Source organism: Gavia stellata, chromosome 14, assembly GCF_030936135.1.
Source record: "Gavia stellata isolate bGavSte3 chromosome 14, bGavSte3.hap2, whole genome shotgun sequence".
In the NCBI taxonomy this organism is placed as follows: Eukaryota; Metazoa; Chordata; class Aves; order Gaviiformes; family Gaviidae; genus Gavia; species Gavia stellata.
The window spans coordinates 21,183,433-21,327,611 of NC_082607.1; the positions used below are offsets into that span (position 1 = coordinate 21,183,433).

Sequence of the window (144,179 nt, forward strand, 5' to 3'; positions counted from 1 at the left end):
TAGTTTCCTCTCCTCTTGTGTGTTGCTTGATTTTTAAAGCCTTAGCATCGCTGAGGAAGTAATGCGTACGTAATCTAACTAAGGAAAAGGTTTGTAAAATATTATAATCATTATTGATGTTGATCACGTGCTGGATGTAAGTCATGAGCATTGCAAATATACATTACTTGGTGCATGACTTCCCAACAATTAGCGGTTCCTTCTGCATATATTTTTTTTCTTATTTTGTAAGGTTGGGATTGTCCATCTCTTCCCCCTTTCTCCCCTCTGTGTTCTTAAAGTACTTTGACAGCTTAAACCACTTTTGTGTTGGATGGATTATTTCGTGTGTAGACTGAAATACTGATTAAGGGGCTTTCTCCTTTTTCTTCCCCAATCCCTGAAAATCAAGAGTAGAGTTTGATTCTTTTATATCTGGCTTACTAATATTTATTGACTGTAAAACAATTAGTATTAAAAAATTAGTATTACATATTCTGAAAAATGCTCTTCCATTTGGATCACTTGCTTTTTATTTTGACTGCTGTATTTTGTTCCCTGTTTTCCCATATTCTGCTTTGTCGTCTTTTTGAACCACTTGTTCCTGGCCTACATTATGAAGGTTTTGTACTTAACCCTTTCCATATTCGGGTGTTGTCATTAGTGCAACAATTAGTGTTGCTACTAAGAGGCTGCTTTAGTTGGTGCTTCAGTGGAAGAGGATACAGAAGCGCATATATTTTCCATGCAACTTTCCAGATTACCTGCAGACAGAAAGGTAAATTGGATTATTTCAGGTGATTTGTAATCTCGAAGATCAACAAGTACGTGCAAAATAGATTTGAGATTGTATGTAGTCTTTGGGTTGGATCTGTCCCACATAATAAGCAGGTCCTGCGACAAACTGCTTTTAAGTAGATGGACATAATATTTTTGGTGCTCCAAACTTTTCTTCTGTTCATTGACTCAGTTCTCATTCAGTCTAAATGTTTTTTGTAATTCTCATACCATATAGAGCTCATCTTGAACAGTTTGTTCTTACTTGACAAGAAGAGTTCCATGCCAGGAACTAGGCATGACATTGTAGGGTACCATGGTTTCACGGTTATAAGCTGATGAACACATTGCATGGGCTTTTTCTTATTTTCTGTCAATTCAAGTTCTACTTAAACTTGGCGTTGAAGAGAATGAGACGGAAAAGAAAAACGCTCGTTCTCTTTTATTCCCATTTCCCACAAGTCCCGTTGGCCTGTCAGCTGCCTGCATTTCTGTCACCCTGCACAGTCACCCAACACATTCATTTCATCTTCTATCTGCAGTGGTGCTCCTGTAAGACGTGTATGGAAATAAAGCTAGGAGATTGTTGCTAGAGTTCTTTGGAAGATATGCAAACAATAAAATTTTGATGGAAAATCTTCTCCCTGCACTTCTGGAAGATAGGCTTAGAGTGTTTAAAAGGAAAACAATAAATCAATACTAGTCTGCTGGCTATGAAGTTTTAAACTTTTGTTATAAGGAATACTTCTGTTTAATACTAAGAACCTAGAAGTCTCCCATGTCCAGGATGAGAAGTTTGGAATGCTGAAAAACATGATGAAAGCTGGAGTAACTTACTAAGAAGCTTTAAAAAAAAAAAGCTGCCTCTGTAAACATTTATAAAGATTTCTCTACAACTTTTGCCCAAAAAACTTGATTTTTTTTTTTCTTTTTTTTTTTTAAGTGGAGGAATCTTTGTCATAATGACCTAACCTGTTCCTACCAATCAGTTCATACATTGTATAAAATAAGTACAACAATACAAAATGAAGACAAGTTTTGAATCTTACTCCCTTGAACCATCTGGTAGTCAATGTAGTGATACTAGATTTTCTTAAGTTGGCAAAATAAACTTCATTTTTTCTATGATTCAGACTTTTCAACTTTCAGTATGATATTTTGGTAACTTGGTCTTAACATTTTTGTTAAATTTTCTGCATTTTTGAGTCACTTGAATTTCTTTGTTCTGAGTGATATTATAGGGTTGTTTGAGGCATGTTATTTAATGCTACAATAATCTGATTGGAAATAAGTCAGTTGCAACCTTCCATATTGGCTGAAGGTACAGTGTAAGTTAGCTGTCTTTCATGCAATCATGTGGAATGGGCATAAGTGGATTCTTTGACTCTTCCCCCAAGAGCAAAACTTCAGACGGCCTGTCATCTTCCGTGCCATATGTGCCCCTGAGCCAATGTGGTGCGCTGCTGAAACGGAATTCTCTAAGAGAGGAACTTACTGCAGTGACTTCAATATCACTGTTTTAGTACAACACTGTTTCTGTTAGGGTTTTGTAAACTTTGTGTCAGGGTATCTGTAGGGCTTAACTGGAGGTATCTTCATTTTCTGTTAAATAATTTGGTGTGGCAAAGGGGTGTATAACACAAGTTCTGCAGTAAGACGGCCTTACTATTGTGGAAACTTGAAATTCCCAGTTCAATTACAGATGAGCACTTGCACGCTCTGTCTGAAGGGAGGAAAAGTTAGTGCTTTTTATGTGGATATACCCCACCAAAAGAAAATATAAAAAATAATACTAAAATGTGCTGTGTTCACCATAAAAACAAATGCCTGCAGTCTGTGACAAAGTACTTTTTTAGATTGGATGGCTAGATGTGTCTTTTATAAACAGGAAAGCCTAAGGATACTGCTGAACCTCATGAAGTCACATTTTGTATCACTGGAGCTCAGCTTGGGCCTGCAGGTGATTTGGAAACGTGAATCAGTTCACGGAGAGGCCGGTGGCAAGTTGTTCCAGTGGTGAGTCAGGAGGAGAAAGAAGAAATTTTAGAAATTCGGTGGTAAATATAATGCGAAGGTTTTATATTGACTTTAAAAGATGGCAAGTAAAGTGCCCTGATTTACTAAAGGAAGAGTACAAAGCTTCCATAATTTGTTATAATGTGTAGCCACCAGGCAGTTGTCATTTAAGATGGATGATGGATTGATTGATGCTGACATTTTCCTTTTCTTTTTTTTTTCCTCTAGAAAAGGAGTGAAACCTTGAAAAAAACCAGGAACTTGATTACTCAGGTTGTTGACCAGTGTCAACTTTAGTGCTATTTAGGCAGTTTATTTGCAAGTCTGAAAGCTGCACAGTTGTAGAAATTTTTATCTTATTAAGACCTGCAGTTGGACCCGCTAGGTTCAGCGGTAGAAGCCTCATGGGCAAATACATCTATCATGTAAAGCAAAACCAAAAAAATTAGGCAATAAATCCAGGAGTGACAGTGGGGCAAGCTGAGATGACTTATCTTGTAAAATAAAAAACTACTCTTGAGATGGGCTACAACCCTTAAAGCCTGTAGCAAACCTGATGGGGAATATCTGAGAGGCTTGAAGGGACACGCTTTAATTCTTAGACAGAGTTTGTAATGAATGATGTCTCGTTGAGAATCTGTGATGAACTCCAGGAAGCAGAAGGCAACTGAAGCAAAACAGAAGGCAGTTTTGGAGTTAGAGGGGTGTGATGCTATTGGATATGGAGCCCTTCTTTCCCTTTAAACAAAGCCTGTTTAAGCTTTTTAAATACAACTTTCTGTTTCGTATGTTATATATGCTAGTTTGAGCCTCCTTTCCTGAATTAATATAGTAAAGTATTCGGTTTGCCATGATTTTTGTCTCACGAAGTTGAAAATTCTGTGTTTAGATTTTCAAGTGGTTGACTTCTGTCAGTCTTTTTTGGCTTGCAGATTATTTTGCTATTAAAGTTACAGATTTCTGTGTGGCATTCAAGCCAACCTAACAATGAGATTGTTTGTCTTTGCTTTTTTCTTTTTTTCTTTCTTTAAGCTCCCATTAAAGAAACAGGTTAAAAAACAAAGACTTTTTCACTTCTTAGTAAAGCATGGTAACTCTCAGCCAAATCCTGATATGGTTGTTTGGATACTATCTCAACAAAAAGAAATTGTGTAATCTTCCTTGAGCAGACTAAAGGGTCTCTTAGTGACTTTGAACCATTGCTTTCTCATTCCCCTTGTGTGTCTGGAGGAAAATAATTCTGTTTACTTGTCTGAACATGTTATGCTGCACTTAAGCTCCAAAGTTCTTTCATCCACATCATTGAGTGTCTTCAACTGTACTAGGTATCACTTGATTAAGCCCCTGTGGATTTAAAGTCAGTGCTAAACAAAGCAAAAGAGTGAATCTGTGTTAACGAGGTCTTAAGCATAGAATCTCCGAGTTTGATGAAGTGCTAGATGCCTGCATCTCTTTTCAGTCAGAGCTTCGTATTCAGGTATTTCCTGACTGTATCTGATTTAATAAGTTTAATGTGGTACAATTCCATCTAAAGAGAACTTTTTTTACTGTCGGAATGGTCAAACAGTGGAACAGGTTGCCCAGAGAGGTTGTGGAGTCTCCATCTGTGGAGGTGCTCAGAACCTGACTGGACGTATTTCTGGGTGACCTCCTGTAGCTGTCTCTGCTTGTCCTGGGGGGGTTGGACTAAGCGATCTCCAGAGGTCCCTTCCAGCCTAAATGATTCTGGGATTGATGGTGTCATTTACCTGACCAAGTCTAATTTCGCTGCTGCGTGATAGTTCAAGCTCACATAGCATTATTGCTGCCACTGCAGTTACAGTGCCTTCCTCCCCGGCTAAGACTGTCATCACCCCTGTTTGCAGAAACGTTCATACCAATGAGCAGTGAGCTGGATTAGGGAAGTTATCTAGATTCGGTAGAAGAAATGGCTACTGTTAATATGGATCAGCTTCTGTGCATAGGTCAAAACAAATATTTGTACTGAAGTGGAGGAGAAAGGACAGAACTGATGGTGTGGGTGGCGTCAGATGTGTGTGTCGGGGCATGAGAGTTTGCGTCCTTTGGCAGTAGAGCTGGTTCATGCCAACTTGAACAGATTGTGTGAATCCTGATTTTAAAGCCTCACTTGTTTTGGCGTAATGGGTATATGAGTATCAGTAAATTAGAAAATATTAATCTGATTTAGGCTATACAATATCATGGAAAACCATGCTGAGTTAAACAACTGCTAGGATAGAAGTGGTCTGTTTCCCTACCTTTATAAAACCATATTCTTTTACTTGTTCAACTGATACAATGGTAGGCTGATTTTATTTACTGGTTATGTATTTCTTCTGAGAGAAGTAGACTTCTTAGGATGTTGCACTCATTTTCTGATTAGGGATAAGAAAATCAACAATTTCTATTGTAGGTTTTATCATCTTTCCCTTTTTCCAACAGTCTGAAGCTAGTTCATTCATGTGTGTTCAGCCACAATATTGACGTATTTCATATGAAATGACTATGTCGGGTCTGCCCTTGTAACTGAAATCTTTGAATTGGGATAAGTCTAAAAATTTTCCTTCTTGTCAGGAAAAACTTCTATGAAGATTTGCAGGTGACGGAATAGTGGCCTGATGATATCAAGGCTTAGGTAGTATGAAAGGCAATTATATGTTGCAGGGGAAAAAGGATGCCTAGTACCTGTTTTGAAATTGTATGTTTAATTAAATTACATCAATTTCAGTTTTATTTACTGTAAAACAGTAATTTTAAAAGATGATCATGTTTGTAACGCATTAGACATAGAAGTGCTTTGGAAAATATGTTCTGATCTCCTTCAGAACTTTGGGTGCATCCATATTAGCATCTGAATTAAGAAGTGCATTTTTGAAAAATGTCTCCAGGTTGTCTTTGCTTATTCAGTTTGGCTGATAACGCAGGGAGGGGGTTGTAGTGCACAAACTGGATTCCTTCTGGGTGGAACTAAGGCTGAGAGATGTGCTCCAGCGTTCTATGCTCCTGCTGCTAGTGCTTGTTCGGTCTGCAGAACCAGGCTACACCTAGTTTGAATTACTGAAATGTATGTAGCATGGATATTGGGTCATCAGCACCAAACCTTCCTGTGTTCTAATGTAGACGTAGTCTTTTTCTTTCCCTTCCTCTTCCCACTGCCTTAAGTAAAATAGTCAGACTTTTGCTGTGGGTTGTTGGATTTCTGTCATTCACATAGGGATACAGTCTGAAGCAGAGGATGATAGTCTACAGACCAGCAGTTTAAAAGCACATCTGGTTTTATTTTTCTTTAATTTTTTTTTTTCCTAAGGATTGTTTAATTTTGTCTGCTTAATACTTGTTGTTCTGCAGTATTTAATTTCAACTTCAAAAGTGAAAAATGATTGGGACTTAACTTGAAGCAACTGTACAGATGAATTTAAAAAACATGTGCCCTTGAACTATTTCAAAAATTTAAACATAGAAAAATTTTAGGCAAGTGTTGAACTTATGGAAGGTGAGTACTTAAGATAGGAGAAATCTTGCCAAAGTGTATTTGTCAACATTGAGATAGATGAAAAGCTAGCAAGCACTTCTGTTTCACTGACTTTCAGGAGCCACTTGAAATTCAGATGAGGGGCACTTATGTAGACTAAAAGTTGGTAGGATCTTGTGGAAGAATGAGAAATTCTTTTGTTTAAAGAAAACATAATTTTAAAACTATTCTTCCAGATCTTGACAATAACTGGGACATTCCCCACCTACATTTTTGAAGTGTCTGAAGAAAGTAGATAGAAACTGAGCGCAATAACAAGTTTTTTCCAGTGCAGTTTCACAACATAATCCGATGTGACTCGGATTTGCTGCTGAAGTGGGCAGTCCTGCTCTTTCCCCTGCCCTGGCTATGAATTTTTATCACATCACCTGCCATCAGAGAGAACGACTATGTGAAAGTGTGGCAAATTGGAGACAAATGAAGACCGTTCCTTGAACTTTTATTTGTCCAAGGTGATTTGACTCAATTTGCAAAAGCATGATCATTAGCTAACACAGGTGATGAAGTAATGTGATGGGTTGACCCTGGCTGGACACCAGGTGCCCACCCAGCCGCTTGATCACTCCCCTCCTCAAGTGGACAGGGGAGAGAAAATATAACGACAGGCTCGTGGGTCGAGATAAGGACAGGGAGATCACTCAGCAATTGCTGTCACAGGCAAAACAGACTCGACTTGGGGAAATTAATTTAATTTATTACCAATCAAATCAGAGTAGGGTAATGAGAAATAAAACCAAATCTTAAAGCATCTTCCCCCCACCCCTCCCTTCTTCCCGGGCTCAAATTCACTCCCAAATTCTCTACCTCCTCCCCCCGAGTGGCGCAGGGGGATGGGGAACGGGGATTGTGGTCAGTTCATCACACATTCTGTGCTGCTCCTTCCTCCTCACACTCTTCCCCTGCTCCAGCGTGGGGTCCCTCCCACAGGAGACAGTCCCCCATGAACTTTTCTAATGTGGTTCCTTCCCGTGGGCTGCAGTTCTTCACAAACTGCTCCAGCGTGGATCCTTTCCACAGGGTGCGGTCCTTGAGGAACAGACCGCTCCAGTGTGTGCTTCCCACGGGGTCACAGCCTCCTTCGGGCATCCCCCTGCTCCGGCGTGGGGTCCTCCCCGGGCTGCAGGTGGATATCTGTTCCACCATGGACCCCCATGGCTGCAGGGCACAGCCTGCCTCACCATGGTCTTCATCAGGGGCTGCAGGGGAATCTCTGCTCTGGCGCACCTCCTCCCCTCCTTCTTCACTGACCTTGGGGTCCGCAGAGTTGTTCCTCTCACATATTCTCACTCCTCTCTCTGGCTGCTGTTCTGCCACAGTTTTTTTCCCCCTCTTCTTAAATACGTTATCCCAGAGGGTCTACCACCGTCGCTGATGGGCTCAGCTTTAGCCAGTGGCGGGTCCATCTTGAAGCCGCTGGCGTTGGCTTTATCGGACATGGAGGAAGCTTCTAGCAGCCCCCTGCTACCAAAACCTTGCCACGCAAACCCGCATATGAGGGGACAGGAGTCAACAGCCAGATTGAATTAAGTATGTCGTGTCTAGATCAGGACACCACCTGTCCCTTCGTTTTCTTCTTACATATTGTATTGATTTGTAGAGTCATTTAGCCTAATACATGGTTTGCCTAATACATGGTTTGCCTAATACGTACTTCTTTTTTTTATCCTAGTAAGGGCCAGGCATTTACTGTTTAAGATTACAGCACTTGCTCTGAATTTAGGTAAGAAATGGTATTCTTACAAGATAGTTTCCCAAGGTCACAAATCAGGTTCATGGCCAAACCAATAATAGTAGGGCACCTTTCCTTTCATTCCTGTTTTAATTAGGCTAAACAGTGTTGAAATAGTTCTAGACTGATGGTGAAACCATTTGCTTAGAACATGCAAGCCTGAAAACACTAGTAAATAATGTAAGGACAATTGTAGTTGCTATATGGTAGAGGGAGACTGCTTGCTTCGCTTAGTGCTTCTGAGATGGTTCTAAATTTTTAGGCTCTTACGTTTTTAAAAAAATACATATTTTATAGGCTGTGACCAATTTAATAGTGAATGGGTCTATTAATACATCACAAAGAATAAGGATTTTGCGGTAGAAGCTTTAAAAAAGATTATAGATAATACATTCTCAACTATAAATGCATGACATTTTGTACAAAAACAGGTAAAGCATTGCCCTAAATTAAAATTTCTTTGTGGTGAAGTATAGTAAGTGTAACACCTTTACTTACATTTGACCTGGTATTCTTTAATACAGACTTATGGTACAAAACGCTGAATAATCAAGAGGAAAAGCAAGTTGAGAAGACTTTTTAGTATTAGTTTGTAGCTTTTTATTTTTTTTATTTTGGTTGTTTGTCAGCATGAGCATTTTGCTCTGAAAACGATAATTTTGGGCTAGTTAGGGTAAGAGTTAATAAATGGTAGTATATAATGTTCCAAATGTTAGTCACAAAGACACATGCCTACTATTCTGAATTTGTTTTGTATTGAGAACAATAATATAATTCATCTGTAGTTCCCATTTTCTTTTCTAAAATGCTGTCACCAAAACAAGTTATTTATAAACTAAATGAGCAGAATTCCACATGTGGGGTTTTTTGTTTTTGTTTTTACTACCAAAAATGTACTTTTCTGCGGCCTTTCTAAATGTGCATTAGTTCTTCAGACCATCTGGAATGAATATAGAATCTCTTTATGTACATTTACTATCAAATAATTCTGAACAACTTGAATTTTTTTTTAACTTAATGTGAATAAATTGTCATTAAATCTTCTTTGTGAAGTAGGACATGCAATCTGTTAAAACTGAAGTGTACCATTATCATCTTCTGTAATGTTTTCCAAGTATGCCCTCCATCCGTGACAAAAAGGGAAGTCCAGGTTTAGGGACTGGCGGTTGTGTAGCAGCATGAGTCCAGTAATTAGAGGGAAAGACTTTTAGACAGATTGAGAGAAAAATTTTAAGATACACTTGAGAGTAAAACAGGCTTTGTTACGCTCTCTTTCGAAGTTGCTTGAGTGATTGATGGTATGTATGTATGTAGTCTCAAAGGAAAAGTGTCCTTTACTCATGCAGAAAATCTTTCCATTACAAAGTGCTGTTTTGTTTTATTTTGAGTACTTCAGAAGATTTAAAGAAATTACAGATCATGCTTTTTAAATGGATGTTTTATGCTGTTTTATAGGTGGTTATTTTCACTGGTTTAAATAGTCATTTGCGTTAATGTGATGATACAGTTTCACTCGCTGCTCAAGAGAGCGCTCGCCTGCATGTCCTTCTTATAAAACAGGTGATTTTTCTTTTTAGCAATAACAGTTAAATTGAAAGTCAGAGGTTAATAAATTGATGTGTTCAGAGAAATAGTAGAGATGGTAAAGGTGAGTGGATTGAGCTTCTGATAAATATTCAAAAGTTCCTACAACCTGTAAAACAGGGACAGAAAATGGTATTTCTTCTTGCTATTAGAAGACTGTTTTGAAAGTAACGGGGAGATAAAAAGTGAAAAGGATGGAAGCCTGCATCCTTTCACTGGGTTAACTTATGAAGGGGGTAGTGTCGTTCAGCAGTTTGAAAAAGCGTATCTAGTAGCAGATAAGGTATGATGACTCAGACGTATCAGCTGTCGGATTTCAGAGGACTGATAGCGTCCGGGAGGGAAGCAGTGCCAAACAGCTGAGCGTGGTAACTTTTGGTACAGGGGGTCTGAAAGGGTGACTGCCTTTGGCCTCAGTTAGTGTGCTTGCAGCTGGAAGAAGGTGCTTGTTTCAGGAAATAGTAGAAGCTTTGGGAAGAGAAAATCTGAAATAAACAATGTAAAATGAGAGGGGATGACAGGTATATTATGAAGTGGTATAGCTTTTTAACAAAAGCATAGGATAAAGGTGTTACATTTTTACTGTAATGGGTATATATAGAAGACTAACAGTTCCTGGTGTCTAAAACTGCCCAGTGAAAATTCCCAGGGTAGTATTTTTATAAATTAGTTATGAATACTCATACAAACAGATCAAGCAATTATCTTATCCTGCATAGTTGGTTTTTGACAAAATTAATATAGGCTACACAGTGTATATGTACATGGCTGATTTCATATAAGCTTTGCATAAGCATGCAGATCTGTCATACTCAATGGACCTGTTTTGTTTCTAAGGTTGTACGTGAAATGTTGCTATTATTTCTAGTGTTCTGTATCTCCAAAGGTTACATTTTTGGTAATAAAATAAAGATTTTATTATTTTTACCCGTTCGGCTTCTGACAAAGTAGAATCTTAAATTCATTTTTCACTATCTTCATGTCACAGCAGCATCACCACTCAGACTTTCTTGAGTTTTGTAAATAATTTTAAACAGTAAAAAATATTTAAACCAGGCTTTTTATTCATACTGTTAACAGAGTCCTTAGTGCTTTTTTGTCAATAAGGGTGCACTTATTACTCTACTCAGGGTTTAACAAAATTGTATGGTTTTTATTTACTTTGATATTCTCCTGCAGAAACAAATGCTTAAGCAATAACTGAGTTTCTTTTGTAGGTGTGTATTAATTGAGATGAAACATAATTTCTTTCAAGCTTGCGCAATTAGAGAGAGATATATAGGTAACTTCAAGTTTTGCTTGTATTTTAACAGTGAAAGCAAGTTGAATACATTAGTGCAGAAACTTCATGACTTCTTGGCTCACTCTTCGGAAGAATCTGAGGACGCAAACTCTCCTCCAGCATTATCTAAAAGTAAAACCATAGGTAAAAAGACATTTTACGTTTTTATTTTTGATGTATATTTAACTCTGAAGACAAATAACTGTTGTTATTTCGCTATATCGCACTTCACTGGGGCAATTATGCAAAGTCCTAATGGGATTTAAGTGGTGATATCTTAATAAATATACAATAGGCCTTTGATACAATATTTCTTTCTGTTCTGGATCTTTTCTAAATGTGAAAAAAGCTAATCCTACTGGTAGTGTACCTTCTATGAAACATGAGATGACAAACATGCATGTATTTGCTAAGGGTTCCTTGTTTTCCTGAATGTGTAAGTGCAGTATCTTGTTTTTTCTGCTGAAGTAGAGCTTTTGCAGTCCTTGTAGCTGTAGAAGAAGTTCTGGAGATTATGCTTTCAGAATTATTTGAAAAAGATTTCTACATGTAATCTGGAAACGTCTGAAAACAAAATAATACTTCTGAAAACCCTTGAATCCTACGCTAGGTCAAATTTGGTATTAGAAATTTTTATTCACAAGTTAGAAATAGGTAACGAATTTAAAACACTTTTTGATTACAGTCATAAAAAGTGAAATTATTTCATAACAGTACTGAAAAAATTTGTTCCAAATTTAACTCGGCTAAATCTGTTTCCTAGTTTAACTAGGACTGGATACAGGTGGAGAACCTTTCCGTCTCTACTGTTCAGTGAGCTAAAAGTTGTGCTGAGGTGATAAGAGTGCACGAGAATGAGAGTTTGTTGGCTGTCTTACGGAGTTTATTTTCAAACTCCTGTTGTCCTAAGTAATAAGATTACATGGGTTTTCCGGTGTGCAGTTATTATCTTTTAATGTTTTGTCTTGAGAGATTCTGCTGCCATGTGGTGCTAACTTCCTTGTGTCAGCATCAAATTGAACTGTTACCATAGGAAAAAGAAATCACTCATGTGATACTTCAGCAGAATAATGAACTAAACTGTGATGTAGATGCATCTCAAAGTGAAATTTTGCTGAGGAGCATACGCGGAAAAAGAAATCTTTTCCCTTTATCCTGTGTAGTTACAAAGCAGAATTTGGCTGCTTGCCTTAAAATACAGACTTACTTTGAAACAGGGGTACACTTATTAATTAGTAGCAGACATGTTTCAATGTTGTTTTTGAGATCTCGGATTTTATTTCGTAAAGAAGAACATATTAAAGTTGAAAAGTCAAGAATTAAATACTTAAATATTAGGACATGCCAGAATTAACTGTGCAAATTTACTTCCCCTCCCAACTTTCTGTGCATAATGATAGTGTCTTTAGCAACTGTGCTGCTATTTTTTTTTTTCAATCCACAGGATGCTCATTCAGTGTACAAGTGATAGACGATTGGGGCCAAATCAGGTTTATATAGTCACGGATCTCATTTTCTTCCAGCATTTGGACGATATGGGAACTACTGGGTAGAGTGTTGTGAGGAGGGAGGTGATGACTATGGTTAAGTGTGGCTCAAGAGAGTTGGAACATGTCCCTGCCACACGCACAAGTCAATTACAATACGAAGCAGTTGCTCACTGAGCGCTTCCATCTTGTGCACTGCTGTGGAGCTGAACTGTACCATAATGCTTATGTGCTGGGAATGATAAGTGAAGTGAAATTGCACTGGTAACTTTCATTCTGGCTTTTCTTAGTTTTTGAGTACTAGATTTTACAGCCTTAATAATGTTTCTTTATCCTCTCTGCATTCAAATTGGATGTCTCCCTCTTCTACATTGCGTGGGTGCCAGCAGGAGAATCACTGAGAGCGTAGGAGAGACTGACTTCCTGCTCGTGTTTCAAGTGACCAGCCCCTGCCCTGGAGCAGCATTCACAGGGGACATCCTGCACTCTCATAGCCCCGAAGTGGATGGAGCATGTGCAGTTGGGTCAGCACTAGGAGCTGCCAGGGGATGCAGCATGCTCTGTCCTTCTGTGGGGATGGCACACGTACAGCCCAGTCACACGTAGAAACTGACAATGGAGCGTGGTCAGTTGCTTTTGGGAATAGCGCATGTGCAGTCTGGTTAGCAGTCTGAATGCAGAATCTACAGAGATTGTAGCTGCCAGAATCAAAGAAATCTCTACCGAGCATGTACAAACTGGTGTTTTCCATGGAATTATCGCTTGGGCAAAATTGGTCAGGAGTAGAAAGTGGGCAGGGTCTAGTCTCCAGAAGAAATGTCACCCTTCTTCCAAATTTCAGGTTCTTTTCTCAGAATGGGGCAATGCCTGTAATATTCCAGAGAAGAAATTTCGAGTACTTAAAAGGCCAAAAACTTTTGTCTGTTTCCATATTTTAATTTCCCCCCTACTTTAGCTTCCATGCAGAAATGGCGGGATAGTTTTGGCTGAAATTTACCCAAACAATTCAGCCTAGGTCGAATACACAGTATTAAATTTTCCTCATCAAAGTGATTTAATTCTTCTAAAGTGTAAAAGAAAATTGTTTGTTTGTTTTTCCCAAAACTGAAGTGTAAGGATATGGTAAGTTGCAGTGCTAGCAGTCTTACGTTAAAATCACAAATGGTCATGATATGTATCCTGTAATTATACTGCCACTTTACTTGCATGTTTCTCAGTAGCGCATCTATTAAAATGCTGATATTACTAAGCCTTTTGAGTAACTTCATACCAGTATCATTGAATGACTGGACTTGAAACTTTCCCTTCCGTTACCTGGACTGGTGGATGGAACAGATACTAATAGGTTGCATGTCTTTAGGTTTTATATTCCACAGTTCCCAATATCGAGAAATGGGAATTCTCCATCATGCCTTTATCAAATGGGATTTTTGTCTGTGGTTCCATGATCCCAGATTTAATATTGTGTTTTTAATGTCAACACGGTAAGAGAAAATACTTAAATTAGAGATTAAAACAATGCACTAACTATATTATTTCTGCATATACAGTTGTACTTTCATTTCTTCAATATTTCTTCACCAATGGGAAGGCTGTCTTTCAGCCTATCAGTGACTTAACTGGAAGTAATTTCTAAATTATTTCTGTAAAATTTATGCCATACAGTGCGCTGTATTTTGTTTTGCAACAGTTTGTCTCTGAAAGTCACACAGTCATCTTTATCCACGCTGGTGAAACAGAAACAATGCTATGACGTACAATGTGAAGAACTTTTAAGATTTCTTGCATTTCAGTGGATTCCTTTTAATTTCTCTCCACAGGTAAAAGTAGAGAACCTAAAAGTAGTCCAGCTTCAATGGAGAACAACAGAGAAGAGGTAGGAGTAAAAATGCTTTTGAATTCTAGTTGCATGACTAGAGCAGAATGGCTAGTATAGGAAATGCTGAGTTCACTTCGTTGCTATTACAACAAATACTTCAAGAGTATTGTCAAAACCATGCAGTAAATGTCATCACATCTGCTGCATAGGAACATGAGCTGTAAAATATTTTAAAATAAATGTAAAATTAAATTTTAAATTTTGAATGATACTCACTTTGATTTAGGCATATGCAAGCAATCCTGTTTCTCCTTCCCCCTTCTTTATTTCTGAATTATTGGAATACATTAATTTACTTGGACAATTTCATTGTCTTTCTGATGCACAACAATTCCTGGGGAAAATGCCTCTAACACAGTTTGGAGAGTTAGGTTTTACTTAACCTGAGGTATGCAGTGGCATTTTTGTTAAGAAATGCAAAGTGTTGTTAATTGGTTCAGATTGAGTATATTGCAAAGTGAGTTTTTATTTTTAAAGAAATTTGGTTAATATTCTTTTATCCTTATTCTCTTCTTTGGCTTATGTGTAAACAGGCTCTTACTTATTTTTGGTTTAAAAGAATTGATCTCTACCTCGTATTTACACTTGCACCCTGTTACTTAGGTAACAGTAGGTACTTAGTTGTCCTTTTAGCAAATATGCTTCCTTTTTTAAAAAAAAAAAAAAGATGGAGATACAGGATCTTTATTAAACATGAGTAAGTTTCTTCTCTATGGTGTGTTATATACATCAAAGACATTTTGATGTGGTATGTCTTACTAATATCTACTCTCCTGTTGGGAACATTCTGGTTGACAATATGTTAATATGTAGAGAAAGCACAAGTGCCAGTGTCATGCCTTAGTTTGCCTTAATTGCAGTAAATTCAGGTATTTATTTGATACTGCCCAAACGTAGTTACAATATGCACGCACAAACCTCTGAAAAATCAGTTTTCCTATGAAGACAGCCAGCCCTTTCTGGCAAATGAGCCAGGTAACAAGTGTCTGCATTCTGCTGGCAGTTCTTGGGTGCATACTAGTGATAGCTCCCTGGTGCCAGCCTTTAAGAACCCTCTGTGTCTGTATGTCAGAAAAGATGATGGTTTCTTCCCATAGCATGAAAAACGTTCATAGACCTGCGTAAGCTACTGCAGCACTAAGTGCTGTGAGGAATCCCAGTGAATTGTGAAAAAGTGAAAATGCACAGCAATGTGGAAGCAGGTGGGTGGGTGTGAGTTAGGCCATTCTTCCATGTGCTAATCATGCAGATTAACATTGCAGTGAAGACACAGAGCAGGAGGCCCCAGAACTGTTCATGATTAGGACCGACCAGTGGTCATGAACTGTTCTCAATCCCTTCTCCAGAAAGCTGTGAGAGAACTTTTAGCAGAGAGTGCAAGCTGAGAATTGCAAGGAGAGTATTTCCTCAATTTCATGAAGACTCAGCGCTTGAGATACCTGTAGTGTTTCTCTCTGAATGTCTCAACTTACAACAGTGCTGTCTCTTAATATCTTTGAAGATATGTGCAAAGGTTAGTGAGCATTAGTGACTTAGCTTAGAGTTTGGCGACACCTATTTTTAAATCTGTTTTTAAAAGAATAATGACTTCTTGGAGTCTTACTGCTGATCTGAAGCTGCATAGATTTAGTTGAACTGAACTGACATGACTATTGAAATTGTGTGTCACTTTTTGTTAATGCTTTTTCTACTTTCTTTTTGTTGATAAAGCGCTGGTGACTTGAGATGTTTTCTAGTTAATGTAAGAAACTTTTTGTTGACAGGTCACTTGGTTACAAATGTGTTGACTCTTTATTTTTTTCTTGGTTTTAGGGTAGTAGTTCTTCAGAAAGAACCAAATCCTTAGGATCATCACGTTCAAAAAGGTTGGTTTGGAAAATAAATAAATTAATTTTTGGCATGTGAAACTAAGAAAAGTCCATGCACTATGCCAGATACTTTTAGTATACACCAGTATAAATCCATTAAGTTAGCAGAGTGCTGGTAAAACAAATGCCTCATAGTGCACTTAAAATTCAAACCATCATTCAGGGTCAAAGGTTAAGATCATAAAGCTTGATTTTTATTAACAAAGACAACAAGATTATCCTGTATCTTCAGGACAAAGGTATTTATACAATTTTTCCTTCGCTCTTGCTATTTCTGCACCCAGGATTCTTCCAAAAACATAAATTGGGTCCTACGGAAAAAAGGCTTTATGTACCTTACTGTTGGGAGACTGTAGAATCAAAATGTGCTATTAAATTGTCATGTGCAGAAACTACCATTTGCTGTATCTCTGCTTAATCCTTCTTTGCTCTTTGATTTAAAAAAGTATGGAGTTAACTGTTTACCAACCAATTTGAACCTACAGGAGACAAATTATTTGTGACCTAAGTAACAGCAGACTTACTCTAGTAAAACTCCTTCTCATCTTTTGTTCTCAGCTGATGCTCATTCAAGTTACGTCCTTCATGACTTTTTTTAATCCTAGTATACTGTATAGATAAGTTAGCTCTTCTAAATGCACGATTTCAACAGCTGCCTTCTTACTGTGCTTTGAAAGTGTTGCATATCTCTTTTCAGTCTCCTTTTTATCCAAGTTTCTTTATTTTATCATGTCTGCTGGAATTAAATAATATTCCTCATTCTCCCTTTTCTGTTCGTCTTGATTCCATATTTGCAAGTGTGGTTTTATATTTGGCTTTAATTTCTCCCTCATCTTCTGAATCCAGTGTCCTGGTGAACTCTTTTTCATTTATATCATTTTTACAGTATTGGTTTTTTTGCTTCCTGTCTATCATTAAAGGTATTTTCACTCACACATTTATCATACAGTGCCTGATACTGACAAAACCAGTATCCTGCAGTAGTTCGTATATTACCTTCAGACTACTGAATATTATGCTCAATATTCTTTTTTTCTCCCTGCCCTGACACAGTAAATTCATTCATTTTAATGGATTCAGTTTTAAATTACGTTTGTGTGAAATTCTGGTGACTGGTCTTTTTATTCAACAGTCAGCTTTTTAATTTCTTTCTGCACTTCCTTTATTTCCTCACAAGCATCTTTTCTGCCAAGCTGCTTTTTGTCATTTGCTAATATCTGTGTGTTCTCTTTGCGCTGCCTGTTAAACTTGGAATGATGTATAAAATTTTTGAGACATTCACTTGTGTTTCATTTAGGCTTTTTTGGAAAAGTGTGACTTTCCTGCACACCTTAAAAACACATCAAACCTTGTTTTTGCAAAAATAAAAAAAAACCAGCAGGCCTGTGAAACAAAAGTACTTTATTTAGTATATCTTTTTATTCACCTAGGAGGGGAGAATTCCTGTTCCTAACAAGAAAATTAGCTTACAACTTATTGTAATAACTCAGAGCATCCCACCTCATAATGTCTTAATTTAAAAAGCACATAGGTTTTCCCAGTTAGTATGGTGTTTTGCTTGCAAAGCGCCAGGCTTACCTGTATTGCAATATGTAATATTTGTCACGGTATGGGTTTTTTTCTGTCTATGCAGGAAACCTACAATTGTAACAAAATATGTTGGATCAGATGATGAACAAATCTTAGATGAAACTGTAAATGAAGATATTTCAAATGAAAACTCAGAAAACGATGTTGATATGAAAAGCTTACCTAAAGGTAGTTTATGTCTTTCTTTGTTTTGAAATTCAGCAAATTAGCCAAGATTATGGATGCAGCATAAATACTTAACTAGAATGCACATGTATTAGTAAAATGCCTGTCTTAGGTCCTCTTGGCTTTTATATATAAACATACGTGCTCATGCACAAACACGCACATGCACCCTATGCACGCGCATTTAAAAGAGGAAACCAAGCACCTTTAGTTTTGAACCCAGCATACTTTAATCTGTGGGTACATCAGGATGTGCTGGTGGCTTAATTTCAAATATCTGCTGACATCTGTGTAAAGCCAACATGAAACAGGAGAAATAATTTATTTCTGTTCTTTTGTAGAAATCTCAAACTCTGTCACTTGCAAGTCTTGATTATTTTGTCTTTGAGGTTATTAACAGATCAACAAAAGCAAAACTAAATCGGGGGGGGGGGAATGTCATTATTGAATCTATTTTTAAGCACCCTTTTAAAACAGTTACTACTATAAGCCTATATCCCGCCCTTCTTAACTCTAATCTGAGTTTGATTAATCTCTTCCACTTCTTACCTATGAAAGTTACAGGAAAAATTGGAGGGACTGCTCCTATTTACTGCATGAGTAGCAGTATTTAAAACAGTCACTCTGAAATAATTTTTTCATAATGTTAGGTTATTTCCAGTGTCGTCACAACAAAAGTACTAAAACTGAGCTCTTAAGTAGGAAAGACGTTTTTTCATTCACGTAATTTTGATTAGTACTCTTCTCTGTTTAAATAAAAAAGTGAATTTCTGCATTTCGTTAAAGACGAAACAGGCTTTATCCTATTGTTTTTTCATTTATTTCATGCTGAAATAAATTAAGATGAGGGAAACTGGGTAGAAGGAGGAAAAGAGAGAGGAAAAGAGTAGTTACCCTAAGGCTTTTGATAGATTTAACTGACCTAACCAAAGTCCTTTATTTGTAGCATTGCACTGCAAGTTCCTGTACTACAGACACCCAGCAGTATGACACTCCAGTCCTGCACATACCACATCAGGGCAGAGAGAGCAGAATTTGCTCCTCATAGCCCAGCCAGTCTTTGGCTTTTGTCCTACAACTGCAAAACGGACGTAGTTTGAAGTGTGTGGTGGGGCTTTTTGTTTGTTTTTTTTTCTTCTGTGAACATATGTGTATTCAAAACTTTGTTGAGTTTTAGTCAACAGATTGCACTTTTTTTTTTTTAAGGTACTATGTTGGCTTTTATTTAAACAGGACTTTTGCACTTCATTTGGATGTGTAATGGTTTCCAATTTCTAAATAAAATTATTCTAGGTACAGTGGTTGTACAGCCTGAGCCAGTGCTGAATGAAGACAAAGATGATTTTAAAGGGCCTGAATTTAGAAGCAGAAATACCGTTAAAATGAAACCTGAAGCTCCCAAAAAGCGTGGAGGTAAATACAATTTAAAACATTCATTAAAACGGGTTTTAATTGTTGCTTATGACCACATTTGGTACATCTAAAAATTGTTCATATTTCTAATAAATTATCCTAAAAATACCTCCACTCTTCTGGCTTTTTGTTCGTTAAGGATTCTAGCTGGCTGAAATTAGCCTCCATTGCTGCCCCTGCAATGCAGCAGTGAAAGCTAAGATTAGTTCTCATTAAACTTCTTATTTTCAGTAGCTATAGGATGCCTCATTAGGTAACTCCATATGGACCCTTCTTGCTTTGTATTCAGAACAGTTGCTTGGCTGCAGTCAGGTGTTACAGGTATTCCTTTTTTAAGGAATTGTATTGGAACACCATTGATACGGGAACATTCACTGACTCACCAAGAAAGCAACCATACTGGAGCAGGGACATGTATGGGCATATTATCAATCAGTGCGCTAACAAGAAACCTAAAACCTCTAACAATTCAAAGACTTTTTTATTTTGTTTTTAAATTGTGGGAAATTCCCTACCAATGGGCCCTTCTAAGGATTATCTTTGAAAAGCTGCTGTGCCAGCTGGTTTTCCATTGCCATTGCTAAAACTGAGGAGAGTTAGGTAGATAACAGTGAGAACAGAAATTCATCTCCCTCATTTTTTCCCAAAAGGTAAAGGAGAGGGAGGATTATGTATAAAGCAGCCAATAAGAAGGCAGGCATTTTCATGAATACTACCAGCAATATCTTAGTGCACACATCTACAGCAATACCCAGGATATTCAGACAGACAGCTCTTGTACACACTATTCATTCTTCCCATTGTATCATTTGAGATACTTGCTCTCTTTTGAAGTGTTATTATAATTTACTAAGTGCTGTTTCTCCATTTGTGGCTGAAGAGGTAAAATGTGACTGTGTGGAAATGTGCTTGTGCTGCGTACATATGGGCTCATGCATGATTTTAATCCCGTTTTGAACATTGACGTTTTATCTAAATTATTAATCTTTGAAAGTCAGTTCCTTTCTATTTATGCAAGACGTCCTATTCAGCATATAGGAATGCTTTTTCCATTTGTGTTTATAAAAATTTTACAAGAGTTCCAATATAAATCTTCAGGGGTGTAGTGTTAAAAAGACTCTTCTGCTTGAGCCTTGTGGCCTGCTTCTGTATTCCCAGGACCATTCATGTGACCTGCCCTTCCAGCTATTTTTCTACTTCTGTAGAGAATTTGCAGGTCTTCCTTTGCCTATCTGGACTGGTTACTCATGTACTGGTGCCTGAGATAAGAGAATAGTTTTGGAAGGGACATCAAGAGTTTGTTTAAGCCATACCTTTATCGAGGGCAAGCTCAGCTATATCTGTGTCACTACTGATAATCTTTGACTTGATTTTAAAGCTATCCAGTGCGTGTGTTAAACTCCTGCCAACTTTAAGGGAAATGGAATAGGTACTGCCTGCTCCTGCGTTGTCCCCATTTCCAGACCAGAAAAGGTAGCCTGGCAAGGGACATGATTGCAGTCTACCTCAAGAGCAGCTGGATTAGGAACATATCAAAACAGTTTTATTTTGTGACGTGCACAGAAAAGGTAGTGCAGATCCATTTATTCTACACCTGCATGCAGCAAGTCTACTTATGTGAAGTGGCACTTACCTTTCTCTTGCTACTAGAATGAGGTGCTTAGCCTGTGCACATACAAAGTTAAGCGTTACTGGTTTAAGCAGGTAAGCGTGTAGTCTCAACTACTTGAGATTCTGAATTCTAGGCACGGTGCAAGTAAATGAATAATGACAATAAACCAAAAAATGCCAGTCCGTCTTGTTCTTTGCGGAGTGCATCTTCACATTTTTATTAGGAGTTATACGTCTTGTTTATACTAAAATAGTAATAGAACTCTTGCCTTTCTGGCATCCAAGTGCTCTTGTCCAAGACTGTAAGAGGCATTGTGTCAGTCCTTATTTTCAAGTTTTGTGTCTGCAGAATGGTTATGGTTGTATTTTTGCTAATAAACTCATAGTTAGGAATATTTTTAAGGTATGTATTTTCTCAGTATTAATGAATTAGTAGTTGTTTCATTTCTTTGGATCATCATAATTTGTAGTAGTAACATGGTTTGCAAAGGTTTGCCTCATAAATAATGCTCCTTTATTCCTGGTGCCAACTTGGAGATTTTAGGAAGGAGGCATTAGTGCTTCCCCTTAAAGTTTTAGAGAAGGGGGAAGTGGGACTTGAGAGTGAATAGCTTGTTCTCCCTCAGTTGGCTGTTAGCCTCTGTGATTCTTACACCCATTTAAGGACTGTGATGTTTGACAAAGCCTCCATAGGCTTCTGTGCTGCTTGGTATGATAGAATGTGGTATTCTTTTCCAAGTAGTACGATACGATGGATGCGTTTCTTCAAGGTTTACCAGCACCATTTGAAACAGGTGTTTGAGCTGTTTTTGAGGTCATAAGAGATGCTTTGCAAGTCCACAAACTCTGTAGTATATGCAATCATGCATGCATTGAAGTTGAAAACAACAAATCTTGTATTCAAAATCTCAGACCTGCTATTTTAACTCAATTGTAAGGGCGTATTAGTTGTTCTTACTGGCCTGTAAGTGATTTGAGATGATGCTTCCATAGCAAATTGCTAGTAGCTTGTGTTGTGTCTTGAGAATGTTCATTCAGTTCCTTAACGCTGTGGTGTCGGTGCTTGGTTCTAATTCTGTGGTAGTGATTATTTAAAAAATAAGCCATTAATTTAACCAATTGAGTTAATTTCCTTATACTACTTACTGAACGTGACAGCAAAGGACAAGTCATAGTTAGGTGATCCCATATCAAACTTCTGTCTCCTTGATCCCAAATGAAGTTTTTGAAAGTGTGTGAACTGAGGATGTGAGCTTTCAGAAATTATGTTCCTTTTTCTTGAAAGCATCACTGCTGTTGAAAACAAAATGGTCTCATAGTGTTAATTAGTCGGTTTAACAGCGTGGCATGTAGCAAGCCTCCCAACCCCAAGTTCACCACCTTTCAAAGTGAATTGGGGGATTGACATTAAAGAAACGCTTTCTTGACCGAATGTAGATACAGCTGCAGAGTGGTATGCAAACTGTGGGAGCAGTCAGCAAGATGGTGAGAACATATGTATTATAGCAAAATTGTAATTTAAAAAAAAAAAAAACAACCCAAACCCACCATCAAGAAGGTAACAAAAAGTGAAAAAAGATTTTCCAGGCACTATAACAAGGATTTCATGCATCTTCGGTAACGGTTTCCCATGTTTTTCTTTGAGAAACTAAAAGTGTATGTGAAAGAAATATCGTAATACAGACATGAATTAAAATGGTATTTTATGAACAAAAATTAAATGAGGAGGGTTGTACAGAATATCAGGGCTGCTTTGAAAGCGTTTTAATGATGACTTGTATTTAGGTGTGTTCTCATGAGGTGACCAGTTAATCCAAATTAAATCTCTCAAAGGAAAAAAATTTTTTATCTTGGCCCCAAGTGGAGCATAGAAATTAGAGAAAAATTCTTTCAGTCTTTAAATGGCGAGTGGTTACAGAAAGATTTCCCTAATCCTGGCTGGTAAAGTAATGAAGGCATATGAAAAACCTAACAGGCCAAAATATTGTAAGAAAATGAAATAGGTATATACAGACTTCTTAAAAAAATAAAAATGAAAACAATTAATGTGTGGTTTGTAATCCTCTCTATAGAGGAAGGACTACATGGAATTGTAAGCTGTACAGCTTGTGGGCAACAGGTGAACCATTTTCAAAAGGATTCAATTTATAGACATCCTACACTGAAAGTTCTCATTTGTAAGGTATGTGGTAAACAGTTCTACAGTTTGTACTGTTTGGTTTTGTTTGAAATGTCATATTAGTTGATTTGGGTGGGTTTTTTATGGGAGTAGTTCTTGTTTATTAGCCAATAAACTTTTCAGTCCTTAACTGTTACAATTAAGGAAACTAAAAGCAGAAAACAAAAAGGCAAATACAACTTACAAATTTATATACGTATTCCTGTTTTCTTATACCCCAGTTAAACTCATTGTGGTTTCTTTGTAATTTATTTTTACAATTTTAAGGCTATAAATTTAGTGAATTTTTTTATGTTAAATGATCTGTCTGAAACTTCTGCCTACTCATAATGTATTCTAAGAGCAGATTCAATTCTGGATCTCCTGGTAAAGCATTGTATGTAAAACAACATCAGAATAAGAAGCGGAGAAGTAGCTTCACAGCCATCTCACTTTCACTTGTGTACAGCTCCTGGACTGTTCTAATTTATGGCAGCCTGTGCAATGATGGTCTAGTCCATAACCCAAAACCAGCATCTGGGTCTTCAGCTACATGATTTCATGGTGGCTTCAGTTAGGCCTTAAGTTGCCTGCAATGAGAAGAGGTGGGGAACAGGGGAGGAAGGAAACATCCCTACCTCCTGTTTTGGAGACCTCTTTTGATTTTCAAAGAGATACAGAGATACCTCTCTTGCATATCTCCATAGTTGTAATGATTCTGTATTTATAAAGATATCTCTAAAGATGGAGAGATACAGATCTGTGTTACAGTGCACATTTAGCATTTCCGTTCTCTTCCTTCCTTCTGCTTCTACCCCCAATTCCCAATTAATGTTACATATTCAGCGGACATACTATCGCAGGCATCTAGTCTAATGTTCTGGCTCATTTCTTCTATTCATTCTGGCTTGTTTCTTTTATAAAATATGCTTTAGAAAAATCAGGTTACAAGATGACTGTGTTCAGACTTCATTGGAGTCCTAAGGTTTGTTCCTAAACTTTGAAATCCTTAACATGCACACATCGCAAGAACATGTACAGCTACAAGTTATCTGGTTCATTTTTGAAACTTGTTTAGGGTGTTTGATTCAATAGCAGCTCTTGACTGTGAGCTCTGCTAGATAATTACATCATGGGTTGTTTCCCGTAAATTTTCTGTATCTTTACTTAATTGAACATGGCCTTATGTTAATGTGAGAGGAATGGAAGTCCCTGACCTGCATACTCCAAGTCTTCCATGACTTTCTGAGCCTAGGTCTTTCCTTGTTTTTCTCCTGCTTAGGTAAACAGTCCCAGACTTGAGAAGCTGTTTTCCTTTGACTATAAATATTATGTCAAGTGTCTAAATATCAGCTTTTACTGGGGGTTTTTTTGTTGTTTGTTTTTGTTTGTTTAGTGTAATTGAACAGGTGCGTAACTCTGTTCCAGATAAAGGGGCATCATCATTTTAAATCCAGGTGCTGAAGCCTCTTCTGGATTCCGAGTTCACTGATTCACTCGGTAAAAGGACAGAATTTAGCTAATAGCTTGTGTTAATCCCTATTCAAAGTAGAGCTTCAAGTCTGGGAGAACTTTCTTTACTAGCAACTGGAAAAAAACCCCACACCTTCAAAATTTGGTTTAAAGAATTCAGCAACTGAAGCCACTGCTACTACTAGCCAAGTAGTGTGTATTTTTTTCTTACTATTACCATTTTTTCATTGAAAATGCTTAGTTTGCACCTGGAAATTGAAGCCTTGGATGTTAACATCAGGATAAATACTGAAGACCTTACATAAGGAACACACAACTGAAAATTGGGGTTTGTGTAGGATTAATTGTGTCAGGGAAGACGTGGTGTTGATTTACCTAGGCAACAGATGGAAAAAACTCACAGATTTGAAGAGAAACATTCAGCTGATGTTCTAAAATATGCAAATATGTAGCCATCAAACAAAATCCTATTTAATTTTCAAATAAACCTTGAGCCATCTAAATAAGAAGTCATGGTTGAGGACCTGTTGTCTCTGTGGCAGATGTTTTTTAGATTAACACAAATGTAAACGTGTTAGAATGCTGAAGACCTTGCAGCTGCTGCTTTTAATGGCTTCCAGTACATGCTGAAATCATATGAATTACTGAAGTCCAGTTGAGATTTAATAAAAAATTCCTTGTCCTATCTCTTTCTTTACAGACTTGCTACAAGTATTACATGAGCGATGACATTAGCCGTGATTCAGATGGAATGGATGAACAGTGTAGGTAAGTGTACAAAAACTGAAATAACACCCACAGCTCTTCTGTTTTGTTTTGTGATGAAATTATTGACAGATGAAGACCAGTACATAAGAGCTTAATCAACAATTGTTTCTTACCGAGAAAGGCTCAACCCCAGGGTTTTTGTAAATATTTGATTGTTATTTCAGTAATTAACAGGAAAATATTTTATAAAGAAATCCAATAGCAAACACTTGTAAGACATCACATTTTTAACTAAATAGCATGCCACCTTATGAATACTTTAAAGATGGGGGTAGAATCTGACATTCTAAACTTGTGAGCCACGGAAACTTACTTTTCCAGATGCATCTCCCACTTTTGAAATACTAAAGTACTTCTCTGTCCTTATGTCAAATATCTAAATGTGTAATCCATTCCAAGTTGTGCAGCCTGTGATGCCTGTGAGATTACTTGTCAGCCACTTTTCTTTGTCTTCATCAAAGACTGTGCAATCTAGACATAGATCAAAAAACATACTATTTTTTTTCATATGTGCCTGCAGTAGTAATATACCAGTTAGGGCCAGAAAGACGTAAGCTAATCGATTTTGCTATAAAATAAAAGAAATAACTGGGTTTTTTTAAATTCTCAGAAGAAACACGGAAATAAAATTTAATTAATTTTTTTTCTTATTTAAAATTGGTGCTGAAGTTGTGTTTGGATATTACTGACCATTTCAGCTTTGCGAACTGTTAATCTAATACCTTAGTTTTCTGACTTTCCAATTCTCAGTTGTGTGCTTTTCAGTCATGCTTTTACTAATGCTTTCAATTAATTTATATCTGTTTATCACCTGAATTTTTAAAATGCAAATTCTTTATCAAATAGTGAAAAATATGTAAACTTCTCAAATTTGTCACCTTGTTGATATGGAGATACGACTCTTAAGATTTCTTATGTCTCATTTCAGGTGGTGTGCTGAAGGTGGGAATTTGATTTGCTGTGACTTTTGCCATAACGCCTTCTGTAAAAAGTGCATTTTGCGCAACCTGGGTCGAAAGGAGCTATCGACTATACTGGATGAAAATAATCAGTGGCACTGCTATATTTGCCATCCAGAGCCTTTGTTGGACTTGGTCACTGCATGTGACAGTGTCTTTGAAAATTTAGAACAGTTACTGCAACAAAACAAAAAAAAGATCAGGGTTGAAAGTGAAAAAAGTAAAATATATGACCATACAGTCAAGTTTTCTCCAAAGAGAAATAATTCAAACTGTAATGGTGAAGAAAAAAAACTAGATGATTCATATTCAGGTTCACTAACATATTCTTATAAAGCACTAATGGTGCCAAAAGACTTGCTTAAGAAAACAAAAAAGCTGGTTGAAACTACAGCAAATCTGAATTCTAGCTTTGTAAGCTTTTTGAAAAATGCTGCAGAAAATGTAGAAATAAGCCCCACTGTGCAACTTTGTCAGCTAAAAGCTTTTAAATCTGTGTTGAGTGACATGAAAAAAGCTCATCTGGCACTGGAAGAAGGTCTGAACCTGGAGATTCAAGCTTTGAATGTTAAAATCAAAGATAAAAATACCAAAGAGAAAAAACCTGATGTTAGATCAGAAAAAAATGAGGTGAAAAAAGATGAAGGAAAGGAACATGTGGCATTAAAAGAGGATGACACCATAAAGACACAGAAAAAAGTTGTATCAGAACGGCCTGACAGTGAGCCCATGGATCAGAGTGGTCCAGCAGTGGAACAAACAGATAACAAGCGTACTTCTGGTGAAGATAAAAGGTCTGGCAGAAATGAAGAACCTCAGTATGAACCTAATAGTACAGAGGCTTTAGACATGGATATAGTGTCCATTCCCTCATCTGTTCCTGAAGATATTTTTGAGACTCTAGAATCTGCTATGGAGATTCAGGTTACATCAGATGAGCAAGACAATGGAAATACAGGAACGGATCATGAGACTCCAAATGCAAATATAAAATTGAACACTCCTGTGAAAGATACCAAAGGTGGTACTAAGTTAAAATCATCGGCTAAAGGAACAAAAGAATTGATTGTAAAATTGACTCCTGTTTCCCTTTCAGAGTCTACAGTTAAAGCTGAAGATCAAGACAGCAGTCTAGAAAAGGGAAGTAAAGATGTTGATGTAATACCTAGAGCAGAAAACTGTGATTCTGTAAAACAAAATCATAATGCTGGCAGTGAACCTTCCACGGAGAACGAAACTGTCTCACTTGTAGAGGAATCTGATCTCAGGAGATCACCGCGTGTGAAGACCACACCTCTGAGGCGCCAGACAGACATCAGTCCTTTAACGTCAAATTCAGAAGAGGATAGCAATGACACATGTAGTGAAAAACGTAAGAGAAAATCATCAAAGCAACCAAGGAGGAAAAACGATAAGAGAAATTCTTCTGACACTACTATTGATGGTCCTAGCCCTAATAAACTTTTGAAATCAAAAAAGCCATATGTATTAGATCATAGCTCAGATTCTGATGAGATGCCAGCTGTTCTTAAAGAAGTAGCTATGATGAGTCACAGTTCTTCAGATATTGATAGCAATAGTGAAGCACCAACAAATGATCAGAAGACTTTAAATTTTCTAAAGAATCAACCAGTAAAGGATGAAAATGGAAAACGGAAAAGAAAAAGTTCCAGTTCTGGTTCAGATTTAGATGCTAAAAGAGGCAAATCAGCTAAAAATTCCACTGCTGCTAAAAAGAAACGACAAAACTACTCAGATTCTTCAAACTATGATTCTGAGTTAGAGAAGGAAATAAAAATTTTGAGTAAAATTGAGTCTGCAAAAAAAGCTAAGAAAAAATACTCACGAAAAGAAGATAGTTATGATTCCTCTGAAGAAGAGCAGAAGAAGAAAGTAAGTAGCAAGAGAAAGATAAATTTGAAGAAACAGAGAGATAAATCTTCTGAAGATGACGATGCTGAAAAGTCTTCCCCAGAGAAGGAGGTTAATCATTCTTCTAAAGATAAAAAAATTGGTAAGGGGTCAGCTGCTAAGGAAAGGATAAACAGAGACTTAAAAGAAAAAACTATAAAGGGAAAGCACGATGAGTCTTCTGATGTTGAGAAGTCTTCACTGGAGAAAGAGGAGAGTTGTCCTAAAGGTGTAAAGCTAACTGAAGTTAAGAAGAGCAAGGATTTGAAGAAGGAAGAGGCACAGGAAGATTCATCTTCAGAGAGTACTGAGAAATCTGCAAAGAAAGAGCACAGTTTTGATTCTTCAAAAGACAGATTCAAGAATAAAAAAGGGTCAGAAAGCAAAGCGAAGAAGTCTGAAAAATTGAAGAAGAAAAGTTACAAGAAAGAACCTGATGATTCCTCTTCTGATGTTGAAAAGTCATCTGCAGAGAAAGGAAGTTGCAATTCTTCTGAAAATGACAAAACTAAAAATGAACCAGTGTTTAAAGAAAAGAAAAGGAGGAATTTAAGAGAGAGAGTATCTAAAAGAGTACAGATTGATTTATCCTCTGATGCTGAGAAATCTCCCCTAAAAGAGGAGAGTTCTTCTGAAGATGCTGTGCGGAGTAAAAAACAAGCTGAAACTAAAGAAAAGAAAAAAATAAGTCACAAAAAGAAAATTTCCAAGAAAGAACAGGATGACTCATTGTCCTCTTCTGATGAGGAGTCTTATGAAGACAGTAAGAAAAAGATTAAAAGAGGGTCAATGAAAGAAAGTAAAAAGAGTAACTTAAAAAAGAAGGTGTCAAAAAAGAAGGTGGTTGTCACCTCCTCTTCCTCATCTGATAAGGAAGAAAATGATGAACAGAATTCAACAGGTGATGGAAGCAGCGATGAGCAGAAGATTATGCCAGTGACTGAAAACTTAATGCTGTCTGCTGGTACAGGATTTTGTCAGTCATCAGGTGTGCAAAAGATGTTCCTCTACATGTATTATTAATATTCTAATGGAGGAAATTTGTAAGATTTGGGTAACGTTTAATAACCTGGAAGTGAATATATTCACAAGGAGGTAATTATCCGTTTAAATGTTTGCAGCCAGTTAGGTTTTCTGATGCTGATGTGGAAGCACCCATTTCAATTTGTGCAGCTTGTCACTTGTAGAAGAAAGGATGTCACTGTAAATGGAGAGGCTTGAGAAGCTGTAGTCTGTAATTCCAGCAGGTATTTCCTTGCAGCACAGCTTTCAAAAGCCTGTTCTTCTCTTTGGCTGCCCAGGTGCTGTTTAGCAGAAACTGGTTTTAAGCAGTAGGTATCTAGTGAACTCAAATTTGTCAGCTCGTGGTTATGCACTAGAGATGACTCTGAAGACTTGTGGCAGTGTAGTATGCGTTTTAAAAATCAAGTAGATGATCTTTGTGCCTCACGAGACCCATGTAGTCTTAGAGCAGCTGGTGTCAGTTAACAGAAATTTGTCATTGCTTACTGTTTCCATAGTAGGTTTAATGGTAATAATTCTTTTTCTTGCCAAGATAGAACTACTTCATCAGTGTCTTACACCTTTAGGAAATTAGAAAGAAATTCAGAACTGCTGAATTTGAACATTTGGTTTTAAAGAACTGAAAAAGGAAGGGTAGTTTTCACATTACATGAACAGTACACATGTTTTTAATAAATGAATTTTCAACTAGAAAAAATGAAATCTATTTGCTGTTTTAATTACCACGAAGGGTAAATTGTTTCCTGTTTGTTTGTTTCTAATGATGTTTCATAAAAATTTCTGTACATGACTTTACTGTATCTGAGCCAATAGAGTAGTTTGCAAAACTGCAACTAAACAAAAAATTAATAAACCAGCAATATGTTTATGAAGATAGCAGAAGGGTAGCAGAAGGGACATAGTTGCATTTTTGGCTTTCCCAAAAAGCCCTGGTAGGCAGACACTACATACAAAATTAGATAATTGTTGTTTCTTGTTTCTTAGAAAAAAAACCCAACCCCCCAAAAAAACCACCCTCAAGCAAACAAAACACTCAGATTTTAAATTAAACATAATGTTCCTCCTTTTTCCTACCTACTTGATGCTGACATGCTTCTTCCCTAAGTTTTCCTGCAGTTTAGTTTCTGGAGGGCTGTTAATCTTTGCAGATGCAAAGGTTGCTTTTCACAGGTGCTATGGTTCATTGGAGATAGAGCCCTGTAAGAAAGCCAAGTTTGATTAATGGTGTTCTGCATCATTGTAGAGTAACAGTTGGAAAACAGGTTTCTTATTCTGCATTTCTACAGCCCTGTAATGTTTGTTTTTAAAAGGTCCTCTGATGAAGTAAGTTTGGTTGCCTCTCTGTGCATGTAATACTGGGATTTCTAGGGCTTTTCCTTGATGGCTGCCAAAACCATGTTTTCCCCGGTGACTGTGAGGTGACGCCACTGCTGGGGGCGATTGCAAATAATGAATGGTTTGCATAGTAATGAATGAGCATCTTGCCATGTGGTAGCTGCCACGGCTGTTAAAATGCTCCCCATAGATAGACAACTGATGGTATCAGCGACAGTAACCCATAGGCAACAGTTCTCTGCATCGCTGGACCATCAGAGAAAAATACTTTAAAAATAAAATTGCTCCTGTACAGTGTATGTTCATAGACTTGGTATTGAAATGGCCCAGGAGGAAAAAGTTGGTTGTTAATATATCAGAAGATGTCTGAGGCAGTGACAGTGATTGTTTTATTTGGAAGTTACAAGTGGAAAGATTGGATAATTAATTGGGTGTGAGAGATGGATAACCATGTACAAATTGGAAAGATGAGATGGTGATGTGGGATGATTGACAGTAGAGTTAGACTGAGAGACAAGTGGGTTGGTTTAGCCTGGAGAGAGAATGCTAAAATTGGGGAGTCTTAATTGCTGTCTTCTAATCACCTAATGGGTAGTTATAGAGAAGGTTCAACTGGATGCATGACGAAAGGATGAGAGGCCATGGATATAAGTTTTGGCAAGGAAAAATCTGTTTAGATACTAGGAAAAAAATCTTTACATTGAGGGTGGTCAAAGACTGCAGCTGGTTGCCCTGTCAAATTTTGGAATCCCTGTCCTTGGAAATACTCAAAACTTGACTGGTTGAGGCCCTGAGAAAATTGACCTCACTTTGGCATTAGCTCTGCTTTGAGGACGGAGTTGGAGTAGATTATGTCCAGAGGTCTCTTCTGACCTTAGTTATTGTATGATTCTATGAGAAATCTGCCTTCATTATATTACTTTAAGAGGAGGCAAACTTGCCCTTTCTCTTCAGTTTGCTTTTGGCTTGGTAGGTGAATAAATAAAGGAGTCTTTTCTGTGTCTGAACAAGCTATGTAGGTTGATCGTTGAATGAGACTTAGAATCTGGTTTAACCAACAGGGTACTTCTATTTATTTAAGCCCAAGAGTGAGGGACTTTCTGTGATCATCTCTTATACAGTCCTGTCAGACATCTGACTAGGGGTAATTCCAGGACAAGTGTACATTAAAACAACTTGGAGCAAGCCTCTTGCAGCCTAGTTTTAGTCCACTCCCCACAGGTAGGAAATAAACAGTAGAAATTACGAATGAGGGGATCTCAGTTCATTAGGATTTTGAGGTCTCTTTTCCTAAGCTTAATTTTACTAACTAGAAGGTTTGACTTATTATGCGAGTCAGAAGAACGAGAGAAGGGAAAGGGGATAGGCCTGGGAGCATGCTAGAAATAACCCAAATTCCTCGCAGTTCAGCCAGGAGAGTGCAGAGGAGCTTAAAGGCAGGTATCATACTGTGCTATTCTTTCTCTATTACGTGTCCCATGGTGTTGGTTTTGAAGTGCTTTCCATGTGAGACAGTATCCATGTAGCGCAGCTGAGTTTTGGTATTTGCAGTAAGGATAGCGCATATAGTTTTCAAAACATGAGTCTTCACACAGACACAACAAATGTACGTGCATTGTATTTGATATTCTGAAAGCAAAAATAGGCAAGGATTATTGTTCTCGAGTACTTCTTAATGGCAGCAGGGTAGCTCGTAAGTTTGGTAAGTGATTCTGTAATATATTTGTTTGGGCCTTCTTTTCCATTTACACAAATTCAGTACTGGAGCTTCTGAAATGGAGCTAATAACTTCTTACGAAACAATTTCTGAATCCTAAGTGGAGTATTCGGTCTCTGTATGTTTTGGTGTAAAAAACTGAATTTCACAGTGTGTAATAAGGAAAGAATTGCAAGTTGTGTGTAGTAGCAAGCATAACGTGGATAAAAGTGCTGCTTGAAAAACTAGATACTTTTATTAATAAAAGAATATTTATTTTTATATGTCAAGATAGGTAACTGGCTTTTTTGTTTGCTAGTAGAAAAGCGGTGGTGTTACCAAGCTATTTTTATATGGGGATTCTTGATGGAAACAATAGTTCATGTGCTGTGTTGTTTATTGCGTATTTTACATGTATTAAGTGTTCACATTTTCTGGGTTTTTGTTTCCTCTTCCTCCCCCAGGAGATGAGGGAGAGACTAAATCAAGGGCTGTTCCAATGGAGGAGGAGGAAGATGATGATGATGACGATCCTGAGAATAGGTATGATACCATCCGTAAGGACTTAAAAAAGATTATAACACACCCTAGGCGTGGGCGCAAACCGGCGCAACGGAAGAGCAAGCAGGTTGTAAAAACCACGACTGCCTGCCTTGTAAAGACTCGCTCATGGGCTTCCCGCAAGTTTGAACAAGGGGCCAGAAAACAGAGGCCAAAATCCAGAAATGCAAAGAAAGTATTTAGAAGTGTTAGCTAACACACCTTGCATAGGGTGTGTTATAAATGCACTGCAGCATTGTCCATTTTATGTTCCCACGGAAAGTGTGAGGTTTGTGACAAGTATTTCATTCAGGCAGGTAAAACTAGTTCTAATAAATGTGAATTTCAGCTAGTTACATGAATAGAAGGTAAAAGTTTGCATCGGTGCAATGTGCAGTGCTAAAATATCTTCAGATTGAACTTGGTTATTAATGTTACGTAACTTGCTTTTTTAATTGAAACATCTTTTCTCAATAAAGAGAAAACACAAATGTGGAGAAAGGAGTACTAGATATTTTCAGCTGTTAATTGAAGTGAGTTTTAATCCACTAAAGAATACCTGAAGTGACTAATGTGATAGTTAAGGCCCTGATTCTACAAGCACTGTGCATAGGCTCAACTGGTATCAGAGAGACTAAGAATACAATATATATTTTAAGTCTTTGCATAGATATTTTCAGAATTGTGGCTTATATGTATTGCTTCAGTTTCAAGTTCAATAAAAATGAATCTGTGAAAGATATAGTTAGTTAAGACATGTCATATTTTAACAGTACCATTGTAGTTATCAAGTTAGCTTGGCTAGAAAATGTAAAAGCTTCGTTTCCTAATGAGTGAATGCACAACATGAAGTATTGCTCAATGACGAGCCACAGTTTCTTTTTAGAAGTTAATTGTAGTTAGACTATAAAGAGTTGTTCAACAAATTTTTATACAGTATTTCAGAAACTGATTTTTTTGGCCATATAGCATGTATGGGACCAGCTTCATAGCTTTGCACAGTTGCTGATGGAGTCTTTTTCTGCTTCTGAGCCTTACTAGTTTAGAATATGGTATCTTTGTTTCACAGAGTTCTATGTTTTGATCTGTGGCAGAAGTAAATTTTAAAAACACTGTTTTTATATCCTTTATGGACCTCATTTTGGCATCAAAATGTTGCTGCTGATGTAGTTCTTGCTTGTTTTCAGTCATCAAATTTAATCAAATAATTCAACTTTTAAAGATGCTTTTTAGGGATTTGACAGCACAGGGTCATAAGCAGAACATGTAAACATTGGTAGTATGAGATCTTTTTAAATTATGCTTTAATTTCAGTCCTGTTTTGAGGTGGGGGTTTTTTTTCCCCTTCTTTTTTCTTTTTTGTTTGTTTCTTAAGTGTTTCTGGTTGATAACTAAGCCAATACACTTTTGTCCAAGTTCAATGTTTACCGTACAAATGTTACTGACAGATCTTAATTATTAGTTTAAGAGCTATATTGGGAAATGAGTTAACCCAACTGATAACAAACAAATCAGTAATACAAATTTGGGGTTTAAAAATCAGTTTCTGTACTTTGTTTTTAAGCTGAATCTGTGTTGAAGTTTTTTATTTAGGGAATATTTTTAATATATATTTGAGATGGGGAGGTATTTTGTCAATAAACAGTTTTGTTAACCTTCAGACATGTTAACTGGTAACTGCAGTCTAATTTTACATTCATCACATGTTGTACTTGGCACCAAAATCAGATATATAAAATGTAAAAAGATGGAACAAATTTCGAGAAGTTAAAAGCTTGTTCTTCTGTTTACTCAACACAAAGTGTTGAAATAGTTTACCTACTATTCAGATAAGTTGCCTATTTTCTTCCAGGCCAAAGAGGGTATGTAGTACCTACCGGGTATTTGTAGTGTGGGAACTCTCATGTTTGCAAGTCTCTAGTTTAGATGTTCTGTTATTTGCATACCTTTGGATGTGCATGACATGAATATTAATAGTCTTGAAATCATCTTTGCCAAAATGCAATATCCAAGTGGGTCATAATATGACATACAGTGCTGTATGCTTTCATCTTATGTTGTGTAATTATCTATTATTGGTCCTTCTGATCTTTTAAATGGTACTGTTTAATATGTTTGCAGTAGTTTTGTTTATTAAGAAGTCAATAGTGTATTTAATGCAGAATGCCTTTAAGTATTTGATGGTTGCAATAAATTTTTGTAAAACGTTTTTCTTGTCCAAGCATTTAATTTAATACAACTGTGACAGCTTGAAAATCAGACTGTTTCAACAAAGACAGTACAGTATTTGGAACAAGGTGTTTGGCAGTTTTCACTATTTTTTTTAAAACATGTATGACATTTCATTCAAATATTCATATCTCAGAATATATTTTAAATGGTTCTAATTTTTTTAGTGATATACCAAAGGCCCATTTAAATCAGTAGTGCTCTGGCTGAAAGAATGGTGGCTTTTATTAGCCACATAAAAATGTCCTCCCCCGCCCCACCCCAGGCTTGTTTTGGGCAACCTTATTTCTACATATAATTAGTAGGTATTTATGAACACTACGTGTGAGTTGATACGATATAATCTAATTGGTAGTAATACATCATGATAATTAATATTTAAAATTATGAGTTTTTAAGAAGAAGAAATATTTTTAAAGTGGTAGCATTGTCTCACCAAGATTTTTGACAATCTATAAATGAGTCCATCGTATTGGCACTCTAAAATTCATGAACAAGAATGGTGTAAATTATCATGTGGACTTAACCTCCACATCATGAGAGGCTGCACCTACTATTCCATTTTTGCTGGAATGTCTGAAGGATAAAGTAGTCCTATTCTGTGACTAAGCAACCCCTGGATAATTTCCAGTTTGCCTATCTCTCTTAAAAAATGTTTTCTTTTGGCATAAGTTAAAAAATACAGAGTAACCAATTCATTATTTCTAAATGTGTATTGTTGGTGTCATTCTTACAAAGGTGAAATATTTAAATCCTGATTTATATAAAATTATACATATATACTGTTACTTTATTCTAGGGTTGTTTTTATATGTCCTGGTTGAGATGACGGCCCCATTCTGTAAGGCACTGTATAAATACATGTCAGGGAAAAGTCCTTTATACAAATCTCAAGATATGTTTAGATAAGATGGAGTAGGGCTAGGCAACATGACATGCTCAAGGTCACAGCAGAGCAGTGGCAGAAATGAATGAAATGGAGGGATTTTTTTTTTATTTTTTTTTTTTTAACTACCTGAAGTCCTGTGCTGGAGGTCATACAGCTGTCTGTGCTGCTTAATTTAATTTGTTTATAGTGTTCAACATCTGGTTGGCCAAGAATATCTTTTATGTCCTTGACCCGAGTAAATATTACAGTGTCTTTTGATTTTCATGGGTTTCTCCGCAATAATGTGAGCGGGGGAGTTTTCATGCTATCATAGCTGGGTTTTCTTGGTACTTGCAGTTTGATGTTAATGCAAATATTAAAATGTTAAATCTAGCATACGAAGTTTCTTAGCTTAGAAACCTGGTCACTTTAAATGGGTTTATATCTTAAAATAGAAATGTGATATATTATCCTGAGCTGCATATAATTCAACTTAAAACCAGTTTCAAGAGTCTGGTAGTTAATCTATTCTAATTCATATAAGCCCTTTGTTACATCAGTCATTTGTCAGATGCATCTACAAAGCTTAATCTGTTTGGTTCTACTATTGCTTACACTTGTAATTCCTCTCCGATAGGTAGTTATATTAAAACCAGGAATCTTTTACATTCTGAACGTCTCAACAATGTCTTACATTTTTAGCCTAACATGGCACCAGTAGAATGCATTGAAGAGAACATAGCTTTTTTCACTGAACAAACAGTTCCATCTCAGTTTGATTCAAAGTGGTTGAATCTTTATCCTAGCTAAAAAATGTCTAACTTTCTATCGCAGAGTATAAAAGCAATAACTTATTAATCAGTATTATTATAAAAAATTAATTAGAAACTAATAAGTTTATCCAATCTGGTTGGTGATTATGATGATGATTAGTAGGAAAATAACAGCATCTTCTGTTTATGGATAATAGGTTTTGTGCATGATATTTTTAGATGAATGATACATTTGCTTCGCCCCCCTTTAAAAAAAAAATTTCATAAAAGAACAATTACAAATGTATGTCGTCTTTTGTTAACAACCAAAGTCAACCTTTGTTTAAAAATAGATAAATAATTTTTTAAAGGTGACTTGTATGAAAGGTAAGTATTGTTATCCATGTACAAGTTGTGTTAACTTTGCTAACTAACACAATTGAGGACAATCCAAAATAAGTCAAAGGCAGTATTACTATTTGCAGGTTTTTTAGTGTTTCTACTTTTTTCCCTCTTCCAAAGCAAAACTTTGGTGATGATATTGTTACTTTTTGAAACAAGAAAAGTAGCCAAACTTCTGCTGTCTGCATTTCCTGGAGTAGGATTCATGGTTAATAATTTACATTAAAAGCTTTTAAAGAGAAGCCAACCTGTGATACTCCAAGCAGTTTCATTTTGAAGAAAAAGTTCTGACCATTAAGAGATGGAAGAAATACAGTCTTAATTTCTTATCTAAGGAGCTGTTTATTCCTGTTGCTATTATACATGATGTAGTGGGTTTAAAAAACAAAAACCAACAACAAACCAATAAAAAAAAAACCCACCTAAGTCCCTTTTCCAAATCCTTTGGAAGGACCTAATGCAGAAAACATTTGGAAGAGGATGTTACTTATCTATGGACTTTAGTAAGTTTTCACTGGGTTCACACTGTGATCTGTTGATATATACGGAATTAAAGCTTACAGAGAGTACTGCATTTTAAAGTTTTAATCAGCTATTTCTTCGCAAGCCATTTCTCAAAAAGGGGGGGGAGTTTTGGATGCTGATGGATAGTCTGTGACTCACTAAGCAATCTTAAATGTTTATTAAACCATTTTACTTCCATCTTTTAATAATAACTGAATATACATTAGCATTAGGATCTTTCTGGAAAATGTACTACCACTCAAAAAATAGAAAATACTATATGAAGTGTTAGGAAAGATACCTTGGGAAAATTCCATTTGAAAAGTTCCTTTGTTTTAGGGGCACATTACATGCTGAAAAATGAAACACAGATTCTTTAAAACCTATTTTATAGTGCTACATTAAAGTAACAACTTAATTTTCTAATGTATAAGAAGCTGTACTTCAGATCGCCGTTCCTTTGCCATTTCCAAATGAAGCCTAGATTGTGGTTCAGTTTCATGGGTTTTGAACTATTGTTTTGACTGGTGTAAAAGCTTTCCCATTCTGAACTATGTAGATACAGTATACATTAATTCTCCTGAAAGGCCAGACAGACCAGATTTGACCTAGAAAAAAAAATTTTCATTTAAAATTGACGACCATGGAATGAAAACTATAATATTTCTGATATTTGTATGAGGAAGGCCTGGTTTCATTCTTTCAGGATTTTTTTCCCCCCCTGGAAGTACGAGTTCTCAGATAAGTCTGCTATTTTCCTGTGCTTTTGACATATCATTTTATATTTTGCCTTGGATAGATTCATATAAGATTTTCTTTTTATGTTGCAAGAGCATGTGAAGAAATCATTTTTCCATAGTAACTTCTGTACGTTAGCTGAAAACATTCTTGTGCTGAAATGAAACTGAGAAGCTGAGCGAACAGTTTGTGGAACAGGAAATAAGATCGTAATTTTTCTTGGAAGTTCAGGTCCTGTAATGTTTGATAGAACTTTTTTGCGTGTATGTGTATACACACATCTTTTTTTTTTTTTTGCCATAGCTGCTGTAAGGCAAGTGCTTGTAGTTATATGAAGGATTCAGTGTGGGTTTTTTTCCCGAGGCACTTAATATCAGTTTGTCTTGAGACGTCATGAGTTGCTTCAATTATTACAGCATCTCTTTGCAGCAGGGTGGGCCCAGGCAATTAGAATGGTCACACAGTTGAAAGCAAGCTCTGTAGAGGTAGGGTAATAAATTCTTTTTTTTTTTTTTTTAACCTGTGAGTTAATGCATGTTGCAATAATCTTTTTCTCCTTGTTCAAAACATGCGTTTAGTGATACACTGTTTTTAAAACTATTACTGTTTTCATATACACTAGTCAAGTAGATTCAGTGCCTCAGGGAATTAATCTCATTGATTTAAATCAAGTAAGCATGATAACCATTTTGGGGGGGAATGAGTTGAGTATTAGGATTTAGCCTGCAGCATCTTCACGTTCTTGTTACAGTTAGAATTCATACAGGTGCCTATCCCAGAACTGACAAGAGTCCAGCCAAACAGACCATGAATAAAACGAAATGTTTAATTTTGTACGTTTTAGAGCTATCTCCAGTCGTGCCATAAAGCATCAAACTTCTTTTTTAAGAAGCATTATACGGATTTGCTTTCTAAGAGCAAGTTAACCCGTTACATTTAACATGAGATTTTTGCTGATATCTCCTGTCTTACCACAATGACTTTTCATCATGTGTCTTTTTTTTTGTTCAGCTTTCAACCTTTTTTTTTGAAGTTCTGAATGGTATAGGATTACACTTATCGTTCATAGATTTACTTGAACAATGGAATAAATAGTTTTTTCTGTTTTACTTCAAAGAATTGCCAAGAAAATGCTTTTAGAAGAAATCAAAGCCAATCTTTCCTCTGATGAGGATGCATCTTCAGATGATGAATCGGATGAAGGAAAAAAGAAAACTGGAAAGCAAAATGAAAACACAGGACATGATGGTGAGCACCAAAAAGCATCTGGGAAAAAGTGGTGCTGTAGTGCCTGTCATTTCAGAGGTCACTTCAGAAAATTACAATTATTAAAGTTTCTTCAGTTTTCAACAAAAAAATGTCATTGATGTCGATAGGTAGTTGCCAAATAGAGGCCAATGTACATGATCAGGAGGATTATCATCTCTTTTCTGTAAGTGTATTTTTTTTTTTGTTAATAGTCTTATTTTTGTAACGAATTCAGAAGTCCTGGGGATTTGTGAGGAATAATCTATACAGAACAGTAAGATGTGCAAATGCCCGGGAGAGATTTCACTAACATATACAGTCATTGGAACAGACATTCCAAGTGTTCAGGCAGCATAAAATACTTAAAATTTGAAGGGAACAAGGGTATGTTGTTGCCCATAATTTTCTGGGAAAGTACAGAATTTAGCCAAAATTAATTCAGGTTTTACTTCTTGCCAAAGTTAAGTAAGAAAAAAATGACCAGTGTGCATGTTGTACTGACTCTTATCTCTGACAGAAGAGAATGAAAAGGAAGATAATTCTGAATCGGATTCAGAGGAGGAAGAATCAAAGAAGCCTAGATACAGACACAGGCTGCTCAGGCACAAGCTGACAGTGAGTGACGGAGAATCTGGTGAAGAAAAAAAGGTGAAACCAAAGGACAAAAAAGAAGGGAAGCGCAGGAATAGAAGGAAAGGTACATAATCCAAACATGTTTTGTCACAAAAAGTACTTGCTTCTGTAAAATAAGTCCAATGAATATCAGAATGGAGATCTGAAACTCTATAATTTTAAAATCTCTGTATAGACTTCCTTGTGTATTAAATCTAGAATTCTCTTATCTGTGTTTGATAAATAGTTTTATTTAAAATGTTGAATACAAACGCAGTGCTCTCCGCTTACTGTATCCTCTGAATTGGATTATTCTTGTTGAGTCTTAGAATATTTATCTTAAATAACAGAGGCAGACCCACTGTGTCTAATTTGGGAAAATCAATCTCGTCCTGTGTGTAATTTCTCTCTTTAACCTGGACTGTTAGTAGGCCCTTGTGCATCAGAAATTTCCCCATCCTAGAATTTAAATGTTGCAAGCTTTAGTTGAACACCAGATGGCACTGTGAAATGATGCTTGACTTTGATTTTTTCATTTTCATTGTTGCATGCAAGAACAAAGAATCTGTCAGTCCCTTGCACTGAATCATTTGGGGCAGAGGAAGGGAGCGATAGTAAAGATAAATGTTTACTGCCACGTTGGTCGGTGTAGATGTTGATAGTGTTTTGTGGCCAGTGGAAGTAAGGGTGCGCAGTACTTTCCTGTTCTTAGTGTTGCGCTAATGCTAGCCATCCTTTGCAGTGTTCCGCAGACTGAAAGATGCAAGGCGATTTGTTCATCGTTTCCCTTCATGAAAACTCTCTTTTTTTATCTGAATGTATATTCAGGCTTTTCCTCCCTCACAGAATTATAACTCTACCAACAACATTTCTTTCAAGAAAAGGAATTGTAAATTACAACGGCAGTGTGCAAATAAGATGCAGCCGGACTAATAGTCTTTGAAGTTCACTAGTCTCAAGTAGAACAATATACTTCATTTCGGCTCGCCGTTTTTCAGCCCTATGTTATTAATATTAGATTTCCCTATGTATGTAAAACAATCCTTGTTTTAAGCCTTGTTCATAAAACAGTTAAGCTTTCCACTGTGTTCAAGGTCAAACTGAAATTATAAAGGTGCTAAATGTCAGGCTGGTCTTAATTACCTGTAAATGCCAGTGATAGCTCCTAAAAGTAGTTACTGGAAGTATTACCTAATGCTGCTAGTTTTGGTGTATTTTTAATTGTCTTTTGAGTCAGTTTTAAACTTGCATTACCTGAAGAAACTTCAAGCCATAAATACAGTAATGTAATTGCATGTTAGTAAATAAGGGTTGTTTGCATGAATTGTGAAGTATGATTATAAAATCACATCTAAAACATTTGAAACAAAAGCTTCTGTTTAACTAAAAATTATCTTTTGTTTTCTGAAGTTCTGTACTGTTCCCCATTGTGTTCTCTTTTCCTCACCCGCTGTCTTTGAAATGTGACGCTTTCTAATATAATGCTTTCTGTCATTTGCTTGTAAACTATACTTAGATGTATTCACCCATAAAGACCTCAAGTCTCGTTGGCGTAATATGCCATCTATCAGGACTCGGCTGGTGCTTACATGTTAAGCTTTTCTACTCCGTACCCCTTATATTCCTGTTGCTTCTTATTACTATGTTTAATGGGTCCCATACTGTCTGAAATGAACTTGTGCTTGTTTGATCTTAAACAGTTTGTTGTATAATTAGAAGATACGTAATGTTGCTAACTTTGCAATAATATTCACCATGAAATCATACTTTATTTTTAAAGTGAGCAGCGATGATTCAAATGACTCTGAGTTTCATGAATCTGCAGTTAGTGAAGAAGTCAGTGAGTCTGAAGATGACCAACGTCCAAGAACAAGGTATAAGTGAAGCTTAACTATGCTTGTCCTGTGTTTGGTTTTTGGTTTTTAATAGTGCAGTTTAGGCAGCGAGATGGTAAGAGTTAAAGACTTTGGATCAGTCCTTAAAACCTTTGATGATACTTATCTATAATTTGGTATCTGCTAATTAACTTTGCAGCAAATGTGAGAATTTTGAATTTTTACCACAGTATGCGGTGCACAGCAATTTGATGAGCCAGTATGAAAAAAAGATTAACAAAAAAAATGAGCATTTTTATGCTAAATATGTCAATGTCAACTGAGGAATGGTGGATTGCAGTAGAAAACTAATACTTACAATTCTGAGATTCTTCAGGATTGTCTGGAATAGACCGTTGCTATGCATGTCCAGGGGGAGGAAGGAATTTGGAAGTAAACCCCTGATTGCACAAAGAGAGTATATATTATGTTAATTAGCCATGTAGTTCATGTACTTTTTTATCATTGTTTTTCAGTGAGGTAATGAATTATTATTGTTAATCAGTAAGACTGTCTTTTTTTTTTTTAATAGGTCGGCCAAGAAAGCTGAGGCAGAAGAAAACCAGCGCAGTTACAAACAGAAAAAGAAACGAAGGCGTATAAAGGTTCAAGAGGATTCTTCAAGTGAAAACAACAATAAGGTACTATATTGTGTTTTGAATTAATAAATGGGAAAAGGAGTTCCTGTCTCTTCTGCCAGCTGCTTAAGGACTTGGGTATCTCAAACAGCTCTGCACAAAGTACAGTAAAGAATTACAACTTTTCTCAATGTTAATTCAGTGCTAAAATTTGTAAAATGGCACCATTAGTGGGAAAAAACATTGCCTTTAACTAAAACCATTTCCTCTCTAGATGCTGATAAAAATGCATGATATCTTTTAAGTAAATGGAATTTTTAAACTAAATGTAGAGGATGACAGAAATAGTAGATTAAGACCTTCTAGTATCAGGGATTCTTTTCCTATGTGAAGTAGGTGATAGTTGATCTGATCTAGCACCACTGGAACAGAAAAATAATTCCTTATTGAGAGTCATTAGTTACTATCAAATGATAACAGTATCTTCAGTACTGCCTTTGCACAGCTGGGCTTGTATCTTCAATATCTCAGAATGCATTATAGTTAAGGTGGCACTTCTTCTGTCATGCTGGCTAGCTTGTTTTTTTAATAAAAGTATCTTTTTTCTTACAAGCTAAACTCCACCTGTGTATATAAAAATTTATGGGAGCTTGTCTAAAAATGAAGGATTTGACGGTCTGTGCCATAATTTTCTTGCTAATACTTAATTTATTTAATTTGTAATAGAGTAATTCTGAGGATGAGGACAATGATGATTCAAAATCTCCTGGAAAAGGCAGGAAGAAAATAAGGAAAATTATTAAAGATGATAAGCTTAGAACAGAAACACAAAATGCACTTAAAGAAGAAGAAGAAAGAAGAAAACGTATAGCAGAAAGAGAACGGGAGAGAGAGAAATTGAGAGAGGTATGTTCTCTTTTCTTAGCAAAATGCTAGGAGGTTGAATTGATGATGATGTTTAGATGACATATTTCTACCTCAATTTAATTTGATAAGTGATTTTAAAAGTACTTATATGTAGTCTTGTAAGCCACAAGTTTTATTTGTAGTTTCCTGCAGGTTAACATTGGTAAGTTTTACTAAAGACTACTGAAGTCTTTAGAAAGCTGTTTATATTGCCTACTGCCTTACTTTCCATGGGGAGAAGCGCTCTCCTAAAGTAAGTTGTGATGAATTTAAGGTTTTCCTTTACTAAATAAATCACGACTTCCAGTTTTGCTAAAGCTAGTGTCTGTCAAATGCTTGGTATTATTCACGTGTGAAGTATTTCTGCGGTGCCCTGTTTCTGCTTATAGGTGATAGAGATAGAAGATGCTTCACCTCTGAAGTGTCCCATTACAACTAAGCTGGTTTTAGATGAAGATGAAGAAACCAAAGAACCATTAGTGCAGGTTCACAGGAATATAGTTACCAGACTGAAACCACACCAAGTAGATGGTAAGGAAAGAGAGTTTTAAAATTTTTATTTCTTTTTTTCCCTCCGCTGGCACAGCACCATATGCAACATGAATTAGAATCATAAGAAAAACACCTTGGCAGGCAAATGCTGGAATGTCAGGTTTAATGCTTTATTTTTGGAACATCTGAACAAAAGTAAATGAGATCAGCAATACATAGTTCTGTTTTACAAGCAAAGAACCTTAGAAATGTAAAGTTGGAAGGGTCCTCAGGATCATCTAATTCTCCACACTGAGGCAGAATCAAATATATGTTTACCCATTCTATTGAGGAATTAGTATATTCACTTCTTAGTTTTCAGTGAAGATTTGAAAAACTCACAGTATTTTCCTGGCTTTCTCAACAGACTTTTTCTGATACCTGACATGACTGCACATCAAGCCAAGTTCTTTCCATATTCTGTTTCTAGTGAAGAAGGGGAAGAGAAGAATAACCAATCTTAATTTGCTCCACAGCTCATTCTGTTATTTTAAGTTTTCCTCAAAGTTCATAATCTACAACCTTTCCATTTTAGTAAGAAACTTCTGAACTTGCGTCAGCTCTTGAAGGGAGGTGCTCTGAATCAGACACAGCAGTCAAGTTGAAGCCTCATCTGTGCTGAGTGTAGCATAGTAGAATACAACTCCCCAATAAATATATTGCAAAGAACAAAAAAATCATCCAGCAGACCCTCATGTTGTTAATGCGTTTTGTTACGTAGCATGTATTTCCTTTCCTTTTTCAGCTGTCACAGTTCTTACTTGATTTTTTTCCTCCTTAAGGGTAGAACTTCACATCTGATCTGTCTTGGCAGAATTTCTTATAGCTGGTTTCAGATCCAAGATCGTTTTAGTCTTTTCATGAAATCCTTGACACTTCCGTTCTGTCTCCTCTCTTCTCCCTGTCCCCAAGATCACAGTCGTCTGCAGTCTGCACAGTAATATTTTCTAACCCAGTTGCCACATCTTCAGTGAAAATTGTGAATATAATTAAGTTCAAGACAAAGATCATCCCAAATACAACACATTGGACAGAAATGAATCAATGATTATCCTGAGCACCGCTTTTCTAAGAGTTACAATGATCTTGCAGTGATCCCACCTATGTCTTATCAGGTGAACTTTAATAAAATGAATGTTTATTAAGAAAATTTTCAATTCTTTTCTTCAGGTGTTCAGTTCATGTGGGATTGCTGTTGTGAATCTGTAAAAAAAACAAAGACATCTCCTGGTTCTGGATGCATTCTTGCTCACTGTATGGGTCTGGGGAAAACGTTACAGGTAAGAAACAGAAGTTGTTTTGTTTTCAGGTCTGTAGCTTGCTCTCAAAAGCTGATCCAACAAAAGCCAATTTTAATGACTTTCAGAACATAGTAAAACTTATTGTTTCCTAGGCAGTGACTCGATGAGGGTTGCTGGAGGAAAATGTTTTGTAAAGAGGTCTTGAGAAAGAAGTTGTGTTTCGTAGTATACAGCTGTGAAAGTTCTGATATACGCTTGTGCTTTCTCGGCTTTTAAAATGTCTAAAATTAAATCAGGTAATCACTGATATCAATGTGAGAAGGTCATATTTAATTGTAAGTGATATGTAGCTCCCTTGCAACTCAGAGCAAGAAAATACAGCTAGTAGGAGACAGGCTTCAGGAACCTGTGTTTCTAAGACAGTTTAATAATCTTAAGCAGGTATGGTTTTTACTGTCTTCCTCATTCATGTGTTGCTCCTTAAATTGTTTATTTTCCTCAGTGGTTTTATAAATTTATTTGTTGCACTGATAAAGTACAAGTTTATTGTTTTTCGGGTTTTTCGTTTGGATTTTTTTTATGACTGACTTTTATTGTCTAAAGTCAGATGCTTTCTGTTTTAATATAAACAATGTCTTGCTACAATTTAGACTTTTTTGGGTTGAGGGACAGGTGGCATTTGTTTTCTATTTCAGTAATTGTCCATATGTACATTCGTGTTTTTGGGTCGTTGTGCATCACAAACAATTAAGACCAGAAACTTTCATTGCCTTGACAGTTGAGTACAGGGCATACTTTCAACACCTTTTTCACTTCTTTATTTCTTTTCTTTTGGCTTTACAATTCTTTGCTTCCTGAGATCTTCAGGTTCAAGCCTTCATTGTCACTTCAGCGCATGTTCCTTCTGCTTTACACTGCTGAAGACAGCTTTCTAAAAACCTTTGAAACAGAATATTGTAGCATTTCTTAAAATAAGATTTCCGTATTTCTTGGTCTGATACAAGTGGCTTTTCTGCCATGTTAAAAGTTGCACAGTGAACAACTTACCATTTCTATTAGTCTTTAAAATCTGAAGCTCAATCCCCATCTTAAAGTTTCTTCTGAAACTGATCACCCAAGCAGTTGCTGTAAAACAATGCTCATAGCTCTTTTTCTTGGGCCTCTTACAATCATTGCAGGCCTCAGGAGAAGCTTATGCCCTTGACCTTCAAAAGAGGCAAAAGATCAAAATCAGTTTTCTTGAATTCCCTGCGTCTCAGTGTTCACCCTAGCACCTTCTCAGGATAGCCAGGAGTGATGAATTCCTTTTGTGTTTGCTTGTTTCCAAGTATCGACCTGTCTTCATAAATTTTGGTTTTGCGTTTAGCCAGATGTAGCATCACCACAAATACTGTGAGCAAAGAACGGGGGTGAGTTGCGCGTCTTGCTGCTCAGCTGCCCAGTCTTTTCCCAAGAATTCCTTTAGCAGAAGTCATTTGACAGAAGAACCTTTCCCTCTGATTCTGGGAAAGAGAAAGGGAAATTTTTGAGAACTCTGAAGAAAAAAGGAGAGTAACAACCTTATCTGTGCTTGAAAATGCCCTCAGAAAAGCAGGGCCACTTTGGTCTCCCTGTCGTTGGCCTTCATTGATGCTATGTTTCCTCATTTCTGGAGGAGGGAGATATTCCCTTTATCTTTATCAGGACAACTGGCTATTGAAATGAATTACTGTGAACCCTTTTGATCTCTGGCTGGAATGGACTCATTAGAAATCTAACTTGCAGCTTCTGCAGACATTGGAATTGATTAGAACCGATTTCAACTCGGGATCAGTCAGGCCCTTCCTGTGCCAAGAGTGGTTCTTAGCTATAAAGTCACTTGACAGGAGATCTGCCTAATGCTCTGGTGAGTTTGTGACCGGCAAGTCTAGATCACGTTAGCCACCAGCACTTGCGCAACACTTCATTCTAAATTCTTTCTTCACATGCTCCAAATATGGATGCACTTTACTCATTCCCTGGAGCGCAGTCTCTTTAGCATGGTGATGATGGTTCTCAAAGAGGTTGTTTTCTTCCTACAGTGAGGATGGGATCCTCAAAGCGTCTGTGAGGAAATGCCATTTCACCATCCTCTTCCATCTTGGTCAACTGTGGTAGAAGCTTCCCCATTGGATTGGGAAGCGCTATCACCTGACCTGAAGGCTCAAGATCTGTTCTTTCGTAGAGAGGTCAGTATATCAACGCACTGGAATTCCAAGCTGTTTGAAAGATGTCTCAACACTTTTGTGCCGTAGCTAGATTCATAGTCTGCAAGTGACAACAGCCAGCTTTACGGCCTTGTAGTCACTTAGCGACCAAAATGCTTTAAGATCCTGTTGACAAGCGGTTAGTCTTTGACACCTGTGTGTTTGCAATGAGGTGTCTCAGTAGTTTTTACTCTCTGTAGTGCTCACATCTGCCTTGCTAGTTGGTGTTTGGCGTAGTCAGCACACCTGGATGCTGCTAGATAGCAAATTGTCATTATTATTTGTAGAGACTTGAAATCTGCTCCAAGAGAAAATCTTCAGAGAGAATCTAGCAGGAGGTATCTGTTATTCTTTGCTGGTGTTAGCTGTGCCTTACTGGGTCAGATGGCTTCCTTGTTCCTGTGTCTTCCCTCTAAACCATTGCTACCCAGGATTCTTCAAAAAGTGAAGTTACATGAGAAGTACCTAATCCTGCTCTCCTCTGACCTAGCTCACACAAATTTTGCTTAGGACTTTCTGATCCTGAGAATGTTCTTTCTTAACCTGCGAATTGCAGGATATAGTCACGGAGTGCTTAGTCTGGCGTGACATCTTCAGATTCTTTAGATCCCCTAGACTCCTCTGCAAAAAAACAGGCTCAAGGGAGTCAATCAAGGGAAGCTTGGGTTTTGTGGTTTTCTGATTTCACAGAATCACAGAATCGTTAAGGTTGGAAAAGACCTGTAAGATCATCAAGTCCAACCATCAACCCAACCCCACCATGGGTTTTGCTGGGGTTGCGGGGGTTATTTTGAGTAACACAGAGCTGTAGATGATCAGAGGGACTGCGATTGTTCACTGTATGTACTGTTTAGGTAAAACAAGCTGCATTCTTGGTTGCTTGTGCTGCACAGCATGTGGACAGTATGTTTTTAAGAACTCCAGCTGCAGTTTATACAGCTTTGCTTTGTTTATGGAAGTTGGGGTGACAGACACAGTATTTTGACAATCTGCAATCCTATAGAAGAGGACTTTAATACATACTTTGAAAATCACCTTTGAAGAGTATATTTTTACATGCTTAATTCTAGCTTAGGTCTTATGGTTCTTTAGGAGTTAATTACACCTTTTACTGGAGATCTGAAATGTTTTGCAGAACTGTTGTGCTTTAACGTAGCAATGCAGTCTAGGTGACTTAGTACTCTTACACACTATATACTTTAGTTTGGTGAAATACTTCACAGCAGAAGGTATTTTTGTATGTGATCCAGATGTGTTCATGACATTCGTTTTAGCTGTAACTTCTTGATAATCAAAGAAAGCCACAGTTACAAATACATATCAAGTATTTTTATGGCCAGTGTTTGTAGCTTAGGTAGTTGGTATTTTCCTTATGTGCTCATTTGCCAGTCCTTCTACTGTACTCTGCGATTTGTTGTTCAGCTCTTAAAAGAGCTAAATCAGTGATAAGTTTTAGCAGCTTTGCAAACTGCAAAGAATGTCAGTAAAGGATTGGGGAAATAAGGCAATTAGGGATTTGCTGGCTGTCCAGGACATAGGACTTTTGTGATTAGTCTTCATGGGTAGTTTTTGCATCTGAACATGAGATGCTTTTGTCTTGATCGCAAAACCACTACTAATTCCTTTTGTATTGCAGCATCTAAAAGCAGTTTGTTCCCCAGTGTTCCAAGCAGAGTCATGCAGTTTGAAATTACTTTGGAACAGTGCGTTAAATCCGAGTTGCCAGATAACTGTACAACATCCAGAAAGTTCTTTCCAGATCAAATCTTGGTATGTGGCTTAGAGTGTAGTCGTCACCATGAAGAGTCTGGTGTGAGAGCTGGAGCTGCCATGGGATCACTGACTCTTCTGCTCCCGGGTTTTTACAGATTACCTCTAGTCCTCTCTTTATTTGCTACTGCTCAAAAACAGGCAGCCCAGCAGAAACACTGAGTGACATCAAAAGATTGAAGGTTTTTTCTCAGGCCTCAAGGAGATGTTATCATCTGCAACATATAGCCAGTCTAGCTACAGGGTGGATATTTGGAAAGCATTTCAGTAACCTGCTTCAGAGCTTTTTTTTGAGAGAATTTGCCAGTATGTTGAAAAAACGTGGAAAACATTGATTTAAGACTGAAGTTCACTTCCAAGAAACTTGATACATTTGTGAAGTCCAAAGAGGTGAACTTACTTCATGTTTGGGGCAAGTATTGGGAGAAAGCTTAAAAATGACCTAATAGACATTTTTAGTTTGTGAAAATGATTGGTGAAATGTAAAGGGAGGGTTCCTTATTTTTTAAATCATTCTGCTATCTGGTGCAATTCGAAACTGTGTGTGTCTTAGTATGTAAAGGATGTATGCAGCTGTGCAACACAGAGTAACAAGTGTACGACTCCAAAATACATGTGTATTTTAAGCAGCGAGTTGTTTAACAAACAGAAAAAGAATGTTTGAACAAGACTGTTGTTGGTAAGTTCTATATGTGAATATATACTTGTATGTTTCTTTCCTAGTGTTTAATACTCAGTGTTTTATTTGGCATTTTGTCTGTTTTTTCCTCTTGCAGGTAGTAAGTTTTCTTCACACAGTCTTGCTGTGTGACAAGCTGGATTTTCGGACGGCTCTGGTAGTGTGTCCACTGAACACTGCCTTGAACTGGTTGAATGAGTTTGAAAAATGGCAAGAAGGTTTAGAAGATGATGAAAAACTAGAGGTATAAGGCTTAAAAAGAGTTCTTAAAAATGAAATAACTGAACGGTTTACATAATTGAGAAGCTCCACCACTCAAAATATAGGCTAAGGAGTGCACTTTAAGTATGTGAAAAATCTACTTGCATTAATAAGCCTTAGGTATTTGAAAGTTACACCAGTACTTCGGTATTTTAAGAGAAATTCAAGCATATTTTTCCCCCTTTGAAAGGTCTGTGAACTAGCAACTGTGAAACGCCCTCAAGAGAGAAGCTATATGCTCCAGCGTTGGCAAGATGAAGGAGGTGTGATGATAATAGGCTATGAGATGTATCGTAATCTTGCACAAGGCAGGAATGTGAAGAGTAGAAAACTTAAAGAAATATTTAACAAAGCTTTAGTTGATCCAGGTAAGTGAAAATTAATACAAGTATGCATTATATAAATTGTACTTTCTGGTTTATGTATATGAGCTAAGTAATCTTGCAAATGGAAATCTGTTGGACAAATAATTTTAAATTATAATATTAGTAAGATTTATCAGATTTTCTTTGTTGGCTTTTGCTGAGTTAACAGAAATGGTTGTTCAGAAGCTGCCCCATCTGCTTTTGTAAATAGACTTCGATAACAGTCTTATCTATTACATCAAATACAGAAATGACCACAGGAATATAGACTGGAAGCTTTTCATAATAGGTATCTTTTTTGCTAGCATTGCTTTCTTTGCAAGGTAATTCGAAGTGACTGTGTTGGAAACCTGAGGTTATTTTAATCTGCTAATTTATTGCAACCACAAGCTGCTTTATCCTTGATGGAAATTGACTGTTAAGGGAGTAGCTACACATGAAAAATAGTTGAGAATGTACCTTGTAAGTGTGAACAAACAAGTGTTAATTAAGTGCTAGTGAATTGATTGCAGATAAAGCACTTAATTCTTATTTTCAGTCTAAGAAACAGATGTCTGGTTTAAGATCAGCTGAACTGAGCAAACTTACGTAAGCATGTACGTAAGCACTTGAAAATATTCCAAGTTGATATAACCAATCTATCAGGTGGTCACCAAAAAGACCTAAAGGTTTTAGGATTAGCAAGTCTTAGTAAAATAGCAAAATTTTCCTACAAGTGCTGAACTGAAAACAACTTACGGTTATGCAGCATGCAGTATACCTTAAAAACTGTTTTTTAAAAAGCACCTTTGCCATAACTTTAATATTTCCCTTTAAATTGAGAACGCTGATACGGTAGGTAGTGTAAATGGTTTCTTTGATTCTGGAGGTAGGTTTTCTTGGGTTTTAATTATCTGGTTGGACTTTAGGTTTCTTGACAGAGTATGGTTGATTTTTATTTTTTTTTCTTTCCGATTGATGAAATGCAGCATTGGTCTGGTTTATAATTGTACTTGGTGAGCTTAATTTTGTAACATTTCAAATAATAGTAGGGCTGTGAATTTTGTTCCAACGGACAAAGGAATTCTTCTAATGGGAAAAATAACTTTGTGATTATTGGCGTTGGCCAATTGGAATTGGCATTGCCAGCTCTGCAGACAGCCTGTTTGAGCAGCTAAAACATTAATTAATTTTCTGCCAGTTTGGCTCACTAAATCACATAATTGCTGTGGAGTCAGGGAAGCTGAAGTACAGTAGCTGATGAACTATTTTTGTGATTATGTTGAATCGCACGCATTATTTAAACAATGAAGAAAATGCACTTCTTGCCAGTGGGTGTTCTGACTCCTTCTATTAATGTTGCAGTTACCAAAAACAAGCCAAAAAAAAAAAGGGGGGCGGTGGGGAGGGAACCCTGTGCTGTCAGTCTTATTCTGTATGCGATTTGCTCGGGATATTGCATTTGTTGAGACTGTTGCCAGGAAGGTCACAGCTAGAGAAGAAAAGGTGTGAAGTGCTGTCTTGAAGTAGTGGTGACGGGACAGTAGCCTGACAGCAGATTTGTATTCTGTTGGTCATGTTCTCGGGCAATGATGAAATAAAATGTTAAACGCTCTTACAGTGAATGATTTTTGTGGGTTTTTTTCCTTGTAGAAAGTGTAAGGGAGGTTAAACGTAGGGGTTGTTACCGTGTGTCTTTATAGTAATATTGTCTCTTCCTTCATGGATATGTCTTTACGTAACTCCAAAAATATTGGACTGTGGAGTGGGGTGGCATGTTGGGCCTGCAGTTTTATGGAGGAGACACAGTGACTTGTGTAACCTTCCCTGTCCCATCTCTTGTGAATCTCTTGGTTTTTACATCCTGCTTGTAGGCATGGTTCTGTTCTACTTCCAAACCTTTTTAGTCAGCTTGGGGCAACATGACAGAGCAGAGTTTGTGATTAGGTTATTGACTTTTGTAGATTTAATCGAGTTCAGAAACTGCAGCACATTGAGCCTTGTAGGTTTTGAATAATTTTGTATGAACATGGAGCCCCCTGTTTTATTCTCTTCTTGGACTGGTTGGTTGAGAGGATGGAATCAGACGGTTAGCAAAACTAACCTTGAAATAACAGCATAATTGTTTTTATGTTGCTTCAAATCTTTCTCTATTTTAACTAATTAGAAAAAGACAGAAGTGTTCATCTGTTGTTATCCATTAGTTTTTGGAGACATTTGGATTGGCTAAATTGATGAGAAGCATCTTGCAACGACCATTATTTGTTTCTTGCTGTCTTTGTCTTTGTGAATCACAGCATCGTCAATATAGCAGGCTGCCAGTAAAAAAGTTATGAAGCTATGTGCTGGCTTACTGCTGTGACTGTAAATAGGAAAACCTTTGCCTCTGGGAGCATTTTTAATTTAAAAAGTTGCAAATTTGGTATTTGAGCGATAATTTAATGATATATGTCTGGTTAAAATGAATACTGCTAGGGTAGACATATTCTGTAGTAGAAGCTTGTATTGCACTGTATGCTACAGAAGAGGGGACCAGAGAGGGAAGGTTTAGCCAAAGTTTATGGGTGGAGAAGTAGTGTGAGAAGTGATTTCATTAATTAACTAGCTCTGCTATGTGAAATAATAGCAGGATTATATACGCATGCAGAGCAACAAATGGTTTCCCATAATGCTTTGTGCAACTGATGAAATGCTGCTTGGTTTATTGATAGCTGTTGTGCTTTGCTTGCAGCATTTCAATAACTTTGTATTTTTTTTTTACTTGTTGCTACTAATAAAAATTCCATTACTGTTTAACTTGGAAACTGCTCTTTAATTGGCAGTTGTATAAAGCAGACTTAAGTTCTTGTAGACTTAAGAGGACAAGGAGAACTGTGTGTCTGTCTATATATCTATCACTGAGTATGTTTTATGCGTATCAATATATTAACATGTGCAAGTACAGCAAGAAGGATAAGAAGATGAAGACTGACCTTTGAGGAGTGAGACTTTTTAGCCTAGAAAAAAGACGATTAAACTGACAAGTTTTCCACCATGTAGGAGCTGGTTACGGAAAAGACTGTTATCTGTTGTTTTTTACATCAGTTGGAGAAGGAAAAGGGCAGAATTTATTCTGATTTGCAGCAGAGATCATTTAAATTAGGTATCATTGCACAGTGTTTGAGCAAAAGAGGGGGGTCATGGAGTTTCCTACTTCTGTCAGGGAAGATATGTCCCTTTCTCATAACTCTTATCTCGGAAGAAGAAAATGAACTAAATGATCCCTTGAGGTCCCTTTACATTTTACATTCCTTTATAATATTTTGAGAAATGATCTGTCCATAATGAACTGCATTCATGTTTTTTAAGAACAAGAAAAAACCCACAAATTTATGAAAATCCCTGCCACTGAATTGTAGCCAAGATGTTAGTTCAAGATATCAATGCTACACGCCTGCCAAACAAACCATGAATAATTTCACGAAGATAATTTTTTCATGTTTTTACTATCATTCACTTAACTCTAAACAACAGTTTTTTGAGGTGGGTTTTTCGGTTTTGTTTTGTTTTTTTTAACTAACCACTTCATGTTAATGAATCACAGTCCTTACTGAAACTGATTTCCTGGGGTATGTGCACAATTTTGATTGCTGTCTGTCATTAAGACTTCATTATCCTTCTTCTCTAATGTACTTTGATTCTGATTGTAAACATAATGTACTAGACCAAATCTATTTCTGAGACTGATCTATTAATGTGCAAGCTGTCACATCTGGTGGGGAGATGTTGCAAATCCTTGCAAATGCTTCAGTTCTAGAAACCGGCTCCAAACCATCTCAGTAGTACTGTACGCTGTGTGAACAGCTTGCAAGATCCTTACTCTTCAGGAATGAGGACTAGAGAAAGGATCTGTCACTATTAAGAGACTTTTGCTTAAAATTAAAGGAAGGCTTTGTGTGTAGCCACTCGGTGTTCTGCATGCTGTCGAAACAGGGGAAGGTACAACAGTGAAATAACATGGGGAAATGTTTCTGTGGCGGGTGTGAAAATTCAGAAATAAGTAGGTTTGGACAAGTCTAAGTGTGTTTGGAATTCGTATGTGGATTTTCGTAATTGTCTTCTAGACTTGGTTAAAAAGACATTTTTTTTCTGCTTGGAAAAAAAATCTTGATTCCTCTTCTGTTAGCATGTAAGATTCAAATCGCTTTTTGACACTTAAAATGGCACCATTAAGGTGACTGGCACTGGCATTAAGTCATGCAAGTGGTCAAAGGTGTAACTGATTCTCTGTTGTTGATCACTGTCCTAGACTTAAACTGCCTTGTAAAGAAGAAAATTAAAGTTAGTCTGAGGAAAACTGATCTTAGTAAGTTAGAAGAGATTAGATTGTCCATGCTGATAAATACTCCTTTGCCACCTCAAATATCAGCCTCTTCAGAGCTGGATAGACGGACCCAGCCGAGGGCTTTGTATAGCATTTTTCAAAGGTGCGTAAACTTGACTTCAGCTGACTTCATGGTTGATAGCACTGGAATTGAGGTCAGGTTTACATCTGGTAAAACATTCATTCCAAGTTATTAGTTGGATCCTAGAATATCTTTTACTTCTTCTTTCAATGAAAGAGCTTCCAGAAATTGCCCCAAATCTGAAAACCATTAGGGTGTATAAGTCTGTTCTGCCAAGTTTGGTATTATTTATCTTAAACCCCAAATTGTAACACTTAAATCCGTTAGAGTTGCTTTGCATACCGTGGAAATGTATTGTGGAGTGGTTCTGACATTCCTTGTGCAAACTCACCTGAAATCGCAGTCTAGAACCCTTGGTTTTATCTTCGGGAAGAAAGCTGAGGACATTTCTGTGCTGACTTTCAGCGGCAAGGTGCCAATTCACTTGTCTGTAATTCAAGTCAGATTTGATTGTGTCTTACCTTAGATAAGACTTTACCCCTATTGATGCTGACCTGTTGCCTTAATGAAAAATTACTGGTTATCTGATTTTTGGTTTTCTTTAGCATTGACCGAGCACCAGTAGATGGCAGCCGAAGCTGGATTTAAGGAACGCTTTTATGAAGTTTTGACAGGGTGAATGGAAGTGTAGACGTGCACACGCTAACTGCATGGATAGATAATTTTTATAGGAATATATTGTTAATCCTTCCCATGAAGACTTTACAAGCAACAGCCTGTAGTTTACCAGAATGGCTACTGTGAATGCTCGTGCAAAGGCTGAGTGAGAACCTTAACAGTGCTAAAGAAAAGCCCACAAAACACACACACCCCTGCGTCAAAAAAACAACTTAATAACATTAGTAGAACAAATTTTGAATTCTTTAGGCTTCCAGTTTCTTTGTGGTTATAAAAGATGGAAGAGATCTAATGTTATTTCTTTCTAGGCCCCGACTTTGTTGTTTGTGATGAAGGGCACATACTAAAAAATGAAGCATCTGCTGTTTCTAAGGCAATGAATTCTATTCGATCTAGGAGAAGAATAATTCTTACAGGAACACCACTGCAAAATAATCTTATAGAATGTGAGTAGTTCTCTGGTTTAAGAACCGTTTATTTCCTTGAATATACTTTTGTCTTTCAGCAATATATAGATAGACTTAGTTTGATTAGAAGCAAAGAATTTGATACGGTGAAGCTGTTTGCTAGGTTTCTATATTTAAAAAAAACCCCTAACAATCTGGTTTTGCATTTTGCATTTTAAATCATTGTCTCAAGATGTGGCTCCGTGATGGTTAAAGTCAAATTAAAATGAAGCTGTTGGCATCTGGCCTCTCCTCCATCCTTTCCCTCGGCGTAGCCTTACATACATCTGATTCCTCAGGGAGCCTGTATGAGGAGTATCAGAAAATTAACAACGCAGAAGTGGATAGCTTTCTGACAGTTTAGTTCCTTGATCTGGCTAACCAAAGGATCAGATGAGTCTCAGCATGTCAAAAGGGGAAGGGAGAGAATGTTCAGAGGGCAAATGGGTGGACCAGGTCTTGCAGCAGCATCAATTTAAATTGTTTTAAACCATTGTAGAGCAGTGTTCTTAGTGAACTTACCAAACAGTGATTTATGTTACTGTCTTGGGAATCTCATTCTAAACTAGCTTGTAACATTTGCTCCTATTTGTTAATAGGCTGTCATGTTTTTGCCTATTGATTAATATGCTTTTGAATCTATTTAAAAACCTTTGCAAACATGATTTTGTTATGTGATTGCTTTGGTGTACAGCAGCTTTCAAACTTTGTGTAACAAACATGATGAGGTAGTTGTAAATCTGACATTAAATTTAGAAGTTACCTCTGTGCTAGAGTGTGTGTCAATTTAAGGTGCCCTTTCTGGAGAATGGTGGGGTTGTTTGGGTTTTTTGCTCAACAGAAAGTTCTCAGTTTTAGATATTACATGTTTATTTTCTGTTAGAATGAATCCCAGTACTGTACTTTCCATTTTGAACTCAAGTCTGATCTTTTTGTCCCAGATCACTGCATGGTTAACTTTATTAAGGAGAATTTGCTTGGTTCAATTAAGGAATTCCGAAATCGATTTATAAATCCAATTCAGAACGGTCAGTGTGCAGACTCTACTCTGGTAGATGTCAGAGTAATGAAGAAGCGTGCACATATTCTCTATGAGATGTTAGCTGGATGTGTTCAGGTAAGAACAGTTTTACTAAAACTAATTACTTGAATTAGCTGCGGGGTGGCGAGGAGTTATTTCATCTCATTCTGATAAAAGCGCTCAAAGGCCTGTAAACTTGCTATTTGAGAGCTCCATTGAATCCAGCTATTACTTTTAACTTAAATATTTTCACTAATTACTAGATCTCTGTATTATTTATTGTGACTAGAAAAAGTTACAAAAATTTCATAGCTTTTATCCAAATGTCAGTGTATCCTAAGCAGGACATATACGTATATGAGAGGATACAGCTGGTTTCCTGCTAGGACATGAGAAAATCATGTGGTGGAGTAGGGCATCAGTTGCTTTGAAATATTCTTTTTTAATTCCATATACACATTTAAAGAACACACATTTAAAAACCCAACTGCCTTAAAAACCGCACAAGAAGCTGGAGATCCATAGTTTGTCACTTGGTTCTGAATTCCTATTTTCTCTGATTTGTGAGAATCAGAATGATGGGGAAGAGGAGAGAAAGAAGATTAAGCAGGTCCAAAAGGGTGAAGAGCTTGTTACCTTTAAGACCTTAGATGAAAAAAACAAAGCAAAACTGCCTGGATCTCCAGAGTGAGGGCTGGATTCCTTGCTCTTCAGTTAACCTGCTATGGTATTGCACATCGTGTGCTGTCAGCATGATGTTACTGCTCTTCTGCTTTATAAACCCAGGCACTGGTGCAGTGTGTAAGGCTGGTTAAGGACCTCCTATCCTAAAAAGATGATCTTGGAAATACGAATAGTAGTGAGAGGATAGCCTACATAATTCTATACATCTATACAGCAGTACAGGAACACAAACTGAAAGACAGAACAAGAAGAGGAACTTAAATAGCAAGTAGATCTTACATGCCTTCAGATGCTGGGCATCCCGTGTTGTGCGACACTGGACAGAGCCCACATGGATTTTCTCACAGGGCGCTGTGCTGAGCAGATCCTGTCCGTGGAGAGCAGCTCTCCCTTTTTGTCACTTGAGCTACTATATAATTTCCTTAGAAGAAAACAACTCTGTTCTCATGAGAGCTTCTTGCTGCACTTCCAGATAACAGCAAGGCCATGCAGGTGGCATAATCGCAGGTATGAAGTGGGAGCTGCCTGCAGGCTCCTCTCTTGCAGTGAGCTGGCTGAGGTTATCCTGCAGCCAAGGAGTCTGTGCAGCACAGCGTGGGCAGGTTAGCTCTGATAAAGGTCACTTAACTCCTAAACCTGCAGCGGTCTCTTGGTCAGGATCAGTACACCATTCACCATTTGTATGAAGGGGTAGGTGGGGAGGAGTAGAGTAGCGTAAGAGTCAAAAAAAAACAGAAGTAAATTCTGCATTGCCCCAAGCAAGTATTGAGAAACTATGTACTCGAAAACAGAAAACAGTTAACCTGAGCGTGAGTTCATCTGTGATACGAACATTGGTATTAGCTGCTTGACTTACCCACGCTTTCACAAAAAAAAGGGTTTAGTATTTAAAAACACCCCACAAAAGTAGTTACCAGAGCAGCTACTGAAGTTGCAGTCAACTTTGCAAGGACTTGGAACTGCGACATGGGGTTAACAGGTCATATATGTTTGATTAGACAACCGCATTTACTAGGTAAGATGGGCTGCTGCAGACAGTGCCTGTAATTAGATTGTATTTAGTGGGCTATTTTTTTCCCTTTGTGGTTGGAAAGCATCTGAATCATTGTAACTTATGCATGGTGCTTTGTCGTTCAAGATGCCAGAAGTTCTTAAGCTCTCAGGAGCTGTTTTCATGTTCATATGACTAAAGTACTGTTTGTAAATTTACAGAGGAAAGATTACACAGCATTAACAAAGTTCCTCCCACCAAAATACGAGTATGTTCTAGAAGTTCGAATGACACCTATTCAGTGCAAACTCTATCAATACTACTTGGATCATTTGACAGGTATGTGCCTACAGTTCTCTCAGGTAACAAGATTGATGGTCATTTAATAAAGGGCTTTTTGCCATATAGTTGGTAGGTTGGGGTTTTTTAATATTTATTATTGGCTCTACAGATGTATTTTTCTGCTTCCTGTAAGATTTACCTTAGCTCTGAAACTTGGATTACAGCAAAACGTTTGGTTGCACATAAAAATATTTTTTTGAGGAATAATAATATTTGCATCTCATAACAGTAGTCCACCTTCAGGTTTTGGTTAATCTCTCTTTTCTTCCTTTTCTAAACAAAATGGAATTGATTTAATGTCTTACTCTCCCAAGAAACAAGATATTGACTGTAAGACCAGAGGGAGAGAACACAAAATGAGACGTACTGGTGTAAGCGTTCTGCCAAGCCTTGCAGTTTCCTTTTGTCATTATGCTCGCTGAAGCTGTTATTTGTCAAATACTGGCTCTTTTGTGGAACTATCTCTTCTTTTGTTCTCGAAACCCACAAGTCTGGTTTTCACAACAACCATGCTTTTCATCAGCTTTCAGTGGGGTCTTGGCTGCTCTGTGTTGAGGACTTGCATCTTCCCAATAAAATGTCATTTTTTTTATTGAAAAGGTGTGTAAGGGCAAAAAAACCCCAAGCCACCCAAAATATGTTACTGTGGACTGGTGTGCTGTTCACTTCTATTAGAGTTAAGCCACTGCAGCTTCTAATTTTAGTATATCAAGGTATTGGAATATCAACACTTCTAAATGTTATACACATACATGCCATGTAGACTATGAGAATGGTAATCTCAAGGAACTCTTAGTGAGGTTTTCTGTACTGCTGTGCTTCATGCAGCCAGATTCCTCAGCAGCAGTTTTTGGGTTCTGGAGCAATTCTGGTTTTTAAATACCGTTTATAATAATTGACCTAAGGATCAGAGGTTGAATTCCATAGTCAAGAATGTTTAAGTCACTGCTGATAGGATTTTGTCTAAAGCTTGAAGCGTGTATTTGCTTTTTGCAGTGATTACAAAATGTCCCACGTAGTCTGTTGTGCCAGTTTATTGTATTTTTATTGCACTTGCTAAGGCACCTGTCTTAAAATGCCTGTCTGTTGCTGATGGATCTTTTTTTTTCTTTTTTTTAAACTGTATTTTTCTATTCTGGTTACTCTCCTAAGTTTAATTACAAGAAAGATTAATTGTATCTCAAATGAAGCTATGATTTATAGCAGTATAAAATTCACTGTGTTGTCTTAATGACTTTAGATTCTGGATAGTGAACTTTGTGATAAAGATAGATAATCCTAGATAAACTGCCAGCTAGACTTCATTTCCGCAGTTCTGTTGTCTATTGGCTCTATTTGCCCTTCTACTCTAAAGGAGTAAATACTTTGTGTTTTATTTAAAAAAACATAAAATAACCAAAACCAAAACAAACACCCTCCCCTCCTTTTTACATTAATAGTACTTCAAAACAGTATATAAACAAGCCCAAACCTTTACGTGTAGTGCTGATTCCTAATTCGTTCTGTACTGCAGTCTGTTCTGTGTTGGCTTTTCTTCATATAAATGTTCTGAAAAGCAGGTTATTTGTGTTCTGTTTATTTCTCCATCATGCTAAATGCCTTCCAAAATCTAGTAGCTTAAAAATGATAAGCATTAGCTGTTTACTTTACAGGCATGCATCTAAATGATTTAGGTTAAACCTTTGTAGCTCTTCATAGGAACTTTTTAATCACAACAGTTATGGTAGTTGGGTAGGTTATCTTTGGCCTATTTCCAGTACAAAGTGGGTCTGGTTTTGTAATTTCAGACTCTCCCAACGCTGGCTTTGCTGCTCTGCCATGCTTTTAGATGGCCATGTAAATCTTTTCACAGATCATTGATTAGCATAAGAGCTAGTGCTGTGTGTTTACAACTGTTTTTCTCTTACTCTTTACGGAAGTCCTTACATGCAATGGCTTTCAATGCTTCCTTTTTTAATAAAGCAGGCAGCAGGTAAGATGAAGTAGTCCCTAGTCCAGTGTCTGTTAAAGTTAAGGGAAAGGTTTGCTCTGGCGAAAAGCCTATTACACTGAGCTTCGAATTTGATATGTTGTTGGAGCCGTTAATTTATTAACAGGTTGTATGTGTAACTAACTGTAAGAAAATGCACTGCCTAACAGTTAGTGCAATTAATCTGCCTAGACTTTAAGGGCTTAACAAAATTATTTGAGTTTAGCTACATTTGCATTTGTCAGAAGGGGTTGTACTGTTTCATGACTTACCAGCCCTTTGTGGGCTGCTTAAACTCCCTCAACTAGTAGAAAGCATTATCTGCTTTCTCTGTCATCACCTTGGATTAGAGTCCTGCCAAGTTGGTCAGCTCAGTCAGTGCCAGTGACAATACAAGAAAGAAGAGGGGAAACAAGAGAAAGGAAAGACAAAGAGCCTCTTTTAGAGGGGAGGAAGCTGTCCAAGCTAACCATAGTATCATAGAATCGTTTAGGTTGGAAAAGACCTGTAAGATCATCAAGTCCAACTGTAAACCTAACCCTGCTAAGCCCACCACTAAACCATGTCCCTAAGCACCATGTCTACACGTCTTTTAAATACCTCCAGTGATGGTAACTCCACCACCTCCCTGGGCAGCCTCTTCCAGTGCTTCACCACTCTCTCAGCAAAGACATTTTTCCTAATATCCAGCCTGAACCTCCCCTGGCGCAACTTGAGGCCATTTCCTCTTGTCCTGTTGCTAGTTACATGGGAGAAGAGACCAACACCCACCTCACCACAACCGCCTTTCAGGCAGTTGTAGAGAGCGATGAGGTCTCCCCTCAGCCTCCTCTTCTCCAGACTGAACAACCCCAGTTCCCTCAGCCGCTCCTCATCAGACTGTGCTCCAGACCCCTCACCAGCTCCGTCGCCCTTCTCTGGACACGCTCCAGCACCTCAGTGTCCTTCTTGTAGTGAGGGGCCTAAAAATTCATTAAATAAAAAAGGGATTCTTGCTACTGAAGATAAATATAGAAGGGGAATTGCTGCTTCTCATCTGCAAATTTTTAAAATTACATTTTTCTGTGCACTGTAACAGGCATAAACTAAAATACACATTTTAGATGCAATTTTACCAAGTTTTCCCTTCATTTAATGAAACTGATGCATGTTTTCTTTCACTTCTGTAATATGACAAATTAAAAAGCCTATAGGACTTGTTAACTTGAAACTTGTTAACAGCAAGTTTCTCTGTGATGTTAGCTCAGGTTTAGAGAAGTAAAATCTAAGAATTTCTGTCACCCTTACAGTTCCATTTCCCAAGGTCATAGGGGAGCACAAATGGGAAGATACTCAAAAGTGTTGTATGATTAAAACATAGCAAGAACTTGCTTTGTTAAAATATTTATACTCCGTAGATGTCTACTGGGATTGTCTTGTGCATTGAGCAAATTCACTGAATAAGCTTTGCGCCTGTTTTGCCGTAGGCGTTTGATGATTGTGATGCAATAAATACTATTTTCTTGCAGGTATACGTGCCTTAAATTATGCATAAAATGAATACAAAAAACAATCTGTTTCAAGAACCTAAAGTTAATGTGCTGCTTAATGAGAAACTGAGACTACAGAAAAGAAATTTAGCTCTCCGAACATTGTACTACTTTGCACTAATTTGTGCTTGGACAATGAAAAAACAGGCTGGGCTTTTTTTAGATTCTTTATTGTAACAGAATACTGCAGCATTACAAGTCATTAAATAAAGGTAGCTCAAAATAGTAAGCCAAATTCATTGACACCTAAATGCAAACTTTATTTTGTGTTTTCTACCTTGGGCTGCTTATACAAAACCTAAATAGACATGCCTGTCCTTTTAAGAGGATTTGGATTCATTCCTATACTGGGGAGAAATGTGCTTTTATGTAAAAATGTAATCATGTTTCTCATTATCAAGAAAAAAGGGGAAAATCTAATTTTGACAACTTTAACTAGGAAAAAAATGCCTGTGACTCAGTAATTTGACCTCTTTTACAAGAGACATTACAATACGATGTGCATCTGGAAAGAACACGCAGTACTGCACTAACGGATTGTTCAAAGGGGGAACAGTATGTGGCAAACGTACTTCAAGGTTTCATTCTAAAACCTGAACTTTATTGTCAGGTGTAGGTAGTGGCAATGAAGGTGGAAGAGGCAAAGCTGGAGCTAAACTATTCCAGGATTTCCAGATGTTGAGCAGAATCTGGACTCACCCTTGGTGTTTGCAGCTGGACTATATTAGCAAAGAAAATAAGGTAAATTAGATATATCAAAATACTCTCTATTGAGAACTTTCCAAATAAGCTTTGCCAAATGCTAGGTAAAGTTTCATCAAATTAATGGAAATCTTTCTTTTGCTGCTGATGTTGTCATATTTTTGTTTCTGGGTATGTTGTCATTCTTAAAACATTGTGCAAGGCCAACCCTTTGTACCATTTTTATCATTGTTTCAATGAAGAATAAGCAGATGGCTAAAGGTTTAATAAAAGCTTCTGGATGAGCATACTTAATAAAATCTCTGTTTTTTCTCTTTTGAGGGCTATTTTGATGAAGACAGTCTGGATGAGTTCATAGCTTCAGATTCCGATGAAACTTCAATGAGCTTAAGTTCTGATGATTATGCAAAGTAATTGAGCTTTTATTTGTTGTTGTTTGTTGGATTTATTTCCCTGATGGAACTTAAGTGATTTCTATAAATGTGAATTTCTATTTTTTATTTTATATGTCTGTTAGAATATGTTCTCTAGCAGTAGAAATTTTAAAAAATAATGGGGTGTCCAATGTTACCTTTCTAGGAAAAAAAAATCCAAGGGGAAAAAAGTGAAGAAAGAGTGTAGCTCAAGCGGAAGTGGCAGTGATAATGATGTTGAAGTCATTAAAGTCTGGAATTCAAGATCTCGTGGAGGTGGAGAAGGAAACGCAGAAGAACTTGTAAACAACCCTCCATCTGTTACAAAATCAGATGAAGGTGAGTATAATGTACAAGTAAATAAAACACAAGGCAGCTTCTTTTTGCAAAAGGCAATTCGAGAGGGCTGTTAGGAATTCTGCTTTGTTGCAAAATGGCAAATTCCTTAATTTCATGAACTGCTTCTATGCTTACAGCCTCTGCTACTTCTAATAATATACTCGTCCTGGAAAAACAAGGGGCATCAATTTAGAACTCAGGGGTCTTGTGGCAGGAAAGCTGCATAGTTAATGTTTTTAATTCCTAAGTGCAGAACGATACGAAGTTAATAGAGGAACTATGCTGCTTTTCATCTCTTTCTAAACATACTGGTGAAAGATTAATGGAAAGATTAAGAAATATGCATGTCATTCATTGTTGCACCTGGAATTTGAAATGGATGTTGAGCAAGCTGATATAAAGTAGCAGGAATACGAGACCATTTTAAAGATTGTTGTTCAAACTACTTATATCCGTACATTTAATTTTTTAATTTTCCTTTAATAATCTAGCTTTTGTCTTGTATCTGGTATCATAGAGCTAGTTTCCTGGTTGTATCATTTATTGTGTGTCTAATCACTTTCCCTAAAGAAATAATTGTTTGGGGACAGTTAAGGTGAGAATGGGTTTTTTTGGTCCCCATCCCAATGACAAGCATATTATAAACGTGTAAGGGAAAGAGTGTGTGTGTGTAAAATACATACGCATACAGATTAAATATATTAAAGTAATTATTTGCATTATAGGCAGGATGAGTTTTTGTCTCTGGGTCACTGAAATGTTTACCCCTCTCATGCAGCCTTGTTCAGTTTAATGTAGGTACAGAATTTCTAAACAAACATCTGATGCTGCACCAGACGAGGTTTGCGGGCAGACTTTCTATCTCATTGCAGCTGTTGGAGGCCCTTCTGCAAAGTTTAGGGGTGAAGATAGAAATAGATAAGCGCTGTGTATAGGATTTTCCCACAGCACATCTAGGTCTCTGATTTGGTTAACTTGTTCATTCTTTGTTCTGGTATTGGAAAATACATTCTTTAAAAGCTTGTATGAAGGAAGGCTCAACTGTGAGTTCTGTCAAGATAGATCTAGCTTGCACCTGAAATTTACTGGCGTGTCACGATTGGTTTTGCGGTGTATAGTCTGAAAATACAAATGTTTTGAATTGTTGATGAGAGAGAACACTTCTCTTACTATGTAAGTAAATATTTCATTAGATCAAAGTTTTTATGTGAAAAAAGTTAGTGTTATAAATCTAATTAATCAGTTTTTATCACTAATGCAAAGGAGATTAAATTGAAGATCGTAGAAATATCATAAAAGAAGTAATGTAAGTCAAGATAATTCATGGTTCTTGTCTGCCTTTCTGGTTCTGATTATAATGCTGAATATATGCTTTCTCCTGGCTCAATTCAGAGTAAACATAATGAATTCAGAATAAACGTAAGACGGTTAAAGGTCGGCACGGTCTGCATCTGACACTTCTGAGTGGGTGATACAGACCCCAACAGACTTGTTTTGCTAGGTGCATAGTTATTTTGCTGTATTTTTACAATGACAAACTGAATTTTGTAATTTGTTCTAGTACGTCTATATTTTTAAGCAGTTAAGTCCAATTAGCAAGATTAAGTTATAAGACAGTAACATGGTAAAAGTAGGATTGTTCCATGTATGTATTTTAGAGGTTTTATTAGTGTAACAGTGTGTTAGGAGACGAGCAGACAAGAAACTTCCTTAAAGAACTTTGCGGAAAGGCAGAATATGATGGTGGAATTTGTTTTTTTTTCCCTCTGTTGTGAATCAATATAAAAAGGCAGGGGAGGGATATTTTTTCCTATATGCTAATGTTGTCTTCTAAATTAGCTTAGGGAAAAAAATCCTAAATCTGAGCCTAACAGAAGTAGGAGGAGATGCTTTCCAGGTTTCATCTTAAACACCTGTATTATTGTACCATTTGGAAACTTTCTTCCAGAGAGTTCATCTTGATCAGTGAACTAGGTAACCCAAAAGACCACTCTCTTTTTCCAGCGATTTCAGATGTTTGTTTGAGATTCAAAATAATTTGCTTTATGGAAAGCTTCTTTTCGATGGCTGTAACATTTATGGATGAGTTTTCAAAGATGCATACTTGTTGGAAACAAAGCTCTTGATAAATACTCTTGGGGAAAAGATGGAGATGGTAGAACTACTTGTCCAAATATCCTGCAACACAAAAAGGGGATTTGTGACTCTTATTGATGACTTTTGCTATTGATAACTGCTAATCTGATAATTGCTGATAGTGCAAACACTATTTTTTTCTTCACCTATTTAACTCTTTTCATACCATTCAAGCCTAGTAATGAGGAAACAATTCTGTAGTTCAGACATTTCAAAGCACTTAAAGGGAGTCCATGCCTTTATCTTTTACATTTTTTTTTTTAATTTGTTTTTTACAGGCAAAGCTACATCCTCTTCCAATCCTGGTAGCCCAGCGCCAGATTGGTACAAAGATTTTGTCACTGATGCAGATGCTGAAGTGTTGGAACATTCTGGGAAAATGGTGCTTCTCTTTGAAATTCTTCGAATGGCAGAGGAGCTTGGAGACAAAGTGTAAGTCAGTTCTTGAAATATTTTTAATGACCTTATAAATACGTTAGTCTGACAGTGTTCTTCATTCAGTCTTCATAATGCTGTAGCTCGGTTTTCTGAAGCAAATGTGCCTGCTACATTCATTTTTGTCAGTGAGTTTTCCCATACGTGCACGTACTCCACCAGAGTCTGTGTCTAGAAAGGCTGTTTGTTTCAAAGGTAGTAGCAGAGTGAGGAGGGAAGAAAAATAAAGCAATACAATAATTAAAATAACCTCAGAGGCGAATTTTGTGTTCCCATGTTTCTGTTTTCAGCCTAGTGTTTAGCCAGTCCCTAATATCTCTGGATTTGATAGAAGATTTTCTGGAGCTGGCCAACAGGGAGAAAACCGACAAAGAGAAGCCTCCTATTTATAAAGGTGAGCGTCACCTTGAACAATTGCAAAACTAATAACTCTTTTACAAGTCTCTATTCAGTCCAAAGGGAATGCATTGGAAATAATTGTTTTCATTAGCAGTATTGTATGCTCTGTACTGTTCCTGAAGTTGGCAGGATTATTGGTCTCCTCTGCAGGTGGTCTCTGCTATCCCATTATGGACTTTTGCTTCTGATTTCATTCTCTATCATCCGTGCTTAATATAGCCTAAGCAGATTAAATGTTCATCATCTGAAAGGAGAGAAGGCATTTTGTTACATTCTGGACAAAAGTGATGTTATATCCCAATGCGTCGCAAATTCTGATCCTTCCTACTGGGGAGGAGAGATAATGAAAGAAAATTAAGACTACTTTAAAACAGTGTGTAGAACATGCAAAATGTGAGCTTAGGCTTTGTATGTACTGCAGTAGGTTGTTTTATGGATTTCATAAGGGAGCAAAGTACTGAATTAATTACTATCCTAGTGATGCTCAAATGGCGAGGAATTTCTCACTAGCCAGACGTGTCCTGTGCATGGGATGTTTCTTCTGTTTACTCTGTGAGAACCTCCCAGAGCTCCTGATGATGCAGTTCATCTTTATGTGAAGTTTCATTGCTAGTACGTGTTGATTGAAGAGTTCCTTTGAATCTGCCGTTCCTTTCAAATATCTTATTTCTAAGTGTAAACGTGTTGAACAGTTGCATAAGAGGAATGTGGCTTAGTGATACCAACACCATAGTTAGATGAAGACCTCCAGCATCTCTCTCTCACAGAGTTACTGTTTCTGGCTGTTGCTTCCTTAGCTTCTGAACATTTGTCGTCTTCTTCAGATGTTATGAACTGTCTGTACTTTACGGAGTTTGTGCCTTTGGTCTGAGATAATGTTTTAAGGGGTGGGTATTTTTTTCATATGTGGAGGTTCTTTTGGTAAGCCATTAGACTTTGTATCCTAGCAAGATTCACCATATAGAGACCTTCCTGACATAACTCAGCAGTCTCTTTCCCATAATTGATTCTATTGAGCAGTGCTGTCACCTAAAAATGCTATTTTCTTTATAATTGATGGCACAGTGAGGTTCATTTTGTGTACATAAACCTTGATGGCCAAAGAAAATGAAAGGTTACTTGTGAATTGAGGAGAGAAAACATTTTCTATCAGCTGTAATTATTTTTTTTTTTTCCTCCCTATCTGGCAAGAATGAGCCATAATTCACAGGGTAATTAAACTCAAAAAGATTTTTCTGAATTTCAGTTCCAAAATGATTAGACCTTGACTTTTGAAATCTCCTTTTGAGCATTTATTTATGAATGCTATTTGTATGGGAGAGACTTTTATACTAATTGTGTAACATGAAACCACACGGATCAATTAGAAAAGTACAATTAGTACTATAATGCCTAAAGATTAGATGTAGTTACTTTTTAAAATTAACTTTGGCTCCAAGTTAAGGCATATCTCTACAAATGTGTATATACAACTAGAAAAAGTGGAAAATAAGAGGAAGTACCCAAAAAAAGCTCAGATATTTTCAAATACTTCAATTAAAATTTAACCTTGGAACATACTTTGATTATAAATTTGTATCTTTAATTTGCAATCCTTATAAAACTGCTTTGAGGAGTTTCATTTAATATCAGTTGATTTTTTTGTAAAAAACAACAAAAACTTAAGAAGAAATGGATAGTGATAGATGCTGGATACTTTTTGCAAGGTAAAATGGTATTGACAACATTTATTCTATTTCTTAATTATTTTAGCAAAATCGGTTTAGGGTTTGTAGGAGCTTATTGCAGGCTTGCGGATGATCACTGTCATCACAAATGCAATTGCTATTATTTTCTGTCATGTTACATATTTTATATTTTGTTATGCAAGCTTCACTACATAATTTTCAAGTCCTGCCTGTGGCAAGCACCTATATCCTCCAAAAACGTTCTCGATCTTGAATAACCTATAGTCTTCTCCCATTGTTTTAAAATGTCAGAGAATAGTGTATTTTATGTTCCATGTTTCTTCTTTTACTGTTTAGAGAGTTGTGTATATCCAGTGTTATCAGTCTGGTTACTTATGCAACCAGCATTTTAATAATGTATTATGTTTATAGGTGAAGGAAAATGGTTCAGAAACATTGATTACTATCGCTTAGATGGTTCAACTACAGCTCAGTCAAGAAAGAAATGGGCTGAAGAATTTAATGATGAAACTAATGTGAGGTGAGATCTCTTCTGATATAGATGCTTAATTTCCCCCCTTCTCTTTCTTTTGTTCCCTATTTCTTTGTTACTTGTACTAGCTTAATGACCTCTTACAGCTAGGCAAATAAATACCACAGTGTTGTCAGGTGCAGAACCTGCACAAAAAAAGTGCAACAACAATAGGTTTCTGGTTTCCTGAGATTCCTTCCATTTGTACTGATCAATACTTGTTCCTTGCTGTTTTCATTCTTGTTTAGATTGTAAGCAATTTGGATCAGAGACATTCTTTTTATTACAATTACTTAAAAGGATATAAGGACCTAGGAAGGTCAGAGCCGCGTGGGGTCTGGCCAGGAGACAGCAGTCACTCAGCCAGTCAGACGCATATAGCTCTCTTAGCTGTCTCCGGAATTGTCTCCCAGCCATCCGCTGTTCATACAAAATGGGACTTCCAAGTCTGATTTGGATAGGTAGAAACTTGCACAAGTTTCAGGAAGTTAAGGAGCTTCACCTTCCTCGATTTGTTTAAAAAAAGTATGTAGTTATGTTGCAGTCATTTATAATGTACAGAAAAATTAAAAAACCAGGTTAAGTGGAACAAAGAAAATTAATGCAGTGTTAATACTCTTAAATAGTTTATTCTGTTAGCTATCTGTCAAGAGCTCATTTTAAGTTGAACCTGACTGAGGTGGTCAAAAAAAGCAGATACATCAAAGAGACCGTGTCATTCTAGCGTTATCCTGAAACAGCCAGGAAACAGTTTCAATAGCATGGGATACGCCTGTTTAAAATTATGGTTTAATTTGACATAACTAATTTTATTAGAGTTTGAAAATGGAAAACCAAAAATTTTTTCTTGCCCCACCAGTTTCTGTTAACAGCTGGTTTGCAAAAGGCCCTGATCTGTATTTCTGGGAGCGTATGTTTTGCTAAAAGTCTTGTCCTTGTAAAATCTGCATCTGCTTCATGCTTAATACAGTATTTTAATGAAGTTCTTGGGTTATTTCAGTGTGTGAACAACTCCATAGTAACACAGCAACAATACTTGTTTTCCAAAATACTAAAATTTTGCAACTTTTCTTTGTTTCAGAGGCCGGTTGTTTATTATATCCACTAAAGCAGGTTCCCTCGGAATTAATCTCGTGGCTGCTAATAGAGTAATCATCTTTGATGCCTCTTGGAACCCATCGTATGACATCCAGAGTATTTTCAGGGTTTACCGCTTTGGGCAGAACAAACCTGTGTTTGTGTACAGGTTTTTGGCTCAGGTAGGTTTCTGTCAGATATTTTTGTGATACTTTGGTCCTGCGATCGAATTGGTAAACTGTAACTGTTTAGACTGGAACTATTTGGACTTGTGTTGAAGTCTGTACTGGTCTACACTGCCGCAGTCATCTTCAAGCCCTAATCTGACAGCAGTATTTGGCCACTGAAAAAGCTCCTGAAGGAAAGACTGGTAAAATAAATAACAACTGAAATTATTTCCTGTTAATGCCACCTCGTCTGACACTTCGTGTAACACAAAATTCTGGAATTCTAGCAGTGATTCACACATCCAGACTCAGAATAGTGTTCTCAGCTTTTTTAATTTGCACACCTCTAAAAAGTCTTAATTGAATAGACTGCATAGAGGATGGTGGTTGTTAGGCAATAGGCTTGCTCAGCGTAGCTGTCTTCTGCAGACCCCTGGGCTCCGGGCCCCTGACAGTCCAACTGCAATGAAAACACAGGGAGCTAAAGAGCTTCTAATAAAAAGGCATCCAGTCATGATTTGAAAAGTTGTATCACACCCTACAGATATTAAAGAGGTGTAGTATTCTGATGGTCACTGATCTGTGCTTTTTTTAAGTATAATGCCATTATTTCTGTTCAGAAGTATCTTGCTTCATCTTCTAGTTCTTCAGGTGTTACAGAGTAGACTGAAGACCTTTTCCCAGTAATGGTACTTACCTCTTGATCAAGTCACTATTTACTTGCCAACTTAAATAGCTTACTTTTTGTAACTCGTTACTGTCAGACATGGGTTTTTTCTTCAGGCTTCAGTCTATTTTTGTAGTTTTCTATGTGCACTTTTGAACTGTTGATATCTTTTTTTAAATTACGATGTTCAGAACAGGCTGTGCTGTTCTCATACTTCTCATAGTCATCATCTTTTAAAAAAAAAAAAGAAGTCATTTTCCTTTTTTCATCAAGGATCTAATTTTTTCATACACAGCTGTGATGAATTAGACTTGACTGCTTCCCTTCCCCTCTTCTCTCCACCCCAGTGATACGGTATCTCTTTTCCTTTTACAGGCTGCTCAAAGCAGCAAAATAAGGTAGATGCTGTGGAAATGGCTATTTTTTTGTCATAATCCTACTTTGGGGAATTGAAGCAAAAACGGATCTTCTCAAAACACTACTCAAAACCTACTTTTCTTACTCTAGTCAATAGCTGGATGACATCCGTCACGCACGCAACCCATGCTACTTTGTGTTTGCTTCCAGGAGGTTTTTTTTTTCTTTTTTTCTTAGCAAACACAGTGTTTTCAGGTAACTTTGTAGATACGGGGTCAAATAAATGAGGAAAACAGAGCACTGTTATGTTGTTATTCTAGCTCTTCTGTATCTATTAATTTTTCCTATATGACAAGAAAGTCCAGTATTTGTATATGAAAGTGAGTGTCCTCATTTTTTAGGGAACAATGGAAGATAAGATCTATGATCGTCAGGTAACAAAGCAGTCGCTGTCTTTCCGGGTTGTCGATCAACAGCAAGTTGAACGTCATTTTACTATGAATGAACTTACAGAGCTGTACACTTTTGAGCCAGATTTGCTGGATGATCCTAATTCAGAAAAGAAAAAGAAGAGAGATACGCCAATGTTGCCAAAAGTAAGTCGATGCACGTCGCTAGGAATTATATGCTATAAAAGTAACTTACATCTGTTTAAGGACATGGGGTATTTGATCTTCGAAGGAGAAGAGTGCTGTGTTTTCACTTTAGAGCAGTATTTTTCACTTCGAAGGGAGGTGAATAGCAGGTAACACAATAAAATATGTAATTAATATAACAGATGGTATAATGAGCTAGATAATGAGTTTCTCTTCAATGTAATTGACAGTATAAGAAAAAAGACTTTCAGTTAAAAGGCAGAAATTTTAAATCAGAACCAACAAAAATACTTTTTCACACAATTTCAGTGAATAGAAGTTTTACTGCAGGAAACTGTGGAAGCCAAGATTCAAATGAACATCTAAGTGGGTGCTGGTGATACCTAGCGCTACCTCAATTTGTGATAACAAATCTGTGAGGTGATACTGTACTTCAAGGTCTGGTTTTTATCTATCTAGGTAAGACTTCGTAGGAGTCAAATTAATCCATGCTCTCCTTTGCCAGGCCTTTTTGGTTTTTAGTTCCTTGTTTAACTCTTCTTGTAGGGACCATTAATAGAGATACAGTAGAGATAGGGAAAAAATAGCACTTATTTACTGTTTAAGTGAGGAAAATTGGGACAAGCTAAGATTTTGTAATCTATTTTCAGTGTTGCCAGTACTAGCAGAGACTAGTGACATTTTTGTAGACAATCATTTACACAACTTAGTGAGAATGCTGATATTCTGTACTCTGAGATAATGCAGTTGTGATGTCAGACCTTTTTCCAGCTTGGTGCTAAGTGAACTTTTCAGATCACAGTGGTTTGTTTTCAGAGACCTGCCTAAATCTATTTGTAATGGACGTGGCATGTGTAGTTATGGTCCATTGTCACTGCTCTGTGTAGTAGTGGTTCACTATCCTGTGTGATATTTAAGGAACTGAAAAATGTACTAACTGAATTTAAAAATAAAAACTATAACTTTTACAGTCAGGCGGGAGCTAACTTCAGGGGAAAGGATAACTGGTTCAGTTATTTTATTCTTTTTTTCCAAGTCAGTTTGTATTTAAGGTTAGGCTAAGGTTTTGTACTTTGTCTAATATATATTCTTTTTGTACGTGGTCTGCTAAAGACTAATTAATCATTAAGCTGTTGTGCAGTTATCTTTGCTTCTTACCAGGTGAATAGCTAGTAAACAGTAACACAGAAATGTGTGGCCCAAAGTTAGTTAACTGGTTAAATTTCCAAGTTACTAATGCATTTAGGTCATCATGCAGTGTCTGGGTGTGGGGAGGGAGGTTTTCCAGTTTGTAAATCTATTAATTTCTAGGGAAAAACGCTATGTTTTCCATTCTAGGCTATCTATAGACCACTATAATATAATAAACTGCGGTCAGGCATCACATTGGCATTCTTAATAGTTAAGGCGTTCTCTGAAACAGCCTATTAGACCACCTACAGTGTCGGTGCAGCTGCCGGGGGGATTTAGGAAGTGTTAGCCCTATAAGTGTTAGTCACTGCTACACATGCATTTTAAAACCCTTGAAAACAACCTTTAATGACTGTATCTAAGCTCTTTTTATTACAGTGTTTCTCACTGTAAGCAGTAAATTGTAGATAACTGAAAATTTTATTCTACCTTTTTACTATGCTGTACATTTTTGTTTTGGCAAATTCATTTTTTTTTTACCTCCTAAAACATCTTCCTTTAGGCTGTAATGAATAGTACTTATTTTATCTTTTTTATGTTCTTTGTTACTTTATGCCATATACATTTATGCTTCCACAGACTCATAGCTAATGCATCACCATTTGCTGCTGCTTGTTATTTTTTATTAAGAAAATAAAAGTAGGTTGAAAACCTATGAAGCAACTGAGTATGTTTACTCAAAACATTGATCAGTCCAATGCAATAATTATGTTTTGAAAGTTACTTGTTTTCTTTTACAATAATAAATCAACGAATGGATGAAGTATAACATAAAAGAGAAAGTTTATAAACTCCAAACTCGCTTTGTCATTCAGTTTTAAATATTAAGTTCTATATTAATTCTCTTCCAGCCATCAGTATAAGGTTCATGTAAGTTGAATACAAGCTTTTCACCAATTCCCTAGCTGTAAATAGAGCAAATCTCTGTAGTGGAGTTCTCTTTGGTTATTTCAGGGTTTTAGCAAATGGTGTTGAATGGAATTTTGTCCCTTTAAAGATGTGCATCTTAGTACATACTGTGTGCAAATGTCTACGCCCTTTTTTTAGTTGTTGGTTGAAAAGGCTGTAAATCATGAGGTAGATTCATCTTATTTTAGCAATTTCTGTATTTATTTGTTGAAAGCAGGGCCTCAGGTGGCCAAGAAGGCCAACGGCATCCTGGCCTGTATCAGAAACAGGGAGGTGATGGTGCCTCTGTACTCGGCGCTGGTGAGGCCGCACCTCGAATGCTGTGTTCAGTTCTGGGCCCCTCACTACAAGAAGGACACTGAGGTGCTGGAGCGTGTCCAGAGAAGGATGACGGAGCTGGTGAGGGGTCTGGAGCACAGTCTGATGAGGAGCGGCTGAGGGAGCTGGGGTTGTTCAGTCTGGAGAAGAGGAGGCTGAGGGGAGACCTCATCGCTCTCTACAACTGCCTGAAAGGGGGTTGTGGGGAGGTGGGTGTTGGTCTCTTCTCCCATGTAACTAGCGATAGAATGAGAGGAAATGGCCTCAAGTTGCGCCAGGGGAGGTTCAGGCTGGATATTAGGAAAAAAGTCTTTACTGAGAGAGTGGTGAAGCACTGGCAGAGGCTGCCCAGGGAGGTGGTGGAGTCACCGTCACTGGAGGTGTTCAAGGACCGTGTGGACGTGGCATTGTGGGACATGGTTTAGTGGGCATGGTGGGGTTGGGGTGATGGTTGGACTTGGTGATCTTACAGGTCTTTTCCAACCGTAATGATTCTGTGATTCTGAAGCTAGCCACTAACCCCCAAATACTCTTTCCCTTTCTTCATCCCCCTGAATTAGTCTTGGTAGTGAGGACGAATCGTGCCGGATGCTGAGTTCCCTCAGCTCCTGCGGAAGTTGGGAGTTGAGAGCCGCCGGTGTGCGGTGTCGTAGGAAGTACGTAACACCCAACGCACGTTTTTATCTGGTTGGCAGATGGCATGCGTGGTAGCCGGTGTTTTCATGTGTCGCTGGTATAATTGTGGTGAAAACCTCTTCAAAATGTTAGGGGTGGGGAAAGCGTTTCCTAGGGGTGTTCATAAAAATCAGTAGCTGTCATCATGTAAAGTATTGCTTTGATTTTGCGCTTTGGGCCCGGAGTCTGCGGGTTGGAGTGAAGTCTGTCCTCTAAGGCCGTGGAACGTGCCTGAGTGGCGGGTTGTGGTGGTCGAGTCCTGGGTGGTTCAGCCAAGGAGAAAAGCCGAGCCAGCAGTTACATTTAGGGTGACTTCTCTGCTGATTTGGCATTGCCCTGCCTTGCCTGGATGAGCAGCGCTCCGTGCCAGGGTAGCGAACTGTCACAAAGGAATTTGTGTTGGAGAACTGTGTTTCATTGGGTACTTACATTTACTATTTTGATGATCCCACTTTTTAAAATTATTTTTGGCTGCATTTGTCTTTCCTCTGAAGCTCAGCTGATCAGGATATTTTATTTTCATTTTATCCGCAATTAGGTTCTTGCTTTGCACACAAAACTGAGCTAGTCCAGTAGTTTCAGTGACTCCTTCCTTGATTCCTGTGATCTGTTTAACTGAATTGTGGCTCATGCCTTATTTATAATATCGTAAATTTAACTTTCATGTTTTATTTCCTGTTCTGTCTTTTTTTCATCTATCCTATTCTCTAAAATCCTACGTAAATAATCAAACCCAAGTATCAGCTGTAGGAAATATTGCAGTGGATGTTATTTTCTAAATTGTGCAAGGTTATTCATTCAGAAAGTTAACTATTCCTTATTTCAGTGTAATTTTAGCAGAGATGCATGATTTAGCTTTATAATTATAAAACTTCTTAACAGTTAAAGGAATTGAACAACACGCTCATAGCATTTTTCTAAAAAGTTGATTAAAAAGACTATCGATAACGCTAATGAAAACATTTTATTGTAACATCCATCAATTACACAGCATTCAGAGATAAAAATTTTCTTTAAGATCATGTTGCATGATATTCTGATGCTTTGTTCACGGTAAGTTCAGCACACCCAACCTGATCTCTGCAGTCCTTAGCTGGAAACAAAGGCCGCTAAAACTTTACCGGTATTACTCTTCCATCATTGAGCTGTCTACCCCTTGCTTACAAAGACTGAGCTGTTCCTTTATAATTACCAGCAAAGCAAAATAGGCATTTAGGCTAAAAGAAGGGTTTAGTTCTGCCTTTTACAGGTTTGTGTCTAATTGTCTGTCTTTGTCTTCAAGCCTCTTTTACATCTTCAAAGCATAGTCTGTTGAACAATCTTATCACTGTGTAATTTTACTGTTGTGCAGACAGTAAGGTAAGGGATTACCTTTCTAATCCTTAGCACTGGTGTGAAATGCACAGTAAAAACACGTAAATAGACTAAAAGTGTGAAGTGGAGATACAGCCAGGCTCTGAAAGAACAGATTCCTCCAAAGATGGGTACAAAGATATTGGAAAATACGCGTTTTAGAATTGACCCCTTCCAAGCATGCTTTTTAGAGGGAATTCTGAGTAGGAATTAGGTGAAATGCCTTCCATCTTTTCTCCAACTGTCTAAGCATGAATGTTGAAAAACCTGGAGGGATAATAGGTTTTCTGCTGGATGTCTGCTAAGTCAGAGAACTTCTTGACTTCAGTGACACCCCACAGTAGGAAGATGCTTTAGGTATGCAGCCAGGAATCGTGTATGTTGAGGAGGAGGGATTCAGAGCTGCGCGTTAGGGTTCTTCTTCTAACTCGTAGTTTTAACACGCTTTTCAGCTGCTTTGATGTAAGAAAAGAAAAATGTGTTTTAGTTCTTTTGCTTTTAATGGGTTAGGAGAATTCATTCTGAAAGTCAGGTTTAAAAGTCAGAAGTAAAGCCGTTGCATGAGTGTAGAAACAAATACTACTTGATTTTTAAAATATAACCTTGAGAATTTTGGTTTTGCAATAACCCAAGTTTCAGTCAAACACCGGTTTTCTTAGAAAGTGTTGTTAAGGGGGGGGAGATGTTGAATGTTGCTATTTTATATGAAAGTCACATGGCAAATGTGCAATATGTAGTTTTCCTGGAAGCTTATCAAAGTTCCATGTCAAGTTTTTAATTTTAGCAGCAGTTTTCTGCCCTTTGCAGTCTGAACAAGACCTTCAGGTTGCCGAGGAGTGCTGCGGAGCCAGCGCGTGGAGTTCTCAGGGGAAGATGCCTGTTGCACTGCAATCGTAACTTCGCAGTGCCGTTTCTCTGCCCTTAGCCCTCTGAAACAGCTTCTGCCTCTTGAACAATGTAAATACTTGGGTTTAACAGAATATTTTTATTTTGAATGTTGTTCACATGCGTTATTAAATTAGTCTTAACTTCCACTGCTTGATTTCATTCATCCGCTATCTCTGCAGAGTTGAAAAGGACTACGTCAGAAATCCTTTCAGTCCCAAAAAGGTGTCACAGGTGTCTTAAGCCTGAATAATCACTCAGTCAAATTTGCTGTATTTTAAGTATAGAAATAATTACTGTAAGTAGGCCATGAGCTTTTTGCAAATGTAGTGACTTATTATCTAACACAGACTAAAGGCATAAGCAGGTTTTGTTATTTTTTCTGTAGAGCAGCAATTCAAAAGGAGAAGATGGTGTAAAGTGAGAAAATTCTATTTAAAGTATTACGATTGTATTTGGGGTGTTACATTTTACTTTGCCCTGAATTTAACAGTGCATATGGAGTCTTTTTTTTTTTTTAAAAATCAATGTAATTTATGACTGGGCTATTGTTTTGGGGTTTTTTTTAAAGTAGGTTCTCACAGACTCTTAACACTCGGCTCCCGAAGGATTGTATACTGGCGTAGACTGGCTGCTGTGTAGCTAACGGGAAGAAGTTTTTTCACCACGAATACTGATAGCCAGACTCGGTGATAAGTGCGATACTTGTGGCTTACCTTGGCCAGTGCGATACATACTTCAGAGCAGGATATATGACGTAGAAGCTGGACAAAGACAAAATGGGGGGGCAGTGTGTGTTCCTCGGAGCTGGCATTATTGCACCCTCTGTTTCTTGCTTATTCTTCCCCAGATTCAGTGGATTAGAGTTCGGTGGATTACAGTCACAGTCACATTTTTATGTGAAATGAAAACTTGGCTCGGTTGAGGTCCTGTAATGCAGATTGGAAAAGCAGATTAAAATAATAGTTCAGATTCAGTTGGATATAGTATATCATTATTTTATACTACCGCAGGACATAGCCAGGGCATGTGTTTTACTGTAGTTCCATACTAGGGGACAATTTTGTGAATTTTGGAAGGCTGTTGATCTCAGAATCAGAAGAATTTGCTGCTTACTTAAATGTATTTTTATTTTTAACCTTGGTATTAAATGTTCAATTGGTTGAGAGAAACTTGTTTATGAATTGCAACATAACCTTGCATTCCTTCATGGAAGATTTCCTTTCTAATGCATTTATCTCTTCATAGCATTTAATTTCCATCAGGATTTTAAAAAGAAAAACCTTTTTTTAAAATTCAAAACCTTTTTTCAGTATCTCTTCATTTTGTCATTCGTCGCCAGGATTTCCTCTGAAAGCTTATAAACCAATTGATAATCATTGTTCTAGCAACAAGCTAAACAAATGAAAAGGAATACTTATTCTGATGATTTTTTTGTGTGTAAGGTGAATTTATTCTTTTTTTCATTGTAAAATTAAACAAACTAAATGGCAGTACCTTCCATATCCCAGTTTTCAAGCTCCATCATTAAAGTGAATGCAAAATAAAGTTTAGACAAAGAAAAGCAAACACGCAGTTGGATGTAATTTAAACCACATTTTGAGGACTGTGTTGGCTAAGTGAGTGTGGATTATATTCCAGTATTGTTTTCAATAATAGTGTTACCATGGAAATTAATGCATATGCATGTCCAGGAACCCTCCACACACTGATGTACAGCTATGGTATGCTGAGAGCGCTTTAATGGTGTTAGCTTACTTTTGTAATATCTTCTCGACTTCTTCACCCGCTTCCTCTAGATGCTTTCGTCATAGCCCATTATCGCATCCCTTTTCTCTCTCTGCCTTCTCTCCCGCCACCCCCAAAATACCTTTATTTGTTCCTTGAGCCCATCAGTCATGTGGATACTACATTGAATTATTTTGTTGAGGAGCTGGCGATGAAAGCACTGATACAAATTTAGGGAGACCAGATAGCAGAAGGATGAAACAAGGACTAGCTTATATAATCGGTTAACATAATCGAGTTTTAAACACACACAGAAACAATCAACTTTCTGTAGCTGTTGTGACAAAACCACTGGACTTCCACATGCAGTTCCGAGTGTTGTTGCAAAAATCTGTTTGCTTGCGGGTACAAGCCATTCTTTCCAGCCATTGTTTTATCTAGATTGTAAAATGTCAGGGTGGGACGCTTTATATCCTTGTTTGTATAAATGCCTAGCAGAGTAAGGGGATGATGTGGAGCGGGTCTGTAGGTATTCATGTAATTCTACTGCAAAGAGTATATTCACTATAATTCATTTCAAGAATGGTCCAAAAGTTTAATGAGATGATGTTTTTGTATTATGAATCTTAGACTGAATGCTGAGGTTTGGAGCTTTCTTAATTCGGCAAGCTCATCAGTGATACAGGTGCAATTAAAAAACCCCATGTTCAATAATTATCTCCAAAAGGGGACTCCTGCAGTGCAGCATCAGCAGTTTTTAGTAGCCTTATAAGAGCGTGTTTTTCTTCATCCTTTGCAGCATTACCTTTATTTTAACATAAAGACACATCATTTTGGAAAAACTGTGGAGACTGGAATGTTGACTCAGTGAGAATGAGAACTGCATTACTACCTACCTTGAAATACCAGCGTTTCACATTCGTTTTCTCTGCCTGTTTTTATATCACTTTTTAATTGCCATAATGATCTATCATCATGTGGCATCTGTAGTCCAGACAACGGCAGTAGCAACTTAGTATTTTCATTAGCAGCCAACTTGTTTTTACTTTATCTAGGAGATAGTCAACGTCCTGGTAACTCTGCATTTCAAAAAACACTGATAGGATTTATGTATAATTTTTTGTGTTAGAAATCTTAGACTGAATGGGGAGGTATATTGGAGCTTTCTTTTATATATATATATACACACACATATATAAAAATACAAATACATGTGTATAAAATGTTAGCATGTCTGTGAACAAAACCTTCACAATAGTTTGCCATTATACAGGACATTGTAAATATTTCTGTTAACCTTAAAAGCAATTAAGCATTAGGGGTATTGTGGAATATGGAGGTCTAAATTGCAACCTGCTGATCAAATCCAGTTCATAGCAGTGATTTGACCTTCCTTACTCCAGATGGGTGGGGGCTGTTTATCCTGACGCGTATCTTAACAGTTTTAAGAAAGCAGCCTTTTCTGTTGAACACTGATGGACAGTTGATGGACCAAAGTACTTCTTAGTGTTTTAAATCCAGTAGAAGTACTCTTTTTATATATATCTCTCTATATATATCTTTATATATAGATGCAGATTATTGATAGGTCCTCTCAGGTATCCAGCCTAAGCAAAGGAAAAATCATTGAGCACATTCCATTCTTTTGAGGTTCTTAAACTGCATTTATTGTTGTGGAATCTGAGTGCATTCCTGTGGTTCATGAAGTGATTGGACTGTCATCTCTGTAACAGATTGTTAATCCATTACCCTCCCTCTGAGGAAAATTGTACTTTAAATTATTTTTTAATTTTGTTTTGCTGTGAAGTGCTCTGAGCTGCTGTTTGTGAAATTGGGTAAGTTAGGCACGCACAACGAGTAAATAGAGTAGAGCTGCCGGGTGACTTTGCATTTTATCATCTCTTCTTTTGAACAGGATACAATTCTGGCAGAATTGCTTCAAATCAATAAAGAGTATATAGTTGGATACCACGAGCATGATTCACTCCTGGACCATAAGGAGGAAGAGGAGCTCACTGAAGAAGAAAGGAAGGCAGCATGGGCAGAATATGAAGCAGAAAAGAAGGTAAAGCTATCTCATCAGGTTTACACGTATGAAAATAACCTTTCCGGATTTAAGTACCGCTTACCTTTTCGGTTTGTTTTGGGGAAATTAATTTTCTTACAGGCCAGGAAATGGATATGTGAAGCACATTTTGACATACTGAAAAATGGAGATAAAATTTCTTGTTTGCTCTTTCAGTGCTGGTTTTTTGTGTGTATTTTCTTTGTTACTTTCATTTAAAAGTTACTTTTTCCTTTTACACACATTTTTTTTGTATTTCTTAATAAAACTCAACTGGTGTCCTGTGTAATACCTCTCTTTTACCCTTTGAGGGAAATTTCTAGTTCCATTGAAGGTATACAATTGATTTCAGATTTTTTTTGCCACAATCCCACAAATATATAAACATCTGCCAGAAAGGAGTGAAAAGCTTGCTTTTTTTTTTCCTATTATTTCCTCTGCCTTGTTTATTTGATATTTAAGCAGGTGGTAGAATGAAGAAAATTGTAAATTGGCTACAGGTATGGGATTTTTTTACTGTAAAAGGAATATGATAACTTGGTGAAACTGGAGTCTAATAGCAGAAAATTCCTGGAAAGGCAAAGTTTGGTGTTCAGATCTGATCAGTAATCTGAAAGTACAGAAAGTGAATGTATAAATCATCACTGACCATCTTGAGTGAACAAATTACAAATGAAATGGAGTATTGGGAGCAGGTTTTGTGAGGGAGAAGAAATACGAAGATATAATACAGTAAGCACGGAAATTGCCCTGTGAGAAATCCATATGGGAGATGAGCTTTATATTCCTGCTAATGAATTACGCATCTCACTTCTTCAAAATTTGATTACAGTCAGGTCAAACTCAACATGAAGTAGCAGGTTCGCAATATAAAAAATGCATCTTAAACAACTTAAGATATACTAATAAGCCTTGGTCATTTTTTTTCTTAGCATACCAAATAATTACAATGAAGCTCAAGTCCCGTATTACTCAAGACTAGAACTTAGGTTCCTCTGTGATTAAAATGTCCTTCTGAATTGAGGTTTGGAAGGGATCTTCAGGTTACTGAGACAGGTTCGCCTTCACGGGCAGCGTACAGTGCTTGTAGCCTTCTCCAAGGGCTGATTTTTCTGTGTATGGTATTTCAGGTGTTATTATAGCAGACCGTGAATTATCAGCGTTATTCAAATATAAGTGCCTTTTGTGTTTTTAAGGGCTTGACTATGCGTTTCAACATGCCAACTGGGACCAATATGCTTCCCACAAATTTCAACTCTCAAACACCATATATTCCTTTCAATTTGGGTGCTCTGTCAGCAATGAGTAATCAACAGCTGGAGGTAAGTAGCAATCCAAGTAGTGTGGCTGTGTTGCTGTAAGCATGCGTTTTTCTGTTGCAAATAATGGATAATGTCATTCTTAAATACGAGAAAATGAGAAAATGAATAATGAGAAAATACGATAATATGAGAAAAAAGTAATTGAAGTCCAGGTACACAATGCAAAGATGAAGAAAACTTACGAAAGATTGGCAAAAAATGTGCTCTCTGTATCTGTGCTTTATAATTAATTTTCTGGTGTTTTCTCAGGACCTTATTAATCAAGGAAGAGAGAAAGTTGTGGAAGCAACCAACAGTGTAACTGCAGCAAGAATTCAGCCCCTTGAAGACATCATTTCAACCATAGTGAGTGAAATGGATAACCGTAGGTTTAGATCAGGAGATGTGAAAACGTTAAACGTTACCAGGCAAAGAAATTACTATTGTATATGATAATTCGGCTGATTAATTGCATTATTAGTGAATATAATTTCCAGTTTGTATTGACCTTTATCCCTGCAGCTTGCAGTAACCCTTAATGGTATCTAGGTGACATAGAGCCTTAAAGACTCGCAGTTTGGATGCATAATTACTTGCCATGCTCTGAAAATGATTTTCCACAAATAAGAATAATATGCATACACAAATAAGATGCATTTCCCGTATCTCGTCTTTATCTATCTATCTTGGGCTGCCGCATTTCTCGCTTGCTCCCAATAATATAGAGGTGTATTACCTTAATTAGCGGTTAGAACTAACAACTCATGGTTCCAATTCTGCTGAAGTATAATTTTGCGTGTAGTGGAAGTTGGGCTATGTTTTAACTCTTGATGCAACTCTGAACATAATGCAAGACCTCAGTTACCATTACGCTTTGTTAAAATGACTGGTGCCAGGAAGGTTTCGCTTTTTTTTCCTTTTCAGTGGAAAGAAAATGTAACACTCACAGAGAGCCAAGTACAAGCCCTGGCACTAAGCAGACAGGCAAGCCAGGAACTTGATGTCAAGCGCCGAGAAGCCATCTATAACGATGTCCTTACTAAACAACAGATGGTAAAATATCTAACATTTATTTGATCAGCTGTCCATGTTTGAACTGGGATGTTGAGTATGGACTTTGTGTGTGTGTGTGTGTGTGTGTGTTCATAAAATAGAAGTATATGTTTGGGTACATAAATATGTACTTAGAGAATGTGCATTTCAATGGGTCAAGTATTTGCTGGCATTGTGTCACAGCGTATGTGACGTAACATCAGGAGATGGTGGCTTCTGCAGTGTGTTGGATTGCATTGCTCAGCCTCATCGAAGGAGACTCCATGAGAAGTTCATTTAAAAAAAAATACTCGCCAGATTTTTCTGTTGGAAGTACTTTGCTTGGAGGTCACGAGGCTTAAAGAGAAATCTGATTCCTGGAGCTCAGAAGGCAGCTTATGAAACACACATCTTAGAAAGTATTGGTAATGGGTTTTTAGCTTAGAATTATTTTGCAAAATCTGAAAGTTGTCCAGATTATGTCAATGGGAAGAGTTTTCTCCTAGGCAAACAAACATTTAGTGACAGTTTGCATGCAGGACTTCCAAAGGGGAGATAAATGGTACCTGACAAATAATGTTGTAACTTATACCCAGGAATAATTTCACAGTATAGTACACCTAAATGCTGCATGCAATATACAATAGGCAAGTCATTAAGAGAACTTAGCCCTAAATGGTGTTACTAAATGGTCTCTACAGTAATCAGCTTGTGAATACCATCGCGTTAGTGATGGTGATAACAATGGTGCTTTTTTCCTTCAGCCACGCTATCCCTAACAAATTGATTTTGACTCTGAACTTGATACTTGCAGCATTGAGACGGGTCACGCAGTTGTAACAGCTCTGCTTTCCCTTCACAGTTAATCAGTTGTGTTCAGAGGATACTTATGAACAGAAGACTACAGCAGCAGTACAATCAGCAGCAACAGCAGCAGATGTCTTACCAGCAAGCAGCAATGAGTCATCTCATGATGCCAAAGCCTCCGAATTTAATAATGAATCCTTCCAACTACCAACAGATAGATATGAGAGGAATGTATCAGTCAGTGTCTGGTGGTATGCAGCCACCACCATTACAACGAGCACCACCCCCAATGAGAGGCAAAAATCCAGGGCCTTCCCAAGGGAAATCAATGTGATTTTGCACTAAAAGCCTAAAGGATTGTTAAAATCAGAGAAAGAACTTTTATTTTTTTAGGAATCAATGGCTTAACAGAACTCAACTGTAAAAAAAAAAAATAAAAAATAAGAAATAGTTTGGTTGGTCCCCTTAAATGCCATGTTCCATATTAGTGTTTCAGCTTTGTTTAAATAGGACATAATGTTTTCCCTGTTGTCAGTGATGTTGCCTAGAATCTTCTTACATATGTTAAGTACAGGAGATAACAAGTTGTTTTCAGTGAAAACAAGTCCTCCCGTAACAGTAGCATCTCCACAGGTTTCCTGTCTAAACTCCTACGCTTGCTTTTAGTAGCTGCGAAGCCGTCATCAGATCTGAGAAGCTTAGGAAGGACTGCAGGTCTGTATGTTTCAGTATACCATATGTGAATCGTAAACAGCTGAGTTCTTGATTAGAGTTGATTCCTCAAATTATGGAATACTTTTCTGCTTACCCATTTCTTTATATTAGTGGGAATATTATAACAGAAATAGTCTAGTTTCCTTTTGACTGAGGTCTGGACTCATACTATATCATCTATGCTGAATGAAACAGGAACTGAAAATACTCTTTGAAACAGAATTGAGTGCAATATTCTTAAATACTACTGCGCTGAAACTTCTGAGTCATGCAGTTATATAGAAACTGTGTATACAGCCTTAAATAGTGACTTGGGGAAGGTGATTGTCCTTCCCTAGTCTTCTGCCATTTTTTATTTTCAGTTTTATGTGGTGGAAAAACAAATGGCGGTCTTAAGAGTTGGAGATGTTTTTCCTTCACGCGCTAATTTACTCTGTGTGGAGTCCAATACAAAGCACATTTCTGTTAACTCCTTAATGCTGGTGCTACTGTCTTTTCCCATTGCCGGCAATGGGAGACGGGCCAAGAAAATTAAATTCCTGGTATTTTGGGGGTTAAAATAGTGATGGTGGCCAGGGTCAAACCCTGTTAGAGAAACAACTTTAAAAAGGCAGAACCATTGCTGATTTAAAATCGATACAAAGAAAGTGCTGTAGCAACTTCCAGAGCTGCCAGAACAGTGAAAGAACTTTTCCTCTATTAGATAAGAGTTTTGGTTATGCACTCCTCCCCGTTCCCTGTCGTCTGTGTGAAAACATGATTTAGTACACAAAGAGCTTGATTTTTTGTTTTGTTTTGGGTTTTTTTGTTTTTCTTTTTCATGTAGACCAGAGATAAATTTCTGGTTTATTATATATCATTAGCACTCTCTTTACCCACAGTTGTTGTGCTTGTGAAGATCTAATTAAATACAAATAGGGGTTTCTTTGAATATAGTTTGGTTGATTCTTCCCCCCCAAAAAAAAGTTTATAATCTGGGGGTAAAAGTAAGTGACAGGAACATTTGGGGCAATGGTGTATCGACTACAGAGAACTCTGGAGAAATGAGCGGATGGAGACGTTTGCTCCGTATATTGCTGGACTCTTCTGACTTGCTGACGTGAACTAAAATTGTTTTGGTTTCTGGAAAGCTTCTTGCAGGAGTTTGAGTTCTTGCCCTGAATGGACAAGTGGGTTTTGCATCTAAGTATGCAAATCTTACGCGAGATTTCATTTTGCGATTGAAACTTGGTTTGTGATCTGAACAGAGTTTGGTTGACCTGTTGCAAAACCAGCTAACAAGTTGCTGTCTTGGACTCTTTTATTACAAGATACCACAAAAGAACCTCAGTATGTTCTAGTGCTTTGCCAGCTCTACAGTTAAATGTAATTGGGGGGGAGGGGAGCAAAAAGAGACGCATTCACACTAGAAGAAACAAAATGTGAGAGTTTGAGACAAACATTTGGAGGCAAATGTACTCTGGGCAACTCTCACCGATACTCCTACGTGTCGTGAATAAGAGAAATACTTTCTACCAAACCTGGGAATGTTCAATGGAGTTTTACAGTAACTCAAAGACTTAAATGTGGAAGTTTTAGGCAACATTTAAAGGCACATTTTTTTTCATTCTGGACAAAACTATGGATAACAGAAGACTAATGCATAAGAAGAAATCCAAGACAAGCATTGAAATAAAACTTGGACCACTTTGCATATACGTTTCTCACTTGACATTTTAGCTGCATAACAATGTGCTTTGAGTATAACATCAAGCTTTAACAAATATTTAAGGACAGAACATACATCAGTAAGATAATAAAAGGCTCATTTTTATATTTGTTTTAGATGTTTTAACTAGATGAAATGGCTTAAGATGACGATTAAAAATGTTGCTTGTAATACAGTTTTGCCTGCTAAATTCTCCACATTTTGTAACCTGTTTATTCCTTTGGATGTAAAGCGTTTTTGCTTAGTATCGTGATATTGTATATGTTTTGTCCCAGTTGTATAGTAATGTTTCAGTCCATCAACCAGCTTTGGCTGCTGAAATCATACAGCTGTGAAGACTTGCCTTTGTTTCTATTAGATGGCTTTTCAGTTCTGTATTAAATATCTTAAGTACTATAGAAAAGGTGTCACCTCTTCCTATAAGGCTGTTTTGTAATATATATAAGGACTGGAAATGTGTTTTTAAAGAGAAGAAGCATTCAAGTATGACGATATACTATCTGTGTTTTCACCATTCAAAGTGCTGTTTAGTAGTTGAAACTTAAACTATTTAATATCTCATTTAATAAAGTGACCAAAATACATCAATGTGCCTTGTGCTACGTTCGCAATACAGCGTTAACTCCGCAGGGACACAGGCTGAGAACCTGTCTTTTGAGAACTGCGCTGGGAGTTTCAGCTCTCTTATTCTTCAGCGAGGTACCCATTACTGGATGTAGCCGTTAAAGTAATTTAGGGAAAATAGTTGTGGTCCAGTTTTTCAAATTATATGAATTAATAGTAGCTTCTGCAGCCAATCTGTCTGTTAGAAATGAAGAGTGAGTTACCGCCCAGCCATGATAAATTGTTAAGCGTGAGGTGAAGGTCTACTTGGTCAAATTAGAATAACCTACTGGTGTATTTTAACTTCATAATTGTCCTTCTCTCTTTCTTAGTTACTAAATCCCACCTGTTGGGCAAAAAAAACCCCTTTCCTACACAAAACAATCGCGTGACAATTGTGTTTTAAATCTGCCCCTACGCTCCTTCCCTGTACTTGAAGCTTTTTGGTGGCTCCCGGCCAGCGCTGCAGCCGCGTTACTGCCCCGGGCGGCTCTGCTCGGGGAGGTACGGCTGGTCCTGCCCGTAGCTGAGAAAGGGCAGATGCCATCAAAGTCGTGTCTGGTGTGAAAACAAACGTCGTGCTGTAAGGGGGAGTGGGGGCAACGTGGTTTTAAATACCCTTGTAACTTTTAACTTGATTAAAAACTTGGCTAGAGGGCAGCGGGAGGCTCGTGCACGTGGCAGAGGCCGGATGTTGGCTGTCCGTGTCGGCTGGGGAGCGTCCTGGGATGGGCCTGCGAGGGGCTCCGACGCTCAACAGCGATGTTTGATGTGTCGGGTGCCGAGTGCTTACCCTGTGGGCTTTTTGGTTTTTACCTTTAAAAGCAGAACCAGGGTTCTGAGCAAGGTAAATAAAAGTAAATTCATCAGTTCAAGCAAAAAGAGTTGGGGATAAATTTTCAACATTTACGGAAAGACAAATGTCCTAAACGTTCCCAGCTGGAGATGTTTGGAAAAAAGCTGGTGTCGCAGCATCAGCCACGGAAGCACGCAGCCTCTGAACTTCCCGACCTCCTCAGGTGTTGAAATAACCCCACGTGCACCCCCTGTGCTGTAGAATACACCCTGGAGACGTGTCCTAGCGTGGAGCACCAGCAGGACTCCACCCAAGCGCGTCTCCGGAGAGCTGCGCTGCTGTGAAGGGTTGAGAACAGGCTGCGACCTGGGCGACGGTTTGGATCTCGGAGGCGTGCGCAAACCTTCCTCTGGCGATCGCAGGCCGGGTGCTCTGCGGCAAAGGGTCTGGAGAAGCTCCGGGTCTGCCGCGCGCCCGTGGGATGAGCGGTTCGTCCTTCTGCGCGTGACGCTGGGTCACCTCCGCATGTGCAGCCCCTGCGCAGCTGATGTATGGAAAGCCGATTTCCGTCTGGTCGTGGCTCCTGTGCCTGCTGGGCCCGGTGAGGAGGTGCCTTAGGGGGAGGTGGCGGCCGAAGGAGGGTGTTGGGAAAGGGCTGAGGCCTGAAATGGGGACGCTGCCCTGGAGAAGGGCCGGGGGGCTCCGGGGGGAGGGTGAGCACAGGGGGAGGTGGGGCCGTCCCTCGGCTCTGTGCTCGGCCACTTTGGAGGGCTGATCTCAAACTCCACCTCGGCTTTGTGTTTAATGACTGGCGTGCACAAAAACCAGCATCTGAGACGCTGAATGTGAAACGGTAATTGATACCTGGGGCGTTAATGGAAGCTTAATCCAGTGACAACAGCTACTTTTATAGTTCAATTGCCCAAAGCATGTTTCTCGTTTCTGTGGACTCCTGCCGATGCCCGTTAGCAGCCGCGCAGGCAGATGCCTGTGCTCGCGGTGTCATCTGCCACACTCGGTCACGAGCATCTTGGTGCTAAACACCTTCTGGTCCAGTGAGGGAAGAGCCCGAGACTCCTCGGTGGAGCTGGCTTTGCAGGTCTCTTACTCAAACCCAGCCAGCGCAGGTACAAGGCTGCGTCCATGGTATTGTCCGTGATGAGAATTTAACACCTCTGAAGCAGTTACTCGCTTTGGAAAAAAATAATCAAGTCTTATGCTCCCTCTTGCATGCCTTAGTCCTTTTGGTTTAAGTTCCTCTCTACAATTCCACTCTATGCTGCCGTTTTGGCTGCTGGCGGTGTGTGGATCACAGGCTCTGGTGCTGCGTTTTGCTGTGTGTTCTCCCCTCCTGACTGCAGGTGTGTTTTGTCTTTACCTTAAAAGCAGGATCAGGGTCTGCGTTCATAAAGTTTTCAGCCATAGAAAGTGCTTTTCCTGCAGCACTGCCTGCTGCGTCCCACCTCCGTCCCAGGAGCTGAGCTCTGTGCCTGCGTTTCTGACCGTGTTTCTGTCTTCGATGGTCGCCCCGGGTGCCGGCAGCTCCTGGGGAAGCAGCACGTTGCACCTACGTTGCATGTTTGCCCATTAATTACTTCCAGCACCGGTCCCCACTCTGTTGTTTCCCATCCAAGTGGTCTTCCAGCAAGGCCCTGACGCTGTTTTGCTCTTCAAAGAGCAGAGAAATAATGTACCCGCGTCTGCTGGACAATAAACAATACTGAGATATCAGGTAACCCAAGCATCACCCTCGGTGTGTTGTATGTCCCGTGGCTTAGGGGGAGCACTCAGTAACCTCACTTCATTTCCTCGCAGCACCTCCGTTATTATAAAGCTTTCCGGATTGAGCTGAAGCCGGATTTTCCCTGCAGACCGCTCCCCCAGCGGGATAGCTGGTGTTTCAGCCAAACCCCCAAGTACAGGTTGATTCCAGCTGCTGGGCTGCAGGAGAGGACATCGTCCCTTGGATGAGGTCCCCGGCGTCATCTTCTACCACCAGCGCTATCCCAAGAGGTGCGGATGTCTTTGTCTCACCATCAACAAGAATTTCAGCCCTTCTTCTTCAGGGATGCTCCATCCCTCGGGCCCCTTTTGGGAACGTCTCAGCCGCGGTCCGGCAGCTGCGACGCATCCCTCTGGCCGTACTGCCAGGTGGGGCAGCGCCCAACGAGATGGGCACCTTCCCTGCCTTTCGGCGCCGAGTTTCTGGATTCCCTCTGCAGTTTTGGGCTCTCCATCACATTCTCCAGGGGAGGTAAGTCTCTGGGGCCTCCGCTCCTTCCCTCCATGGAGAAAGAAGCCCTGAGCCGCCTGTCCCACCCAGGAGAGCTCCCCGCAGGCAGCGGGGTCTCCACAGGGACGTCCCTGAGGCCACGTGTGCATTGTCTCCGAGACCGTCCCCGTGCCTCAGATCAGGCGCCAAAGCTGCGGCGACAGATGCTTTTGCTGGGTTTGCGTTGCGATGTGCTCAGCGCCGTGTTGGCTTCACGCAGAGGGTGGTTTCCCTCCATTTCTGCACCCCTCCGTAGCGAGACTGGAGAAATTGCCCACCTCTTTGCTGCCGACCTCCTCCCTCCTGCTTTGCGCAGCTGTTCCCGGGATAATGTTTCCCTTACAACGTGCCCACCCCTCTCGGGTGGAAGGAGAAGGGTTGAAAGCGATGCCTTTTGTCCCATTTACTGTGGTGTTTTCAGAGCCGCGGCTTTTCGTGTGTAAAACAGCACTGGGGGGTGAAGGGCACAGGGGGGTTTCTGTGGGACCGCGGCCTTTGCCGTCCCTTGGGGAGAGTTTTTCAGCTGGCCGCTGTAACTTGGAAGCGCACAGAAACGGTATGAGCCGAGATCCCAAACGTACGTCGACGTTTCCTTTTGCTAATTTAGGGGAGAGACTCTCAGGTTGAAGCATTGCAAACGTATTTTCCTCTAAAACTTTCCTAGCAGGAGCGGGGGAGCCCCTGGGGCCCGTCTGCCGCTGCCGGAGCAGAGGCACCTCGGCCGTGGCCCCGTACGCTGCCCCGGCTGCGGGGTCCATCTGCCAGCCCTGCAAAAGCGCCCGAGCCAACGAGCAGTCGGCGTTTCCAGTTGGCTTTCGCCCGGCAGAGCGGCAGCTGGCGGGGTAACGGCTGGCCGAGGTGACAGCCCGCTCCGCCGCGGGGCCGGGCCGGAGAGGTTGAGTGCGTCCCCGTGAAGACACCCACTGCGCATCGCTGACTGCTCCCCGGGCCGCTCAAAACGCAGCCAGAGTCTGCGGTTGTTAATTCTGCTGCTGTTAAGCTCCCAGGTCAGTGAGATTACTTGTATCTTTAAGTATTTTGTTGAACCAGAACCGCACTCAGTAAATTCCTGCCAAAAGCAACCATTCAGGTGGGATTTAGCAATGCTGAATTCCCCCTTTAGGGAAAGTCCCACGTGGGAGATGACACCAACCTTTACAAAGGAGTTTCCAGTAAATTCTTCGTGGATTTTGTTGTTTGCAAGTGTCGTTTTTTTGAACCCAGATCCTGAAAAGGTGTTTTACACCATCCCTCGCACCTGCGCGTCCCTTCGCAGCAGGAGGCTCTGCCGAGGCGGCTCTTCGATTCGGGTATCGGACGAACGAGTCCATCGCGTTGGCCCCACGGGCCACATCAGCTCCTTTTTGAGTTGGTGAAAAAGGTACTTGGCATTGCTGAGATCACGTTTTGACCTTCATTTTGAAGAGGAGGAGCAGGATCTTAACTGCTAGATTTATCTTCAAGCGCGATGGGAAGCCCTGGCTAGAGGGAGGCAGGATCATCCCGGGGGGCAGAGCGACGCTCGAGGTCTGAGGGATTTCCCTTCGCACAGGGGAAGGTCAAAAGTACATTTTAGGGCACTTTCCATGAGCGATCGTGCTCCCGACATGGCAGTTGAGGATGAGATGTTTCGGCAGTGACTCAGAGGAAGAAGGTAAATAAACACTTTTTATTTCAAACACGGGATTAAATTCCTTCATGTCTGGATGATTCAAGGTAAAGCTCCTGTAATCTCCTCGTTGCGATCCGCAGCCTGGTGTCCAGCGGCTGCTGCGCCCGGCGCGGGAGCAGTTGGGAGAGCGGAGGGATGTGGCAGGGACACGGGAGGTGGCAGAGAGGGCGAGAGACGGCCGGGAGCAGAGCTGGGCACCGGGGCTGCCGCTCCGTTGGCGGTGCAGCTTGTGAAGAAGCTGCTGTGGATCATCCCTCGGTCAGTGAAATTGTCCTGGGAACTCACGGGCTGAAGCTGAAGAGGCTGAGATTTCACCTCGACTGCTTTGTGAGGAGGAGGCAGAGAAACAACACTGTGAAAAATGCAGCTGTGATAAGGAAAACCCCAACTCAAAGCCACTACATCAGTATTTGTACGTATTTTTGCACGCTCCGGAGAGCCACGTTTCATACCAACCTCTCCTCTGTGCTGCAAACTGCCTGTAGCAACTACACGCTCCTGCTCCCACCATGTGCTAAAACCCCTCTCTGCTGATCACAGGGGACAAAAAAATAAACCGGCATCGTTCCTGGAAGCTTCCCCTGCAGTTTTGCGACATCCCGAGCAGGCAGTGAGGGCAGACGTGTGGCACAAGCGTCACCGAGGGCCTGTGCTGGCTGCTGGGGTGAAGTGCAGAGCAAAGCATCCCTGGCCCGGCCAGCCTGACTCGAGAAGGGCCGCGGCTCTTCGGCACAGCACCGGCAGTGAGTGGAAATGCGGGGCTGGCTCGGGGCTGCCGAAACGCCGGCAGGTTTGGCTGAGCCCAGCCGGAGGCAGAAGCTGCGCCAGGGCAGAGGAAAGGTGATGGGACTGCGTGACCAGGCAGCTTCTGCACAGGAAAATGCCACACAGCCGTGAATATCCAAGCACTGCCTGCGGGGATGATCTTCATCCACGGTAATTGCTTATAAATGAGGCTTTTTTAAATTGCTTTTGTTGCTTTCTACTATTCCTTCACTGATGTTCCACGATGCTTCAGGTAAGTCTCGTGTGAGATGTCGTGGTTTTATTTCAGGAATGATGGGTCCATCCAGACACTCAGCAGATGGTCCACATGTTTCTCCGCTTGATTTTCGACAGGACAGTTAATCCACGGTGGCTGCGTCACGTGTCGGAAGTGTCTCAGCTGCCGACGACTCGCGCCGAGAGCTGTGCCGGCGCTTCCCAGGCTTGTGGGGCCGCAGAGGCGAGGGAGAGCCCGAGGACGGCAACCGTGCCTGTGAGGTTCCTCCCTTTGCAGCGACGGTGACGCACGTTCTGGGGCAATCCCGTCCGACGGCTACGAAAGCTGAGCTGCGCTTGGTGCTTGGCGTCGCCCGAGGACCTATTTTGCCCGTATCAGAGTAAAGGAGAGAGCTGGATTTGCAGCTCTTGGAAATTATGGTTCATTCGACACCCAGCCAGTCATTTCAGTAGGGTCACACTTCCAAGGTCCATTCCAGGTATAATTTGATGTCATCCTTGTACAAGAGTTTGGGGTTTAGGTAATTTATCTTTACCATATGAAGCCTTTTTAGGGGTGGTCTTAATATTCATACTGCTGGGGAAATACTGGGTTAATTGTTAAAGAGCGCCAAAAAAAAGGGCTAGCAAGAAATCTACAATATAAAGACAATTTTATTGCCGATAAGCTCTTAAAACTCTTTTTTTTTTTTTCCTGTTTCAGTAGGACCTTATTCTTCCTGATGAAAATCCGGTCATAGCATCTCTCATTAAAAATAAAATTATTTTGAAATAAATAAATATATAAAATAAATATCATATACATTTTATAAATAGTTTTGTCCCTATGCACAGTATCCATGCTTACATCTGAATAATGTTCCTCACCCCATTCCCACCCCAACAGCAGGAAAAACCCCACGCATCAGGACCAGTCCACGTAGCATCATCCATGTAGCACACTCCCGGGCCGCTTAAGCAGGGTACCATCCGAAAGGCTTTTTCTTAGCAGGTAACATCCCGAGCTTAGCAGCAGCGTCCGCAGCAGTTCTGTGGCCTTTTGTTTTCTTTCCTTCTCTTCATTGTTAGTTTCCCCCCCTCCCCGGTGATCAGGTTTGCTCGCCTGCTTGTTCCTTTAAGCAACCGTAACACTGAATATTCGGTCTCTCTTGTAGCAACCGGGTAAAGAAAGTGAATGAAAATGAAAGATTATATGTAGGGTTCCCTCCCGTCCCCTACCCCCACCCCCATAAATAACCCAGGTTCGATATACGCTTGAAACAAGGAGGAACAGCAGTGTTTGAATTCAATGTGAGTGCTTTCCTATGTCATCTACGCTTACAGGAATGATGGAATGACTATTAATATAGTGCTCTGGGAAAAAGCTTGGGAGCCCAAGTATGTACACTGACGGGGCAGCTGCGGGAAGCATCACCTGTAGTGGAAGAGGTCTCTGTACATCGCAGGTATTTTAGCAGGGTCCACAGGCCTGGGTAAAAAATGAGTGAATTTCTGATGTCTCTTAGTCCTGTACCCCTCTCGGGGGGAGCCGTCCTTGTTCAGAGCCACGTAGTAATGCCTCTCCGAGTCGGGATGCTTGTAGAGGGTCGAGGCGTACGTGTTGTACCAGTTCTCTTCAAACTGCTCTCGGAAAACGCACTCCCGCGTGAGCTTCTTCTGCGGTGGGGCAGAGGCGGGAGGGGAAGAAAAAGACATTTGCGTCAAAAACTTAAAAAAAATCTTTTCCTCCTTCCTTCACTTTATTTTCCTGTAATTTTCCCAGCTACCTTCTGGCTCCCCTGAGGACGGGGACTGCGCTGCCTGGGACGTTTCACCTGGGTGAGAGCTGGAAAGGGGCAGCCGGGCCCCAAAGCCCTCTGAGTTGGAGGAGGAAGGAGAGAAAAGGAGGAAGAGAAGGTGGGTGTGCGTTTTGCAAAGGTGCCCCATAAAAAAACTCAAACACGGGCCGTAGCAAAACTCTAAACCCGGCAGCCAGGTCTCTGCGGTCGGGGTGTGAGTGTGGAGCTTGCTGGGGTGGCCGTGCCCCTGGCAGGGCCGTGTCCTGTGCGGAGGGCTGCCCACCCGCAGCCACGTCCCGCCGCAGCAGCCCCATCGGCAGGTACCACACACGCACCAAAACCCCTCTCTGGGGTGAGAGGCACCCCCGGGAGAAGAAGCGGGCAGCGCGTCTGAAGGGTTTAAACAGGAGCGAGTGCCGCTTTGAAAGTTCAAGGCACCTAACAGTATACACTGCAACGCGAATGAAAGCATTCCTCAGGCCTTTCATCTTCTGAAGCGCCAGATAGCTGTGATGTCAGGCCATAACAAGACCCGGGGAGGTCTGGATGGGGAGCAGCGCTCCAGGGATGTCTAACCCCAGGGAAGATTTACGGCGGCGAGAGGTGATGTGATGAGCGTGTGCCAGCCCACGGCCGGTGCATCCCGCGCTGGGCCGGGGGGGACGGACGGCAATGGTGTCACCGCAGCCACAACCAGCCTTTCCCTCCAACACTTGTGGCCAGCGGCTGTCAGCTGCGGCCGCTCAACGATGGCTTTTCAGTTCATGCCCATCTCAACGATGGCTTTTCAGTTCATGCCCATTGCTCCTTCCCTCTCCCTCCCATCTCCCCCATGCCAGCGACAGGGACGTGCCCAGCCGAAGCGAGGAGCGGGGCTGTCCCCCTGCCCTGCGAGGATGTGGGTGGCTTCGCCAGCACCACCGTGCTGTGTCGCAGAGGGAGCCGCCATCCCGTCCCACGGGGGGATTGCTTTGGGGGATGTGGGAGTCCTTTCAGATGAAAGGCAGTCTGCAAACGTAGGATGCTATAATATTACAAACACTGTACCTACACTGTAAACTATTTGGGTAGGGAACGTGTCTTATCTACCGCATACAGAGTGCGAAGTAAATGTTATTGCCTGCAGTAGATGTTTTGTAATATGATCCAGGAGCTCACCTGCGCTCAGAACCTGTTTTGAATGTTTTGCTGCTAATTAAATAAACCCCGAGGTGAGTCGTGAGCCCCCCAAAAGCCTACGCCACAGCCCTTGCCATCTGAGACCTGGGGAACCGGGAATTTCTCTTCCCAGGTCCATCAAAAAATACAGACTTTATTTTTTTTCTCCTTCCCCTAGGATGCCATCTACCCAGAGTATGTTGGAAACTGCTGACCGGCTGAACTTGTGTGCTGCTGCTTTGCCCCAGTTTACCTGCTGTTTGGAGGTACCAGGCTGTTTGGAGGTACAGTGTTGGTGTAAAATGTTTGGAGAGCCTGGGGTGACTCTGCAAGGTGCGATTTATTTCCTTCCAAGCCCCGGGATGTCCCCACTGAGCCCGACGCTGTACAGGCAGCGGGCAAGGTGCTGCCTGCGACTTGTGCTGCTCTAAGCATTAGTATTAGTATTAGATTTCTGAAATCAGTGGAAAGCTTAACAGAAACGCTGGCACAAGGTTAACAGGGACAGGCAGAAAAGCTCTCTGTCCCGAGGGGTCTCCACGTGTCGCTGCGGGGATGGCTGGCTGTATCAACACACAGATCAGGCAAAATTGGCACAGAGGGAAATAATAAACTTGCTGAAAATTCAAAAATACCGCTGTATTGTAATCTCCTAAAATATCATTGTAACGCTAATGCTGTTGTTAGGCGCTGTTTTATGGACCTTTAATTAAGAATACTGTAGTGGCTTTCGATCTTGAAAAGCCATCATTGTACAACCCATGTAGCCCAGATTTTAAAACTCCAGGGTTATTTGGGGACCTGGCTCATGACTTCTGCACAGCTTGGATCAGCGGTTTGACTGCGTCCCTGCAGCGTCCGGTCAGTGTGTTGTCTGGTGTACAAGATGCAATGACAGAGAGAAAACTCCCATGATTATGTCTTCAGGTCAGTTCTGTTTCCAGATGAAGTGTTGTAAAACGTTACCCTGTTTTTGTTTCTGTGTCATAACATGAACACAGGCCCTAAAATTTAATTAATCCATCACAAAACTGTTGATTCACAATCAGAGCTGCAGGGTTTGAAAGCACAGAAGGGAATACGCAGGCTTGTGTCCTCCTTTTCAGCAGGCACGAGTAAAAGCCGCGACTCCGGGAGGTGCTGAGCAGCCTCAGGGTTTGACAGGAGAGGTGCCGCTGCGCGGTGTAGGCTCCAGCCCTGCTTTCTGAAGTGTGCTTTAAGATTTTTTGTGTTTTGTGGAATCCTGGTGATTTTACTTTTCATTTGTCTTGCAGATTTGTAATTTAACCGCTGTCTCCGCATTTAACTTTTGTTTAGTGTAGATGTTATTACAGAAATGAAGTGGAAAAAGAACAGTTATCGGTGCGTGCTAGTATTTGATCATCTCACATAAACATCAGCAACTGCATCTTAAATAGAGAAAGGGTCTGTGGCAGTCCCAGATGGGAATGGGAGAAGAAAAGATAATGGAAACTCATGGTTTACTGTTACTGTTTGCTAAGCAAAGGTTTTCTGAAGGCTTCTCTGTATGCAGAGTACATGAGTTTAAATTTCTACACTATGAGATTGATCTGATTCGGTTAGAGGAAGTATGTGCCTTCCGCTTGGGTTTAAAACTGGTTTATTTTATTTAATTTTAAATTTACTGTGATCCGTCCTTAAAAATCAGTATCCTCACATAGGGTAGTGCTGTGATTTAGAAAGAGGCATTTAAAAAAATCACACACCGGCGATAGGTTGAATTAAAGGCCGTGGGGCATCTGAAGAAAAAGCACCAATGAAGCGCAGCAGCTACAGAGAAGGAAACGCAAAAATGGCTATCCAGAATGTAATTAATTTTTCAAAATAGAAGTGATTCTTCTAGCTAACTAGAAATAACTGGTTTATATTGAGTTAAATAATTAGGAATTGAGTTGAATTAACCTGTAGGAACCACCTCTGCCCACTTGTTAAGACCTGAGATTTTGATTGCAAGTCTTGACAATTAAATGGAAAGAAGCAGAGGAGAGCTCGGCTCTCTTCAGGCTGATGGAGACTTTACCCGTGATGCCAAAGCTCTTCACAGCACCCCGTCCCCTGCGGTCATGGCTGAGCTTTGCAGAAGCATTCGCTCCGTGTGCGGGTGTTTCGTCCAGCAAAACCCTGACGTACGCTCTCTTTTTGGGGCTGGCTCATCAGAGCACCTGCCCATGTTCAAAGTGGTTCAGTAGCATTGGGCAGAAAAGCAGTGAGGTGGAGCTGAGCGGGTCCCGGCTGCGGCAGCGCAACCTGCGAGCCGCGGCTCTGAGGGCACGGTCCAAACCAACGGAACAAACGATAAACTCACAAGCTGCCACTAGAAACCTGAGCCTGGACTGGAAATGGGGTGTCTTCTGCTTTCTCTGTCCTACAGCAGCACAGGATGAGGCAGAACCTGCCATAGGTGATGTTAGGAAGAGCTTATAGGTATTCAGGAGTTTGTGTGGAGTGAAAAACTAACAAGGAGTTTACACTTGGTTTTTGGCAAAACATGGAAAATTTTAGTCTGAAAAGGGCTCTTCTAGAAAATTATTAGCAACCTCCCTGAACTCCTAAAAGGAGTTGTAGAGAAAGATACAATAAAATGACGTTCAGACCACAACTTCAGCTTCCGTTAGTTGAAGAGCTATAACATAAATGTAAAACCTGCAGACAGGTGCAGACCCTGATCACGTGGAGAATAAAATTGCTGTGTTACTCAGGCAATCAAAACACACAAGCAGCCCCTGATTTTATGCTGAATTTCCCTTCTGCCTTCAGTTGACGGTTGCCACACCGTTTCCGAAAGGCATCAGCCCCCCCAGCTCCCCAGGCATTGCCCCAAGCCGCAGTGTATCCTCCCTCCGCAACCTTATTTCATATATATAATTTATGTTATAGCAACAGCGGTATCACGGGTAGGATGGAGGTATGCGGCAGCCCAAGGACTTTGGAGGCCTGGAACAGACGCAGCTCGTGACACCGATGAGGACCCGCAACCCGTATAGCTGTACATGTTATATAGTGTTGCAATCAGCACAAAACCTTAAACTTACCGACCCATACAGCTCGCCTCTCTCATTCATGCCGAGGTAGAGTCCTGAGTCCACCCCACGGATGCTCACCAGCCCCACTGCCAGGCTAATAAACTCCAAAATCCCTAAAACAGAGAAGTAGTCCAAGTCATACAGAGAATAAAACCAACACCAGGCTCCAGTGACAAACGCGAACCAGCCTTTCCCAACCCTTGCAGAGTTTCCTACAAGCCCCGTTTTCCTTATTTATAACGACACAGGTCTTAAATCTGTAGTGCCATATGCGTGCAATCCTCCGATTTCCACTCTAGGCTTCTCCCCAGCATTGCGAATTTGACTTGCACAAGAGGAATTACCTTTGCTAATGAGAAAAGGGTTGCTAGGTTTTGTTGGTTTGGTTTTTGGGGTTTTGTTTCCTAATTATTACCAAGAAGACAGATGTAGAAATTCCTGCCTGGTCCACCAGAAATTTCAGAAGGCTGTTACTATGTTGGGTTTTATTCTTCACGAAAAGGAGAATGATTTCTGTCACCACGGGGCCTCTGGTTTGAGATGATAGTCCCACACATTTTGAAGTGGTGAGTTCAATAAAAATAGTGAAAAGCACTAGAAGAGACGTCTATGAGGGCCATCTTCATCCTGCCACTCCAGTGGGGTACTTGCCACCCCCGAATGTATATACAAGCTGCAGGGATAAAATCCAACTTCAAATATACGCAGGTAGAAATGCATCTTCCTCTGGAGCCTTCAGAGCCGAGGAGCTGCCAGTCCCTCCTCCGTCACCCCCTGCCACCGTCACTGCCAGAAACCCCCTCCTGCCCCGTATGTCCTGCTGCACTGCCCCAGCCTCGTGCCTGCCCCTTCCCGGTCCAGCGGCATCTGTCCTAGCCATTCCCGGCCCTGCAAAAGCAAGCGTTTTATCCATGGGCTTCAGCCTACAACGATGGTGTCAGATACTTTAAATAACAAGGGGAAGCCTCTTTTCCTCTGGCAAAGAAGAGGGGGTGGACGGCAGCTGTTTTGATGGAGGAAAGACTTGTAATAGGAGAACCCTGGGTGAAGCACTTAAAAACAAACAGCCCCCAAGTAAGTGCGTTTTTAAGTGATTTGAACAAAGCCAACATCACAAGTGGTGAAGACCTTCAAACTTCACAGGAAAACCTCCTGAAGGCATTAGCAGGACTGTGTTAGACTCTGGATCTAGCAAGAGGTCATAGGCAGTCTTTGCCCGTGTCCAGTGCTGAATTAATTAGCTGGGAGGTAGCAGCAGAGGAAGGAAGAGGGTTTTCACCATCCCATCTAACGACTGGACAAGACGTCTCCATTGACAGGAGGACAAAGTTGCTCTAACCTTTAGTGTGGCTCCAGGGCTCTTAATATAGCTCCTAAAACGTCCAGTCCTGAGCAATTACCGCTCTGATCAGGTTACCTGCCAGAGCTCCTCTTAAAAGTATGCGTTGTGTCTAAAATCACCGCGTGACAAGCGGCCACCTGAGCCGGCTGACTTCAGCGGCAGTCGCAGCTCCCGGTCACCCCTCAGCTTGCGGCATGTGTCTTTTGCTCGGCCAGGCGTGGATGCGATAACTCTCAGACGATAACTGCATCACTGCCTAAATATAGGACAGACCAGAGGGCGATGGACACCTCTGTCCCCCTTCGCTCAATGCAGACTCATCAGTCAGATGCTGGCAGCTAAGCTGGGTGCAAGAATTAGTCTTCCTACCTTATATCAGACTTTTTGTCCTCCTTTTGCCCTGCCTACTCTGGGGCTTGTGCATTGAATCCAGCCCTCCCTGCGGCCATCAGGTGCTGGGGGTGATGAAACATGGACTTGGGAGCAGCAATTCCTCGAGACAAACAGGACCCTGGCTCTGCTCTGCTCGCTCCCCGGTAGTTATTGTGGTTTCTTATCTGAAAAGAAGCATGACCAGGGAGGGAAGAGGTGCAGGATGAGGGGTGGGCTTCTGCCTCCGCTACCCACCAGTTCTGACACATGGAGGGAGTTACTGAACTGCTGCGTGCTTCCGTTTTCCCATCTGCAGGGCAGAAATGACGACAGCCACTGTTTGAAAAGGAGGGAGTGAAGGAAGATCGAAAACAATGAGAGAGAGTGTGAAAAGTAATACAGGGGGAAAGGAATTCGGGGATACCCAGAAATAGGGGAGTCTTTCCCAGGCTGGAGACAAGTGGATGTTCGAGTGAAAAATATCTGATAACTGGACAGCAGTACACCGACCTTCCTATAGGTGCAAATGCAGTCCTCAACACCAGCATATTTTTTTTAATTTGTCTTCTGCCACCCCTGGGAAGCAGGAAAACGCTGCTGGTTCCATTTAGAAACCAAGGGATGTCTCAGGCAGGGAAACCGAGAGCTTTTCTTGAGTATACCCACAAGCACGCTCTGTATATGGCACGTGAACCCAGGCCTCCAACGACCTGGTAAGGAGCAACCCAGGAGCAGCATTAACATCTTCCCTCTCTTGCTTGGTGCAGGTTGGGTGAATACTCGCTGGTTTTGCAAAGGGAATTTCTTCAAGGTGTGCCAGTGACAATCTTTTCTGACAATGTCCCTTGCAATATTCCCCTTTTCTGATCTCTGAGTGGCACTTAGAGACGTGCTCAGAAGATGACTATGTTGAAATAGCATTAAGAACGCAACTTAAACCCACACAAGTCAGGAGACAGAGTGAAGGCTGAAAAAATGTGGGCGGATATCCATCCTGTCCTTAACTCACTCCAATTGCTAGACAAAATTGCAGCTTCGTACATCTGATCTCCAGCAGCACAGGGAGCGGCCACTGGGGCCAGCTCAAGAATTTTCTTTCCAATTGTAGCGGTGTGTTTTTGTGGTAGAACATGCTTTTTTTTTTTTTTTTTCTTTTCCTTTTTTTCTTTCTTTGCTCCCCCAGGACTTGCCTCTTTTTTCGTGCTTTGATTATTCATTCTGTTTGTTCCTTGAGCCTTTCTAGATACTATTTGGAGAGATTTGATTAAGACTCCGACTGGATTCATTTACCACCAAAGCACTGAATAATCTCCTGAGCTTTGCCGTGGCCGGACCTGCACGCTCTCGCCTTACTATAAACCATCCCTCAAAGAACAATTCAGCTCCTTGCACCTGTCTCTTCTAACATGACTCTATTCAGGAGCAGGGGTACAGAAACATCAGATGTTGTATTAATGGCTACAAACCTAAAGCTTTGGCTAAAAACCTCAACAACTGTTCAGCAACAGGTGCACTACGGTCTGAATGTCAAAATCTACAGCAAAACTTTCTCTGGAGGTTTCAGCAGCTTCTCTAGAAGACTGTGTTACAGATCCATTAGCAGGTTCGTGCCCGAGAAGAGCTCCATTTGCTGCCTTTATCAGTCTGCAGTACAAACTCAAGGCCTTTTTCTCTCCTCGCTCGCAGTTAAGACTAGCACCCTCGGTGTCACTTGTTTAATGCTGCTGTAAAACAGACACGAGGCAGAAAAGGAGCAATTCCTCCTGCCAGGGATTTTCCTGGCAAATTTATCTCCGTTTCATTCTCAGAGGATTCTCATTGGGGTGCTAATGTCAGTCCAAACCCCCTCCAGATTTTGACCATCCTTTATTTGTTTGTACAGGAAGGTTCTTAGCAGATGCAGTGAGAACAGATACGTTTTTGAAAACAATTTATTCTTTCTGGGATGACTTAGGCAGAGCTGCCAGTTCAGAGAGCAAATTTGGGCACTTCTCTACTGTGAGAATGAGCTTTCTTCCAACGATCTGGAGGGCTTCACCAAATTTTGCATTAAGCCTCCTCTAGGAAAAATAAGCTGTGCCCCATTGTTCTTGCATGAATCTCTATTTTTACAAGTATAAAATATCGCATTTCAGAAAGCAGGTGTTATTTAGGAATGCTCCAGTCCTTGACAGATGAGGGGGAATAGTTACTGTGATTGCTCAGGCAGTGTGGGTAGATGATGCTGCTACCTCCCCTGTGTCCCGTGGGCACATCCCCTGAATGCTGTGGTACAAAAAAATCCCTCCCTTAGCCCTCACCGTTAGGACCCTGGTACTCTGTTCTGCATCACCAGGGCTTTGGCTCTTCGTTTTCCTCTCTGGAAGACTTGGATGTCTTGCACATCTGGTAACTTCTGGGATGGCTGCGCATGGGAGGGTGCAGATACTGTCCATCTTTTCCTGAACCCCTTCCAGTATTAGGTGATAGGGATGCATAGTCCGGTTCCACCCCACATCCCATCTGCAGCTGGATCCGTGCCTCTGCTGCGGTGTCGCAGCTATCCACGGAGCACATTAATTACCTGCGCGTGATATCAGGGAGCACCTTCCAGCCTTGTGGACTTCATCCACCAAATGCCGTGCTGGATTTCTAGGTATTTCCCCAGATGCCCCTAGATTTAAGGCAGCTTTAAACTGCCACCCTGAAACCCTCGTCTAGCTCTGTATCCCTCACTACGGTTTTGTAGTTCCCCAGAATCGCTCAGGCTGCCTATTTCTGTAATAAGTTACTGCTTTCTGACTGCTGCATGCAAAATTTAGGAATGCATTGATACATGACATCCTAATACGAACCATACCAGAAACACTGGAATTTAAATATTCATGGCTACTGAATGCAGATGGTGAATACTGTGTGCCAATACGTTATTGCTTTGAGTCTCTGCTGAAGCGAGGTTTAGTCCAACTTTATCTGAACACGAGGATTCCAGTCTAATCCTTTGGGGCTTTGTCTTGCAATTACAACAAATAACTATTTATTTTACACTGCCTCTGGGAAAACCCTGAAGCAGAAAACTATAATATTTTATATCTGAAGTCTGGTCTAGTTTACGTAGCTGGATGCTGACTGCTAAAACACTTAGGGAATGCCAGTGTTTCGATTTATTGAACGCACTGTGTGACTTAAACTTAAGCGTGCAAAATTCACGAAAAGTTTTAGCCCATTTAACGCGTTTTTCCAAACTTTGTTTGGAAATACACTTACTTTACTCAATCTTTCTAAAAAATGGAACAGAGACAAACGCTGCCATTTGAAACTGGCTGTTTACTGGTATGAAGATAAGTAAAAAGAACTGCTAGAAATACTACGTGGCAGATTGAACTAAAACCAAACAGATGCAATGGGTTTGCTTTCGGTTTCTTTTAACGTGGAAACCCATCATGTATCGCAGCATGAAAGGTTAAAAGATCTGTGTCTTTTGGGAGGTAATTAAAGAACGCTTGCCCCACGAGCCTATTAGTACCTGACTCCGACCCGCGGGTTATGACTTTCTTGTTGATTTAGGCAGGGACATGCTACGCACACACCTGGTGTTTATGGAAAGCGCAGTACGCAGATAAGCTTCTCCAATTGTTCCAAAAACCTGCCTTAAACTACCAACAATAGCAGCAGCGTTCCTGAAGTATCAGAAAGGACCGGTTGCAAACAAGTGAAGGCAAAAAAATAAAATTCCTTTCACTGAGGAGTTAAATCACTTGAAAACTATAAAAAGTCTTGCGAGCACTTCTTGCAACCTGTTGACAACATAGCTGAGATCACTGGCATGGGACTTGTTGATAGCTTACACAGACACCTGCACTAGATGCTGAAGTAGCGGGAATTTTTCTTAGCTGTGCTCAAACTTACTGCACTTCTTTGCCTGTGGCTTGGGATGCATTTTTTGAAGCTTACATATAGTCTCATTAGAGATCCCTGCTCTTGTGTGACACCGATATGGGCGCTGCAGTCTTCCAGCTGTATCCCGGGCGGCGAGGTAAATCCACGGTCCTCTGCCTATTGTTCCATCTTCTCCTTTCTTTCTGAGGTCCCCTAAGCGTTTTTCCCCCTTCAGCTTCCCCTTTCCTTTCCAACAACCTCCCCAAACCGAGCTTCTGACGCCCATCCAGCCAACTGATCCCTGCCCGCTTTGAGGAGACGCTCTTCTAATGAAATTCATGCAAGTAAAAGAAAACAGCTCACAAATATCTGCGGAGGCCAAAAAAAAGAAAAAGCTAGGAATTTCTTTTTCCAACGCGCTCCCTCCTTTCTTTTGCCTCCCTCGACACTAAGTTCGGAGGCACAGCTAGAGCTGGTCATCCCCCCCCACTTTTTCTTTTATTTTTTCACCTCCCCCCCCCCCCCCGCCCTGCTAAGGCACGTTTTTGTGCACCTGCAGAAGGGCTGAGCGCCGGGAGAGTAGGAAATTGGAAATAAAAACTCCCGCATTGCTGGGGAGTGAGCGCATTTGTTTAGGAGCCTAATTATATCCGTTCCCGGGATGATTTATATCGGCGGGGTAATTAGCTCTGGACGCGGGGCACCTGCTCCCGGCCCGGCCGGGCACCCTCCCCTCCCCTCCCCTCCCCTCCCCGCCGCGGCCCGGCCCGGCCCGGCCCGGCCGCCCCCCGCAGCGCGCCTTACCGAAGCGGCTGTGGTCCTGCCGGGTGCCGTGCACCGTGCCGTTGGGGAAGATCTCCAGGTGGAAGCCGGTGCGGCAGTAGAGCTGCCGCCGCCGCAGGATGCCCTTGAGGTGAGCGAAGTCGGTGGGGGAGCCCCGCTGCAGCCGCCCCTCGATCTGCCCCAGGCGCTCGTTGAGGAAGCCGGGGGAGTCGGCCAGGGGCAGCCCGCCGCCCAGCGCGGGGGGGAAGCCGTGCAGGTCGGGGTCCAGCGCGCCCAGGAAGCCGCCCACCTCGGCCATGGGGCCGCGGCCCGCGGGCGGGCGCGGCGCGGCGCGGCGCGGAGCGGAGCGGCCCCTCAGAGCGCGGGCTGCGGCCGCCCGGCCCCGCGCTGCCGGCCCCGGCCCGGCCCCGCGCTCCCCGCGCCTCCCATAGCTGGATGTGTCCCGCGGTCGGATGCAAACTGCACTTTATATACGTACACACTCCCCTTACATTGACATATTGGATATTTAAATGCAAGCCACACCTCACTGGCATCCCCTTTGGCTATTGCTTCCCCCCCCCCTTCTCTCTGATCCATTTGGCTTCTTTTTTTTTTTTTTTTTTGGAAAGGGAAAAAAAAAGCCAGCTTCACTCCCTCTTTTATTATGAAAAAAATGGCAGGAAAAAGCTACACATCGCAGTGAGGCATAACAGCTCTTGGCAGGTCCCCGCGAAGCCGCCGATGAAATCATGGAGCCCCCGCACGCACCCGGCGATGCAGCGCGGCGCTGCCGGCCCTCGCCGCTCCCGCCCCGGCTCCCCCGCCCCGCCGGCAGCCTCGGCCCTCTCCCGTCCCTCCTCGGCGGGCGTCCTCCCGCAGCCGCGGCCCCGCCAGCGCCGGCGCGGAGGCGGCGGGTCGGACCGGGTCTGTCAGGGCCGCCGGGTCCTGTCAGCGCCGCCGCCGCCTCAGCCCCGGCCGTGCCCCCCCCCCCGCCACCGGACACTGGGGAAAAAATAACACGTGAGGAACGGGCTCGAGACGCGTTTTTCAGATGAATGTGTGAAAATCGAAAGCGGTCGTTTTGAAAAGCGATCCCGCGGGCTTTACGGCCGGGTTTACAGGCGGCGGGAGGTGAGGGAGGGCGAGCGGCGCTGCCCGGCCCCGCCGGCGGCTCCCTCCCCACCTTCCCCATGTTGGAAACAGGTGTTTCCGCGCTCTCCCCGGCCCGCCGACACCGTATCTGTCACGGCAGCTGCCGGCCGCGCTGCAGACAGACGGAGTCAGGCTCGGGGGGACGGGCGGGGCGGGGGGCACACAGGCACCGGCAGGCCCGGGCGGGAGGGAAGGGCCCGCGCCGCCGCCCCCTGCGCCCCGGCCGCCCCCTCCGCTCCCCGCCGCGGCCGCCCTGCCCGCCAGGCGGCGCTGCTGCTCGCGCCACGGCCGCCGCGCCTGCCCCGCCGGCCCGGGGCAATGGGGACCGGGGCGGCCGCGGCTCCGTCGCGTCCCGCCGACGGCGAGCTGAGGAGATCCCGGCGGGCTGGGGAGTCGGACTGGGCTTTCATGTCCCTGAAGCAGGGTGTCGCCCACGCCCTCCTCCGTGCCCCGCCAGGGGCCAGAGAGAACCACAGACTAACCCCCCAAATTGCCCCCAAGCCACCAGCCCGCTCTGCTGCTGGAGGCGCCCCGGGCCGCAGCGGCTCCTCCGGGGGGCATCAGCGACCAGAGCTGAGGTATCGGTCGTGCCCCCCTCAGGGGGTCTCCCCCGCAGTGTATCCGCACCGTGGGTCTCATCTCAGTGGGGTCTCTCCCACAGTGGATATCCCCCCAGGGGGTCTGTCCCCTCAGCCGTGTCCCTCCCCCCGCCATGGTGGGTCTCCCCTCAGCAGGTCTGTCCCCTCAGCAGGTCTCCCCTCAGCAAGTCTGTGCCATGGTGGGTCTCCCCTCAGCAGGTCTTTCCCCTCAGAGAGTCTCTCCCCCTCAGTGGGTCTCTCCCCTCAGCTGCCGCCCCCCCCCACGGTGGGTGTCCCCTCAGGAGGTCTGTCCCCTCAGCAAGTCTGCCGTGGTGGGTCTCCCCTCAGCAGGCCTGTCCCCTCAGCAGGTCTCCCCTCAGCAAGTCTGTGCCATGGTGGGTCACCCCTCAGCAGGTCTCCCCTCAGCAGGTCTCTCACCCTCAGAGAGTCTCTCCCCCTCAGTGGGTCTCTCCCCCTCAGGAGGTCTCACCCCACAGCGAGGTGCTTCTCCCCACATCCACCCCAGAGGGAGGGTTAAAAGGCATGCAGCCTCCTTTCCCCGCAGGCCCACGCAGTGCTCTGTTGCAAAGATACAAGGAAAATGTGATATTACGACACGGAGTGCTCACACGTGTGTTTGCAGTGGGTGAGGAATCTGGTTTTTAAATGGGGGCTGGGGGTGTTTTTTTCTGTCAGAGCTGTAGCTATAAAAGTGGTGTATTTAATGCAGAACTTGACATATGAAGCCTAAAAACTTGGTTTTTATAGAAATATAGTCTGCTCCGCAGGCAGTAAAATCTACAGAGGTGTGTTTGTTGGCTATTTGTTTATCATGTATGGTTATATGGAGATACCACTGTCGGAGGAGTTCAAGCATCCCACTGCAAAGATTATAATTTTATTTCTGTAGAATCTATATGAAGACTCAGGTGTGATGAGGTAACTGAGGGAAATAAACTGTGCCTCGGTGAAAATGACAGAGGTCCAAGATGGGGCAGGGATGGACACAACAACGGGACACCCCAAACCCGGAATTACTATTAAGGACATAATCCTGTAAATGTTGTGAATTTAATGCATGAAATTCATATAATGTGAATGATCCCACTGCAATCAAATACGCTTTTCTATAAAGCCTGGTTTTGCTGAAATAAGTGTGAGTTTTGCCTCTGGATTCATAGCGGTCACCTTATTTCTGAACATGTCTGAAGGTTGGTCCCACGGGTAATTAAGAAGATAGAGGAGAAAACAGTTCCTGCATCAAAGGACTAACCAAATTCTGCAGAGGCTTCTGCCACTGACTTCAATAGCCTCTGGATCTCTTACAATATCCTTAAACCCAAATCCGTACAAGCACTTAGAGGAACACTTAGGATACTGAAAAAGGTAACAGAGTTCAATTACATTACAGTAAAATCCAAGATAAAGTAAAAAACACAAACCTGCGTGCTTAACTAATGTATAACAAAAGCAGCGAAATCCCCCGTCCAAGCTGACATTCCTCACTTAACTCTCATGATTATGGTCAGCTTTTGAAGTGTTCGCAATACCTTTTATTGAGAAATTGTACAGGCTGGTACTACGTGTTCTATTTAGGCACAACAGGATGCGGAAAAGGTAGCTTTCTCTTCTCTTTTTTTTGTCTCTAATTTCCTGGTAAGCTGAGGAAAAAGCAGAGAGATTTGTATCCTGTATTGTTTGAAGAAAAAAAGCATGTATTTTAAATACTGAAAGCTAGAATAACTCTTTCAAGAGAAGAAACATGTTTAGCGACTTTTTAATGTGTTACATAGAATACAGCTCTGCCACTCAGTAGTTTCTTGAAGGACAGAAACTTGTATACAGTTTGTGTCACAGAACATAATGTGTTACAGAACTAATTTTCTGCTCTGCTTTGTTTCAGTTCATGCAGTTCCCCCAGGTTTACTCGTTGATTCTTGTATTGTCTACCTTGGGAACTGAAATGGTTACTGCCAAAATGCTCTGCCTTTCAATTTACAGAAGAATTAGCAATGATATTTATACTCATTTTGCTAAAATGGACCTTGCAGACACCTTCCCATACACTGTAGAAGTGTATGTTTAGCAAAGGAGGAGCAGGACTGGGGTCAAAGCAGTAAGTTAATTAGAAAAGAGTAAGATAAATAAATGCAATGAGCAAATCTAGATGGGGCATATCCTCTGCCCAGGGCAATTCCATTTGGTATAGAAAAGATCAAGACAGCTGAAAAAAATTTGAAGTAGCAATGGTCATGAATGAAAAATCAGATGTGAAGAGTATATGAGGATAAAGAAACAACAGAGACTTGAGCTTTAATAAATAATACTTCTGCTTCCTTAGCACTTCCCACAAAACAATTTATGTACACTAATGAATTAAGACTCACAACCAAGGTCACTGTGCACCTCCTTTTTCCCAGACAGTCTCTTTTTCCACTAAGAGATGTTGTTCAAAGGATATTGATGGCTTTCTGTATTTGTTTGGGATTTTGGATGCATAGCAGCCCTGCTGGAGCAGTAGCTCTGACCAAGTTTCTGTGTATCCAGAAACCAGACACGTCCACCGTGTGTGTGCGGGGAGCCCTTCTGCCTTTTGTTGTGTGGTGACCATCTGTGCCGCACATGCAAGGAATGTCTGAGGTTTCCCGGCAGATAAATAGGGCAACCTCCTTTGTGAGGGGGTGAATAAACAAATTTTCTTAAGGGGAGCAGAGGATGGTTTATTGGTTTTTATCTTTGATTGTTTTTACTTAAGCTAGTATTATTATTATCTTTTGTAGTACCACTTCCAGGCCTTAGACCCTGTTTGTGCTGGATACTGCATTAAGAAGTGCATAAACCACCAGAATCCTTGACCTGAGGAATCTCACTGCCCTGTCTTGTGGAAGGATTTCTAACGGAAGGCAACATGAATGAGGAAACAAATTTCAGTCAATGTCTAGAAGTACGTATATATTTTTGTGGCAAGTTTAGAATTGGTAGCAGAATGAAGGTAAGGGTCTAAGGATAAAGCTCCAGACTTGCCTACCTGGGTCTTGGGATTAACAGGTAGGAAGCAGAATCATTCTGGCTCACCTCTGACTCACAAGAACCCCCATTTGGAGAGAATTGCTGTAACTAAGATCCGTAGTGCTTACGGGAACTAGTTATGGACAAGCACATGCAAACAAACATCAGAGCTTTGTTGACACTCATGTACGCAGTTTTGCCTTGGTTCTGTCCCATTTGAAAATTACAGGTACTTACTCTCCCTGAAAAATTACACCTTTCCTTGGCATGGCTAAGCACAGGTTCGAGTCCTGACTCAGATTGTTCACGCTAATACATCTCCAAGTACTAGACGCTGAATGAGGAATGGGGAAGGCTTCTTTATCGGGGTAAAGTGGTGCATAATACAGTCGTCTCCATTTGTAATGTTTTTTCTTGGGATTTGGGCTAGAATTACAGGACTACTGAGTCAGTAGGCCTTCGGTATTTGGCCGAGTGTACCAGAGAATATGTACTTGTGTAATTCTACTCCTCAGTTTATTACACACCAATGCAACTTGCCGTGTGGCTACTGATGCACAGTTTTTCTCTCCACGGTGTTTGTATCTTGCACGTACCTTTTGTGTTGTAGTTTATGCTGTAATTTCATGCCAAGACAGCAGCATTTCCTTCCCAGCTGTTGAACCAAGGGGCATGATAGAAGTTAGAATAAGGGGATCCTGGTAAAATCCCTTAATTGTTGTCTTCTTTTTAAATTTTTTTTCAACCATGGTTTGGGAAACAATTAAGAAAAGGGTGGTAAGTAATGTGTTATAGCAAGCTCGTAGCTGCTAAGGGGTGGTGGGGTGCCGAGTTAGCAATGAGGCAATGAGTCACTTCCTTCTCTGTTTTCACTGATGGAGAAGGAGAAGATAAGGAGGCCGTTCAAGTTGCAAAGCATGTTCAGGATGATGGAGTCTGTAAGGAGCAGGATCTTAAAAGACTGTTTCACTCTGTTGTTGAAGGCTTACCATGACTTCAAATTCTATCCTAGACCTAGACCATGACTGGAAGTTTTCATCTGTGTTTTAAAGCACCTGTGCGGCACGGCCATATGCAACCAACTTGATAGGCAGTTACTTCAGTAGTTCTCCAGAGTTTCTTAAGCGAAGAAGCTCTCAGTCAGCAGGATGTAAGTCATTGTGTGGCTTACAGCTGAAATTTAGAGCTAGTTCTTTCTACTGGATTTGTCTCTTTTGCTGTAGTTAGGTAATAAAAAGGAGGATAACATCATAACTCCTTTCTGGAAAGCATAGACTCAGAACATACCTAAGGAAACACAAAAGCCAATTCTAGTCCTATTCAAATAAAAAATGCTGTCATTTATTATGTTACTCTTCTAAGTGTGCGCCTTTTAACTATAGCAGCCTTTTACAGAATTATCCGTGACCGTGGAGGGGTATGTGTTTATATCTGCATCAGTTAGTATTGGTCAAATACAAAAAAGAGTCACAGCAAAGGTCTGTCTAGCCCCATATCCTGCCTCTTGATAATGGCTAATAACTTGTGTATGGAAAACAGGACGAGTATAGAGTGACACTTCCTTTGGTAAACCCTCCCAGCTTCCAGCGGTTTCTGGTTTAGAGACCTTCCTGAGCTGGAGGCTGCAGCTGTATCATTGTTTTTGATATTCCTTGATGGACCTTTTTCCATAAAATTGTCTAATCGTTTTTTTGAAAGCCACTTGTATTTTTGGCTGCCATAACATCCCGTGGCAATGAGTTCCACAACATCATTAGGTATTGTGTGAAAATGAACTTCCTTCTGTTTGCTTTTGAACCCACTTACTGCCTGCCAGTTTGAGTTGGTGCCCTATTTTTTCTGTTAAGACTACTTTAAAATAATCATTGCTGTTTACCTTTTCCATGTTCTAACAGCTTGTCTAGAACTTAATTGTTATTCTCCTTGTTTTCCAGGTTGAAAGGCTCTGGCTTGCTTAAGTTTTCCCTATGCTAAGGCTTTGCAACATCTCTTGCGTGGCTTTGGTACACCGTTGTTCTTGCCCTTTCTGTAGCTTTGTATTTCTACAATTACTGGAACTGCGCTCAGTAGTGAAGATACGAGCATACTATGGATTTATACAGAGGAATAGTGCCATTTTCTGCTTTGTTCTCATTCTTCTAAAAATTTCTAACAGGATGTTTTTTCCCAACTGCTGACACTCTCTCTGATTTTTCCAGAGAACTATCTACTTCTCCAGAATTTCTTTCATGACTGGTGATAGCTGATTTAAAGCACAGCTAGAATGGCTTTTTCCTCATACATTATTTTTCATTTATGAACTTTGAATTAAATTTACTATTTTAGCACCCACTCACTGAATAAATTTTAGGTTTCATTTTTGGGAATGGCTTTGTATCATCAGCCACCTGCCTACAGCATTTCCAGATCATTTATGGAATATGAAACAGCAGTAGTCACATCGCAGACCCTATTCAGAGGCTGCTGGGGAGCTCCCTACATCACTGACGCTGAACATCTCTTTCTCTTGGTTACGATCTTTTCACCAGTTATGTCACTTATTCTCTCTTTCATTCGTCTTGCAGTAAGGCTCGTTTATGAGCTAGATTTAGAATCATAGAATCATTTAGGTTGGAAAAGACCCCCAAGATCATCGAGTCCAACATTTTCATACCATGTTTCATACCATAGTTAATAATCTGGCAATTTCCCATGTGGTACCTGTGGGGATTATCAGTTACTCCTCATATCATTTTGTTATTTTCACCTGTGCTGCTGCCTTAAATTCATTCTCCTTGCAAAAAGGCTGTAGGTTTCTGTATTAAACAGAGACACAAAGATTCATTGAGCTTTCTTGCTGTTGCCTTATCACCTGGGAGCGTTTTTTAAATACCTCAGTCAACTCTTGGTACTGGGAACTCTTCAGACTGAGGCACAGATTTACACATTGGAACGGAGTTCTGTATTTTTATGTGGTCAGGTTGCATTGGGATTTTTGGCCCAGTAGCTGAACCTCTCTGTATCTCTCTTTAAGGTTAATGACACTGGTTCTCTCACTGGAGAGCTAAAACTGAAATATATTTGTGTTTGAGGTGGAGTTAGGAAGTCTGAGCTCAAAGTTATTCTAGAATAAGTGGGTGATTAGATGGGACATGCTAAAATAAAGAACAAAGGGACAGAAAAGGGAAAAACAAAATAAAAAAACCTTTTCCTAATTATGCTAAAAGAATACAGTTTTGGCGGTTTTGATGGCTGAAGCTTTTCAGCTTAACTGCTAATGGTTCACACGAGTAACATTACTCAAGCTCATTTACATAGTACTGGGTTAATTTGTATAGTATGCTTATAAGGAGACACATAAAAAATGTTTAAAAATGTAAATAACCTGATTTGATAATGATTCTGTAATTATTCTTTTCTGTATATAAATTCTCTATACCTTACTAGTTGTTTTTTTTTTTTTTTCTGTAGTGAATTAGTTAATTAAAATACAGCATTATTCTCCTGTTGTCAAAAAAGCAGCCAGGTACTTTGCAAACTTGACTAGATAAATGTTAATTGTATGAGAATTCAATGATCCAGCAACCAACTGCCCTACAAATCATGTTGCTTCATCACTATAGCTCTGTGGTGAGAGGAACTAACTGATTATGAAAACCACTGTAAAGGCATATTTTCTATGACTTCTGCAAGCGGCCAAAGGATAGGGAGGACATATTCAAGAGAGCACAGTCTTGCTCGCGTCTGATTGACACCCACTGAAATGTGCATTAACCTCCTTCAGGATGAGATGTGTTTCTTTTCAGGACAGCTGCTTGAGTTTCATAACATGAGTTTCGTTAAAATCTGTCATGAGAAATCAGGAGTTAACAGACTTCAGTTTCTATAGCATTAACCTTACACAAATGCAGTATATAATAATCACAGTTCAGGTAGATTGAGTTTCATGTGAGATCTCAAAATGTTTCTTTTACAGCATCCTTTGCTGTTGCCTTTCTCCAGAAGGGAACATGTAGGAATGCAAAAGGCAGGTGGTTTGCTCAAGGACCTGAGAATCTGTCTTCAGTGCGGTTAACCTGTGCCTTACTCGCACTTGTGTTAGCTGTGCTTTGGTCTGAGTAGTCATCTAGATTATGTTGCATTCCCTTTGTGAGCTGCTAGCATTCCTTAACACCCTGTCTTGCAGGAAAATTACCCTAAGGATGTGTAGGGCCCTGAGCATCAAGCACAGAATGAGCTGGCTGCAAAGCCTTTTTTGTCCGGGGGTGCTGTAAGTGAAAGACAACTGCATCATGTGGTTCTTTGTGCTGAGGCAGGTTGACCCTCACTTATGTTTTCTTTCTCGGTTAATTGTGATAGGATTTATCTGTCCTAAGTACGGGAAGTGGGGAAGGCATGGAGGGTTGGTCTGCATCCTATCTGAGAAGTGGTTCCAACATCAAAAAACAAAGCCTTGTTTTGGTGTTGAGAGCTGGTAGTTCTGGTCCTGGGTGGTATAGCTCTGTCTGAAGCATCGCCAGCCTCAGAGTTTTGCCTGTGGGTGGGAAGCAGAATTCAGGTTGACACTAAGAGCTGGTGTTGACTGTAGTAAGGACAGAAACGCAGAGAGGAGCATAGCTGAGACAAGACCTCAGAAGTTGTGGATTCTCAAACATCTGCTTTAATAGCATGTGATATTTATGGCCTTGATAAAATTAGGGAAGAAAGATGAGGAGCATCTTCTCATGCAGTAGTCTAAAAATGTTGGGAAATCCTGTTGCTGAGGTTTTCTAAAAGATTAGGAACGTCTCAGATATCTCCCTCAGCAATAAATGCATCAAAATGTGAAAATTAAAATATTCTTCTCAGAAACCGGGAAGCATCAGTGTGTCAATCGCTTTGAAGATCTTGCTGATGCTGGGGCTGTGGTTTTATGTAGTTGGAGTCCAGTTCTTTCATTAGAGAAAACAGAATCAAATGCAAAAATGAAAATAAAGTAATACTTCTGCAGCTTTCTTTGTAAACAAATCAGAAACCTTAAGGCCAGGATAAGAACAGACTGGCTACCAACTGGAATAACTCAGCTTAGGCTTGATAGAAGGAAATGATAGGTCTCAAGTATATGCTACCTCACAGGAAGATTGTAATGAAATCCAGCCAGCTTCAAGAGAAAAACAAAACCTATTGATTTTATTCCAAGGGAAGAAAGAGAAAAAGAACAGATGTATGGAGTCTTCTGTCCACTTACTGCAATCTGCAGTGCTGACTTACTTAGAAACAGATAATGGCTTAGCCTTCTTTTCTTCTTGTGCTACCTCTGTACAAATGCCCTGGCTTAGACACCAAAAAGATTCAATTTGGGGTAGTAGAGAGGAGGGCAGAACAAGGACCTCACACAAGAACTGACCTAAACTCTGAGGAGGTTTGTATAATCTAATTTACAATAAAATGGTATTTACAATGTTATCAGACAAAGCTTAGCAGTGTTAAGTTAAACAGCATATAATGTGATTAGTGGGGGAGTCATGCCCATGATGTCATACACATTCTCTGAACTCTTGGAATGGGCAGATAATGTCTCAGGCATTTATTCTCTTGTGAGACATAAAAAAAGCTCCGTAAAGATTTGGGGGATGGGAAGGAAATGTGCATGTACACATGCTCGACAGCATGCGCGCGCACTCATGGCTACAGTGGAGCCGACAACACTACAGACAGCTTCTCCCTTTGGCTCAGAACTCGACCTGTGGTTGCACCCTGCTAGCTTAGTGCTGTGTAGTGGTTAAAACAGGCCTTTGGGAATAGTTTAGAAGCTCTAAGTTCTATTCTTGACTCTGCCACAGCCTTGGGTTTTGACCGCTAAATCTTCTTTGCCTCTGGTAACTCCATTTTTAACTAGAAAAGGTAGTCAGCCGTATCTGTAAAGTGCCCTGAGTGAAGAGCTGTATGTAGATGGAAACCACTGGCATTCTGTTCATTATGCAGAACAAATACAGCTAGACCACAAAGAGCTTTGCTGTAGATAACAGCAAGCAATTTCACAGTTAGTAATGGCCCATTCATAGAAAAGTAAATCTTTATCTTTCTGTCTCTCTGAGGCACGCAAAATGGTATTAAAAGTTTCGGCTGGTCTAATTAATCTGGTAAGCAATACAAAATTTCAGCTATAGGTTCACATCAGCGATAATCTAGACCATACTTATTTTAAAGCATGTTTTGGTTTAAAAAAGCTCTTGCTTAAACCTTCTGAATCAGGCAAAGCTCCCCTTAAACTTTAAAATTATTGTAGCGTTTGTGAAAGGACAGATTCTGGAGTAATTCCATTAAAGAAAAGTATTTTACTCCCCGTGTCCACCAGGGACAGTGAGCTTAGAATATAGCCCATACTACTTCATGCATGTTAATGTTTAATAGAAACACAAAGAATGCATAAACGTTCTTTCTGTCATGGTGTGAAGGCAGTATAAATTGTTTAACTCCGGTGAAGAGACTGACTAGATAGTATTCCTGTTTTCAGTGATACATGGACTGAGTATGGGCTAGACTTGAGTTCAAATGGGAGTTGTAGCTGTGGAGAATGAGGTGGGGCCTGCAGACAGAGTTGAAAAACCTTGAAGAAAGGTGGTGGGCAGGAAGGAACAAGTGAGCTTGGAAACTATGGCTCATGCAATGTCAACTCTATTATATGTTAAAATCAACTTGCAACACTTGCATGATACCCATCTTTTATCACAACAAGTAGTCATTGTCTTGGCTGCAGCACTGATGTATGTTTATGGCATTAGCGTGGATTTGTTGAGAAATGTGTACGTGAATTTTATTTGACTGCAGAGGGATGCCATCAAGAATAAATCATTGTTGTTCAGAAAGTGTGAGCCAAACTTTTGTCTCTGTGGCTGATAAATCAGAAGCAAGGGCCAAGTGTAATATGAACAGAGTGGAGCATTGGCCAGTCTGATCAGACATGTGGGATGTACTAATAACAACAGTGAATGAAAGCGAAGCCTACAGGTAGACACCTTTTAAATAATCAAGGCTGACAGTTTTACCACAGTAGCACAGTTTAACACTTTCTAGGTATGTGCTACGTCATATGTGCTGCTTATATTAAATAGTCTGCAAGCATTACACAGCTTATGTAGAGGAGAACTTTTATTTCAGGCATTTTTATGTTTGTTAATGTGTTTTTCCACTCTTACAGTCACTACAAGTGGAATCTCTTATTGTTGCAGATGGTATTGCCAGTGGATGACTCTGAACGATGTACCAGAAAGACGTTTTAAATGATCTAGATTAAACTCACAGAGGACTGGGCATCCCAGATATATTATCAAACACAGAACGTTTCCAGGAATGAGTATTTCTGACACTCCTTATTAAAACCATGTACAAATAGTTATCTGATACCTGGGCAATCAGAGAAGCTGTGTGGAGGCAGATTGCACACAGCGCCTTGAGTCTTGAGAACTGCGCTGGGTTGTAGACGCTCTGCACTACCACAGGAAGATGTCCTGTCCTGTGCCTTGGTTTACCCATCTGTAAAAAGCGGGGCGTGATGCTTTGCATAGCATCTGGCCTAGGAAAAGTGTTTTGAATGGCTAGTGACAAATGCCAATTAGGGACGTACACAGTCCTTAAAGTAAAAAACTTCACAAACTGTAGAGCCTGAATAGCTCAATGAACAAAATGCCTTCCTCCCAGCTCTCACAGGAAGCAAGTTAATTGGTAGGCCAATAACTATAATGAGGCAGAACCTGGGGTTTTGCCTGTGTATAGTGAGATCCTCCCCTTGGGGCCAAACTCCTGTTCCATATTATGAAAGCAGTAAAAGGTCCCCTCAGCAGGTGCTGCATAAAGGCATTTCAGCTTTGCCTTTGCAGTGCTGGAATTGCCAAGCTATTGCTTTCCTGAGTCTCCAAATGAATTCCCCAACTCAATGTGGAACAGCTGTGTGATAGATACAGCCTTGAGAAAAGGGGTGGCAAAAGAACACAACAAATGGGGATTTAATCAAATAGCACAGGGCTGCAAAACAACATCAGCATGTTTCTACTCAGCTTTCCTTTGGGTAAGGGAGACCCTCTCAGTATCATAGTTTAGAGAAGAGAGGTAATGTGTGATTGTATGCTATTAAGGGCCATGTTGTGTAGCAAGAGTAAGTGAATAATGCTGGCTGTGTTTGTTAATGCAATGAATAACAGTGTGGTTTACTTAGAATGATGCCCAAGAACTTTACATGCTGAAGAAAGATCTTTCTTACAACTGCCTGTGTACTGCTACTGTCTCTGTAGAGTTAATGAAGGAGTGGTTTACCAAAGCACCTAGGCTTTAGCCATTTGAGCCAGGAAGTGAATTAGAAACTGCAATGAGATGGGACAAGTCTGAGAGGGTGGAAGTAATTCTTCTAGTAGAATTTAATTAGGCCAGGGTGGCATTTCTCTTCCTTCCTATATGATTGTGAAAGTAGTTGCTTGCTTCTTTATTGAAGCCTTCTGAAACATAGTTTGCACAAAAAATGCTCACTCAAGTAAGAAAAGATTATATTAAGGGCCACAAATGGTGAGAGTTACTGTTTTTCACTTGTCCTTAGAAAGGGTACTTTTAGCAATGCTTTTATTTAATACTTCTTGAAAGGAAAGTGCATTGTGTATCAAGTCTACATATCTGAGTTTCTAGAGTGCTTCTTAAGAGCTTTTTGGAAGTCTGTCTACCTTGTCAAATACTGACTGTACCTGTTTGATCTGAGTGATTGCTTAGTTATAAGAAGTGTTATGTCTGAAATATAAAATAGACAGGAAAAAAAGTAAAATGAAGGAAGAGTTTGTAACAAACAGAATATAGCTAGCTAATTACTGTGGCAGGATAATATCTTAGAAAAATCAACACCGTTATAAAGCTGTCATTTTTTCTTGTTTCCATGTCATAAAATTTCCTTGAAATCTTTTGGTTTTGAGTGTGTGTGCATTTTACAAAGTGATCAGAAGCTAAACAGCAGCATCTGTCAGGGACGATAAATGACCTCCCAGCAAATCATCTCAGTTAAAAGGAAGACAAAAATCTATGGAGTAGGGGAATGAGTTTTAAATTAGCCATTTCACTTAACTTTGCCCTAATGAAGGGCTAATCTTTGGACCCCTGCAAAACAAATGAGAGCATCTAGTTAGATCCAACGGAAACCAGTCATTGAAAAGGCTTTTTCCTTATGAACCTAATTGGAAGCAAAATAATTCCTTTGATAGCTGTCTTCATTTAACAGTATCTTTCCCTTTTCCTGATTTATATGCAGTAAGCTAAGGACTCTGTTAATTACAAACACATTTGCCTTTTTGCAGATTGACAACTAAATACGCTTGGTTGAACCTGGGTAGAGCACTTGCAAATAAGGTGCAAAGATCTGCAGTGCAAGTTTTTTAGAGGCTGCCTGAGAAGATCCTCATCTGGAAGGCAGGAAGGTAGCCTGCACTTAAAAAGCCTTTTCTGTATATTAAGGCAGCAATGTGAGCAGAGTTAAGCAGAGTGTGGGCCACTGTGGAAATTTTCTAAATTTACACAGGTTAAAACCTGACCTGGGATTTCAAGGATATTTTATTCATTAAATTAGCTCGTTCTTCTATTTTTATACGTAATGGCAAAATAAGTATTTCTTTTTCTAAAATCTGAAGAAATGATAGAAAAAACATTGGACACTTGATTGCTGTAGAAGCAGGGTTGTGCCTTTAAGGCAGAAGGAAGGAATGTGTCAGTCATGGCCCCTCTAAAACAGGGACTTATCTTGATTATCGTAATAGCTTGGTAGTAGAATATGATCTCATCACTGTGAAAGATTACATGAAATATCAACTTGGCTGGCCTTAAAACAGTTCTATTCTCAGTTGAATTTTCAATTGCTGCAGCTGACATAGGGTTCTGTAATTTGAAGAGATGGCCATAAAGTTGTTTTGCAGAATTTGGCCTACGTATTCAAGTAAAAAAATTCGGGAATGGATAAAAGCATGACTGCCTCTGATGTTTTCTCTTTGCCCTTTTTTTTTTTTTTTTGAGAATTTCAAGAGCAAGCAAAACTTGAACACCCTTAACTTCAGGGTACTTAGAATTTATATCAAACCTGAGAAAATAGATACCTGTCTGATAGAAAGTCACTGAAGTCGATGTAGGCTAAAATGTGAATTATTGTCCACCTTCAAGGAATGATATGCCTGAAGAGACTAAGTGCATAGGACAGTTTTGAGCAGTAGGTGTTCTGGGTACTGTAATCAGAGGGACGTGGGAATGCTGTTTCTGTAGCACATGATATGCTGTGCTCGCGCCTTCAGCTGTATGTTTGCTCTGAAGCCTAGAAGCCAGATGGCATCTTTCTTGAGCAAATGAATATTAGGCGTAATTTATTCTTGTGTAGTTTTGGGGAATCCATTTTGCTTTGAATTTGTATCCTTTTTAAGTATATTTCCACATTGAAGATGGTATTTTGAAAGAACTAACTCAACCTTCTACCTTGAAATTAAGCTACAGACTAATTATTTACTCAAGACAGTAAGGGGTCCTCTGGGTGCTGGAACTGTCAGTCTGGCAGATAAGAACCTACCTGGAAAGTAAATTCCAGCTGAGTACTCAGCTGACAAATCTGATAGTTCTGAGGCAAATTCAGAAGGTCTATTAATTTGCTTTTTGTTTTGAGTCAGCATCTAAAATGCTTCTTAAATAAGGAAAAATAGAAGAAGTATTTCTCTGCTAAATCACATGGATGTCTGGTATGTGTATTATGTATTTACTTGTTTTCCTGAGCTTAAATTCAAAGGCCACACTAATGCACTGGCCCAGAAGTAAGGATGGGAGAAGAGACAAAAAACCCATAATGGCCAGGGTTTTCTCATGCACTGATTCCAGTCATGATCTCCTCAGAAGCTGTCTCATTTGGAGAAAGACACTTACACCCCTCAACTCATATGGAAAGAGGGTACAGGAAGCCCCTAATACTCATTGTGGAATGTTTGCCCATTCTTCTGTCACTACCCTCAAATTCCACTGTCTACTCCTCTACCCCTTTTTTCCCCTGAATTCAGTTTTCGACCCCCAATCCACTTTCCTACTCAGTGCGTTGATGTCCTCTCTTTCCTTCTGTAATGTTTGCAGGCATAATCCTGCTCTCAAAAATAGTTTGTGCTCCTTCTGTGTTTTCTGCTGTGCTTACAAAAAAAGAAAAGCCCTTTACAGAGGAAAACTCTTGCATGTGCTGTCTTCCCCCCCTGCACCATCTCCTTTCAGATTTCTGCCAAAGCTTGGACTTGCATCCTGGCTAGGTACAGGGCAGGTTCAATAGCTACTGCACATTCCTTTGAACTACCTACCTCATCTGAGAACTTTCAGGCTAGAAAGCCTTTCAGCTATTCATTCTGTGCATATGCAGCGTAATCCATTTGGCTCCCAAACGTTGTATTTTATGCTCAAATTGAGAGCCAAACACTTTTTTTTTTTTTTTTTTTTTTAAATGCTGTTTTCCAGTTTGACTTCTCCAGTGGGGTAGTAGGTGCCATGCCCTAAATGAAGTAAATGTCGAGTGATGGAGGCCATTTGGGCATGACTGGAGCCATGGTCTGAACCCCGGGTCTGTGCAAATAAAACATCGGTACACCTGCCAAACCTAAGAAAAACTTTTCTTTCTAGGGATATATCCCAGGAACTGCGTTTGGAACATAGGCACTATTCTGAATGACTGTTGTAGGAGATTGTGCAGCATTTTGTGTGTCTTTTCAAAAGTCTGGAAGAATTGCTTTAAGCAGAAAGGGGTTCTCAGCCTCAGTGTAGCAAAGGTCAGGTTCTACTGCACTTGTGTATTTCTCTCTGATTCTTCACCTGAACACTCAGTGGCAGATCTGAATTAAGATGGTGTCTGAAGACTGAACTGGGAAGACAGTAGACATTCTCTGCTGTAAAGAGCAGAACTTCAGCTTAAAAGGAATGAGTCATGGGCTTTCTATTTTATAGGCAGTTAATTGAGCTAAAAGATGGTGCTATAGCCTTTTCTGAACTACTCGTTCTTGTAAAATGTGCATAAGAAGGCGGCTCTTGTTAATATAACTGAAGTTATGTAAAATTCAAAAAATAGAGTGAGTGATGAAACAAGGTAGTACTTAGTACTTTGAAATACTGTATCCCTGTATTTCTAGATAATCCTGGAAAAGCATGCAAAAAGATGAACCATGAAGAAAAGAAAGTTAATGCAGAGCTTTCCAGTAGAGTGCAATGGGTGTTGGCTCAGAACCACGGTTCATTTGATTTGTCTTCCAACATTTGAAATTTCTGTCCATGTCAGTCTCAGTGAAGATGCTTAGAAATATTGGGAGCCTAACCTGAAACTGAGAGGGGTGTTCTCTGCTACAAAGCTGCAGTGGCTATCATGAGGTGCAGTGACAGGTGTGAGATTGTGATGAAGCACTCCCCTGCAGCTCTGCGAAGTCCAACAGCTTTTTGGGATGAAATAGCGTAGTGCATTGAGGATCTCAAATGCTTTCCAAGGAATCTCACAGATAGTTGAGAATGAAGACATTGAGTCATTTCTTGGGAGAGGATTTTGGTTTTATGTCCTCAATACAGGGCGTTGCCATAATAGTAAACATTATTATGGGTAGAAACAAATGCATTCAGGCTGTGGTTTTGACAAAATCTGTTTTTCTGCTTTTTTTGCATTGGTATTTGTTAGTGTGAATTGTGTTGTGTGTTTTTTCTTTTTCTCTCAGTAACAGTATTTCTAATTATGCCACACGGGAACAGCAGGAAATAGAAAACTGATTTTCTTGTAGAGTTGGGTCATGCTAAGTTTTTTCATTACAAAGGAAAGTGGGTTTTTTTCCCCCTAAATAATCCGATGTTAATGTAACTGCAAGATCATGTTTCCTCTCTACTGTACCTTCATTGAATTGTGATCTTTGAGAGTTCAATCTAGATGAAAACATATATACGTATTTCCTTATGTTATTTCTTCTAGAATTTAAATTCTGTTAAGCTTTAGGAAAAAAAGTTAGTCCTTGAGAGACTGGGGACAAAACTGTATTTTGAATAAGTGGTTAACATGCATTAAGCTCTTGATTTTCTTCCTGTGCTGTCTCCTGTCAGATCTCTTCTACATTCTCCTCTCACCCAGCTTCTGTATTATAGGCTGTTGTCCTCCCATTCCTGTCTCAATGCTAGTCCCCTTTCTCATTGTACTTTTCTAAACCATCACTTCTCATGTTCAGCAGCCTTCTTTAAATTCACATCTTTGGCCACACTCAGAATCAGTAAGCTGCAGGAGGTTAAAATCATATCAGCTTCTCCCTCTGGTCGTCTTTGTCTGTCTTCTCTGTCTTGGTTTTCACACTGCCAACATATTAGGGCAAGTATCATTGACCTGATGTGTATTACACAGCGTCTCATTACTTTGCATGTGGTAACTTCTATCTGAGTATTGGTGTATTCTTAGCAAAAAATACTTTCTGTTTATCAAGCAAGATGTGTTGAGGGATCCAGGGTCTAGAGCTGGATTGATCTGGGATAATGTTTTAAGGTTCAGGACTGAAATGGAGCTATATTTGAGACTGGACAGAGGTATGCTCACCAACAAGATTTTGGCCCCGAAATGGGAGGTCAACATTTGGCCAACTGCTCCACCACGTGAGATTAATAGAGCTATTCCAGGTTGTTATCAGCCTAACTGAACTTTTAGTCCCTTTACAATGTCAAGTGTGTGTGTGTAAAGGCTTGTTAATTCTGGTTTTGAAACAACTGGGTTTTGGAAAATTTGGGAAAGAATGAAAGGGAAGAATGTGCTTCCTCTAGTGCAGCTCTCCTAGCACTGAAACTTCTGTCTGTATTGCCCTGGAATGATTTAAATGCTTCAATCTCTGGCTTTGGGCACCAGATACTTTATGTGCCTTTTATCTTTTCCCTTACCTTTGTTAACCAAAATGTTATGACCTGTTCCCATTGTGCCTTCTCAAATTTCTTGCTTTCTTTTACTGTTTGTTTTCTCTTAGCTGACTTGCCACCAAAATGAGTTAGACATGCAAAGAAGACATTAAACCAGAAATGTCTCTACGTTGCTGGCAAATCTCTTCAATAAGGCTGAAGAGCCCCTGGACTTTATTTTTCACTTGTTCTGATTTTACAGTGATGTCATTTAATTGATTTGGTCAGCTTAGTGTCAGGCTCAGAGGCTATAGCAAATACTTGCATGTTGCTTAACATCAAAGCTTTACCTCTCAGTACAGACACCCTCCCTCATCCTGGGCAGAGAGAAAGTGTAACCCCCTCATAACATCTCCTGTTCCATAAACCTCAAAGCACAAAAGGATTTTGATCAGACACTGTCAAAGTACAGGGCCTGTCTCAAAAAAAACCCAACATAAACCAACTTGCTGAGGCCAGAAGCATTCATCTAACCTTCTCTTCATGATGTTGGAAAGGCGGGGAGGGTCTGGCCTTTTTCTGGCCCTGTGTGCTTGTGTTGTGAGTTTGGCCACGCATCCTTTGTGAACTGAAGGGGGATTGCTTTGCAGCATCTCCGTCTGCTTGCAAAGAGCTGCTGTCTCAACCACGGGACAAGGAGCTGATCTTCTCCCAGACGCTGTACATGCTGGACAGCTAGGAGGAGGAAGAGAAGAGGCAGGAGCCTCCAGGATTGGCAGACTGATAAGTCTAGGAGTGGGACCAAGGGCTGAAAGCTATCTTGGATGATGCTTTGAGAGGAACAAAATTATGTGAGGATTACAGTATTGATCATGAAGACTTTAGAAGCAGTAAGTTACTTGAAAACTGTCTAGTCTATCAAGCCTGCATGCTGATCTACAGTGGCATCAGAGAGTAAAATGTATGTAGCAAAAGCTACAAGGATTGAGGCGTGAACTCACCTTTTTTGGAACGTAAGTACAGAACCTTTTGCTAAAGAGTTAGCAGTAAAAGAATCTTGTGTCTGGACAAAGCATCAGCAATCTGCATAAAATCACGCTCAGATTTGGAAGATACATTCCTTTGTGGACAGGAAAAGCTTTGGTAGGAGTCAGGGTTTGTCTTCATTGCTTGTTTCAGGAATACAGGTACTAATTTTATGCTAAGGATGGCTTAGCCACCCTTACTCCAGATGATGGCTGTTATTCATGCTGAGCTCCAAATACATCCAGGCTCAGCTGACATGTAGACAAAGTTGACATTGCATTGGAGAACTTTTAGGGTTTTTTTGTGTTGTTTTCACAGACCCACCAAACTACGGGGCCTTATGCCTGTTTCATGTAGGTCAAGCCTATGCTGTAGTTTTTTGTTTCTTCAAGGGGGTTTGAATTTTGTTTCAATAAATCCTGAAGCATCTAGTTTTTCATTCATGGATTAGGAATGTCCAGCGTGTGTTACACTGGCTTAAGGGAATTTGCTTTTCTTGAGCTGCTGAGACTGTGTACATTTTTCATTAGCTTTTTTCTTTTTTTCTAGTTTGCCATTTCTTGGTCTGTGCTAATCAAATCTGAACTTAATACTTGAATCAAATTCTAAACTCTGATGTTCAAAGTAGATTTGTGATTGGGTTGAAATAATTCATTCTGCCCATGCTGAACCCACCTAATCAACTTGCAAGTTGTATTCTTGCCCTTTGTAGTGCAACATTTCTGTCACCCAAGCAAGAAAAATAGATCTTCACATGCTTGGCCGATTCATGTAAGCCACTGTTTAGTGAATAGGCCCTTTGGTGTGTCATTTTTTTTTCTTCTTGTTTGATAAACTTGAGACATAGTTACTTTGAAGATTGGGCATTATCTACCTGCTCTGGGAACAGTTCCATGAAAACTAAGATTGGATCTCTGGGCTGCTGACAAGCTAATTCTGGACATTATTGCAAGCCTCAAGGTCAGTGTGCCTTTCAACAGCAGAATAGAATTTCTGGTGCATTCATCTCTCATTTTAAATAGGTCTCTCTAAACCTGAGCTACGCTTTCCTAGTGGTATGGGAATTCAAGCTTATACACATTGTAGAGGATTTTAAAGATATTGAGATAGGAAAGGAAGGAGACCTTCAAACTCTGGAGGAGTTATTAAGTAACAGTGGGAGTCTTTACCCTAATGAACCTCCATCCAACCTCTTGGCTGAAAAAAACACCTTACTGTGTTATACTAACTGACGTAAAAGAACTGGCAAACATGTTTTCTGGGAGACAAATAGAAGGGGTGTCTTGAGTGATTTTTGTTGCTGCTGTTATTTACAGGCAGTACTGCAATAAGCCCATTTATTGGCAGTTTCAGTGGGGAGATGAAAGAGTTGAAAGGACAAGGATGCTGAGCTCGGTTTCTCCAGAGCAACCAGAGGCTGTTGATCTGAGGCTGAAGGGGCTAGTGCAATTCATGGGTCCCGCTCTTCTTGGAGTGCTCGGGGGAGCACTTGCCTCCAGAATTCACTCCTGGCAGTTGTGTGCAGTTAGGGGACTGTACTGCTGTCAGAAAGGACTATTGGGTGGCTTCTGCTGTACTGTCAAAGCGTGCTTAGGTCTTTCATTATTGCCAATTAGTCTTGATCAAGTACTTAGGCAGAGTAGAACCCTGGTGTGTGTTGAAAATGTATAGAAATCTCATCTTGCAAGCAGAAAAACTGGCAAAGATGATACCTTGCTACAAATTATAAATTATAATTCACTCTCACTTCCATTGTCAAATACAGTTAATGCTATTACCTGCAGACTGTCATCTCTTGTTCAGACTTCGTTTTTTTTCATAGAATCATAGACTCATAGAATGGTTTGGGTTGGAAGGGATCTTCAGAGGTCATCTAGTCCATCCTCCCTGCAATGAGCAGGGACATCTTCAACTAGATCAGGTTGCTTAGAGCCCCGTCCAACCTGACCTGGAATGTTTCCAGCTATGGAGCATCTACCACCTCTCTGGGCAACTGGTGCCAGTGTCTCACCACCCTCAGCGTAAAAAAAAAAAGTCTTCCTTAGATCTAGTCTGAATCTCCCCTCTTTTCGTTTAAAACCATTACCCCTTGACCTATCGCAACAGGCCCTGTTAAAAAGTCTGTCCCCATCTTTCTTATAGGCCCCCTTGAATTACTGAAAGGCCGCAATAAGGTCTGCCTGGAGCCTTCTCTTCTTCAGGCTGAACAACCCCAACTCTCGCAGCCTGTCCTCATAGGAGAGGGGTTCCAGCCCTCGGATCATTTTTGTGGCCCTCCTCTGGACCTGCTCCAGCAGGTCCATGTCCTTATGTTGGGGGCCCCAGAGCTGGACACAGTACTGCAGGTGGGGTCTCACCAGAGCGGAGTAGAGGGGCACAATCCCCTCCCTCGACCTGCTGGCCGGACTTCTTTTGATGCAGCCCAGGATAGGGTTGGCCTTCTGGGCTGCAAGTGCACATTGCCAGCTCACACCCAGCTTTTCATCCACCGGTACCCCCACGTCCTTCTCTGCAGGGCTGCTCTCAATCCCTTCATCGCCCAGCCTGAATTGATACCAGGAGTTGCCCTGACCCGGGTGCAGGACCTTGCACTTTTTAGTACTGAGTTTCTGCAGAGAAGTTGAAATAGACGTTGGACTTGCTAGTGCTTTCAAATCTGTAAGGAGGCCATGTCCTTATGGACTGTCAGGAGGACCTGGGCCAGCACCCCCTACCCTGTGAGATCAGTGTCCCTCAACAGGTGTTGGGTGTGCCAGAACAGGGGATCCACCTCTTCCTTGGGAAGTCAGCCAGGAGGCCTGCTGCTTTCACACTACAGTCTCCTCTGTATCTCTGACCAATGAATAAACTCCAGGGTGTCAATACATTTACAGCTAGTTCAAACCAAACAGAATTGTGAATAAAAAGACCAGCAGTTAGAAACGCTTCAGTTTTCAGGTAATAGGGTAACAAACATAAACACGGTAACACGTAAAGCAGGAGATTTAGAAGTATAGAGTCTCCAGTGCATTCATTTCCAGGCAATGGAGAAACAGCATGTTAGGGGAGAGAGAGAGGATGTGTCCTGCAAACCAAGAGATATGTGTTCTGATACGCTCGCTCTGCGTGAATGTGTGCAAATTGTTATCTCTCTCTGTGCTTTGGTTTCTCCAGGAAGTAGGGAAAAATTGTAGTCAGATGAAATATGCCATGTCAATTATTTTTCTTTCTTATGAAAGATCCTTCCTCTTTATCCACACCCTGCAATGTGTGCCATGTTTTGCATGCTGTTTCTGAACCCTCTGACTTGCTGACCTTCTTCGGGCAAATAAAGGTCTGATGTAACTTCCCATGAGTCCCATCTGATACAACTTCCTTTTGATCCCACCAAGCTGTTTTATGATGACTGGAGGGACTGCTGCAGAGCTCCCAAAGTTCAGTTTCTTGTCTGACCACTGTAGACCCCGACTGTCTGGAAAATCAAAACCGCCTCTGGAGAGAGTCTCTTTGCCTGTTGGAAAGTAGCTGAGAATGGCAGCTATATTTAAACTTCAATAAAGGTCTTTTGAGCAGTATTAGGTGTTTATGGAATGTCTGTAATAGTACATAGTACTAAAGTACATGTTAACATTATTACTACTATGTTCAAGCAAGGGGGAAGATACTGCAATTTTTAATGGAGTGCTTATGGCTTTGTTGACTGCAGGAGTGTCCGGCTCCCTGTGCTATGGGACCGCAGAGTTCCTGTAGATGTGGTGTTTAGCTTGCGTTTGCATGTTCAGGCTGATCTGGTTGAGTCCGAGATGATTGGCTGCTGAAATCTTGCCTTTGATCTTGCAAGATTTGAGTAGAAGATGGCAGAAATCTTGCAGGAGTAACTTTCTCCTTCATGGATGGTCCTGTCAGCTTGGGATGAGATTTGTTAAGACAAGACTCTGATTTGGCCATGCTAGAATCAGATCTGGGTTTCTTCTGAATTGAGGTCTGGATAAATTGAAAACAAAGCAGCATGACACTTGGTTTTGAGGATTTAAATCTAGACTGTTCATCCCCTAGTTTTCAAGAGGTTCAGATCTGAGGGTTGGATTTTGGGAAATTTTCGTTTAGGGAGTGACTGTTTAAAGAGTTGCAAGAGCCCTAGAAACCAGAGTTCTTTGTTCATAAGCCATGCACAGTGCAGACAACAGCAATAGCAGCAAACCATTTCCCCATGAATTGCAAACAAGCTTAACCCTGAGTTGGAAAGACCATACTCTGGAGAGGTGAAAGGAAATTCAATATCTGAGCTAAGTGTGTTCTGACTTCCTTGGAAGACAGACTGCCAACTATACAAAGTTATGATGATGATGTGATGAGGACCCAATGTCCACTGAGGTCTCCATGGGCCAATGACATTCATGGAGGACTGCAAAATAAGCAGTCCCACAGGGTGGGGGGCATGGAGGTAGGCAGTAGGCCTTTATTGTTCTTGTCCCCGCTATACTTGGATGCCTTGGAGAGTTTCAAGGTAAAACTTTTGATGTCTCTTTTACAATGATCTGTTTCTCTACATACTTTGAAATATCTGGTTCCAATGGTACTAAAAATTTGCTGTGACTGAGAACTTTTCCAATGCAAAGTACTTGTTAAAATATAACATGTGTCCAGACCAGACTTGCATAAAAATTGAACTATTCTTCAAATTATATTGAAAGTTTGGCAATTTTCTTGAGCTTACAATGTAACTTTCCATTGAAGTCTAATTATAGACTTGAAAGTAAAAAGCCTTTCCTGTTTTATAAAGAATAATAGTGACCTTTACCAAGTCCAATGTCTATTTTTGAAGTCAGATATTCAGGGATGTGTTGCTATTTGGCTTTTTTTTTTCCTTCTTTCTTTTCAACAAGTGATTCTAAAAAACAGTGTCATCTTTTTTAACCTGTGTTCTGAGCAATGCTATTTCTGTTTGTCAGCCCAAGATTCATCACAGTCTGATAAATGTTCCTGCTGGACTATTTATGTTAGCTTTCTATGTGCCGCATTTTTATGTCCCTTGGTGTGGGTTTTGTCTTTTTATTTTTACGGTATGCTATTTGGCCCTGGCCTATGTTTGTCTTCCCCAGCTGGAGGTGGATGTTGCATGCTACTACTACTTTTGAATTGTTCTTTTCTGTCTGAGGGAATTTTCCTACAGTAAAAAGCAGGTTGCATTTTCTGATAAAGGGAGGGTACTCTCTCTTCTCTTGATACCAATATTATTATCTTAGTCAGCCATTTGAAGTTTGAGAGTGGAAATGTTGCTTTTTATTTACATATTTATAATAGTCTTAAGGCAGCTACCTGTGTTGTCAATCTATTTAATTCAGTGAAAGCTCTGGGTCCTTAGCGCTGCTGGAACGTAGGTTACTAACCCAAAGCTGTGTTTGAAAACATTTACGTTAACTGTTTTGTGCCTGAGGTTATCTGTTATATAAATTGATATAATGCTATGTGAATAACAGGGTCATCAGGCAGAAGAACCTGCATTTGCAATATTTTCTCAGTATTTGTGAGTCTTTTGTTGAAAGACTACAAGTTTAAATGAAAGTAGTATGGGGGAAATGGTGTGCGTTGCTGCTTTTATTCATTAGTCTTTTACATATTTTCCTAATGACTGTTTTTAACTCAGGAGCTGACTGATTTAATTTGTTCAAGGAGATTATTCTCACTGTCATTTGTGGAATACAGGTGCGTTCCTGAAAAGTCTTAAATGTCTTTCTTGAGCAGCTCCTCTAACTTCAGCTTCTTGCAGGACTGGGCCTACAGTTTATTACTGATAACCCATATATATTGCTTGTTGAGCTCCTACTTGTAGGAGATACTCTGTGGAAAAACTGCTTTCTTTGATTCTGAGGATCTTCACAAAATTCTTTCTGTTCAAGTTCAGTTTATTATTTTACGGTTTTCCACTACAAGTGAGATTTATACTGTGCAACTGTGTCCAATCAGTGCAAGAGCTCGAAGCCTTTGGTACAAAATATTTTCTATGAGTGCTTAATACATCAGATAAATTACATCAAAAGCAGCTATTTAAATCTTTCTGTAGCAAATACCAGACAGATTTTTCAAGGAAGCCTTGTGTATGTGCTTTATTTTTTTCTTTTAGTCATGTGTTCTTTGTCTGTCTTTCTCTACCTTAAATATGAGAGGACAGATATTGTACTTTTGTTGATGCCATAGACTTTTCTTTTTGGATCCATATATTCCTAATGGCTCTTGGGGAAATTAATCAGAAACAAAATTATTTATCTTAGTTATAGGAACTTAATAATTTAAGACTTGTTCCTTCTGACATAATAGCTACTTTTTCATTTGGTAACCTTGGATTCAGATCTTGAATCCATTATACTGGACAATAAAATACTTTCTTGTAATGCCATAAAGTTTTGCCATTATTGAAAAGGGAAAAAAATAGATGGAAAAAAGCAGGTGAGGAGAATAGAAAAGGAAGGCTGTGATATTTTCTTAAAGAATTTATAAACACTGGTGTGAGTCTTATCCAACATGAGGTATGTAAAATATTAGAGATGTTCCTTCTCTATCAAAGTTCATTTTTTGCTCTTATAAATAGTCTATATTTGATTTTGAAATCCTCTATCCTGAAGGTAGCTAATACTTGGAACAACTCAGTCTCAGGAATCTCTGCAGAGCTCATTTTTACAAAGAAATATGCAGTCTGATTTTCAAAACAAAGGGTGTCAGATCAATAGTAAAATCGTGGAACAATTTGAGGTTTAGTCATCATTCCTCTTTTCCTCCTATCTTTGTATGCATATGTGCTATTTTGTAAAAATGAACTAACACCATTAGAGATTGGTGTCTTCCCTTTACTTACGGGCTGTTATTATGATTTATTGTATTGTGGCGGTGCTGAGAGACTGGGATTCCTTTATGCTAGGCACTGGGCAGGCAGAGGATGAAGTTAGTTTCTTCAATGAGGACTTAGGATTTGCCTTCTTCAGCCCTCCCTGAGGAGGAGGTGGCCTTGCTGCTCAAGTCCCCCAAAGGGGTGCAGGTTTGTATTGTCGCTGTTCTTAAAGCAGTCTGGTCTCCTCATATTCTTCACATACCAGTAACCTAGCAAGTTAACCTAACTAAATGGGTTAGCCTACAAATAGGTTGAGAGTGACTTCTGAGGGCATGTGAATGAATATGTGGGGTGTTTGTTTGTGTGCATTAATCCTAAAATCATGCTGAGAGAAATAGTGTTATAGAGTATGTTCTCTTGTGTCCTTCCAATGGGTGTATTCATGTCTGATTTTGATTTGAGCAGGTGAATGACTCGATAGCCCATTAGCAAGCATTTGACCTACTGTGTTCCCCATTTCCCTTTCCAGCTTTCACACTCTCTATAATTTATGTAGCAATTACACTTCAGTTGTAACTCAAATCCCGATTTTGTTCCTTTTACAGAAATTAGTACTGAAAGGCATCATAGGGTTTGGATCATAGGGCTCCATTCCACAGAGGGCTTGGAATAACCACCAAGCTATTTGTCTGTTTAATACACATTTTTCCAAGATTGCATTTTAATGGCTGGGAGAACACAATAGGACTAACTGTACTTCAGAAGTTCAGCACTGGTTTTCAGTCTCTTTCTTTGAATTTCAGGCTGCACCGTCAACGCTGAGTGATACCACTAAAGAACTGTGAAATGGAGAGCTACCCTGTTCCCCCCTCCCTATTCCCCTTGAAAAATAAAAAGAAGGGGAGAAAAACAATGCTACTCTGACTTATTTATCTTTATCCAGTTCCTCTGTCAGTAAGGGGATGAAGCGAAAAATTCAGAACAAAGTAACTTAAAAAATCAAAGGATTAAAACCCCATGTATGTGATCCTGATGAATTGGATGATTCAGAAGATGTTAACCAGAGCAACAGCTGTAATGGAAGGAGAGCCTGTAACAAACAGGTTTTCTGATTTATCGGGGTAATCAAGCATAGAAGTGGGCAGGCACTGGGTGGTACAGAATACCAACATTTTTTTTGTGCTGCCTGGGAGATATATTTGAACCTCTAGGGAAGAATTGCCCCCTCCCCCTTAATTCCCCTGAAGATTTTTTTTTTTCTTTTCCTGCAAATGAAAGCAGGGAATGAGCATTTTCCCGAATCTCATTTTAAATGTTCCTAAGTTTAAGACGGTTACTGCTTGTTTTTTACTGTTGGTAATGTAACTACTCTCACAGGAGACTAATCCTGGTTGTTGAGGACTCTATTCCCTAACACAAAAGGGAGGTAATAAGTGAAGGGAAACTGGCAAATACAAATCTAGAGATGCTGGGCTGCTTAGAGAAATGCAACAAATGCCCTGGGCTGTTTTCAGTGAGGTTTAGTTTGGTAGCAACTAATAGTCTTTGGAGTGATGACTTTTAAGAAAAGAACCCACCCTAAAATAACTCTTAAACCCATCTCTAATGCTATTTTCCTTGCCTGCTAGTGCAATGTCCCAACCCCTCTTTCATGTGTAAAATCAATGGGAACATGATGCAGGCAAAGTTTAACATGACTTGACTGTGCTCATGTTCTTAGAGATAACAATCTGTGTTCAGTGTGGTGGGACTGAGGCTTTCATCAAGTTTTGTCTCTTGTAATACACATTACATTTTAACATGCTTTGCAAGTTTGCATGCAGGGAGCATGCCCTGCAGTACAGGCTTTATAGTCATACTCCCTGAAATCCCTCAAGCATTGTATTTGCTGAAAAATACCAAGTCTTGGTATTTATCAGTCTGGGAGTTTTCTCATGCAGAGCTCTTTCCTTGAGATCAAATCCCTGAAGTCCTATCTAGCATTGACTGGGCATTTTGAGCTTATAGCTGTCTGGTTCCATCATCTATTTGTTCCTCTTTATTACTTCTGGGTATTTTCCAAGGTCCCCCCAGCAGCATGAAGTGCTCATCTCAGTTTCTCATCTTCAGTGATCTGAGTCCCATTCACACAGCACCTTGCAGAGCTGCCTCTGTGCAACACCAGCCATAAGTAATCGGCATATGTCAATTCCAGCCACTTGTGACTGGAAGGAAGAAAGCATTCAATTACATCTCCCCAGACTTTTGTTTTCATCAGTATCACCATTTTTTTTCTTAGTCTTATGATCTTTCTCAGTAGCGCTTTTGTCTGTTGTATGTTTGTTAAGAAAATAATTCTTGTTTGCTTGTTGCAAGAAGAAAGAACTTCACTGCACACATGGGATAATATTTGTTTGATTTCCTGATTTGGTTCCTGAAGCCAGAGTGTGAAAATGTTGATACAGCCTCTTGAGATGATTATCACAGGGAAGTAGTCTTTTCTATTGTGTGTGCATACAATTGCCCAGATTTACTTAATTTTAAAATTATCATTATTATTTTAGTATCATAGGCCCCTTAGAACAGGGTTTTAGTGGTGGTATTCTTTGTTGTTATTGTCATTTTTAACAAGATGCATGGTGTTGTGGTCAATAATTTCTCTGCAAGTGTTTCAACAAAGCTGTTACCAAGTTGTGAGTTTGCTGCGTGAGTTGAATACCGTTTCTTTTCCCTAACTGGATGCAAGTTCAAAACTATTGCCTATTCTTAGCTTTTGCCATTTGTTATTTCTGCTGCTGGGTTTGCTGCAGTTACTCGTGTGAGATTATTTTTTCTGTTAGTGAAGCAGTGCTTGAGAGTCCAGTCACAGGCTGAGAAGCCATTCCATTAGGCTGAATTCAGTATCTACTTAAATGAGAAACCTCTCAAAAATAATATTGGAATAATAGCACAGAGCATCCAAACAAGCAAAAAAAGTAAAAAAACAAATCAAGAAAAGACTGCCTTTTGTGCCTTCAGGTGGAGCAAATCTGGGCTTCAGTAAATATTTTCCCCGGGTTTGTGATTTCATAGCTGAGCGACTCCCAACAGAACCACCTGTTTGCCAGCTTTTTACCAGCCCCAAGCTACTCATTTCTCCCCTGAGCCTCCCTAAAATTTTCCTGCTTCGAGCACCCCCAAGTCAAAGCCCCTGAAACTACTGTTGTTGCCTGCCTGGCTACAGCTGCTGTATCCCCTCTTCCCTCCCATGCTGGTGTTAGCACCAGGTCTTTCCATCTTGTTGGCCATTCTGGTCAACTGAGTCCACCTGTTTGTTCACCTTTCACCACAGAAAGCAATTCCCCATCTTCTGGGGCATTTCTCTGGTAGCAATTTAGCAATTAGCTCTGGTAGCAATTTAAGAAAACCTGGACGCCAGCTGGGACTTCCAAGGAAGAAAAATAAGATGTGTCTGAGAGAAAACAGGTGCACCACAGCTCTGGGTTTGGTGAGGTCTAACAATACATCTGATGAAGCAGCAAAAATATTTTGGGTAACCTTGAGGAACGCTGTCTCCTGCACTACATTATCATTAGTAATGGCACATTCCTGGTTTCACTAAGTATATCAAGGATGTTTATTTTAAGGAGAAAGGGCACAGTTTATTTTGCACAGAACATGTTTGGGAATGTTTGTCATGATGTGTCAGTGACAATCCGAAAGACCTGGTGTTGCCCTCTTTGCATATCACTGACTCCCTTGGCTCCCATCAGTTTGCATTCTTGGTATTGAACATGTCTCCCCCAGTGAAATGTTGATAATATTTTTAACAAAAAGAGCCTTCATATAATTGATATCTGCAAGAAACTGAGCTCCAAAAGCATGTTTTAACCTGTGTATTTTGTAAACACAACATGAAAAATTCACAGAGAATTTCTGTTACATCCTGAGGCAACTGTGAGTCTTTTCCAAAGTAAAGACTAGGGAGCGATATGGTGTATAAGGAAAAGAAAGTGAACAAAGAGAAGCCAGATGGGAATGTACAAGTAGAACTTGCAATTAGTAGGTCTTGTGCACCCAGCAACAACTATTTATTCTGCTGTGGTTACAAGACAGACTACCTCATAGAGGCACAACATATACTGTCAGAAGGTTTTATGCTGGTTTAGGGACTTCACCTTCCTAAACAGCAGAAGGTACACTGACATGGACTCTGTTGCTAGCACAGATGTATCAGTCCCTGGGGTCCCACCAATGTAACAGTGTCAGCTACAGGATGTGCATTTTCCATGCCCTGAGCTGACCTTGGGTGTGCAAAACTTTGGCAAAGCTTTACAGTGTAGACATGGCCTGAGGCAGGTAGAATTTGCCAAATGTAGTGTTTAATGAGACAGCCAAATGAGTGTAATACACAGCAAGTTCAGTAAAGCCCCTAAGGGCTGGGGTCCTAGGAATGTGCTGTGATGTAGCAAAATAAGCTAGTGATCCTTTTCATCCACCTCCCTGGTTAGGCTGAGCCTGGCTTCTCAGGGGATGCAGTAGGGAGAGGCTCACAGCACAGCAAAACCAACAGACCTGCTCTTCTCCCTAGGTGTTTAATGGTGCCTCTCTGCAATGATCAGGCACTGTCCTGTTCTGGTGCACACAGAACAGCAGTGTGCTCAGTCCGCTATGGCCAAGAGGAAGGGCCACAAAACACTGCTCTACCTGGCGTGGACAGCAGAATGGTGTAGACCCAATGCAGAGCCAGGCAAAGGGCGTGTGGTATCATGGAAGAGGACTGTCTGGGCCAGGGGAGGTTGTGTTGGCAGAGAGATGGGATGCTAGTGCAGAGGGACCATGTCCAGGCAAGTGCTACAGACAGATGGCTCAGTTGTGAATTTACTCTCTTGTTATGAGCGCCTGGTGTAGGATATTTTATGTGGGATCCGAAAATTTGGACAGTGTAATTTGAGGGCACTATGGAACGATTCAGTATGTAATTTTTTTGTTATAAACATGGTTATTCTGAAAAGTGTATTTACTGGTTTGAACAGGTTTAATCTCAAGTACTTGAGGTACAGTAGTTGCATATTATTGTATTCCCCTAAAATGTTGCGATACCATCATTACAAATTCTGTATCTCTCTGTGTCAGTTAACCTGCATCTCTGCACAAATGAGTGCACCATGTCATACAAACACACAATTCAAACATGCCTTTTGCCCTGTAATTCTTAACATTTCTACAGTTGGAAATATGAACAAAAGACTAATGAGTGGATTTCTAAATGGTTCTGAAGGACAAGAGAGGTTTTTGTGGGAGGGTCTTTTTTGTCTCTTTTTTTTTTTTCTTTTCCCCAAAGGCAAATCCTTTTATGTTTTCTTCTAGAAAACCTGCTCACCGGTCTTGTGGTTTGTGGATGACGACCAGGACCCATTGATCTGTACGTTGAAGGGAAGGCACTGATCACTGGGTAAGGCTTTCCTGTGTTTAGCACCTGCTGGCAGATGCAGCACCTTTTGAATGTCTCAGAAAATGACACTTGATTGAATTTTCTTTCATTTCTAGATAAAGTTCTTTTTCTCCTTTCATACAGCTTTTCTTCTTTTAGATTGATTTAATCATAGATTAGAACCATTAGAAACATACGGTTTGAGAGACCTCCTGTATGTGCATCAGACCACACCCAGCAGGTTTGTCTGTCTTTTACTGGCAAAAGTTTAAACTGCAAGGAGAACTTAATGGGAATGCTAAGAGTAGCAGTTCTAAAAACTGAGCTCTCCGAGCAAAATCTCTTTGAACGTAAGAGAAATTAGTTCTATTTTATCAAGGAGATAAGAAAATAAACAGGATCATTCCTTGACTCTGAAATGCTTTTTATTCGGCAAAGTAATCTCTGTTTAGAAAGACATTTAGAGCTTGCATGCTTGACAGTAGCTTCCTCTCTGACACTCATCTTTAGATTGTTAGAAATAATAGACTAATGCAGTTTGTTTTGTAGAATTTGGAAATGTGTTGAGAGATGACACTGTGAAACAAACAGAAGCGTAAGGCAGAAGGAAGCCCTGGAAGGCAGAAGGAAGCCCTGGAGGATGGTAGCATAGCCCTGCAATAGGCTAAGCGATACACTAAGGGCGGGGGGGGGGGGGGGGTGGTGGGGGGGAGAAAACTCAAGTCCGGAGTGCTGCTTCTTGGCTTCTCCTTCTCCCATTTCTGCTCTGTGAGCACAACCTAAAACAGATCCCCTGCTGATATGGAGGTCATACAGTTTATTTCTGTCGCACTCACGTGGTCTTGCCAATAACAGGGGAGCATGAATCAGAAGCTTATTTTAAAACCAAAAATATATGGTGTCACTTTGTATTATGATAGCATCCAAGGACCAGTTTGGATCAGGGCTTCATCTGTTACATGCTGAATCTATTACAAGTTGAACATGTTGTGTTGTTGATCCTCTGAGAAATTTCAACCCAAGATGCAACAAGCTGTAGGAGGAGAAGGGAGGGTAAAGGAGCTGAAGTGTTGGGTGGTCTGCATAATGCTAGAAAGGAGACAAAAGGCTGTATGCTAAAAACTGTCACTTATAACTATTTAGGCAAGTAACTGAAAGATAAGACTTGGAACAGGGGAAAAGACCTTCTTTGTTTAACTAAATACTGAAGACATCTGGAAGATCTTGAGTTGATGTGGGGCTGGGGTGGGAGGAGGCAGGACAGGCAGGTGAGCAGATTAATGGCATTGTTGCAGCTTGCCCATATAGTGTTGGGCTCTTTATTCCCTCAACTGTATTTGGGATATTGTTGATACAAGTTTGGTCTGGAAAAATAAAATCAACTTATTTGAAAAGGTGGGCTTCATGAGAATTGTATTATTGTGTGCCCCCGCTGGTTTTCAGGGCTGGTGACCTGTATGTGAAAGTGTGACTGACAGCAGTTGCGATTGCAAAGCAAACTGGAGAAGAAATGAAGAAACGCCTCATGCTGAGAATGTAAGATAGAGATGAGAGAGAATGAAACTAGTTCGTCACATAGTGCAAAAACGTCTCTCTCTCTCTTTGTCACATCTTCCACTTATTAAAGGCAATATTGTTCTCTCCAGGCACTCAAATGAAAACTCAGAAATGAAAAGTCAGAAAGGCAATTAAGTGATCTGTGTGTGGATGCTACTGCTGTCTCCAGAAGAAAAAATGAATGCTTAATCAGAATCATAAATTCATAAGACTCTGGCTAATGGTACTCTCCTTCAGCCTGAGCACTGCTACTGGAACAGGAGAAGGATATTCAAAATCTTCCTGTCTCCTGGAAGGTTCCTGGAGTTGGAGGCAGTATCATGGAAACCTTGGTTAGGTATGTAGTATTCAGCAACTTCACAGATGAGCTTCCAGGAAACCTTTACAGCTTTTGTAATAAAAATAGCATTCATATATGACTTTGTTTATGGCGGCGCCCCACAGTGAATTGTTTGGGTTTTGTTTTGTAAAATTTATAGCTAGTTGGTCTTGCAAAGAACAAGTGTAAGTTGGAGCCTTATAGCATTTAAACTCTATGAGAAGGAAATATTTTAAGAGAAATCATATTTTGGGCCCAGCAAGTTTGACATTGACTAGTTCTGCCAGAGTTTTTAATATTATTGAATTCAGCAATCTTTTCCATCAAATTCCAGAATCTTCTGGAACATTCCATCTCACGTGAAATAAATGCTTGTAAGCTGCCAGGTGATTAACAATGTTTGCTAAGATGTGAGGGTGTCTCAGGAGACTCTGCTTTGTTTTGCTACTGTAATTTCCAGTAAAGATTTGGTCAAGACTTGAAACTGTCTCAAATGATGTATTTTGCAGCTTTAAGTTAAAATTCAGACCTGCCAAAAGGTTCTTGATTGTTAGTTTTTCTGGCTGAAACCACCTAATTTTTCCACTGTGCTTTGTACATCTAGTTATGGATGACCATTTTATCTCTCTGGCTTCAGAAAAGACAAACACTGTATCACTTCCTAAGTGTGAGGGGAAAAAAACCCCTACTAAAATATTAGTAAGAATTTTCAAAGGATTACAAATTAATCAGATATTGTACAAATAAACACTGAAAGTGTAAGCCCTAGTGAAAAGATTTGCAGCCTAAAAGAGACAAGCCATTGGTCACGTTTAAAGGAAAGGGTAGAGGTGGAGAAATTAATGGGTTTGAGGAGGAATCTAAACTGAGAGGGCATTTGGCAGACAAAATGAAAGACTAATCAACCATAAAGAGCAGCAAAAAATCAGTCACAAAATAAAGAGAGGAAGAAGCAAACTTAGGGAGGGAGAAATGGGAAGACCATAAGAAATAAAAGTGGAAATGAAACCAAGGATACCTGGACCCTGTAAGGGATATCAGAAAGACCGATAGCTAACAGTGTGTATTCATTAGCAATTTATTGCAGGTGCAGGATATTGTTGTGAAGTGACTAAGTGTCCTTTTCAGGTTGTGAGCCACATGTAGCACCAATGCAGCACCTGCTAATTTTGTTAATGTGAGGGGATGCTTAAATGGCATTGGGTCTTCAGCATTTCAAACTATGCAACCCTCACCGTTCTGGTTCATACGGTTCTGCAGAAATTGTAGTGGTCCCATGGGCACAATCAATGACTGTGCCTGCAGTGTTTTAGCTGTCAGCGTATTGGGTCCACTGAGTACCTGAGATATTTTGCAGTGGAGCTGTTTTGAATTCAATGATGTTGTTTATACCATACTCTCAAAATCACTTGGAAAAGCTTCTAAGAATAGGCATGTTCTGCTTTTGTGGAATAAATAGATGTGCATGGGAAGCAGTGGAAAACTGCAGTCATTGTGAACATGACGGGAGGTTGAACTGCAGCAACGTTTGTTTCACTGACCTAGAATCATGATCACCAACCAACGCTGATAAACATATATGTGTGTGTGCATATATACATTTATATATTTATAGTGAAACTGTAATGGAAACAGCATAAATGTCATAATTAATGACTCTAGCATACTATACAGTGTTCTTTCAGGTAAGAAACTATGTGTGTCTTCATTGTGTATGTATACTTATGTATCATACATTACATAGAAAGGATTTTTTTCATGGTGGTAAGCCATTCTTTTTAAGTCCTTAAATATTCTAGACTGTAAAGTGTAATTAATAATAACTGGAAGTTTTGTTTTCATTATAGGAAGCTTTTATTATTCTTTTTTCTGTTCCAAGATTTGTTTCATTTGTTTTGTATGTTACAAAAACCACACAAATGGTCTTGGAAAGTGTGAGTGGAAATGGCTCTGTTGGTTTCTGTAAGAAAAAGAATATGAATAAGCAAAAATCTTTGCACTGGTAGCTGGTTGGAATACTTATTAGAGGAATCATTTTAGCTATGATTTTTGAAAATGTGAAAAACTAGGCCAATATTTGCATTTTCCAAATCAAGTTGGTAAAATTAGTTAAATCATTTAGTCACTTTTACCTTTTCACAGCTGAAATACAGTTAAAAAGATTTAAACATTATTTATAGAAAGGAAATACATTTGGAATGAAAAAACATCAGATGCATTTTAACATTGCTGCTTTCTAAGATATGTAAATGCAGGTTTATGAAGAAATGATGACTGATACTAGTAATTTCAAGAACCGTTTCTTCTGTGTATTATCCTTCAGCTGGAGACAGTACTATTTTTCATTCTTTTTCTAGTTATAGCATGGGTTTGTGTTTTAACTGTGCAGGGTATGAATTACCTTGCCCTAACTGCAATGCGTATGTGTGATGCAGCATTGGCACAGTAAACACCCATATGCATATAAATTGTGCACCAAATAAGAGTAATTCTTCAGAGTAGTATTAAGGTGTGACCTCATTCTGACACTGCACAGAGATTATTTGTGTCATAGTACTAGCAACTTGTGAAGAAAGGTGAAAAGGCAGCAAGAAGGCTGACAGGTCTCACTCTTCCTACACATGGAGATTCCCCATACGAAGCAGATCACATAGGGAGGAAACTTTCTGGGATGAAAGGCCTTAGATAGATAGAATTAAACTTTGTATTATTTCTGTATTAGACCTAGGTATTCAAGAGATTAGTTACTATGAAGAGATCTTAAGCAAGTGACATTGAAAAGACAACTAAATTTGCTTGAAAAATAGTGACAACATGAATTAGGAAAGAGCAAATTTCTAAAATTTTGTTGAAGCGCTGCAATGCCAGATAACCTCCCAGAACAGTCATGGACAGCAGACAAAGTGACATGAAAGTCAGATAAATCTCAAAGCACCTCAAATAGATCCTCCATAAGAGCCAAATTAGTTTTCCAAGTCAGCAAGCTACATAAAGCTCTCAGCAGCCTTCATTATGTAACCTATGCAAGCGATACTGTAGTCTCTTGAGTGTGAGCCAGTGTGGAGTGGTGCAATGTAGTAATCTTGCACTGGCAGGAGTAGGAAGAGATGCACCAGTTGACCTAGTAGGTATTTCCCCTACTCATCAAAAAGGAGTAGGCATGGACAAGCCGCGGGGAGCACTATGCCACTAAATGGCCTTCTGTCTAGTTATAGTGTCTGACCTTCTGTTTTTAAGTGTCTCATGGAAGTGCTAAGGAAAAGCAATATAAGAAAGGAAGAATGTAAATATAATGGTTCAGGGATATCAGCCCCAGTCCAAGTGCAAAAACCTGCCTTTCAGTGAAAGCTTTGAGGGGCTTCTAGTTCAAAGGATTTCACAGACATGGAGGGGCAACTATATACATTACTTATGCCTTCTCTATCGGTCACCCCTTACTGATGGCAGATAAGTTAAAATAAGGAAGAGCATCCCTCCTAAGCGGTTCTGAGAGGACAGAAACACTGGCATGGGAATAAGCAGCTACAAGGTGGTAAATACTTTTTCAGATGACAGGATAGTTTTTCTGCTGCGGCTGGAAGTGTCAATGTCGAAACAGCTTTTGCTTGTGTCTCAGACCTTCTGATGCAATCGGCTATTTCAGTGCATGATAAAATACTCAGGAAAAAACCCCAGTGTTTTATGGCTTTATTTTAGGAGGGCTTTTTCCTCTTCATAAATGTAGTGATCTTTTATCTTTCATGATTAAAGGACTACTGGCAGATATCTTAGGACTAAAATGTGGGTTAGACTTTGCTTTTTGTTTTGCTTTTTACAAAGTTTGATATAGGTAGGAATATCTGTGAGTTGGAAAATATATCCACAAGACCACTGGAAACTGCATATTTTTATTTAAACTCGGTCCTGATGTGTCTAGTGGCAGAGCTAAAAAGAACCTGGTATGAACAGAAAGTGAAGCAGAAAACTACAATTTGGCTTCCCCAAATCAGCAAACGGCAAAATCAAATGAGATCCTGACTGTAAAAAGTGAATGCTTAAAATGTTGTGGGCTTAATCACAATTTTTGTTGTTAAGGACTTACTTTTAAAACAACACTGTTTGCCACAAAACCATCTTATTTATCTACAGACTAGAAAACAGCCTGCATATATTCTAGTCAATTGCTAAAGTAGCATAAGTTCAAAGATTTTGTTACTTTTCTGATTTATTTCTCTCATCTAGCTTTGCATAAGCTCTCTGTGTTGGCAATATTAAAGTGCTTTCTAATTTGTGATTAGTGCATAGTAGCAAGGGGAAAGAAGAGTTGGCATGAATAGCTCTTAACAAGCAGGTATATGTTTCTTTTTTATCTCTCAGCCAGGCCTTTGTCAGAGTGGAGGAGCTGAGACTGGTTAATACTCAGACAGGCTGTTGGAGTTCCAGTCTGGTTTTCTAATTTAGAAGCGCTACTGGATGACATAAATGGTAGGAATAATTGTAAATGCTATGTGAAAAAGATAAAATGGAAGGGAATCTGTGAGACTGTAAGAAAAGGTCTAAAGTAGTCCTTTAAAAGCTAGAACAGCTTCAAAAATTATTATAGTCCCAGTGTCAGTGTTTTTCTTATATTTCAGGAGAGTATTTTTCTCACTGATGCACTGTTTAAACTCACCTTATGATATTTATTTGCCATCTAGTTCAAATCAAGGAAATGAAAGACTGAAGGATAATCAGTGAGCTGTCCTTGAAAAAATACAGTACTGACAAACTGGACAAAGCCAACAAGAAAATACTAATTTTTTATTTGCAGTTTCAGAGTTTTTGTTATTGTTGAGAGGTTTTGAGATTTAAGTTTGTAAGAAAACTAAGTAGAGTCTGTACTGCTTTCTGAGTGCTTTAGATACTGGCATTCCTTTCTCTAGCGATTCCTTCTTTCAGCATCTGCCACTTTCTCTGTCTTCTCCTCCCTAAAAAGAATACACAAAAAATAGTATTTAAAAATTATAAATTGGACAGGCTGACCAGGTCCTATCCAGTGATCATGTTGTATCATCTGCTAGGTGTCTTCATCTGCCTATGCTCTTATTCTTCATTATGCTGCAGAGT

The 144,179-nt window shown here is 40.0% G+C and overlaps 2 protein-coding genes across 2 annotated transcripts; one reads left to right on the plus strand and one right to left on the minus strand.

Moving 5' to 3' along the window:
* Positions 1-14,216: 14,216 nt before the first annotated feature.
* ATRX (ATRX chromatin remodeler) lies at positions 14,217-87,339 on the plus strand. Its single transcript, XM_059824602.1, has 33 exons — positions 14,217-14,262; positions 16,078-16,130; positions 17,767-17,891; positions 19,182-19,301; positions 22,985-23,094; positions 25,244-25,311; positions 26,240-29,171; positions 32,708-32,778; positions 39,386-39,516; positions 40,034-40,213; positions 41,909-42,002; positions 42,535-42,643; positions 43,307-43,486; positions 43,876-44,017; positions 45,188-45,297; positions 50,030-50,176; positions 50,384-50,561; positions 55,909-56,046; positions 56,988-57,163; positions 58,964-59,081; positions 63,193-63,323; positions 63,606-63,694; positions 63,864-64,036; positions 66,451-66,604; positions 66,898-67,001; positions 69,106-69,214; positions 70,287-70,464; positions 71,875-72,069; positions 81,044-81,193; positions 82,390-82,515; positions 82,765-82,860; positions 83,419-83,547; positions 84,389-87,339. The coding sequence occupies exons 1-33, from the start codon at positions 14,242-14,244 to the stop codon at positions 84,665-84,667; spliced, it is 7,116 nt and encodes a 2,371-aa protein (XP_059680585.1). The 5' UTR covers positions 14,217-14,241; the 3' UTR covers positions 84,668-87,339.
* Positions 87,340-94,508: 7,169 nt separating this feature from the next.
* Positions 94,509-105,733, minus strand: FGF16 (fibroblast growth factor 16). Its single transcript, XM_059824528.1, has 3 exons — positions 105,457-105,733; positions 99,090-99,193; positions 94,509-94,756 (listed from the first exon to the last, which is right to left on the minus strand). The coding sequence occupies exons 1-3, from the start codon at positions 105,731-105,733 to the stop codon at positions 94,511-94,513; spliced, it is 627 nt and encodes a 208-aa protein (XP_059680511.1). The 3' UTR covers positions 94,509-94,510.
* Positions 105,734-144,179: the final 38,446 nt, after the last annotated feature.

Coding starts and splice junctions, on each gene's coding strand:
- ATRX (XM_059824602.1), top strand. CDS start 14,242: ATGGAGAACAACAGAGAAGAG. Junction 39,517..40,033: donor TGAAAACACAGGACATGATG/GTGAGCACCAAA, acceptor TATCTCTGACAG/AAGAGAATGAAAAGGAAGAT. Junction 82,861..83,418: donor AAGACATCATTTCAACCATA/GTGAGTGAAATG, acceptor TTTCCTTTTCAG/TGGAAAGAAAATGTAACACT.
- FGF16 (XM_059824528.1), bottom strand. CDS start 105,733: ATGGCCGAGGTGGGCGGCTTCCTGGGCGCGCTGGACCCCGACCTGCAC. Junction 99,194..105,456: donor GCAGGACCACAGCCGCTTCG/GTAAGGCGCGCT, acceptor TCTCTGTTTTAG/GGATTTTGGAGTTTATTAGC. Junction 94,757..99,089: donor GAGGCGAGCTGTATGGGTCG/GTAAGTTTAAGG, acceptor GCCCCACCGCAG/AAGAAGCTCACGCGGGAGTG.